This window comes from Diplotaxodon limnothrissa, linkage group LG4 (genome assembly GCF_057381915.1).
Source record: "Diplotaxodon limnothrissa isolate DT_005_m linkage group LG4, D_limnothrissa_male_GT1.1, whole genome shotgun sequence".
Classification (NCBI taxonomy): Eukaryota; Metazoa; Chordata; class Actinopteri; order Cichliformes; family Cichlidae; genus Diplotaxodon; species Diplotaxodon limnothrissa.
The window spans coordinates 18,124,262-18,264,667 of NC_140599.1; the positions used below are offsets into that span (position 1 = coordinate 18,124,262).

The window sequence follows — 140,406 nt, forward strand, 5'->3', positions numbered from 1 at the left end:
AGACCAGCTGGTGACGGCCTAGCAACCACTGGTGCCTGACTGATTGGTGAATTGTTGCTCGAGGTTTCTGGCTGTCACTGGGGTAAATTGGTCACACAGAACTATACAGTGTTGCACCAAAATCCTCCTTACAATTGCTTTGGTCAGTAAGACACTGTCTTGGCTGCCTGTAGTTTGTGTGAAAGATGCTGACATGTCGGCACTAGCCAAATATAGGCTAAGCAGAAAAACTTCAGACTTAATTTCCTTTAATGCAGTAACATTTCAGGAATGATTTACTGGTTGACATACAGACAAAAATGACGAAAAAAAAAAGCCTGGGACTGTTTGAAGGAATCCAATCTTCAGATGTCACACAGCTTTTGCCAATCATTGATTTATTTATTGTCACAACGATATTTACTTCTTTCTGGTACTGTAACCTAAGTCATAGTTACTTGAAAATATGAATTTTAAGAAAAATAGGAGCTTTTAGAAATACAGAATAAAGATGAGTCTTGGCAAATCAGTCTCAGATCTCAGATATAACTTACCAACTTTTAAACAGTTCTTGGTCCCAATTGTTCTACAACGTGTTGATATTTTGTGTTAATATTTTGGTAAACACTGAATGAAACCAATGGATGTGATCATGAGAAATGATGCAGAAAATCTTTTAATGCTTTGGAAAATTGATCGCAATAATAACAGAAAGAGAAAACATCTCCTTTCAGAGTAAAGTTGGTTATAGTTACAGTTGTTTGTGTGTGTGAGAGTGTGTGGGTTTTTTTCTTTCTTTTTTTTTTAAAGATATAGCTGTTACATCACCTGTGGCTAGTCTAAGGTGTCAGGCTCAGCGTCCATGCATGTCTCCCAGGGGTTACGTGGCATGTGAGGCATGGAGATGAGGAGCAGGGCGACTCCACTGAGGATGAGCAGCGTAAAGGAGGCACAGGCGCAGGTAAATGACCAGGAGTAGTAGTATTCAATCCAGATGGTCTCATCACTGGCGATCATGCGCTTCACAGACTGGCGCATTACTTCGACAGAGATGATGATGCAAAGGCCTGCATGCCAGAAAGAGAGAACTGGTTATAATCGGCTTCAGAAAAAGCAGATGCTTCATTTGCATTCATGCCATTTGTGTTGTCAAGACGGTTCAGTCAAACGCTGTCACAGTTTCTCGTTTATACTAGAAGATTGTCAGTTTTATTTTAAGTTTGGAACAGATCGGCGCTCACACCAATCATAGGTAATTTAACACTTAGATATTTGAAATTGTCACCTCAGAGAAACATCAACTCTATCGGCATTTGACACCTCTCTCTCTCTGTCTCTCACAAGCATGAAACAATTTTATTAACTCTGCATAAGTAACATTTATCACCAGTGAAGAGGGTGTGCAACACAATGACAATGACACAGCTCATATTGAGCTGTAAATACAAGGCAAAATCATCTGTAATAGCTGACCTGCAAAGGCAAAAAACATCCCAGCAGGCCGGAGCAGATAGTCCCGCCCTTTCCCAAAGGAGAAGATTACACACAGGGTGCCCAGGATCATGAAGAACAGACTGAAGATGGCAATGGCTGCTGCTGAGATATTGTACTCTGCAGAAAGAGAAGAAAAAAATTAGTAGAAATTAGTAAGAAGTAGATGAACGAAAAGGGGAAACGAAGAGAGGGAAAAATACAGTAAACACGGTCGTCTTTGAGAGCAGGGGAAGAAGAGAAAGTGGAGGTGATTAAAAACCGAGACAGTGGGTAGGAACAGAAGGGGAGGATTACAGTATCGTTTACATAATAATTGTTTCAGTATTGCGCTCAGCCGAGTTGTGTCACAGATAATTAGCCTTTAAATTAGCCCCACTTTTAAAACAACAGCCATTTATCCAAACTGGCAATAATGCCGCTTGCATGACAGATAAGATACTGAAGGCTTATAACAAGATGATTAGAACTTGTCGCTCTCTTCCCGCCCTCTTTTATTTTGTCTGTTTTCCAGATAAAGACAATCTATTCTTTTCTTCTCTGTAACACTCCAGCTGTGACTCAAATGATCCTTGGAGCGTCCTATTCCATTTCAGCACCCTGGCTGGGGAATAACACCGAGTGTAAAACAACCTTACACTCCGTCTTTCCAGTGCAGATTGTTTTTCAGGACTTTTGTCTGTGTGTATGAAGGTATGTGAATGCATCCCAGTGTTTGTACATTTCAGACACAGTTACCTGTTTGTGCCTCACTGCTGAACAGGTGTTTTCAGACAGTCTGAATTTGATGTTGTTTCTTGTATTTTATTCTACGTAAAGTTTTCTGTTATAATTTCTTTTTAGACTTTAAAAAATATCATATATATTGTTTATTGCATTTGGGGTTTTTTTGGTCTCAGTGTTGTAAGTGATGTTTCCAGCCATACTTGTATGAAACATATTATAAATGCCTTTACATGGAGTCATATAAGCACCATAATAAAGCATGAATCTGTAGAAGTCAAACACGACTCAATACACCATAAAAATCCACACATAAAGCAGCAACTATACCCATAAATATTTTACATATATTTTTTCATGTATTTCTGCACATATTATTATCATATGAAAGTATATTTATCTTGTATTATTCTACTACAAGATAAAACTATGAATTCTTGTTTTTCCCATTCATCTATTTTTTAAAATATTCTTGATATTAGCAAATTTCATTAGTGTTTACAGGGTACTGTAAATGTCCTGCCCTGTCTTTACACTATATGGACAAAAGTACTTGGCAAGCTACAAATTACACCTACAGGAGCTGCTCAGCCATTCAAACCCCTGCTACGAAGCTCCTGGCAGACAGTTTTGCCAGTGTTAAGGCTGCAGGAGGTTTGTGACTCTGCAGTCTTTGAGTCAGCAGAGTAACGGTGACTTATACACACCATGGCAACCCTGGTTTGCCTATTTGTGGCTAAACACTTCCATATAACACAGCACTCAGTTGGTGATGGAAAATCTAGGAAGCGAGAAATTCAATGTGCTTTTTAGAGTGACCCATTTTTTAATAGATGTTTGTAAAGGCTGACTTCATGGCTAGATGCTTGATTTCATACACCTATGGAGATGGGACCTAAAGCACCTGAATTAAAAAACTGAGAATATATAGTGCATACTGTGTAGTGCATATATACATATACTGTACCCGTGGAGCGTACCTATAACGTTTATCTAAAGCAGTGTTCTCTAAATGTATATCTTTATGTCTGTGTGCAGTGTGTCTTTCTCTCTACCTGAAGTTAAAAGCATCAGCTTGTCATCATAAGAAGAGAGTCGCTTTTTCACTGAATCACATTTACTTTGAAAATACAAAAGGGATAAAAAGATCAAATCTGAGGCTGTAGAAGATTCATTTCTCATCTGATTTCTGAGCGAAATGGTGTGCATTGTATTTATGTTAAAGCTTTATCTTATTATATGGAAAATCAAAAGGCAAACCACAGCGTTCTGCCTGTTTTTTTTCAGAGTTGGATGCTGTTGTAACACATGTAGCCTGTGTGGCTTTGAGGAAACACCCACCTTTCTGGGTCTTGACTTCAAAAACTTCAGCTTCCTCCCCCGACGTAAAGTGTTTGAAGTAGGAGCAGTTTTTTGCTGCAGAGTAAGAAAGGATGGGGAAAAGAGGTGAGAGAGAAAGAAAGAGGGGAGATGAAACAGGAGGGTGAGACAATAGTGCTGACTGAATCCTTGTAGTCTGTTAGAAAACCATATGAATTAATTACACACACACATACACACACACACACACACACACACACACACGTCTGGTTTGCTATCCTCGTGGGGACATCCCATTGACATAATGCTTTCCCTAGCCCCTAACCCTAACCATCCAAAATGAATGCCTAACCCTGACCCTTACCCTAAACCTAACCATAACCTAATTGTAACCCTGACACTAAAACCACATTTTGAGTGTGAAAATTGCTTTCAACCCCGAGGGGACCTGGATTTTGGTCCCCACGGTGCAGAAACTCCCCACCAGTATAGTAAATGTCAGATTTTGGTCCCCACACACGCACACGCGCACATACATATACAAAACTATGACAAACTAAACAGGGATTGTGGTTTGTTGCATTTCTACTAACCTAAACCTAGTTTTTGTCCATGCTGTGCTTTAAACTACCTTATTTATCAGCTATTATTCTATCAATAGACTTTATGAAACTCATGCCTTGTGTATCTAGAACTAATTTCACACGCATGAAACACCTGATAATCATACTATACTGTAACTTGTAACTTTTTTGGAAGTTAATTATTGTTAATATAAATCTGTGTTTTGTGTTCATATACAATGTTCTTGATTTATTACTTCTAACGAGCAGTATTCTGGACTTAAATCTTTATGTCCCTTTGCTGTGAAGGATGGCAATTTTCACAGTACAGTCTGTGGGATGCTCTAACGACTCCAGTCCACACCAGAGCTGCCGATTGATCACACTGACAAAGCTGAACAGCTTCCACCTACGTAGATCTGGTAGCAAGGTAACATTACTGACTGACATTTTACAGTTATGACTGATACACTACATTAAATGGTGCATAAGACTATTGTGAGCACACAGTGCTCACAATAGCAAATGTTTCTTTTTGTAATACTGTTGTGACAATGAACATCTAAACTCTGTGTGTGGCTATATGTAAAGTGGCAGCCCACAAGGGAGGTTGAGAATGAAGATCCTGTGGGACTTCTAGATGCAGATGGATCCAGATACAGATGATCAAGCTGATGATGGCTAACCAAGTGTGCATAGTAGTAGTCGACAAGCAGAGGAAGAAGGTCATAGTGACAGATGTAGCTATAACGAATCATAGCAACATCAGAAAAAAGGAAGATGTAAAGTCTGAGAAGTGCCAAGTGCCAAGGGTGAGTGGTTCCATCAGATCCCACAAACGACATCTGAGATCTCTGTCCAGTAGAGCACAGTCCTAGGAACAGCAAAGATGCTGTGCAGGACCCTTAAACTCTCATGCCTCTGGCAAAAGACCCGTGTTTGAAGGATTAAGATTGCCCACAGGGTGAGTGGAAAATCTGATATATATTGCAAATAAAATGCTGTTAGGCTTTTAGGCATGTACATATTGTCAAGAAAACATACTAAAGCTCAAACTGAATAGGAATAAAAAGGAAATCGAAGGAACAGATGGGCTGGTCTACTGGCATTTTCTCACACAACCATTTCTATGATTCGCAGAGAATGTCCAAAAAAGAGAATATATCCAGTGCCCTGGGTGAAAATGTCTCATCGATGCCAGAGGTCAAAGAAACTTGTTACAAACAAGGTATGCAGAAGAGCACTCTGACCACACAACACATTGAGCCATGACGCAAATAGACTACAGTAGACAATTTATATGGGCTCATCAAAACTGGAGAATAGAAGATTGGAAAAACTTTGTCTGGTCCGATGAGTCTCGGTTTCTCCCCCGAAATTCAAATGGTCAAGTCAGAATCTGACATAAACACCATGAAAGCATGGAGCCTTCCTGCCTTAGTTCAAAGTTTCAAACTGCTGCTGGTGGTGTAGTGAAGTGGGGGAAAGAGAAAGAAAGTAAGAGCTGATACTTTAACTTGTGTTCTTACTGTCTTGGAGCAGCTGTGACCACATAATTTCCTTCCGGATTAATAAAGAATTCAGTTTCTGATTAATTTCTTGGCGCACCTTCGGTCCCTTAGTACCAACTTAGCAGTATTTAAACACCACAGCCCACCTGAGTATTCTTGCTGACCATGCCCATATGGAAAAGTTATATATATAAATCCTATAAAGTTTGTATCTGTCTTGTGTGAAACTTGTATGAAAAGCATACAAGAGTGAAAACAGATATAAGATCCCTTGGAAAAATTATATAAATGAAACTTGTATGTTTTGGATACTTACTAAAACAATATATGAAAGTAATGAGAAAGTGGCCCCTTTCATGAATAAATCATATAAGCCTTACATGAAGTAGGCCACATCTGATGCAAGTCAAGATTTTTCTTTTTCTTTTCCATATGGGTGTCCACCCATTTATGACCACAGTGTACCCACCTTTTAATGGCTGCTTCCAGGAGGATATTGAATCACTCAGATCATCTCAAACTGATTTCCTGAACATGACAATGACTCCACAGTCACCAGATTTCAGTCCAATTGTGCATCTTTGGGATGTGGTAGAACAGGAGATTTGGATCATGGATGTGCTGCAGACAAATCTGCAACAACTGTGTGATGCAATAATGTCAATACGGACAAAATCTCTGAGGAATGTTTCCAGGACCTTATTGAATCTATGGCATGAAGAATTAAGGCAGCAATGAAGTCAAAACGAGGTCCAACCTAGTACCAGCTAGGCATACCTTATAAGGTGGCTGGTGAATTTATGTAAATTAAATAAAAAGAAAGTAGTCCCAAGTTTGCTTCTTTCTTTTACAGGTAAGCTAATTTAGACTGTAAAATGCTAGCATTCTCCAAATTAATGCTAAGTGGTCGATTAAGGACATATGAAAACAATTCAAAAACAAACAAACAAACTTAAGATGTATAAATAAGAAACAGCCCTCCATGTCGTTTGATGGTGACCACTACAAAAAGGTTGGCGTCAAATATTCTCTGCTGCACGGTTCTGTGGCGTCCTTAATACTCACAACACTTAAAAAATCAACAATGATAATGGCTGAAGTTCCTCTTTGGCTTTATGATCCCAGTGTGCTCAACACCCCCTCCAAGTCATAGCAGTGTTCTGTGGCGTGCCATCATCTTAGAATAAAGTTTATACTTAAATCCTTCACTGTCTCCCCTGTTGGCTGTATTCCTCTGAAATGAGTTCACACCGATTTCTACAAGGGAATGATGCATCTCTGCACTTTGCTTGCCCAAACTCTGCTCCTTTGACCACAATCTTCAAAATAACCTCATAGCTGTAGAAAAATGATTCCTGGGTGCAGTCATTTCCCACACATTTATCTATTTGTTGCCTCTGAAGGCAGCTTGGCTGAGAGCGAGAGGTGGAGTGGACCTTAAAGGCCAAGCGAGTGTCCCTTCGTTCCCTTCTCGCTGAGATTAAACCCATAAAGCAGACAGGTGCTTTCTCTGTCTACACAGAGATGGACAATGTTTGTGTGCCGGTGTCTGCCTATATGTCTGCGTGTGTGTGTGCATGTACTACGTGTGTGTACCAGGCAACAGTGGGGCTGTTTGTTACTCGGGATGAGAAAGAATCACTAAAGAGGTAACCTAGCAACAGGCTGCTGCAGGTCTTGGCTAGCCTGAATGCTATTTGCACATGTAAAAGCATATCAAAGGGACTGTGCTCGTATGTGTGAGCGTGTGCATGGGTGTGTGTGTGTGAGGCTGGAGGTGGGGCCGAGGTCAAAGAGCAGCACAGACATTATACAGATATTATTAAAACAATATATTATATAATACACAATAAATTCTTTTTATCGGTCATCTCTCATTAAGCGTTTTTATCTCTGAGGCTAATCTAATCTGACTTAAGATGTGTTTGTGTGGCTGTGAGATTTTCTCCTGTCTCTCTGAAGACCATTATCTGCCTTCCACACAAAGATAAGACAAATAAAAGACCCTTAGAATTACGCAAAGAAGCTCCAAAAGACAAAACCGCTCTTTAATTGTTTTATCCTGATTGAGAGTTTCAATGTTGAAAGTCATAAAAAATGGTTGTTGCTAGTCCTCTGAAGCTTCCCCGTCTGTTTGCAGTTTATGTGGATAACAGTGATTTATCCCCTGAAATTTGCTGCACTTTTAAGTAAGTCTTTGATTTCAGTCTGTTTTCTTCTATTAGCTGTCACTAGCTGCTCGTCAAAAAAACAAAGTTGAATATTGTCCAACTGCTGCCCCCTAAGCGCCAGACATTCGCAGACATTTTTATAGCCTGTGTTGTGTTTTCAGGCTGTTGCAGACTTGAATTCAGACAGATACTTCCAATAATTAAGTGTTGATTAGAGATCTAAAACATCTCATCATACAAACACAGCGAGTCAGGTTGAACCCGGTTCAAAAGCAAAGTTCAGTAGATGCTTGATCACACCTAGCTGTCTACATTCATCTAATGCATTAAACTGATATTTTGTTTATTGTGAAATGGTCATAATGACACAGCCACTCCATTTCAACATAATAAATAGACTTGAGAACGCTGGATACTTTCTCTGCTTTGGGCCAGATTCTGCAAACCCTATAGACTGTAAAGTATATAGTCATGATGCTGCTTTTACATGAGCAAGACAGCTTGGAGAAATAGCTTAACAATCTAGATGGAACACAAATGGTGACAATACAAAGTCATTAAAGAGCAATGTATTGTTTTTCCCTCCAGTGTGGGCAGGATTTAACAGTGCTCAGTCTCCATTCTAACAAGCTGATGACCTCTGTGGAAAGCATGGAAATAATAGAGCCTCATTGTTAATGTTGCAGCATGGAGCTGTAGCTACGCACAATGTTACGACACTTTCAATTAAAATTTAATCTAATTCCAGTAACCCTTGGGGAGTGAAAGTTTATGAAACACACTGTAGCACACAACTATAAGTGGGATTTATGTATTTTAAAAATAATACACAGATGTATGTGCAATAAATCTGGAAAAATACAGGTTGATGGTTAACAAACTAAGTCATCATTATGACTTGTATACCTAGTACCTAACAGATATTTCACATTATGATCTTTCAACTGCATTTTTTTATAATGTAAAAGCTTTAACAGAACTTGTTTGTAGCTTCAAAGTTAAATCAGAGCCTCAGATTTTTTGTTGTTGTTGCAAAAGTAGCATGCCAGTCTCCACATAATCATTTTTGTTACATTATGTGATTTGCTGATTCATTGAACGAAAAAAAAAGATCATACCACATAACTAGAAAAACTCAAAGTGTTAGAAGATGAAAAGTCCAGAGAATAAATCTCTCTTTTCCTCATTGCTTAAAACAGACAGAAGACAGGGCGGGCAGCTCAACACATTTTCTATCCGAGGTGTCAAAAGCCGCCGGCATCGTGGAGATATGCATACGTGATTCATCAAAACAATTTAACCGCACTGCTGCTTTGTGCGTGCCAAAAAATTGTAACTTCTGTTGCCAAGTTACGGTTACCCTGTTGTTAGTATGATTGCAATCCAGCACAAACATTAACATTTTGAATTTTAGCAAAAGCACGCTGTCCACAAATAGTTAAAAAAAAAACCCAAATCAAGCACGATGGTTAATCTAAACAGTGAGCATTCACAGAAGAAGAGAACATCTGGGTGCGTATCATCGACCTTGCAGTCAGGGTAATGTGGAGATTTAGTTCCAGGGGAGAGTGATTAGGACGAGCTATCGCCTGTCATTTTAGTTTCATCTCTTTCCATTAAACTCTGCTGCTGCCACCTTCTATCTTTGATGTTCAGCTTCCAATTTACCCATTCCTTACTCTTCATCCTCCTCGCTCTACCTGTCACTATGCCCGTTTCTTTCTTCCACCTTAGCTCTTCCTTTCAGTCTTCCCCCAGTTAAGCATTCCTGTGGTTTTTGCACTACGGTTAAACAGAATTGCTTCTATGTTTTTAAACATAATAATCTAGAAGATTGTACAGAATTTGCTGCAGGATTGTCAAAGAAAACATAATATTAGGTAATTAGGAAACTGTTCTGGTTTTCTAGCTAAACAGAGCGACCGGGTAGTTCTGGGTCAATGTGAATGGGATGTATCATGGTGGTATTTGAATGGCTATTCTACCTGAGCACCAGTATCTGGGACAAAACAGCACAGGAGAGTCCTCACTACCCTCATGTCTCCTGTGTGTGTCCTGACCTTTATTATGAAATTTAAAACAGTAAAGTTTCTTAGTCCTCTGCTCATCCTGCAAGCGACACCAGCCCTGAGCTCTGTAATTTCTTTTTATATATTTCTAATTTACATATCGTGGAATGATTCATCTGAAATTTTGAAGCTGTGAGTTGTTTTCTGAATACCAAATTCCAGCGACACACCTCCGCAGTTTTGGGCTCTGCGCTCAGAGCGTGGTTGGAAAGAAAGAGAAAAAGGGTGGCTCAAGGGGATGTTGGTTCTACTGTGTCTATGAATCGAGGGCATTTGAAAGGCACTGTGTCAGAGGCAAGCTTTTATACTTGAAGGTGTTTTTTGGAGCTCCAAAAAAACACCATGATGGTTGACCTCTTGGAAGTAGGGCTGGGCCATATTATACCGTTCACGGTAATACCGGTATAATGTTAGGCAACGATAGGAAAATGAAATATCGCGATAGAATGGGAGTAAAACGCGCATGCGCAGTGCCTTTGTTTTCATACGCACATGGCCGATTGTTGAGTGAAACAGATGAACCAGAATTGGTTTGTAAAAATGGTGCAACTTCAGTGATGTGGAACTGGTTTGGTGTTTGTCCGTCAGATACACAACAAAGCACATTTTTTTGCAGAACATGCAAGCGGCCGTTGTTATTGTCATATTTGTCGGACTAAGATGCTCTTAAATCTGGGAGTAATCTGGGTCCTAAACCCCGTAATCTTCAGGTCAAACAACACTGCAGCATCACTTAGAGTTAAAAACTGTCTAAATTCTTTCATCTTTAATAAAACGATCAGCATTGCTGCTTTACCAGGTGTAACTATAAAGTTTAACTTCCAGGCATCCATGAAAACAAAAGTTATTACATTTAACGGAGTTAGAAGTTAGCAGGAAGCTAGCGGAAGTTAGCTCGCTAGTTTCGCTAGTTACCTAAGCATGATATAGCATGTTCTGACGGAGAGATTTCTGAAAAAAATCAAACGTACAGCTCTGCTATCACTTCCAACATAAATGAAGACAGGAAACTAAACAGCAGTGACGTTTGTAGGGTTACTGAAGTTGGGCTAGCTGGTATATAATGATGTGCTACGTGATCGCTAGCGACACAGCTATGTTAGCATAACATAAACAGTGAAGCTGGAGGACGAACACTAACACTTTTCCACTTATAAAAGTTAACGTGAAGGTTCTTCATGGTTAGAGACAAATGCAATCGCATGGCAGGATACTGTAAACGGACCAAACTTCAGTCAGGAGAACAACTGAGATAATCCATCCACAATACGAGGTTAGTCATTAATATACTGCAACAACATGGGAATAGAGCAGCTGCCAGAGAATTCAACATTAATGAATCAATGGTACAGAAGTGGAGGAAGCAAGAAGAATGAGTTTAATAAAGTTTGATTTATCTGACTGCTTTGTTTCGCTTAATGTGCCTTATAATCCCGTGCACCTTATGGTCCGAAAAATACGTACTGCACACTGCAGTTTAATGTTGCAAAGCACCTCTTTTTAACTTCAGTGGATATTATACATGGTTATGCTCAGGATATGTCAGCCCATTTCTACTGGAAATGCCTTTTGGTTAAACTTTCAGCAAGGAATTTGCATTTGCACTGTTACATTTTTATAAAGCTTTAATGTACATAAAAACCAGCTTCTTGTTTAAGTGAAAATAAATGGAAGGTTGTCTTTTTGCGCTAGTAATGTTGTGGAGTTGTATTTTGTCTCGCATCAATTATATCGTCGGTTATATCGTTATCGCAAATTTTCAAATATATATCGTGATAAATATTTTTGGCCATATCGCCCTGCTCTACTTGGAAGCACTAAAACATCATTGATAATGAACTCTTCTCCCTCGCTTCTCTGAGCACATATGTGAAGGAACACATACGTGCGCACAAAAGCACCATTTGTGCTCTTGATTTCCCAGCCGAGCTGCATGATGCGATCCATAAAGGGTTTGTTTGGTTTTTACAGCACTCAAGCTGTCATGCGTCATTTGTGGGAAGCTAATTTCAAAAGTCATTTGGGTTCACTGCTTTGCTGCCGCTGTTACGCAACCCCTTTCGCAAAAGCTGTGTAATTGTGTCTATATGAAAAAAGGGGTTTGTGTACGCTCCTCATGACGACTGACTCCCCCTCTGTTTGGGGAAAATGCAAATCTGTGTTATTAAGTCCAATAACTGCTGCTTGCTTGGGTATACTCTTCATCAAGGATGTAATCTGTTATAGTGCACTCATGAGCAACCTGTTTTTTTTCTTCTTTTTATGCTTGACACATTAAATTTAGAAGCAGATAAGGTAACACAGGTGTTAGCCAGTCAGCCCCTCTGCTTGCTTTTGCTTGTCTTCAGAATCTGGCATGCTTGTACATATTCCACATATTTTGGTGTCATATTTGTCGCCTGGACTAATAAATCCTAAACTATCAAAGTAATTAATTAGAACTGCATGGCCAGCCACACTAATTGGATTTTAGCTGTTGTCTGCAATCAATTAGAACAGTCAATTTTACTTTTCAAGGCAGACCTAGTTGCACGGTTTTGTTGCCTGGCTTTTTAAATTCAAACAAAAGCCCCCTTATGTAAAAAAAAAAAAAGACACTCGAGTATTTTAGGCACATACAATGTGCGCTCTACCTAAACCCTCACCGCTCAGCCTCATAGCACTCCATCAAGAAACAAGAAGACCTCTGAAGGCAGAGGACGGCTGTTTCTTCCGCAGTCCTCTCTCGCCTCATGTCAAACTGCGCAGACCTGGCAGACTGATCTGGTGGATGGAAGTGGAGAAAAGCATCTCAGAGGATGCGTTTTGACACCTTTTCCTGGGCACTGGAGCGGGTCAGTCAGCCTGGTAAGGATGTTCAGTGACACAAAGCACAAAATAGGCTGACCAATCAGCGTCTTGCCCTGCGACGTCTTTGGATTACAGTGCATAAAAGGAAGCTAGAACTAGAGAAGCACCGCCATGCCTACAGAGAGCAACAGGGTCACAAATGAGAAGAGATGGGCTTGTGTAACCAAAACTATTCAGCCTGTTGTGGGAGTAAAATGCTAGGGCAACCACACACCAAAATCTCTTAATCTTTTCAGTTGATATAAGAGTGACTCATTTTCTCTCATTACCCAGATGTGAAAGCATCATGGTGGTTGTGGGAATGTAGCCAAGGGGTGTCTGACAAAACAGCTGGTATATTTTTTTTGTTTCTCACTGCAGACCCGGAGAAATGGAAACAAACTTAAGGCTAAGCTGAACTCTTGGTGTGGCGCCAGAGAAGCACTTGAGATTTCGCACAAATATTCCGACACTGTTTTAGTGCTTCTGTCAGGCTGTGATGGTTGTGACTGGATCATTTGTCATACTACATGCTGCCCTTCATGCATTCCACAGGTGACTGACTTGTCCACGACGAAAACAAATCCCCAGCAAAGGTCTTAAAACACAAAAATGTATCCGTGACTGTTTTTGCAAGGTGTTCAGATTTTTATGACAGGTAGCTGTCACACTTCTTTTCCACCTGCCTTTTGCCTCCACCTCAATTTGCATGAGATACATGCAGTAAAATAAGGTGCAGCATCATCTTTCCTGACAGAAAGTCCCATCTCTCTCCTCCATCTTCAGACTCTCTAAAAGAGCACCCAGTCTCGCTCTCTCCACATGGGCATTCCTGCCTTTACACGCCCAAGCAATCGTCGGTTTCTTTCCCCCCAAGTCTTCTTCATTCCTCCTGAGTCTCCCAGGTGTACTCTAACTCATGAGCTGGAGCGGGAAGCCACACTTCATTAAGGCCTGCGCTGATCCTGAGGTGCTGAAGCCGGAGGCAAAGTCAATGACAGAGTCAGAGCGAAATCTTTCAGTTAAGCTGCAAGGCACGCACACACAGCCAGAGGCCAGGGAGAGACACTCTTTACCCCCAGGGCTGGCTCTGTTCAGAGAGAGTTTCTAATTAAAGACTTTTTTTTTTGGTGGAAAAAGAGTCTTAAATAAAAGCTTGACTTGTGTTTTTGACTTATTTTCAGAGTTACAGTATGAAATGTTACGCAAGTATCCAAAAGGACTTCTAAAATGACTTTGAAAATTACCTGACTTTTTGACAGATTTTGCACCATCTTTGGCTCTCTTGTACTTTTGCTTTCTTTTTTTTTAACAGCTTGCAATTAATGGAGTTCTTTCCACAGCTGAGTGAATTTAAGCATCCTTCAAAACGCTGTTTATCAGCGGCATCAGAAAAAAATCCTTAAAAATGGCTCTCTAGACAGTTATATGTCTATTTTGATCAAAGCCAGTTGCAAATCTGTTTTGACACTATGAGTCAGACAAGACAAAAGAGGTATCAGTTAAAAAGCATCCGAGCTTTCATTTTAATATAGAAAGAGTCAGACTGTATTTTGACAAATGATGTAAGACTATGCTGTTTTCTGAGAAACAGCAGGGAAATTAGAGGAAAAGGCTGTGAGATAAACTGACTTTTATTTCTCTTTGTACTCTGAAGGTTGAAGAGCCCGAACGGAACAAAATCAACAAAGTCGTGTTAACTGTGAAGTACGGCAAAAAAATAAAATAAAAACTCCATTCGCACTTCCGTTGCGAACTTGACTTCAGCCGTTGGAATGTGCTTAATTGGCAGTCTGTTCAGTGACTTCCTCTGAGGAAGATAATAATGGTTCGCTGGGAAGCTGGTCATAGAGCTGTTAAACATTCAGTCCAAGCACATGTCCGTGTGTGTGTGTGTGTGTGAGTTTGTGTGAATGCATGCACACATGCCAGCACATGCCAACATATGTGCTGGCATGTGTGGCATTGTATGCGTGTGAAAGGAGAAAATAGAGAAAGGGACAGCTGCACAGATGGAAAAAAAAAAGCTGACCAGCACTGCTGCAGGCTCACACTGACACTTGAGCCTCACACGTTTAGAGAATGGGTTTGTTTCCAGTTCCTCCTAAAAATAGTTTTAGGAGGAATGAATTTTTTTCTTGGTATTTTATCTATTCAATTATATGGTTTTATAGAGCTCTAATTATTATTCACCAACTCCAATCCACATGTCACAAAGTTTTCATCTTCTCACTATAACTCCTGAAAACTCAAGCCAGGAAAGCTTTCCATCAGCTACCACACAACAAATCCACAAATCAGATTAAATTAAAGATAAATAAGACATGAAGATCACCTTGACCTCAACTTACCTCCAGGTAAGCTGATTGGCCCGCAGCCTTTGCCCTGAGGGTCCTCTTCCACGATGAAGATGCTCTTCTTGCAGAGCCTCCAGAGGCCAAAGTGGGCCGCCTCGCAGGTGGCGTTGAGCTTCTCCACCCGGGGGCTGAGCACAGCCCAGTGGTCAGTCACCACCGCCGCCAGCATTGCTGACATGCCGACGACGATCACCACGGATGTGATTTTGACCTTGGTCGCCTGCTCCTCGAACATGTTTGTGGTCTTTTCCGAGCCAATGACGCAGGTTTGCACGTCCCTGCGAGTGTGCGAGTCAGTCAAGGTTGTCTTTGTGCTGTTTTTCTTCAGGTCCTTGGTGTCAGATGTTGACTCTGGAGGTTCCCACGTCCAGACTAAAGCTTCACTTCACTGCTGGTGTCCTCTCCTTCTCTCCAAGGCTCTTTCTTTCTCATTCTCTGCTTTCTGCCTGGTGGTTGGTAAAAAGGGGCCAGATAACAGTGCCCTAGTTTCTACCTCGCTCCTCTCTTCCTCTCCCTCCCTTGTCGCCTTTAGTGAGCTGAGGCCATTCAAATATAAGTAGACGATGTACCTGATAGAGCTGACACCTGTACACTAAACACTACCCACCAAGTGGGTTAAGATCAGATGCTTTCAGTTTAAGTTTTGCTACAGTCTGTTGATCATCTGTACTTTTGCAGTTTGACTGCAACATCAAAGATGATACAGTAAAAATCTCTAGCAAATGTTGACAGTGCTTTTCAATATTTCACTGATATGCCAAATACAGATCAATCCATCATTTATCCAGAACATTCACTCTCCCATCTCTCTGTCATATTCTTATTCAGTCCAATCCATTTCCAGCTCAATTGTCTCAGGCTCTCTGTGCCAGGGGACTCCCGAGGCAAAGATGTCCTCTATTAGTTGTCTTCTGAATAAGCTGATCTACTTATTTAGCCAATCAGAAGTCAAGGTTTGACCCAAGGGTCCCACCTGATGCCAGCAGCTGATCCAGATACAGAAAAACACAAAAGAAGCCTCTAAAATTTGGGGTTTATTCGACTGACAGAAGAGTGTTATTTAACACACGTGTGTGTGTGTGTGTGTGTGTGTGTGTGTGTGTGTGTGTGTGTGTGTGTGTGTGTGTGTGTGTAAAGACTGAAATCCTACAGGTGTCTTTGGAAAGCTGCACACAGAAGTGTTTTCATCATACCCCAAATCTGATTTTATACAAAATGCTTTTAGAGGTGTAACCAAAAAACAAAATATGACACTGTTTGAAGATGGGGGAAAAATCTGGTAAAGCCTGATGCACTTCAAAGGCACAATCAACCATTTTCCTATGAAAGGCTTGAATAAATGGACATGCTTTTAATAAACCACTGTGACCCACATTAGACAGGACTCTGGCCCATTTTCTGTCCTGCAACACTCACACAGCTCTGCGCTATTAAACCACTGAAAGGCAAAACATTAAACCAAGAGCACACAAAAAAGAAAAAGTCAGGGGAAAGTCGCTTGAGAGGATGAAGGATATAATACTGGCACACCAGTCTGATATCTCATCTTCTTAGAAATGAACTTAATGTGTGAGGATCAGAGTGTTTTGTAGCCATCAGTAACTAACTCAACCTAGAAATTGATCATAGAAGATAAATCATCTCCTATCTGTCTTAAATAAAGAACACCCACTGTGGGGGGCCAGAGGAGATGAAAAACAGTTGTGTTCATTATCGCATCTCACCTGCAGCGAAAACTGCTTTTTCTCCCAAAGGGCCAGTCGCTCGTCAAGTCTGTGAGAGCAGCCACTTGTCTCTAACTGTGTAATAATAGTGTCTTTTGGTGCTTCCTGTCTTGCAGCGTGGCCCTCTGACCTGCTTCATTTGCTCGCGATCCCCCGGTGACTGTGGAGAGACCAAACACCTCACAGCGGCGCAGTCTCTAAGCAACAGCCGTGTCATACTGGAGGGATCACCCCATGCCAGTCGACCGGCGGGGAGAGACACTGAAAAGAGATGACAGCATCTGGCAAGAAGGCAGCTCTGACTCACTTGTGAGTGCCACTCGATGGATTGTTATCAGCATTACCGGGAGTATCACATGTGAGCCGTCAGTGCTGGAAATGTGCAATGACAGTAACGAAACGTACAAAAGCACCTCTCCTGAAATCAGGACTGCCACGTCTGAGCTCAGCAGTGATTAACTTCAATTATGGCAGCCAGCTTCCTTGTTAGAGTTTTTATTCCGGGATGAAAAACAACCTTAATTGGTGGCTAATTTTACCCATACCAGACTAGATTGCACAGCCTTCAGAGGGACCCAACTGTATTCATTTCCTAATGACAGGCAACATTACTCAAGCTAAATTAGATTACCCATGCCCCAAGGCCATTTCTATGAAGGTCATGTTAATATTCTTCTATAAAACGATGGGATTGGATACAACGCACGTTCGCCTCGGTGGCACCACCCTCACGTTTTTGTCTTGTTCCAGCAAAAGCTTTGACCATCGATTTATGGGGCAAGGTTTAGCTAAGGGGATTTGGGATGGTGAATTGTGAGTTAATTGTGAGCATGGGTTGAAGAAAAATGAAATTAGACTGAAATTACAAAGGGTTGGTTTAGCTGCTGTACAGCAACATCAGATATTAACATCTGAAGATAACTCCCCTAATTAGATTAAAATGAACCAACACCAGTGTGATTACACCTATAAATGAGTAATGCAGTTTTCATTTTGGATGCGAAGCTAAATGTGGAGTATCTCACTGTGTATCCACCAGCACACATGATGCAGATATTCCATATATGGTGTATTGTGCAGTAATAGCAGCTACAACACATTTGACAAAATACATAGCCTTTTGGAAATGAGGAAGAAAATATGGGCAGCTTTATTTAGCATCACCAATTCATCTCCTTTGCTCACAGACTGAATCAGCCGGGTGACTCTTGATATATATATTCTTAAAAATTGCTTCATATGTCCAGGTGGTATCGCTGTGAGTGAGAGTGCAGCAGCTTTTCAACATTTTGATCTATAGAGCTCTGCCATCAGTGTGATTCCTGCTGATTTATTTCTTTGTCAAATAATGTGGATCCTCCAAGTCTGAAGTGGCTCATAGTTTATTCAAGATGACAGTGATTCAGTCTCATGCAGCTGAATAGAAGAGGCATTTAGGACTCTGAGAAGGTCAGACAAACATCTGAATGAACCATTGAACTTTCATTGAAAAACAAGCTGCATGAAGAGGATTGCATGTGGCTGTAAATAGCTGATAAATTTGCTTTACTTGCCAGCATAGCAATGATGCAGTTGTCTCTTAAAAATCTGGTAATCATGCTTCAGTGGACTTCCGGTTGAGCTTTGATGGAGTAGGACGCGAGTCTGGGAGCTCCCGCCGATTTCGATTAAATTGTTATTTATTCGCGCGTTTTGGCCGTATTTTCAGTCCTGTTTTGGTTTGTGGATTGTCTTGTTGAGAAGTTTTACTCGGGCCGGCGTAAAATGGCAGCAAAAAATGTTAAAACCCGCAGTACTATTCAGACACAACTGAGGCCTAGTTTGCAAACCGCGACCACACCCTCGAGTGAGCCGTCGTCTCCTGCAAAGCCCCCCACATGTCAAGCTAATCCTGATATTGAGGCTCTCAAGGTCGAGTTGCTGGCTTCGCTGAGGAAAGATATCGCCGACATCTTTAAAAAGGAACTTCAGGATACTCTGGGTGATGCTTTGTCTACCATTAAGTTCGACCTGCAGGCGGTGAAGACGCAGCTGGCGATCGATAAAGCTGCAAATGACGCTACCATGTCTGAGCTAAAAGGTACGGTGAAGGAGATGGAGCACGCACTTACTGTCTGCTCTGATGATATAGCTGAGATGAAAAACACTATCAAGGGTCTCACAGCTCATGTAGCCAAGCTGGAAAGTAAGTGTGAAGATTTGGAGTCCAGATCGCGGCGCAACAATGTTAGGATAGTGGGAGTACCGGAGGGCCCTGACACGTGCACCACTGCCGCCGTAGCTTCCTTGCTAAAAGAAGCATTTGATCTGGGGAAGGAGCCGCTTTTGGATCGTTCGCACAGGACCCTCCAACCCGCACCTAAGCCTGGCGACCGTCCACGAGCCATTGTATGCAGGTTTCATTACCACACTGACTGTGTCGACATTTTACGACGTGCTAGAGAACGCCGACAGATTAAAGTTGGAGATCGGACCATCTCAGTCTTCCCCGACTACACCGCCAGGGTGGCACGGGCTCGTGCTGCATTCAACACGGTCAGGCAGCAACTCCGTGGCATTGACGGTGTTCGGTATGGCCTGCTTCATCCAGCGCGACTCCGCATCACATATAAGGGTGTCGAGAAGGACTTTGTTTCGGCAGAGGAGGCCAGTGATTATGTCAAAACTTTGATTTCTGGGTGAGCCTCGTTAGCTCCTCAGTTTGATACTGTAATGCTGCTAAGGGTTCACGGTCTCCTTAGGTTTAACGCCACCTGTGCATTGTTTTCTTAGGCCATTGTGCTGGTTATTGTACTGTTGGTGTGCTGGTTCCTTTTATTTTCATTGTTATTTATTGAAACTGGATCATATAATATACTCTTGAACTTCGGACCAGTCCGGCACAATCTTCTCCAAGCTTGCTGCATTGATTTGCATAGGACTGAGTTGTTTTTCGTTTCTGTTAAATTTTTATTTATTTATTTTTTTGTTTGGTTGTTTTTGTTTTAATTGTTTATCTATTTATGTATGTTGTTTTTGTTTTTTGTTTTTTTAAATTTTATGCACTTTCGGTGATTTGTTGGAAAGTTCTCCTTCTGAGGAAGTCATATTTTGTACTGTGAGATCTTTTTTTGGTTGGTTGGTTTCCTTTTTATTTTTTCCCTTTTTAAAAAAAACATGTTTACTGTTACGCGCACACTGTTATGCTGTAGAGAAGTTGGTGAGAGGTTATTTTTCCCTCTCTCGCTTTTATTTTTATTTAGACAACAATTAGTCCAGTCACTTCGGTGAATCATTTTTGCTACTTTGGGGGTACACTGCTGTCTCCTTTGTTCTGTTCTGTGGAGACTTGGGGGTGTATTTGTGTTCAGGGTTGGGTTGGGGGGGGGGCTGTCCCATTTCGGCTCTTCATGGCCACTGGCATTTTGGTTTGGTCTTTTTCCTCTTCCTTTTTGTAAATGGTTAATGGAAATATAGACCCCAGCATTGCTGGGTCAGGTATGCCTCTTAGATTCATTAGTTGGAATATCAGAGGTATGGGTAACCCTGTTAAGAGATCTAAGGTTTTTACTCACTTGAAACGTTTAAATTCTGACATAGCATTTTTACAGGAGACTCATCTTCGCATTAAGGATCATTATAGGTTATATTGCCCTTGGGTAGGTCAGGTCTTTCACTCAAATTTTAATTCGAAGGCTAGAGGAGTGGCCATTCTCATTAATAAGAAAGTTCAATTCACTTTGACCAATGTTGTCGCTGATAGGAACGGTAGATACATCATTGTTGCTGGTACCCTAATGCAGAAAAAGGTTTTGTTGGTAAATGTATATGCCCCGAATTTTGATGATGCTGAATTCGCTAATAGATTGCTGAGTAACATCCCCTTTCTGAATACACATTTGCTTATCCTTGGTGGTGATCTGAATTGTGTTTTTGATCCAATTTTGGATCGATCTAGTCCTCGTAATTTGACTCAATCATCTATGTCTAAAACATTCTCAGATTTTATGAAACAGAATGATCTTGTTGATCCATGGAGATTTCGCAACCCTTCAATCAAAAAATTTTCATTCTTCTCTCAGGTCCACCAGTCTTATTCCAGGATTGATTATTTTTTCATCGACAGAACTCTTAATTCATGTGTTAATTCTTCCGACTATTCTGGTATTGTAATATCATTCTCCTCTGCTATTGGATGTTCATCTTTCTACCCATAAACGTAGCCCTCCACTTTGGAGATTTAACTCTCTCCTTCTGGCGGATAAAGAATTTTGTGAATTTATTTCAGGCTCTATTGAGGAGTTCTTGTCCTTCAATCAGGATGATTCTGTCTCATATTCTCTGCTATGGGAGACTCTTAAATGCTACCTGAGAGGTCAAGTTATTTCTTACTCTGTCCGTGCTAATAAAAAGATTAATGCCAGGCTTAAAGAACTTATAGCTGCAATTAGTAACCTTGATCAAAGTTATACACTGAACCCTTCTCCAGAATTACTGAAGCAGCGCCTTGATTTGCAAGCAGAATTTGATCTTATGTCAACCAAAGAGGCTGAGCACTTATTACTACGCAGTCGTGGCTCATATTACGAATATGGTGACAAGGCTAGTCGCTTGTTGGCACATCAGTTACGACGTCAGGCCTCCTCACGTGTGATCCCCATTATTAAACACTCTGATGACAATATTACTACAGATCCCTTGGAAATTAATTCTACCTTTAAAACATTTTACTCTTTGTTGTACAGGTCCGAATTTCCCACGGATAAAGCTAAAATGAATGCATTTCTTCATAATCTTTCAAACCCTGTTATTGGTGCTAATGATGCGGGGCAATTGGACTCCCCATTATCTGTTGAAGAAGTATTAAAAGCTATTACAGCTATGCAGTCTAATAAAGCCCCGGGCCCGGATGGGTTTCCAATTGAATTCTATAAAACATTTATTGGTAAATTGGCACCATTGCTTTTGTCTGTGTTTAACGAATCCTTGGAAACCGGTTCATTACCACCTACTTTCACACAAGCAACCATAGCGCTCCTTCTCAAAAATGACAAGGACCCAACCTCCTGTGGTTCCTACAGGCCATTATCTCTGCTTAATGCCGATGCAAAGGTATTGGCTAAAGTAATTTCATCTCGCCTTGAGGATGTGCTTCCTCGAATTATATCTGAAGAGCAGAATGGCTTTATAAAGGGACGGCAATTGTTTTTTAATACCCGTACACTCTTTAATGTTATTTACTCAAAGCGTCTATCTGAACTTCCTGAACTTGTGATTTCTTTAGATGCTGAAAAGGCTTTCGATAGGGTGGAGTGGGAGTACTTGTTTGCAGTTTTAGAGAAATTTGGTTTTGGTGATAAATTTATTTCCTGGATTCGGCTTCTTTATTCGTCCCCTAAAGCCAGTGTTCATACTAATGATGTTTACTCTGATTATTTTGCGCTGGGTCGTGGTTGTCGTCAAGGTTGCCCTTTGTCTCCCTTACTCTTTGCCATTGCCATCGAGCCTCTGTCTATTACATTGCGATCTTCTTCTGTATTCAGGGGAATCATCCGTAATGGAATTACACATAAAGTATCATTGTATGCAGATGACTTGTTATTATATATGACTGACCCCGCATGCTCCATCCCTGCTGTTTTAAGTATTCTGGAGAACTTCAGTTCGTTTTCAGGTTATAAATTGAATTTGGGGAAAAGTGAGTGTTTTCCTGTTAATACGGCACCACGTCAACTTCAACAGTCCGATCTACCCTTTCGTCTCAGTCCGTTTGGGTTTAAGTACTTAGGGATTAACGTGACTCGCTCTCTAGCTGGCCTTAAATCAGCAAATTTGTCTCCTCTTATATCTAGGGTCACATCTGATATTCAAAGATGGGGTAATCTCCCCCTTTCTTTAATCGGTAAGATTAACGTTGTTAAAATGAACATCTTACCAAAATTTTTATTTTTATTTCAGTCAATTCCCTTATTTTTGCCGAAACATTTTTTTGTTTCACTGGACAAGATTATTGGTTCTTTCATTTGGGGAGGGAAGCCACCTAGGGTCTCTAAAACTTTGCTGCAGCGATGCAGATTTAGTGGAGGACTTGCATTACCTAATTTTTTAGTCTATTACTGGGCCGCTCACATCCATAAACTTTGCTACTGGCTAAAATCTTCTGGTTCCTCGTGGTGTAAATTGGAGCTATCATCATGTAAGGGCTCTTCTTTACCGGCTTTGCTCTATTCCTCTTTACCCGTGAGACCCTCTCTGTACACTGATAATCAGGTGGTTCTTAACACACTCAAAATCTGGTTTCAGTTTAGACGTCACTTTAATTTTGTAATGCCGTCTTCCTCGGGTCCTCTAAGCGAAAACCATTTGTTTCCCCCTTCACTTTTGGACTCGACATTTTCAGTGTGGTGTGACAAGGGTATAAAACAGTTCAAACATTTATATGTGGATGGTGTTTTCGATAGTTTTCCCAACTTGTCTTCTCGTTACAATCTCCCTGTTACCCATTTGTTTCGCTATTTTCAAATTCGAAATTTTGTTGCTAAGTGTTTCCCAAATTTCCCCTCTTTACCTCCAGAACAGCAGTGGGAAACTACGTTATCATTTGTTCCTCATCACAGAGGAACCATTTCGAAACTCTATGATGCTATTCTGTCTTTTAGTAACCACTCTAATGTTAAGCTTAAGCGTACATGGGAAGAAGAACTGGGATTTCGAATACATGAGGAGTCTTGGGAACGGGCTATAACGAGGATACGATCTTCCACCTCCTGTGCTCGTCTTGGACTTATTCAATTTAAGGTCATACACAGGGTGCATTTCTCTAAGTCTAGACCTTCTGAATTGTATCCAGAAGTGGAAAATAAATGTGATAAATGCCATGGTTCTCCTTGTCACCTTAGCCACATGTTTTTTCTGTGCCCTGAGCTACAAGGTTTCTGGACAAGGTATTTTGCTATTATGTCAACTGTTCTTGGGGTAACTCTTCATCCTTGTCCTCTGATTGCTGTGTTTGGGATTCCTGCTCGCTCACTTACACTTGATTCCACACAAAGGGATATTATAGCCTTCACATCCCTATTAGCGAGACGTCTAATATTGTTGCATTGGAAGTCTGCTAAGTATCCTACTATTTCCCGGTGGCTTAAAGATGTCATGTTTTTTTTAAAACTTGAAAAAATTAAATATACGTTGAGAGGTTGCACAGCCAAATTTTTTCACAAGTGGCAACCCTTTATCTCTTATTTTGCTAGTCTAGAGGTATTGCCTGTTTAAATCTACTTTTGTTACTGTTATATTCCTCTAATATGTTTGATGGTTGTGTTGATCTGTGTGGGACTGGGGGGGGGGGGGGGGGGGGGGGGCGTTGTGTTTTGTTTTTTTGTTTTTTTTGTTGTTTTTTTCATATATATATATATATGTTAATTTACTTAGGAAAATTAAGAAAGGTTGATTGTATTTCGGTAACTGCAAGTACTGTTTTCTTTTTTCAATAAAAATATTTTCAAAAAAAAAAAAAAAAATCTGGTAATGTTTTGATTTTGTTTGCTGCTGTTTCACCCCCCCCCCCCCTTTTTTTTTTTTTTTGCTAAACTGTGAATGTTTATTATCACAAAATCAACAGGTTCAACGTCAGAATGACTAATCAACGAGAAGGAAGAGAAAGCAGTGTAACTGCAGCAAGCAGTGCAATCACAGCTGTCTGCTAACATGTCGCAAGTCTCTGATGCAAATTCTAAAAATCAGATCATCAGCGGCCACATGACAAATAAGCAAGGATCGTGCTTGTTAAGTAAACTCATGGAGACTAAATCTCTGTGTAAACTTCTTAAATGGGAACACAGACAGGTGGCACTCAAAGAAACCTCAACAGAAATCTCTGACAGAAGATTGTCCCTATAAGACTACTTTAAAAAGGTATGAAATTAACTTGCAAATAGTAGATGACCAACTCTACCTCCTGAACTATAGTACCTAAAATGCACTTGATTAACTGATCCTCAGCTTTTATAGTGAGAACCACTATAAAAGCTGAAGTTTTGACAGTTTGCTGCTCTGAAGCATTCAGGTGTGCATTAACACAATGCTACAATCTTCCCAGGAGTGGATGTCTCAGCAAATTTGCCCCAAGGTCAGACCATGCAATGTTCAGAGAAACTGCAACAAACCCAAGAGCTTTATCTCAGACTCTTCAGGCCGGTGTTAACACCTTGAATGTTAAAGTTCATGACAATCAAGTCAGTAAAAAAAGTCAGTTTGGGAGGGTTGCAGGAGAATGCCTCTTCTTCTTTAACTTTGCAAACCACAAAACCATGAGGCCAAAAGTGGAGAAGCACAGTGCTATGTTTCGTGAAAATCAAACACAGCATATCAGCACAAACACATCATAACTGTCAGGCACACTGGTGGAGGGATGATGATTTGGGCTTGTTTTACAGCCACAGGACCGGGGCACCTTGAGTTGACTATGATCTCCTCTGTATACCAAACTATGCTAGAGTCAGCTCTGAGGACAGCTGTCCAACAGCTAAATCTTGGCTGAAACTTGGCCAGGTAACAGGACAATGACGACAAGCACCGCAGAAAAGGAAAAAAAATTGCAAGGCCCAGTCAAAGTCAGGACCTCAACTTGAGTGAAATGATGGCGGGACAGAGAGAGCTGTGCATATGCAAATGCCCCAAACCTCAATGAACTGATGCAACACAAGATAAGTGGGTCAAAACTCCTCCACAGTGATGTGAGGGGCTGATAAAAATCATGATTATGCCAGGTTACTAGGCAGCAGTTCATAATAATAACACACTGTTGAGGAATGGTTAAGCATTACTTAATACTTAATTCATTATTTTAAAGTATAAACTAATACTTTACTAATGATTAATAGTGTGTAGTTATTATAAAGTGTAACCAGTTATAGCTTCTACAAGCTATAAACTCATTGGATGTGCTTAATTTTTCATGGGACTACATAAAGACCTGTAAACTTTTTTTTTTAACTTCGCCGCCAACCTGTTAAAGATGATATGATACCAACAGTACCACTAGCATGTTAGTAATGCCACTATGAACACGATAGTGTGCACTTAAAAATCACAGCTGAACACACAGTTTAACCCCGATTTTGTTTATTTATCTGTACACGTGATGTTTGGGGTAGTACCTAAAAAGTGGCAGAGACAAAAACAGTGTAAATTCAGATTAAATAAAAATGCTTTTTGATTGGAACATTAAAAGCAGGTTTTACAATAGATTATACGTCGAACAAAGGCACTGAAAATATCCTTACAATAGTGATGATATTGTGGCCGGTTTGGTTGTTTTAACATGGAAATGTACTTTTTCTTCTCTGCCTATTTAAACAAAACAGCTCATCCGACTCTCTTCCCTCCAGAAAATCCATCCTCAAATGTTTACAGTTAATTTTCTTGATGAAGAAAAAGAATGTGCTTATATCCATAGTAAGCCATAAATCAACATAAGCACATACAGTAAGGTACAGCTGCTTCATACACATGGAATAGAAAATATAGTTTCTCTTCCTAAACAGACTTACTGCACTTCACCGTACAAAACAGAATACGTAATAGATTCACAGCAAAAACAGCGTGTTTATCTGAATATAAAAAGGTCAATTGAAACACATAACCACTGCCAGATTTATCAAGGCATTATTGTTGTTCTGTAAAATAATGCTTTGAATCTCTGTTCATGTCTCTGCACATTCAGCTTTTTTTCTCTGTGCTTATATATACACAACTTTGCAGCTTTACATTACAAACATATTTTTCCCCACACTGTAATATAAAAGTGAAAGATTTACACTCAGAACAAATCATACTGATGGCTTCATATAACATGTGCTCAGCTGGATATGTGAAGTGATATCTCTAAAGGAATATCAGGCGCACTAAATACAATCAAATACTATTCTGTGGTTGAGTGAGCCGACTCCCAAAGAAACCTGGCTCTGAGATCAAGTTCAAGCAAACGCTCACAGCTTTAAATTAATGCCGTAACAGCATTTTGTCTTTTTTTTAAAATCAGGTTTATCTTTATCAACAGTCCATTTCTTCAAGGACCTCAAAAGCGTTCAACCTGCCAACACTGCACTGTATTTCCTGAGAAACTAAAAGAAAGAGCAGTGAAGGACTTGCAAGATGAAACACACATATCTTGTTATTATAGCCAAATCTTCCAGGGACCCACTCAGCTCCCTCTGCTTCTGTCTGGGGCCTCTGTTTGACATAGAAGCCGGGCTGGGTGGGTAGGTGGGGGGCTAGCAGATGGACTGCCAGGCTTTGTGACAGACAGACAGACACACATTTGCCGCCTGGCTCCGATCCTCCTGGATGTCGAGACTCCATTCAGAGCTAAAGGAAGTCCTGACCTGTGCTGTTTTCACAGTTCTGGGCAGCCCTTTTTTGTCAGCTTCTCTTCTTTTGTGACAGGCACATACACAATGTAGCCTCCATCAGGGGGTGTGATGGAAGGATCGCAGGCAGATATGGAAGTAGGCAAAAAAAAAAGGACCATTGAAAAGAGGTGCTCCAGTGACAAAGAAAAGGACATTTTGCTCCACAGACAAATGTCAGAGAAGAATAAGGAAAGAAAAAAGGAGGAGACGGCAAGGGAGGCAAAACCCTTGCTACCTTTCTAACTTGCACAATCTACTACTCAAATATTAAACACTGTATACATTACAACTGAGCTGTTTCATAAAGACACAGTACATAAACTTTCTCATTCAAACCCACAATTAAAGTATAGAGCAGAACTAAGTATGAGGGCACAATGCAAAGTTTGAAAAAGAGCCACGCTTATATGCAGTGGCAGAAATCTTTAGGGAAAGAACTCTTTTTACTTATACCTTTTTTTCAGTTTTCACTCATTGTTTGATTAGGTTTATGCAACAAAACTACAGGATCAGACATAAAAGAAAAGATCTTTGTTTCCAAAATGTTAACCATGGCTCACAGATCCTGCCTGTCAGAAAGCAATGAAGAGAAACTTCACCCACGCGCACACACAAAGGGAACACCTTTATGGTGAAGAGCACATATCAGTTAGCACCTTGGTATTTAATTTGTGGGCAGAATACTGCTGAATGGCACATCTCTTCCCTCTCAGGTTTACCCACGAAGCACAATCACCATTACTCAAATATCATTTGCGATTGACACACTGCTCATATAAGAATTTTGGCACAGTTGAAAGATAATGCTAATGTTGGACTGGCTACAGCACATACAATATTAACTGTATTCTGCTTTAATATTCTCTAAAAGCAGATGATAAAGCATCCTCCAGTCTTTCTTGGGTCCTTTTCAAAGTGGACACTCTCTCTGTGAAATGCCAGGTTGTCACAAGTGCTCAGTCTCTTGCAGGTTAGCCCAACGCTTTGTCATTCATTCATTTCTTTTTCTGTCCTTCATCTGGTAAACTTTGAGCTACACAAAATACTGCTCACACTGGTGTGGTCCTGCGATTCACCCCATCCTTTATATCATTGGGGAAACAGTTATGGACCTGGAGGAACTCAGCAGCAGCCTCATGTTCAGGGCTGTACGTGTTCTCTGTCACGCTGTCTCTTGCCAGGGCGTACATGGACAACTCATCCAGGGCCCCACTGGAAGATGCCGCCCCCTTCAGACCAACAATGGGCGAGTTCTCCCGGGAAGCCTCCGTAGAATGAGAGCTGGCGTGCGACGTCCTCCGGCGGTAGCGAAAGCTCGGAATCCTTGAGTATGGAGAAGAGGAGGAGAGTGAACGGATAAACTCACGCCGCGCCTTCCAGCGAACTTCCTTGTTTTTCTCGATGTAGATGTTGATGGCGAGGACGGCCACAGTTTCGGCTACAATGAAGGAGAGGGCGCCAAAGTAGAAGGACCAGCCGTAGGAGTAAGTGTACTTCTTGTCATCATCACGTTTGTCACTGGGATCTCCTGCATTGCTTGAGATGTAGACGATGATGCCAATGATGTTGCTCAGACCTGATAAACAAGAAACAGATGAAAGGTGAGGCTCAGTAACACGAGAAACTTCAACAACCAGCGTTTACAGGCTCTCGTCACAACAGAGGTTCTAAATGTGTACACTCTGATTCTTACAGTACAGAGAATCTTGAGCCACCACCTTATTTATTTATATGTTGCTTCCAAACTTGCTTGTAATATCTTAAAGTGGTCTTTAACAACAGTTCTCCAGGCTTTCTGAAGGTCTTTAAATTTTTTTTTGTTTTTTTTTTGTATGGGAGCATTTGCTGTTTTTTCAGTCCAGTCTTTGTATCTGACTATTTTCACTGGATTACTTTTCTTTGTTAAGCCACTTAACACTAACCTATGACTCACTGAAGCATAAAAAAGGCACCTAGCTCAGGGGATTAACAATTATTGTATCTACACATAACAGGCAACAGCAAAGAAACAATTTTGAATTGAATCATTAGCCTCTTTGTTACTGTCACAAACAAAACCTATAATTACTTCCCTCTTTAGCAGAATCTACAAAAATAGCAGAGTTCAACAAAAGTAAATCGTAGTATTGTACCAACTAGATTATTCCTAGATAAGTGCACAGTGTGTCCTTGAAAGGGCAACTGCACAAGCAGAGGACCAAAGAAGAAGTGGAAGTCCTAAGAAGCTATCTAAATTTGCATATGTACAGACAAATACATTTAAAAAACAAGAAAATTATGTTTTATTACATTTACACTGATTTTACGTTAATTTACATTTAATTTACATTTGAAATGTAAAATCACAGTCTATTTATGTAAATTTAATGATATTCTAGAAAAACAGTACAAAACTGTAAAATACACAGTAAAATACTTTTATATTACTTTTTTTTTTTTTTTTTACAGTGCAGATAAACAGTATCTGAAAGTCATGTCCTTAAGTAATGGGGGGAAAAAAATCCAGCTAAGACTTGACACAGGACCTGAGAGATGGATTTGACTCTTCAGTTGATCCATCTCAGAAATGGTCTCAGTGGAAGGATGGCTGGGGAAACAGGCCTGCAAAGGCTGAGGTATGCCAAATTACACAAGAACTGGAGGTCTTATTGAGTGATAAATTTGAAATTTTTAGTTCAAATCCTCATCAATATGTGCGGAGGAGGTCAGGAGAGAGATCCAATATCAAGTGCCTACAGATATTTAAAAAAAAAACCCACTCTGTCAGGGTATTTTGGGTAATTTATGGAATTTGGAAAATAGAAAACTGCCTCAGATTCATGTTCAAGTTCCTGTATTGATACCCTTAGGTAGATTTGTTCCCTTTTTTTGATTTTGATCCAACATATAATAATAACATATGGAAAACGTTGGCAACCTCTTCATTTTTCAGCATGACATTGATCCCTGGAAATCTATCAGTGATGGATTGGCCTTCCCAGAGCCTGGAGCACAACATTATTGAAGCAGTGTTGGATCATGTTGAAGGAGATCAGAACAAAAAGCAGTCAACATCCAAAGAAGAGCTTTGAATGTCCTTCAAGACGCCTGGAGAACTATTCCTGAAGACTACTTAAAGAAATGCCAAGTAAGCTTTCCTAAGAGACTGCTGTGGCTCAGGCTGTGTTAAAAATGAAGGTGGTCATACCAAATATTGACTTTCAAGTTCATTTTAATTGTACAAACCCTATTTTTGCCTTATTTGCAGTATTTCCATCTATGTCTACATATGCCTCACTAATTCTCTGAACCTGGTTCCCATTTTTCTAATATAAATAAACCAGGGGCTGCGCAAGACTTTTGCTTGGTATTGTACGATATGTGAAGAATGGATATGGTGCCTTTTTTTTAGTGGCAAATAAAGCTCATCATCATGATTGCACCTCTGACAAAGTACAAGTTACTTCCCTCCATTTGTAAAACCAGCATGCAAGACTGGACTTGACTGTAAACATGGATGACAGTGCATGTTTCCTCCAGCTCACCTGCAGCTACGAAGAGAATGCCAGCGCTTAGGAGCACATTGTTTGTCTTGTTGTAGACTCGGCCCACCCCAACACACAGCCCGCCGAGCATCAACAGGATGGTACTGAGGATGGGGAACACACTGGAGGCGCGAACTACACCTGCAGTGGATGGAGTAGTCACTGTAAACGGCTTTAAAAATGCAGTTTATTTCAAGACTGTATGAATTAATGTAACAACCAAGTTTCATAAATTATCAAATATATTATAAAATATATATTTTTTATTAACCTTTCGAGTCCAGTACCACTTCTTTTCAACCTCTTCTTTGATCTGTTTTTTAAGCTCCATTATTAGTCATGCTTTGGGGCTTTGTTGTGACAAAGCTTTGCTAATCAGCTGTGGGTTGCAACACGCACTCTCGCTGACTATCACCAACCCTAAAATGAATCACTGTGCCATTTTACAGGTTTCCAAAGATGAATGAGCTTATTCAACTGTAAAGTCCTTTATTAAGCCCTCCTTTTATTTAGACTGGCTAATGGACTAAGTTTGGACTTGACAAGTCTCCTTTGTTCTTGCATATTAGGCAGATTCTGAATCAGCTTTAAGTGATGGGTCTCCAGTGACAGAATATTCATTGTGTATCAGACTAATCACAAGTCATGTTTAAGCCAGTTTTTCAAAGAAAAACAAGGAAAACTCTGGTTTAGACTCATTGTAACAGTGATTTTGCAACTGAAATGTAAAATCTAAGACATCAGTTAATGAGTAGAATAAAGATGAAGACTATCCAATAGATACAGCCAAAAAATTGCTTGTAAACATATAATAGTGTTTAATAATGCTTTAATGACTTTAAGCTTTGAAATGTGTGAAACCTCACTGTCTCGTATATCTTTCTGACTCTACATAGATAAGTGAGTTATCTGTCTGCTTTCACAATCAAATGACAAGATGCTGAATGTCAGAGGACTTCCTGTTTTTCCTTTTAGGAGTAACACAGTTTTACCGGTACCAGACGAAATGTACAAGTCGGGAACACTTACGTAGCAGATACTCCGAACTGTCTGTGTCATAGTCGTTGTCATCAGGGAAATGGTTGATTCTGTAACAGCTGCCTTGATTAATGCCTGCAGGGCGAAAAGCACAAGAATGAGCCTCACTAGCCCGCTGTACACATCAAGGCTGCATTTGATTTAAACATTTAGGGTGATTTCTTTCCTATTCTTGGAAAGATATCCCAAAGTTAATCCCCTCCACCTTCCCCCCGTAACAACGTACAACTCATAGGAGCATGGTGCTGCCTAACATGTTTAAACAGTGGCCTTTTTCAAAGCATCCCTTTCCAATTAAAATCTACAAACACAGGTGCTGCTGTTCACATTAATTAAGGACAGGATCAAACGACATTAATGTAATTAGTAACACCTGTGTTTACCTAGTACTTCATGCCAAAATGGTTGCTGGGAAAACAGTGTGTTGAAGAACGGGCGATAATCTACTCGCAACCCTAAGGAAGACATTTTGACAGAAAGCGAAACTTAAAGATGGTCCTGGACAAGAGTCGAGCTTCCCCAGTGGGAAGTTAGGCGTGTTTATTCCACCACCACTTCCCCTGCCACTTAATGCAGATTTTTGTTGCTATATATGCCAGATCAGTAGTGTTTATGTGAGTCATTTCAGACAGAAAGAACAAACAACCTATATAATCATTTCGTGGGTGGAATCGTTGCGTGATAGCGGCTGATGCTTCCTCCCTGTGGGCAACTTTTTTTTTTCCACCAGCAGTGGCAATGTGTCTTTGTCACTGTGGCATAGACACAGGTCAGTGTGGTTTGACCTTGTTGTGGGTCTGTGAGCTGTGTGTTAGTGTGTGTGTGCTGCTTATGCAAAATGTGGTCCTGGAAACACTGGTAAAAATGCTTCTAGTCTTACTGACAACTCAAAGTTTTTACACTACAAATGACATTCGCACATTACCTGCAGCACTTGATCTATCCCACACACTCTCTCACTGCCTGACCCTTTGATGAATATGTTTATGGTTATTTGTGTTCAGCTGTCTGGATATCCATAGACGGATGTTGTCAATGAAAAGATGGACATCACTGACTAAAATCTGCCCACTTAGCTCACTCCCAGTTGAAGCTTCTTAGCACATTCTTTTTAAATTTTGGGGTCTTCTCTTTATTGGCTCCTTTGAATTCAATAATAGAATTTAAAATCTTTTTTCTCACACACGGTCTTAAATAATCACACCCCAGGTTATCGTGAAGACCTCATGATTTAGTATTACCCCGATAGAGCATGTTGCTCTCAGACTGCTGGTTTACTCGTGGTTCCAAAGGTGCCTTCAGCTTTCAGGCATCTCTCTGGTATAGCCAGCTACCAGTTTGGATTTGGGAGGCAGACCCTCTCTACTTTTAAGATTAGGCTTAAAACTTTCTTTTCTGATAAAGCTTGTAGTTAGGACTGGTGGACTTCTTTACTCACCTCTTTTCTACTCTTTATGGGTTTATATTCCCCTTTGCAATTACTTAGTTATTATTAACTTCTGACTCTCTACCACAGTGTGTCCTTTGTCCTCTTTCCCTACTCTACCCCCAGTAGGTCACAGCAGATAGCTGACCCTCCATGAGCCTGCATTATTGTGGGGCCCTTAAGATATAAAAAGCCTTGAGGCTACTGTTGTTGTGATTTGGTGCAATATAAATAAAAGTGAAATGAACTGAATAAAATTAATTTGTATCTCCCTAGCTTATTAAAAATCTTCATCTGATATATAAATACAGAGTGTCTTTGCTAAGTCTGCAGAGATAAGATGCTTTAGTGGATCTAGATAAAAGAAGATGGAGTGAGAAGACACTTCTCAGATGACCTCAGACTATTTTTCATGTTTAATAGTGCTTCTTCTTCAAGGTAAAAGTGAAACACAGCATGGCTTCCACTGGGATTCATTTGGTCAACTATCAGGCAAATGTTTGTGTGTTCATGATGTTAAAAAGCCTTCCCCTCTTTCATAATAAGCTCTTTTTTCCTTTACCTTTTCTCTTCTTTCAGCGTTAGGCTGGAAACATTTACTTGAATCTGTACATGCAGCATGCAAAGGCTACACATTTTCCCAGATTCCATTGTTAAGACTTTGACCTTTGACCAAAACTATTGTTAAGAGCTCGCTGAGTAGACCGTGAATTCTGCAAAGTTGAAATCACAGTTCAGTGCACACGCATTTGAAGAAGAAAAAGCGGCAGGACTATATAGCTGTGTGATTAAGATTGCAATGCCCGTAGGGATTTGATGGCTTGTGGTGCGTGTCCAAATCCAGGTGAATGGTTGAATGCCAGAACAAGAAGTCTATTTAAACAACACAACAATAGACTGTGCGGGAAGCTTTTAACACCAAGGTGAGCGAATGAAAGAAAGAGGAAAGAGGGAGGGAGAGGTTAAAGCTCAGAGAGGCCCTGAGCTGTAATTGAGCGCGAGTATAAACAACACCTTGTGAAGAGGAAAAGGGGTTAGGGGTGGGGTTAATGGATGTGCTCTGTGCAGTAGTGGTAATGCAGTGAGCTCTTTGACTATTCATTAACCATATGAACACACTTATTCTAGGAGGAACATCTAAAGTATTAGAGATGGGCTGCACTGGGCTCTAATTTGCATATATTTACATAAACATATCTACGGCCTATGTGTTGCATGTTCATGTGTGCTTGTTTGAGGTTGTGTGCAGAGGTATTGGCCATAATCCCTGCCACGTAGCATGTTGCTAAACGATAGGGAAAATGTAAAAATCGGACACCTCTTATTGTCTATGTGACTCATGTTAAAGTATTGTGTTTTGTTAATAATATGCTAATAGTCCTCATACTCTATTAAACCTATGTTCTAACACATGAGGACATCATTAAATATTTTCCTTTCTCTTTTGGGTTTGTGCTTTTAGAGGCTAAAGAGGCTCTTTAAACTTATTAAAGTCATTTATCTCTCATATTGAAGGACCTGCCCCCTACTTTGGCTTGTGAGGACGATGAAAGCCTGACATAGCTTTGCTAGTTGCCTCACCATCATTGGACAATTGGTGTTTAGGGAAAAAGGGGTCTGTGAATGGTTCATTAGCTGAGGCTCAGTTAAGCTTTGCCTGCCTCTGTAAGCATAAAGACTTCTACCCATGTCGAAAATATATTCCCCCTTCATCTCCGCCCGGTCTAACAGACAAAAGAGATGGGGCCTGACCCGCTGCATGAACACCAACCTTCCCATTAACAGCACACAGACAGAGACCTGTCAACTCCATTTCCCAGGTGCCTGAGGGTGAGCCACCGAACCACCTTTCTCTGTCGCTCAGCTTTTAAGGGCACGCTCCCTTCCATTAACTAGGTCTGCTGCTTTATAAGGGACATCAAATTAATTAGTGTCAAATCAGTCTGTGGAAATGGAGCACAAGTTTCTGTGTATAGTCACTGATGGAAAAAAAAGGGTTTTGGACTATTTTAAGCAGCAACGTGAGACTTTGTGCCTTGTGAAAAAAAGAAACACACGCACACACATCTGGCTCATGTGGTTAAACAGCAAAAAAACAGGCACCTGAGCTGTGCTGTTAATTGCTGTGTAAATACCGGATCGTGCTGGAGCGGCAAGGCTTGTTGCAGATTTTACACGCGCATTTCTGTTTGCATGATTGGCTGTGTCTTTTTCTGCTTCTGCATCCAAGTGATTTTACACTTTTTATACGCTGCTTGCAAAAACAAACCTTTCACTGTGAACCTAAAATGTTACTAATAGCCAGTCCAGTCTCAGCTACTCAGCCAGTCTGACGCCTCTGTTTTCCTCTGTGTGTGTGTGCGTTTAGATGTTTAGACATCTTTGTGAGGACAGAAAATTGGCGAGCTGCTATATTCGTGGGGACCAACAGTCACTTGGGGACAAAATGCCCATCAACACGAGTTTGAAGGCATTTTTGAAGCTCAAAATGTGTTTTTAGTGTCATTGTTACAATAAGGTTATGGTTAGGTTTAGTTTGAGGGTAAGGATCAGGCATTTATTTTTGATGGTTAGGGTTAGCGCCTAGGGAAAGCATCATGTCAATTAGATGTCCTCATTAAGATACCAAAACAAGTGTGTGTGTGTGTGTGTGTGTGTGTTGGAGAGAGAGTGAGAAAGAGAGAGAGAGAGAGATATGTAGATTGGAAGAGATAGAGGACAATGTTGGTACTGATTGGAAATCTTTTTATAAGTGGATGCCTCAAGGTTAATGATTTATGAGTGACAGTTATCAACACAATATCAGGGTTTAGTGTGTGTGTGTGTGTGTGTGTGTGTGTGTGTGTGTGTGTGTGTGTGTGTGTGTGTGTGTGTGTGCAGGCTGTGAGATGGACCCTTCATGAAATGAAATAAAGTCTGAATACTGAGCAGGTGGGAGGAGGAGGGGTGAAGCGGAGATTAAACAATGGAAGAAGGTACAAGGAAATGAAACAACAAAGGCGAGCAGAGGAACGATGAGGATGGCGTAAAGATAGGAACCAACCTTAAAAAGGAGAAAGAAATTAGAACGGGGAGAGAGCGTTTAAGGGCAGAGATCTGAGATCAGCTGCAGGAGTGCTGGTGATTAAAAAACAAAAAAAACAAACTAAAAAAAAAAGTGCTTATTAGGTTGATGCTTCCAGTATGACTGGGTCGAAACAAACTGGGAATTATTCCTACACAGTCAACATATTAGTGGGGAAATGATGGGTTCCCAGGGCCTTATTCGAGTTGTGAAACCCCATGCTGAGCATCCCGTTTCCCTCTTCTCCATGGCAACCCCTGTAAGTTTTTAATAAGCTCATTTACATAAACAATCTCAGAGGATGCATTTGACATTTTCATTATATCATGATACCCGTTAAATAAGAGACTTCCCCCTTCAAAGATCTGTCAGTGCTTAAGCGGGCATGGCTGTGAACACAAATGGGCATGTGCCTATACAAAAAACAACAAAAAAACAAAACAAAAACACGTGTTCATACACACTTACACACATTCATTGGAAGCAGCTGCCACAGCTGTGGTGCCACTGGCAACAGCATGATGCACGTTGTCGTTGTTTTGAATTAGAGCAGCTCAGCCTATAGCAAATGACAGGGCGGCCTCGGTGGAATACACCAAATAACGTTGTCTCATCAAGTCACTGCTCGCTCACCCCGGTGTCTGCAGGAGAACTGCAGGTGATGGCAGTAAGCTTCATGCGACACGTTCCCTCACTTCCTCGTTTTCACACCTGGCTGGCTCTGGATAGATTGATGTGTGAACCAATCAAAAGGGACATCAATGCTGCATTTCACTGGAGCTGCGTAGCCTCCTCTAAGCGATGCACCTTACACTCTTTACAACAAACGGGCTCAGCAGCAACCTGTTCTGCTTTATTGTCCTTACTTCTTTCAGCTCTGCGACGGAGAGCAGCTGATGAGGGAGAGCGCTCTGAGCTTTACAGAAAAAGGAGGGATGAATCCATTTTATGAAGCCGTTACAGACAAAACACTGTAAGCGACGATACCACAAACGACTCGCACTGATTCCGCGTACGATTATTGCACTGCGAGCTGGGGATGGCAGGACAGGGGTGAAAAAAAAAAAGAAAAAGAAGAAAAAAGCTCTGTGTAATAAAACAAACCCCTCCTTTCTTTTCAGTCCAAGTGAGGATGAGAGAAAAGCAATTTGGCGAAGACATCAGTGATTCAGTGTTGATATGACTGACAGTTGGTTAATTAAATTGTCACCAGGCTGCAATTTCTTCAAACACAGCTCCGCTTGGGTTCCAAGTTGTTGGAAGAAAACTGTGATCTATCACGTAGTCTGCTGTGAAGCCTGTTATGCTCTGCCACTCATTTAAAAATGTACATGTATAATGGATTCTCAACATGGTGCTTGAGAGGTCATTGTAAGAGTGTGGATTCAAATGAGAAAGCTTTAACATATCTGCACAGGTGCTCTTTTGGAATTTTATGTCATACGGTTGATATTTTTCCAAATGAATTCTGTTACTTTCCACTGTTGCTTGTCTGTATAATATCATTACATGGACTAGAACCAGAGACATATTGGCTTCTGTTCATTGGATCCCTTTAGAATCTTGAAGTGTTGGTCTTGAATATTCAGGTCCCGGCTTGTCTGAAAGACCTTATAGTACAATATCACTCCAATATAGCACTTTGTCTTAGGCTTCAGGGCAGGCCTGGCGCATTTTAATTTTGTTCTTGGCTTTTCTTGGCTCTTCCTGGCCGGCTGTTGCACACCTTCAACTCACTGTCATCATCTGGATTGTCTTAATTGTCTTAAGGACCGTGTGCAGCAATGCTTCTCTGCCTGATCGTTCCATCCACTACGGTGATGAATTTGCTGGAGCGCAAGAGCTGCCTGTGGATCCCAATACCTCCCCACGACCCACCTGCTTGCCCATTCTTCACCATTCAGCCCACACCTCTCTCAGAAACCAGCCCACCTAAGGAGCCTCTCTTAGCCACCTGTTCTCCTAAACCAAGTAAACACGTCTAGCCATTTATAAATCTTGACAATCTGCTCTCAGACTGCTGGCTTACTTGTGGTTAAAGCGCCTTGTTGTAAATTGTCACTATATAAATAGAATTGAATTGAACTGAGTTAAACTGAATCATTACCATGGCGTGTATCTGGTTTGCGATTCAGATCGAAATCTTTTCCTTTCATTACCTTTCAGGTGACAAACAACCCACTCTTAAAAAAAACAACTATATTACAGCAGCAGCTTCAGTATATAAACATCACATAGGTGAAAAACATGTGCCTTTCCTTGCTGCGGGGACACACTGGTTTCTCCAAAATGACCAAACGCTTTTCATGAATGTTGAATTTTCCCTCTACAGTTTTACATCTATATACACCGAAGATTTGATGTTACAAAGTCTTTACTTTGTTGCAGACTGACTGTTAAGAAACAGAGTAACTCACTGCTGACTCTACCTGCAGCACAGCGACAGCACCACAACCCATTTGCTCACCAAAATGAGAGAGTTGCTGGCTTTTACGCTTGGAGCACAGCAGTGGTTACTTCATTAATTACTTATGATAAATTATCCCCAGAGATAGACTTGATCAGGATCTGAAAGCAAATAATATTGTGGCTGTAACTTCAGGCAGGTGACTCACACAGAGTCATAGTTTATGAGCTACATTTTAATAAGTGTCTGATCAATTTATCAAAGTTTACTAATGTGTATGCACAGATACATTGTGTGATGTGGCTTCACTCATTAGAGGTGCTGTTGGTACTGTGTGTGTGAATAAGGCTGTGAGGAGCAATAACTTAAAGAGCCCTGTGCAAATGACAGAAAGACGCCACTTTATGAGACTGATTATGTCAGCAACATGATATGTTCCGTCACTTGCAGAGCCAGTGTAATCCCAAACCACAGGATAAATCTTTGCACAAGGGTAAGCCAGTAAGTTTTGTCATCTATATTTTAAGGTTTTTTAGGTGTTTGACCACAACAGTAAATCTAGATCTTGTCAGAAGGAGTTAAAAAACACCTCTTCATCCTTTTCAAGAATTACAAGGTTAAAATTGCTTCTTTTGTTACATCTAGATTGGACTGCTGCCAAGCACTGTATGCTGTAGTTGGTCGATCATCTCTTGCACATTAACAATTATTCCAAAATGTCACAGGAACAGAATCCAACAAAAAGCATCACTGTTTTTATTAAAAGCCTTAAACAATCTTGCACCTGTATATGTGGTAGTTAGACTGGGTCCACACACTCCTTCAAGATCATTAAGGTCTGCTTCCCAATCACTCCTGACCATCCTGCCATTGTTTCAAGAGGGTCTTTGCTGCTCCGATTGCCTCTGAAGTGGAAATTCCAATGCAAATTTTATTTATACCAATTTTTTATTATAAGTAAACTTAGTGTGCTTAACACAGATGATTAAAAACACTGGAAAAACGTGCAGGCAGTAAAAACAGCAAAATAAAACTTGACATCAGATAAACATGTAACTGTCTTTGAATCTAAGCTAAAGATATGCCTTTCTTTGAAAAGCCTTCAGAAACCTGAAGGCTTTATTGTTGTGTTATGTTACATGAATGATGTGGATGTAAGTAGAGGAGTAGACGAGTTTTAGAAGCTCTTTTGTTTTTATTGTAAAACGCTTGGATTTTAAATGTGCTACAGAAACAAAATGTGCAGACTAAACGCAAAGGCACACCGTGCAGACAGTCTCGGGTTAGTACACAGGCAGGAGGAAAAGGTGCAGACACTTTTCTGGCTTAATCTGGGCTACTTTGGACACTCAGTTTTGAGGATGGCCTTCCTTGGGTTACAGAAACTGTTTTGTGGGCCAGATGCCCACCTGACATCCGGCCCATATAATGGAGACCTGTGGCTGTGACTCATCCTGAGTCAGCACTGTCAGTCAACACAAGCTGTGAGAGAAGCATAAGAGAACTGCAAATGTGGGCCAAACATAAATTGCCATCCCACATGTGATTGCCAACACAGAAAAATGACACTTCTGACAATCCTCTCCAGTCTTGGAAACAGGTGATGGTACTGTAGCTCTAGAGGCCTGGGTTCAAATCTGCCCTGAGATCATTTTTGCCCTGCTCTTTCTTGCACCTTTCCTGTCTTTTATTTAAGTTCCTATCGCAACAAAGGCTAAAAAGCACCAAAATTTTTTTTAAGTCCGCTAATTTGCAGTGGCGGTTGTGTACAGCACAAAGACGAGGGTGTGGGATTTAAAGGTTTGAAGAGATCAACTTAGATTAATCATCAACTGTTTTTCATCAGCTGTTTTTGCAGAGGTTTCAAAATCACCACTTTATGAGCTTCATCTAGAAGACACCAGCCCCTAGACCCTAAATATGAGATGAGCAAAGGCGCACTATTCCATAAAACTACAATTCATTTCATTATCAGTGGATCTGATGCTAACTATCTTCAATAACAGAAGTAAGTTTAGAAAAGGTATCTGTCAGTAATTTTCTAAAGTCAAAAAACTGCTTTTTTAAACTGATGAACAAGCAAATATTCACATTTCACAGGCTGATGGCAAAGATTTTTCTTGGTCCCAATGACATAAACCGTGGTCAAAGGAGCTTGCAAAGAAAAACGTCTGGACTTCTTTAGTTGCTTTGCAAGCTCCTTTGACTACAATGACCTGGATAACTGAGAACCTTCACAGTGACATAAACCGTGGATCTGTGGAAACTATCGAAGTAACAAAGAGCTAAGTGCAATAACACAGAACAGAATGAGGAGAACTGAGGACTTAAACCTATAAAACAGAGGAAAACATCGCATCAACCTGAGGAACAGAGCATGGCATGACTGGTGTTAGAAGTTGGGCCCTGCTGGCTAATTAGTGCCCCTTCACGACTTCTCAGTTGTTACATTTTAATTACAGACTCTTAGAAAATGGCAAGAATAGCAAAGTGACCCCCACACAACCTAAACTAGCGCTCCCACTGACCCTCAAGAAAAACAGCTGCCTCCCGACTCACACCAATCCGCCACCAGCTGGGACGTTTACTGCAAATATGTACCTGGTAATTGGATTGTTCATTAGGTTATTTCTCGTTTTAAAAAGCTGGTTGTATTTACTAGAGTCACAAGCAATAGTCTCTGATGCTTGCCGATTCTGTTGCAAATGAGGTGCACTCCGTGGCCTTACAATATTCATGTGGGAAAACAAACATTAAAGGGGAAAAGAAGTCAAAACACCGGCTGTGAAATGCAAAAGACTCCACAGAGGAGGGAAATAATGACCTTCCGATAAAGTAGACTCATTTTATATATTCCTGCCTACTCCTTAATTGTCATTCAGGTCTGCTGAGACAGAGAGAGAGAGGAGAGAGGAGGTAAAAAAAAAAAAGAAAGAAGAGTGTCCAGAAATGTTAAACACATTCATCACTGGATTCTGGGAAGGAAAAAAAATGGGGCTTAACAGCTGCTGTGTTCCAGAGATTTGATGTGACTGAGAGAAAGACATGCTGTTGCTGTAATCTGTTCAGCAAAATGTGATGATGTTTTCTCCAGAAGCTGTGATACACACAGAGGCGTCCCCGTCAATAACCCAGTCTGTTTGTCTTTATGGCCAGAGGGGTGTGTGTACATTTGTGGTTGGAGTAATGGTGAAGGTGGTAGAAGTGGTGGTGGTGGTGGTGGGGGGGACTTCCTCGCTTGTGTTCTCCTCTACACTTATGAGTCTCCATGACAACAGAGCCTCCAGCTTATAGTTTTAGGCAGAAGCACAGAAGTGAAACTATCTACTCGTAACAAACGAGGATGTTCTCCTCTCCGAGCCGTCCACCTTCACCCAGCGTGAGCCCAGAACAGTCAAATCAATGACGACAACTCAATCCTTCCCGATATGTGGCCTCTGATGACATTAGCTCCAGGAAATGTGATTCAAAACAGGCTCATAATCAACAGAACTGCAGAAATGGAAAAGCACTGATTCTGACACCAGCTGATTTTACATAGGCTGCACAGGCATTGTATACAGAACTGTGTTTTCTTTTTTTCTGATACAAGTGTCCTCAAAAAAAAAAGTCAAGAAAAGAAAAACATACACCAGGAGATGTATCCTGTACTTCTATATAGAATGAAATCCAATATATATAAACAGTTGTTAAAGTGGGATTCGGAAGGTGGGGGAACGCTAAGATCAGGTGTAGCCCCCTTTGTCATTTATTCTTCTGTGTTTTATTTATTTTTCTGCTCGTTTTGCTTCAAACTGTCTTCTATCAATCACTGCGTCATAACAGACGTCTGTGCCATAAGCAAATCGATCAGTTGAAGCCACTCTCTGAGGCAAGAAGTCAAGAGGTGGTCGGAAGGAAGATTGGTCAATGAATGAGTGCCTGTCTGCCTCCGAAATAAGACGTCACTGCCAGCGCACCTCCTTATCGAACATGTAATCAGAAAAAGGGGGAGCAGGGGAGGAGAAAAAAAAAGAAACCCCTCAAAACACATTCGGGAAGGTTGAGCTTGTGAAAAACATATTGTTTACCTGATGCTCTATAACAACAAATAAGTTTTTTTTTCTTTTTTTGCTCGGACATGACGTGAACTCAGAGTCATCTATTTTTAAATCACCGGGCATGTTTCCATAGCAATTTCAGGGATGTTGCCAAGCAACAGCAACGGATACAATGAAGACATGAATGAAAGTAGACTGATAGCGCGCACATTTCCTGCCAGCTTAAAAGTGAATGGGCTCAGACGCGCCGTCTTGGCATCATATTCGTTTGCAGACTATTCAGCCGAGTTGACTGTGTGGGCCTGCGCTTGAACAATGAGATGTAACAGTTGGCAGACAGCTCGAGAAGAGCGTGTACAGCGGGGCAACGCCGGTTTCTTTCCCGTTTTTATGCCCCTCAAATCTGTAAATGTGTGCATATTTGTTTTTTCTGTCTCATTCTTTATCACCTGAAAGTTGTTCCGCGTGTGTGATCTCTTTCTCATTGCGTGCCCATCTCCAGAAAGAGACACTTGGCATGCGTAAAGGGAAGGCGTCCTTTGTGCGCTCAGACTGAGACTGATTGTACACACTGGGAAGCAAAAGGTTCATACGAAAAAAAAAACCCCAAAAAATAGTTTCTAGGAGAATAAAATGTGCTATATTTTTAACAACATTTCACTAGAAACCCGGCGTGTTTTTCTCAAACATGAGCACAGTTAAATCCACAAAGTGAGCAGAGCTTACCCTCGATACAGCAGATTCTCCACAGCCCAGAGTGGGTGAGATCGCCCTTCTTACTTTTGGGTTGTGGTTGTGTCTCGTCTGTGGTGGCATTAGTGCCGTTGCAGATGTATGCCCGAGAATAGAGCCAGTAGTCCGTGCCGATGGCGATGGTCATCAGGCTAAAGGCAGCGAAAGCCCCCACAGTGGCCAACAGCGTTTGAACCCCGCGGTCACACCAAGCCATGGCGCTTCATACTAGTCCACACACTCACCGGTCCAGCATGCACGCATCGGAGCGCGTCAGGGCGCGGATTCTTTGGTCATAGTTGTTTTTCTGCGTCCCATCTGCCCTGTGGTTAAAGTGGAGTGTATAGAAGCCCGGGGTAAAAGAAGAAGAAGCAGGCTACAGCTACTATATGAAATGTTCACCTGATGCTCAGAATCTACTGGTTGCTGCTGTGAACAGAAGAGAACACCGGTTCTGCTCACTCCTTATGCCCCACGCTGATCGGAAGCGCTCCGGAGAGCACATCGCACCAACTCAAAACATTTCAAACCTTCTGATTCTTGTTTTTTCCCCCCTCGGAACACTTTTTCTCTGTTCCTACACAGACCGCATCCTTGTTAAAGCCCATTGCCAGTGAGGGCTATGTCAACTGCTCTTAAGTGAGACCACACCCTCATCAAATCTAACCAATGGAGGAGATGTGCATTTGAATAAGTAAAGGGAGAAATTGTGTGACATTTAAATCTATCTCAAAATTGGAACACTTTCGCATGAAACAAATTGATTTGACTTTTTCTTTTTTTTTTAAGCAATCTGCACCTTGTTTGCGACACTTGGACACTCTCCTCTGATTTCAAAAATCTATGAACATTACCAAACCAAACTCAGAGTCAGCTGTCATAGGGGAAGGGTGGATGCGCGAGCCTGTGGGAAAGAAATAATGACAGGCTTTGACACAATGGTCCTTCTCTGTGGTGCGCAACTGCCAAACAACCAATTCCCCGCAGAGCAGACCATTAAAAAGCAATTAGATGCTTGGCGTGTGCGCACACAGCATTCTAAATCACACGGAGTCATATCGGATTTTCCCAAGACGGTCACAGGAAAGCAGGAAGCTGGAACTGAAAAGAAAGTACGTATTGACTGACCAAATCTATGACACCTCCTTAAATAAACCTTTCCCTCCGCTGCTTCTGACTTTGATCATGCACCTGACAAATTGGTTAATTGGACTTGCCCCCAAAAAGCCACTGAGCCCACAGAGTCAACACCGAATGAAAGACATGCTCAATGCATCTCCAGATGGAAGATTTTTTATATCAGCAGGAAAACATTTTAGGAGCATGCTGCTTGGATGGCTTGAACTGGCAAGATGCATAGGGCTTATGGGAATGAATGAATGAATGAATGAATGAATGAATGAATGAATGAATGAATGAATGAAACAACTCTTGATGGTGCTGAAATCAAGGCAGGTAAGGCAAGCGCTCACATTTGTTTTAATGAACAATTGTGTTCAGAATAGTTTATTCTCCATATTACACAAACTCGGTACAAGTGTGTCTTTACGTTCCCATATGCTGCTTAATGAATGAATGAAATCAACTTGGGAAAAGCACTGAATAAACTCTGTGGTCATTTCAAAAGACTTATGGCGACAATGGACTGCGCTGCATTATACAGAGAGGAGTTTGTGTTGTTATGCTCAGATAAACGAAAGAATAACAGAAACGCCAGTAAAGAGAGCCGTAACAAACAGCATATTGTCTGATTGTTTGGCCAGGTTGTATATAATTTCCATGTGTGCCAGCAGTGTGTATTATAAAGCAAATGAAGAGTATTTATTTGTGTCATGAGTTGTTTTATTTTATTATGTCACGAAAGTGCTCAATTTCTCTCTCTCTCTCTCTCTTTTTGTATAATGGCAACGTTTTCATTATGTATTGTGACCATGATTTGTGAAAAAATAAATAAATTTAAATTAGAAATTTAAAAATAAATAAATAAATAAAATGCCAACAAATGTTTTAAAAAAAGAAAAGAAAAGAAAAGAAAGTGCTCCATAACCTCGTTAAAACACAGAAAGAAAGTTGATGCATTCCTTAATTTAAAATGTAATGTTTCCTGCTTCTCAGTAAATTTAATACATTTTTTCTATGTTCTCTCAGGGATTAAAGATTTTATATTACATTAACATTACATAGCTGCACACCACAGCCAACTGTAAAGCTAACAATTCAAGTTCATTTATATAGAGTCAATTAGTAACAATAGTCCCCTGAATGTGGTTTATACTATTAGGTAAGACCCCGCGGTATTAGAGCCCCCCACCCCCCCAAGAATCGTGCAACCCTTCTTGGCAAGAGTTTTTTTTAACAGGAAGAAACCTCGAGCAGGACCAAGCTCAGGGAGGACGGCCACCTTTCCAGCTGCTGAAGGAATATGATAAAAACACTAATACAATAGAAAGAGAATGACACTAAAGTATAAACCTGTACAACAAAAATGTACAAATAAAAAAAAAAACAGAAAAGAAAAACTGACCGCTGTTTAGAAATATGCACCTAAAAACTGAAAGTGCGGTGTGGAAACGAATGGGACTCAGTTAAAAGTCAGAACAAAGCGGGCTCAATACCACTTCATACCTTTGCGTTAAATGATGCACGAACATCTGTCTGTCCGCTGAATCTGAACAACTTTAAAGGCTGTCCAGACTAAAACAATCCAACAGTTGTGCTTGTGTTACTGTCGTTTTAGCCTTTCAGATCCCCTGTGTGAAACTTGTGATAGGCTGTAAAAGGAAACTGTTCTAAGCTTCTCTTTTTCCCCCATTAATTTTCTTCGCATGGTTATTTTCTGTAACTGCTTGCTCATTTAATATATTCGGTCTTTGAAACAATGTCTCCATTGATTGCGTCGTTTGTCGTTTCTTACGTCTGCTGCCTGGTGGTGGCGCCAACTCGCAGAAACACAGAGGGGAAAAGGAACTGCTGGTGAAAGCGCCACAGTCAACGCAATCAAACGTACAAGGAGCGGACAGTGACGACACTCTGATGGGACTCGTTTGGGTATGGCGCATGCGTACTTCCGCCAGTGTTCCCATTCTTTGCCGTTGCTGCTCTCAGAGCGCATGTGGGGAAGCTAGCTGACGGTGTCGTCTCCTTCTTCGTTTTCTGGGAAGCATCTGAACAAAGGCCTGCCCCTTTTTCATGAGGATTGCTCTACCGCCATCGTTACTTTACGTGTAATCACGATTACTAAATCGGATTACGATACTTTTATTATATTTCAAGGTACCAGTAACAACAGAGACAGAATTCGAAATGGATGCGGATCACCAAGAAACCAGCGGCGAGACCAAATCGGCCATTAATACTTGGCGTTATCGACACCATTTCACGTACAAGGCAGATCAAGGGAAAAATATCATCGTCCAGTGTAATCTGTGCTTGCCGAGGGTTAATCTGCTGTCCACGTCAAAAACCTCCACTTCAAATCTAAAGAAACATTTAGACGTAAGTCAGTCAGCCTAACAGCCCCGGTACAACTTCCCGTTCCAGTGTTTGTTAATGTTTAAAAGACTCAATGAATGAATAGCCACCCTCGTGATTAATAACGTTACATTGCAGCTGCATGCTACAGGCGCTGGAGGCTCGTAGTGCTCAACTTCTCTGGAAAGAAAAAAAACACAAACAGTCGCTTTACTCTGCAGAAGTGTTCTTAGGAGTGTTTTTCAGTGCAATTAAAGTTTATAAAATGTTGGGAAAGTCTGTTTAAAGAAAAAAAAAAACAACTGCCATGAAATCTTTCTTTGTTTTCTAGAGAACACATTTAGGCTGTGAAGCCAGGCCTGATGCCAAGAGAGGACGGAAAAAAGAGGAATACAACGGTGAGGAAAGCAGACACTGCCAGCTCAAAAAGCTCAAAGCGGAAATCATCTCCAAATGCCTGACCCAGGCAAAGATCGATGATCTGATCTTCAACTTCATTGTGGAGGACTGCCAGTCATTTTATGTGCTGGAGCAGCCTGGCTTCAGGAAGCTGATTGCCGGTTTAACTGAAGGGCTCAAATCCATGGACAGGGTGACCCTGTTTACTAAGGTGGACCATGGATTCTCCAAGATGCGGGAAGAGTTGATGTCTAAGCTCAGCAGCGTCCAGTATGTGTGCACCACAGCGGACATCTGGACAGCCCACAACAGGAGCTTCTTTGGGATGACCTGTCACTGGATCGATATGGATTCTTTGGAGAGGAAATCCGCCGCCCTGGCTTTTGCACGGCTGCAGGGCAGGATCACGTATGACACCATCGCCGGCCGCATACACGACGTCCACGTGGCCTACAATATTGAGAGTAAAGTTCAGACAACAGTCACAGATAACGGCAGCCCCTTCATCAGTGTCTTCAGGGAGTTTGCGCTGGACAGCCAAGAAAGTGACGACGACATCGGTTTCTACGAGAACGTGAGCACCGTGCTCGAGGGTGAGCCGGAGCAGGACATGCTGCTGTTTCTGCCCACCGTGCAGCGCTGCGCGTCACACACCCTGGAGCAGATCGTCACTGATGACTTCTGGCAGGCTGTGTCACAGGGGCCCATGTGCCAGCTACATTACAGTGCCATGGCTAAAGTGTTTGCCATATGGAGCAAATGCCACCATCTCCAGGTCGGGATGGACGCGGCAGAGGAGATAGGGAAGATGGCACTCGTCGTCCCCACCATTATACGCTGGAACGTAGAGTACTGTGCCGTGCAGAAGATTGTCTCTCTCAGCGAGCGGGAGCTGACGGAGCTCTGCGCTCGCCTCGAGGTCCCACGCTTTCAGCCGGAGGAGATGGCCTTCTTGAAGGAATATGTGACTGTGTTTCACCCGCTCGCATTTGCACTCGAACTTTTCCAGGCGGAGCAGAAATGCTACCTGGGCCTGGTCATCCCAACCGTACTCAGTCTGAAGAACAAGCTAAATGAGCAGAAGGATGCCGCAAAATACTTCGGCGATGCCATCAACGCCATTGTAATGGCTATCGACGTGCGGTTCCAGGAGCTGTTTGGCAGCACCGAAGCGAAGATTGCGACCGCGACCACTCCTCAGTTTCGCTTGTGGTGGATGGCGGCCTCCGAGAGGGAGGAGATGTGCGCCCTGCTGGCCTCGGAGGCGTCCCAGATGGATCCCTGCACCGTAACCGAGGCGAACACCAGCCGCAACCTGTCCACCATTGAATCTGAGGATGACTTCTTTAGCTACGGCTCAGTGAAACCGGCCGTCCAGATCCAGCAGCGGGGGGTGTTGGAGGAGATTCGCAAGTATGTAGAAGGAACGGGGAAGAGCCTCGAGTGCCTGCAGGACTTCCCAAGAGTGAAGCAGCTCTTCCTAAAATACAACACCACCCTGCCGTCCACGGCCCCCGTCCAGCGTCTCTTCAGCCAGAAGGGCAACCTGGTGACGTCACAGAGAAACTTTCTGACTGACGACTATTTCGAGCGCATTCAGCTTTTGAGATACAACAGCAACCTGTGCTCTCTGGTCAGCGAGTGAAGGGGTTACCGATGGCTGTCTCAGACTTTTAACCGACACAAAATCAAACCATATTGTTTTGAAGTCATCACAGGAGAACACTGAACAATATCTCATTTCAGGCACTTTAGCCCAAATGTTCTTTCTAATATTTATCTCCCCTGCCTGTTTTGGTTGGCAAAGCATATGTCTCCCACTCCAGAATGGCTTAATAAAACATCTGATTGACAATCATAGACACTGACACTCGGACTGACAAAAAGCATCTTTATCTGTGCTGTTGTTGTGATTTGATGTAGCCACGGGGTTAAACTGAAGTGATTTTTGTCTTTCAGTTTCAGTTTTTTTTCTACAGCTGTTCAGTAAGAATGCATCTCCTGTCTGTATTTTATATCATATATAAAGCGACAAGAAGAGACCCCCCCCCCTCTCCTTTTGTTTGTTTGTGTCTCGCCTTTTTTCCCCCCCCCCTCTCATAAAAACCAATTGCAAGGCACAAGTAATTAGATTAGTTACAGAATGACATCAGCTGCCTTATTTACATGCAGCACCAAACGCGTTCGGCAAACACTCATTGCACTTTCAAATGCGTCCGGGTGTGTTTGTGTGCGAGGAAGATGCAAAGCAGTGGTGCACATTTCCCCAGTGTATTCTTTGCCATGTGCCCGGATGTCAGCTAAGAGCTTTCGTCTTGTCAGACAGCTGCCTGGAGACCAACAGGAGGCTGTCAGAGAATGCAAACACAGGCTCTGTCTGGACCCGAGCTGTCGAAGACCTGACATTTTTGAAAATGCAAAAACCAGCCCGCAGAGAGCCTGAAAAACCTTGGGATTTGCTTTCCCTTCGATATATTATTCCTAAATATATTCTCTGAGTGATTTTCCGTGAGTTTGCCTACAGCAGTCACAGAGGATTAAACGGACTTGAAAACTGAAAACCTATTTCTCTTCTGAATTGGGATTCTGTTCCATAGTGCAGCTTCTGATAGGGAGAAAAAACAGCTTACACAACTGATTGCAGAGAAAGAAGCTGGAGGAGTGTAGATTAAAGAGTAAAGCAACAATTCTTTGCTGCTGCAAAGTAAAATGAAACAGAAGTATCTGGAGTTGCACTGAGTTCAGGGGTCTTTGTTTATGGACTGTAGGAGGAAGCTGGGAGTACCTGTAGAGAACCCAGGAAGAGTGTGTAAATGTACTAAAGGCTCAATCACAGCTTCTGTATCGTTAATATGTGGTTGGATGACGCAAAATATGCACTGATCAATACAGGGTTTAGGGGCCCTAAAATGCAGTCCAGACACATGCATTTTAGGTTAGTTGCTGACTTTAAATTGGTAGTAAGTGTGAATCTATTCCTGTAGCAAAGAAGTGAGTTCTTGTGTGTGTTTTTTTCTACCCTTTTGGTTCAGTGCACCTCTGTTTGACTGGATATGATAAACATCTGAATAAGCTTGATGAATGACATGCTAGAAAATTATCTTCTGTCACTTAATGTCACTCCTGCCACCTGTTAGACACAGATGTGCACTTCAGTAAATGCCAGCCGTTTGTCTACTTGGAGTGAAATGGTTTTTGAAGTGATCAAACAGTGCAACAAATCAAACCTGGGCACAAAGTTTGAAGTAGAAAGTAGAAGTTTTAATGATTTCAGAAAAACAAAACACACGAATGGTACAAAGTATTACTTCTGAAAACAACAAGCAATACCCATCACCACACACATTTTTAACAGGGTCGTGTTAGGCACAAAGTGGGTGGAAGGTGTAGAGTGTGTGTGTGTGTGTGTTTGTCTAATAACCTCCGTTAGTATCACTGATTGAACCCATCACCAAACCCTTGTCCATACCATCTCCTTATTCTTCCTCCCTTGCAAAATGCAGCTTTAGGATCTCTCTATAGCATCATGGCAAAAATAAATACCGTTGAGTCACTTTACCCATCTGCCATAGTGCTTCTACTTCATCTGTGTCAGTTCAGTGTTACGCTAGAGCAAGGAAGGAAGCATCAGGAGGTGTTTCAGACATGGCGGGGATATATTTTATTATTCTAATGCCCTTCTCTCACTTTGCATCTGGTGTCTGGTCCTGGAACAGCCCAAGTCATTTCAGAAGGAGCTTGGCATGGCTGAAGTGGCCCAGGTTCTCGCAAGACTTGATCCAGCGCTGGACGTTAGCCGGAGATGAGGAGGCCGAGCCGCTCTGCAGCACGCAGCAGTAGCAGGCGACATCAGCCAGGGAGAACTCTGGTCCGGCTAGCCAGGGGTTGGAACCCAGAGTTGAGTTTAGGGCCCGCAGAACAGTGGATCGCTCTTTGACACTGCCCTCTGCCAGCTGGAAGAAAGCCGTATCCACCCAGCTGTCCACCAGGGTAGCAACAGCGGGGTCACTGGGATAGGGGGCAAGCAGCTTAAAGAGGAAGCGTGCTATGTTGCCCTCACCCTCAATGGGACACATGTTCTTGATGCTAAACTTCATCTGTGGTTTAGGAACTGTGGATGCAGAAGAGAAATGAGGTCATAACTTTTAGACAAATGGTGTCAATATAAAGATTAAAACATCTGCTTTTGTAGGGCATGGGTCTAAAAAGTGAAACCAACACTTAAGTGCCATAAACCCACATTCTTTCTAATGACCAGGAGGGGGCGGCTGTATAAAAAGATTCTATGAAAAGAGTCTGTGGGAACAAAACTCAACTACTCACTGGATCTTTGACCTCAGTAAACACTTTCCTGATAGATTTATGGGTACAATTTTTGTTTTAATAGGACATGCTTCTAATTTTTCTAGTTCAAGTAAAGAGTCAAATATACAAAACAGCAAAGTATGTTGATGGTAAGTCACAATATGGGCGTGCAGCATTCCCAGACTTCACTGCATTAGAAAACTGAGGTGTTTTTGATAATGAATTCATTATCTGCATCTCATAAATGACGCATTGCTTCCTAATTATACACTAAAGAATAAAGTAGCTGAACGCCTACTCAGAAGACTATGTCTGATTGCAGTTGTTTTTGTTTGTTTTAAAAATACCCTGACGTGGTTATGATATGATAATTGGTTTCATAGTATTAGAAAAACTAGAATTCTATGAAACAAGCCACCCACATACTTTCACAAGACATTACATCCAAATTAAACTGTATCAGCACTGCCTTGCACCAGCACATTAAAGTGAGCAAGGACACAGGGCCATGTACAATGAACATATGACCACTACTGTTTTAGGTTCTTGACTTTCTAGAACTTCTAAGTAGGATTTCTAAACTGATTCTTTGGAAGAAACCAGAAAAACATCCTCAAGCATGTGTGACTGTTCAAATCTGACACTCAGAACAATCCATTATTATTATTATTATAATGTGCAAAAGTGCCCAGGTGACCTCACCATCTTTCCATATGAGGGTGAAGCCCAGCTGAAACATGTGGCGGGCGTAGCTGTCTGTGTGCCGTGGTCCGAGGCAGGACAGAAGCTGTGGTGGCACACTGGCAACAGAGGAGTGGACGTGGACAGTAGAGAGCACTCGATAGTGCTGACAGAGCAGGCTGTGGAGCACCAGCAAGGTCAGGGGTGGCTGCACCGGGTTGGCGTTTATGACGATATCACGGAGAGCACCGAGATCCTGGTCACATAAAGATAGGCTCTGCTATTATGACACCACTACAGCCTGCACATACAGCTAATATTCAGTCTATACCCTAAGGTAGGCTTAAAAGGTAAACTCAATTATAGCCAGGTTGAGCAGGTTAACAGTATAAAAACCTGGAATGACAGAGGAGATGTGATCAGGAAGATGGATAAGAGATTACTACTACTGGCAAGAAAAGGCAGTAACAGTAAAGCATTCAGTTAAAATTACTGCCAGTGAGTAGTTTGAAAGAAATGTTACCAGTAGCGACAAACAAAAGACAAAAAAAGATTTTTTTTTTATACCTTGCCCAGTACTGTGTCCAGGTCTGTGGTGTTTTTGAAGGTTGTGGAGCACTGGGAGGAGAGGCTGCTGCTGACTGTCAGGTCCAGATCGGCATCAGGGGTCATCACCGTCTTGGCCAAGCCCTCCACAGCTGCTTTCAGCTCATAGAGTTTTCTCATGATCTCATCCTGCCGGGCCTCCAGAGCTTTGACGGCTGGGTCCACCTCGCCATTCTGAAGCAACACAGAAAAAACAAAAAACAACACTGAATCTGGCTTAAACCACCCAGTCACATGAATGACTAATGTAAAGCAAACAAATACTGGCGACTACCCCTTATCCTCCTATGAGGCACACCTATGGTACCAATTTGAAGCTCCTATGTCATTCCATGTAGTAATTACTAACAGCTGCTTTGACAAAAAAAAAAAGTAGGAAAAAAATGGCCCATAATTTGCTATACTTTTAGTATGCTTAATTTGTTGTTTTTAAACTAAATTTTGATCAGTTTTACAATCAAAATGTTGTGGTGACTCAACTCTGCAGAGGTAAACAGAGCTGAGTGGTTACTCAGTCAGCTATTTTCAAGATACACAAAGACTACACATCTATCTGAAGTCTGACTACAAGTTTATATGTCTGGTTAATGCATAACACCAGAAATCTCTAAGGACAGATGAAGTTCAAATTCTCTTCATGGCCTCAATCTCATCACATAAACATCATTGAAATGTGCAAAGAAAACATGCTATACATTCATGAAAGCCATGCTGTGAGTCATGAATCAACAGAATCGTTTATGCTCCACTGCAGATGCTGAAAGTGAAAGCAAAAATATTACACTATCAAACCATGGGGGGTTTACAGCTGGTTCTATTGGCCATTTTGGATCTAAACTGGTCCAGCCACTGAAATAGCATGCCTCCATGATGATCAAACAAGAAAAATCTATAATTAACCAACAGTAAAATTAATTAAAATGAAAAATCTCTAATTAAGATGACTATTCAGTAACACGTAAATATGGGTTCAATATTACTTGCTGGTATATAGCTGCCTAGTTAAGTCTATAACGATGAGATAATTACATCTATGATAACATTAAGTTTGTAACCAAACGTGACTGCTGCAATTTCCCCAATACAGTGTCATGAACTTGCAGATGAAACAGTACGGTCGGTGCACCCCCACAAATGAAGAATGGTCTCAAATAAAGACACAATCCTGATCGATTACATTAAAAACAATGTCACAGACTGGAGACAACCTAACCGAACCGTTTCACTACTGCATGCCGTTTAATAATCTTGATGTAAAACAGCGGAGACACGCTGTAGTTGTTGCATCAGCCTAAAACTGAGATTACTCCCTGACAAGCTAAGTTAGCTAGCTCGGCTACAGACAGCTCCAGCTAATATCGCGTCCGAGAAGCGCAACTATGAATGGAAACAACGAACAGGGAGAGGAGCATAGCTCAAGCGAAAGAGTTAATAATCATAATCATAATAATAATGATAATAAAAAGAATAAAATTATAACTTCGAAATGTGATTAGTTACCTGAAGCGCGTGTTCGGGGGTGCAGCTTTTTCCTTGCTGCGCGTGGATATTTGGTACCTTGTACATGCAGGTGGGCAAATCAATCTTTATGTCACCCCCACAGATGGGCTTTACCTGGTACATGGGCATGGTGGTGGAAGACAGAGTGTCACAAAAGGCTAAAAACAAAAACCCGGACACACAAGTCTTGTTGACAGGCAGCAGCAGCGGCAGGGACTACCACAGCTCACGGTGACACGGGAAAGAGGCCGGGGTGACGTCATATCCGGTGAAATCAAAAAGACGTTTTATTTCCGTTTTCTAATTTTATTATTATTATTATTATTATTATTATTATTATTATTATTATTATTATTATTATTATTATTAGCCATTCATAAGCCAAATTTCCAGTTGTTATAATAAACTTCTGACAATGACTCTACAACTCAAAATTTCAAGCTATTTTCTCAGTTTCACGTTAATTTGTATTTACAATACAGGGAAAAAAGCTTACATATGTTTCAGCTTCTAACAATAGATAAATAAATAAGTCGAATTCAAAATTTCGACTTACTAAGTCAAACATATGAGAAAATAACATCAAAATTGTGAGATAACAACCCACCACTGAATTTTATTTATGAGGGGTTTTTTTTCAGGTTATTTTTCTTATGCTGGATTCCATGAAATAGAAACCAAAGAGCCACTTTCATTATTCATAAAACAAAATTTATATGACAATATTAGATCATGAAGAAAAAAGTTAATGAATTAATGTAGAAAATAATTTTAAGAAAAATCAAATATATATTTTTAAAAAGCTTATGTCAAATTAATTATAATCACTCCATAAAGAAAATATTTTAAAGGATTTTTCAACTACAGGCTTCAGCTGGTTTACTGCAAGGCCAGCCATAAATCTATACAAAACTTGCATTTATGTTAAAAAAAACAAACAAACAAAAAAAAGCAAAACACTTCCCTAGTAAAACGAAGAGAGTCCAAATTACAATTTTCATCACACATTCAAAATCTGATTGCTTTTGCTGACAAATGTGGTAATTCAATCTTCTTACCAGCTGCACATATTATTCCAGAGAGGCTGCACTGATTCACAATGGAAAACCGTTATTCTAATTTTCAATATCATTTTCACAGAACACATAATTATTCACATCCAAATTAAATCTCAGATATGAGAATTCATTAGATGGGTAAATCTTATTTGGGATATTGAAGCTCGTCTCTTTCACCTAAGGAGGGAGAGAGAGATATATACTTTCTTCTCAGCACTTTAACCTCTTCAACATTAAATTCCTCCATAATACTGTTCTTTCTAAGGAACTAGGATAGATTATAAGTCTGTTGGTATAATTACTATCACATAAGTCAGTTCCTGCTATGCAGAGCTTTCTCAGACCAGGGGAAAACTATTATTGTTGAACTCAAAGAGGGTTGTATGGCTTTAATTAGAGCAGAAATTTCTCACAGGACACCTCATGTTGCAACAGACTGAGCTACATGCAAAAATCCTTTTAGCTCTTTATTCATCTTTGTGCAAAGGTTTATTTGATTGTTTTGCCAAGTAGTGGATGCCTTTAATTTTGTGTTCTGTTAAGATGATCTCACACTGCTTCAATAATGCTCCAGAAAGGACAGTCAGGGACTGATAATGTTCCATTGTGTGGTTTAATTTTAATTGCTGAAAAATGAAACAGTTCCCAATCAGATGCTTTCCAGACGTATTACCTGGCCATGTTTTTATCGCCACTGTTTAATTTTACAGAAGTACAGTTTACTCCTCTTTGAAAATCTTGTTAAATACATCAATGTTTGTCATGTGTACAGAAAATGGTTCATAAACAGGCATTTACTCTGTTTATCACTGGGATAAGTAGAAGTCACAAATGACAAGATGTTTGACTGTTTGACATGATTGTATTAATCCTTTGAGAAACAGTTCTTTTGGCCAGTCTGCATTTATTTAAAACACTGTACCCATCCATATCAGAGAGCACAATACATCAGATATGTTCAAATGTCAGCCAAAAGATGGCTGAATGATAATCAGTTTTGTCACCATTGATTTAAAATTCTATGGTGCACATTTTTCTGCGTGAATAATTCAGTCAGTGTTAAGTTGGCTTAACAAACAAACAAACAAACAAACAAACAAACAAACAAACAAACAAACAAACAAACAAACAAACAAACAAACAAACAAACAAAACGGGTCAGGTACAAGGATTGGACCTAAAATGAGTGAAATGTCCAAAGAAAATACTTTGAAGGAGCTTCAGAAAGTATACTTGTAAAAAAAAATTACAAGAAATTCTGGCTCTTTGGAGACGAAATATGAAGAAATAATTAGTGGCTCAAGACTTTTGCATAGTTCTGAATACAAACAAAGGTGGTGATTAGAGGCAACAGTACCTGAAGAGTAGCTCTTCTTCTTCTACATCTAAGAGTTTTACATCAGTTGGGATTTCTTAATGTTTTTGAGTTGCATCATAGGCCCTTTCTGCATAGCCACCCACCATTCTTATTCTTTGCGTAATGCTTTCTGTACAGTTTTAACAAAAGTCCAAATGCTTTTAAATTTTCATGCTTTCTAAAGATCAGCTTCATTCTCTCTACTGATTCCCCACATTGATGCATATTTTGAAACATCCCCTCTTTTTCCCATCTCCCTTCGCCCCTCAAATCATATCTCTTCTTACATCTTTGTATTTTCTGCACAAGATACTGATTAGATTTAATGTTTGTGTTTCCCAAAAATGATAACAGTGTCTCGTGAAAACTGAACTCTTTAAGTGCATCGAGTTCTTAATCTGCTAATAAACATCTGTTCTTTCTTTTTGGATCCCCTGCTTCTTACCTCTTCTACTTTATTTTGTATCCCAGTAACTACTTCCATCTGTAGCCACTGAAAACTTCCTCAGTGTGCTGTGAAGACCATGTTTTCCTCAAATGTTGATGTTGAAGCAACGATGAATTATCAGACAGTATTTCAACAAGCTAAAAATGCTCCCGTTTTAGGTTTTGATAGACCTAGTGAGTTACTATAGGCCTGTATGAGTATTTTCCTTTCTCTTACTTCCACTATGAATTCGAATGTGACCAAATTCACTACAGATTGAAAACATCTGACGTTCTTTGAATCAATGCAGATGACTGGCAATCAATCCACTGTTGAACCTATTAGCTCTGTTTATATATTGTTTGACTCTGTGTATCATTTCTGTCTCCATCATTCCTTTACTTAGGTCTCATTTTATTGCTTAAATTGATGTTACAAAGTTCCAAGTATTTTCAAGCATCTCTACTGATGTTACATTGGTCAGATATTGCTTATTTAAGGTATTTGGTAATAAACATGACTATTATTCTAACCAAAATTGTTATTTAATCTTCTCAATAATCAGTAAATAATCTAGACTGTGCCACATCAGATTAAGTATATTAAATCCACTCGTTTTGATATGCAGTAGAGGGCGCCATGGTATAATTTCTCATAGAAGTTTACTGCAGGTGGTCAGTAGCCAACAGACTAGCTGCTCATAACGTTTTGACTCATTAGGCTACAGAAATATATGCTGCAGAAATATTGTTATATAGGATATTTCTCTTGTGTTTCTGTTGTCTGATCCTCTAATTTTCTAGGTTTATTGTGCTTTTTTCAGTATTCATAAGTCCTTATTCAAGATAGTTTACACACTTTTTTTTTGCAAGAGCAATGTGAAAAAGTATCTAAATGAGAGGATGGTTATACTAAGTAAAAAAAATGGGAGCAATGATTTATGCCAAACATTTCTTAACTTTTTAGCTTAAAAATGCATATTTAAAGCTAAAGCATCTATCTATCTATCTATCTATCTATCTATCTATCTATCTATCTATCTATCTATCTATCTATCTATCTATCTATCTATCTATCTATGGTGTAAATTTAATTCATCATTACAGTGATTTTACAGAAAGTTGAATGTATTTCAAAAATATGGTAACATTCTGTTAACAGCAAAGCATTCTGCGATTTGCAGAAGAACGAGAGGATGAGGCTGGGTAGAAAAATTTCTGGGCATCTCTGCCCATTATGTAGGACTTACTGTAATTCATTCATCTGCCTGTCCTTTCGCTATACCTCTTTGTTCTTTTAAACTCATTGTTGTTGATACTGCTACAGATCAGGACCTGGAGCTGGTGTGCTTTTCGTGTTAAGAAATGTATTGAAGAGATGCACTTTGAGACAAGTTTTTGATGTTTGCCATGTTTGTTTGTTTTTAAAATGTTGGTCACTCTCTCTATTTTGCTTCTTGAATTATTTTAGGGATCTAATGTTTCCTCACCAGTAGGATTGCAGCTGGCTTTGTTAGGGTTTTCCACTAATACACTGCATTTCCGTGGGAAATGCAATCATTGTTTTTAGGAAAACAATATTAAGACTGTTAATATGTCTGTAAATGTAAACATTATCTTTTAAATAAATGTCAACATTTAAAAAAATGCTACAACACATATGGGACACTTATAGACATGATGAGTATTAAGTATTTGTTATGTCAGCTACTACATTTTCACAAAATAATTTACTGGGGAAATTACACTATTACTGTAAAAATCTGTTGTAAACGTTACAGTAAAACTAGATATATACTGTAAAAGCACAGAATTACGGTAAAAATTGCCTAAAACAAACTCACTAAATGGATAGTGCAGAATTTAAACTATTATTTCTTTAAATGCTGTAACTAGAACATTGTACTGACAAAAATAAAAAATCCTCCTGTAAAATAAAATAGTATAAAACTGTCAAATAAATTATAGTATGGTGACTACATTTTGCAATATAGTCCTGGCAAAATGATAGGATTTTTACCGTTTTTCTTACAGACTATGTCTCTAGAAATCTTTAACTATTTGTTCAACATTTTTCATTTGTGAATATGTGAGTGCTATGTGTTGTTTCCTTTTTTGTATGTGTCTCATTCGACACCAGGACCTTTGTAATCTCGGGCTAAAAAAACAAAAAACACCCCAGCTTTATTTCTACAGCATCAAACGTGTGACACCAATCAAAATCAATTTGCCAAGTCTAGCCAGTGTCATTCGATCTCAGGTGATCTTTTGCGTCAGTCAAACCTAGCAATACAATCCATTACCAGGAAGCAGTCGAGGAGCCCACGACATTGACGCACACCAAGCTTCTCCTTTGACTTGTCCCCTTGCAGTCACCTTCTTCACTGTCACCTCTCTGTTTCACACGTGAGCAGCATCCTTTCCTCTCCAGCCACTGCCCCCAGAGATGGTTAATGAAAAACAGCACGATTGAGTTTAATGTTGCAACTACTTGTTAATCCTGAATAATTCACTATTCACTGAAGTCTGACAACAGAGAGGGAAGAAGGGGTTGAGTGTTGAGGTGAAGGAGTGGGGTGGTGTTGATGCAAACCTGGCACTAATCCTGATGTAATAGTCAGATCTGATGGCCTATAAGACCTGAGCTCGAAATTGAGACTATAGTCTCTTCTTTTCAGAGGAGGAACTGAAACCTGACAGTTCACAGTGGTTTTTTAAGTCATGTTGAACAAGGGAGTCTGTCAGGCTGTAGATAGTATGAGATTAAGGTAGGTGCTATCATATACTTAGGCCCAGTCCTGCTGAGCAGCTGACAGTGTTAAACAACGAGGGAATGAAGAGTTGGCAATGATTGCTTTGAGATGCTTATAATAACAATTTATAAATGTAGTGCATGCTTCAGAATAGGGGTGCATTTAGGTCAAAGAACAAATTGATCATGTCATAGCATCAGTTCTCACATTAGGATACAGGATACATTTCAGTAAACTAAAGTTTAAAAACTCATGCTTGGTGGTCTTCCCCTCAAAAATCACATGAATTTAATTTAGTTTCACTCAGTGCTTTTCCCCATGGTTGTCCAGGTCCAAGCTGTGGTGAGTATGGCTGTGCGGAGAGGAGGATTTAACCAAGAATCACAGACTTTTAAAAGGACAAAATAATACAAAAGGATCAGCATATAAGCAATAATTTATGGGTGTATACAGTAAGCTGTAAAAAAGTATCCAAATTTCAGTTTCAGATGGAGACATAAGCACTGTCTGAGTTTCTGGATGTCTTTTTTTTTTTTTTTTTTTTGAAGCTGATTGGTATCTACTGACACTTACGGATGTTGCAATGTGTTTACTAACCAAACTCCTACGCACGAGCGTTCTTTATTGGGCCTCTAGGTTTGTCCTGGATCACAGTCGTCACCTTATCTCATTGTGCCTTCTTACTTGAAAAGGTCTACAAAGTACCTGTCTACTTCTTCATGACAGCCATTAATCAGTCTGAGGATGCGTCAGCACATGCAACAGCTGCTCGGTGGTTTAAACAGGGTGTAGCTTTTAGTTCAAATTGCACACTTGCCTTATTCTAGCTAACAGACACACACCTTAAACTATATTTTAAATATGATTAACATAACTGCCAACCAGTTATGTGAACTGTGTATGGAAATAAATTCGAAGAAACCACCTTCCTCTAAAGAAGCCTCACAGAGACATCATGAGTAGAGGCTTAGAAATAATGCTTGTTGGGGAACAGAGGCAATGCTGTCATCCCCTGCATTATGGATAGAGTTCCTCCACAGAGCTCACAAAGCCCGTTCAGTCATCCTAACACGGCGGTTAAATCTTTTACGATGCACCTCTTTGCACAAACTATCAGGTAGCAACATCTCTGATACCTTCAAGTTCTAAAAGACTGGGGATGAGTCAAAAATGCGGACAATATTTTTCACAGCAGAAGCTGGACATCCTGAAGATATTTGCAGGGTTTAGTGTCTCTGGTTTGCCCAAGTACATCAGGTTGTTTTCAGTTGAAGATGGGGTGCACATTAAAGTTTCACACAGACTTAATAAGTAAGGTGAGCCTGACACTCCTTTCTTGATATGAGTTTTTGGTGACAATGAAGCGAGGGCATCAATTATTGAGGTGCCATACAGACAAGCAGGCTAAGCCTATGTGTCCATCCCAAAGGGCTAATCCAGGCATAATGCCAGGTACAGTAGTAGCAGACACGCAACGGTTTAAACAGCTAAAGTAACTTTGCTTGCTTACTTTATTTCATCTGGCAGTTATGTCATCTGATTTTGTTTGGTATCTTAATCTTAACGTGTCAGTGGCATGATCATTTCCAGGATTTTTTAAAATTATATCACATTAAAACTGTTTTATATCAAACAACATTTTTTACTATTTTTACTTTTACATAAGTAAAAGCCACAAGTTTAGCATAAAGAACATAAAGTACTCATTATACAAAATGTATATCACTTTAATGTTGCAGCTGGAGAAGGTTTTACTTACTTATATGCTTATATGGTTATATGCTACTTAGGTGCTTGTGGTCAGCTGCTTGTTAAAGCAAATATCTAATCACCCAATCACATGGGTTCAACTAAGTCCATTTAAGCATGTAGTCATGGACAAGACGACCTGCTGAAGTTCAAAGTGAGCATCAGAATGAGGAAGAAGGGTGATTTTAATTATTTGTATAGTGCCAGATGGGCTGGTGTGAGTATTTCAGAGACCACTAATCTGGGATTTTCCCAAATAGCTGTTTCAGAGTTTAAAGAGAATGGTCCAAAAAAAAAAAAAGAAAGTATCCAGGTAGAAGCAGTTCTCTGGGTGAAAATGCCCTGTTGATGTCAGAGGAGACCAGACTGGTTCAAGGTGGAAGGGAGCAGTAACAAGTAACTACATCTTTAAGCCAAAGTATGCAACAAAGCATTTCTGAATGCTCAAGACTTGAAGCAGATGGGCTACATCAGCATAAGACCATACCAGGTGCCCCTCCCATCAGCTAAGAACAGGAAACTGAGGCAAGAATTTGGACAGGTTCACCAAAACTGGACAATAGTAGATCAGAAATATGTTGTCTGATCTTATGCACCCAATTTCTGCTGTGACATTCAGATGAAATAGTCATTTGGCATAGACAACATCAGTTTCATGTTGCTTTAAATTATGTTTATTAGTTTGGTGTTTTGTGCTGTTTGCCCATCAACAGATCATGCAGCAAAAGGAGATTTAAATGTGTGTGCGATACATCTGAACATTAGTTTCAATGATAGTGCTGCCAAAAGAACATCAATCTGCTGCCGTTTGACATTTTTTCCTATTCTCCCCTCTCTCTCAGCAAAACACATCTCCATATTTTGCTTTTCATCCCTCTGCCCTTGAGTCCTCGTAATCTGCGTGTCACATTATCTTATAGTGCTGTCCCACACTAGCACATCCAGCAGTCAGCGTCTACCTGTTGGCTCACATTTCCTTCCTGTTTACCACTCGCAGCTCTTGACCTGCAGGGGTCACAGCTTTATTGTGTGTCCCTTGGCTTGTGTTACCTACTGGCTTCCCCAACCTTGTCCTGCAATCAGCCATCATAGTCTGCCCTCCATGCCACCCCCCGTCTGCAGAGATGAGAATTCAAATCTCATAACAGCAGCTAAGGGTAGCCTACATGATAATCTAATCAAGTGCTGTTGTGCTTGTACAGTGCTCGTGTCACAATACAGTATATCTGCTGATGTGTTTGCTTAACACACACAATTGTTCATTTATCCAGTTAAATTCCATATTGGAGTGATGTCAAGGTTATAGTTTTTTAAACTTTGCACAGTTTATAATACTTTTAAATGTTATGTTCAAAAATAAATTTAAAATGACCTTCTCCGATACAAAATTGTGAATAATCAGGCCCCGTCATGTCTTAAAGACCTCATAGGACAATATTATCCTATCAGAGCACTTCACTGTCAGGCTGCAGGAAAAGTTGTGGTTCCTATAGTTTTCAAAAGCCCATGTACTGTAGAGACATCCCCCAGTTTGGATTCAGGAGACAAACACCCTCTCTACTTTTGAAACTCATTTTTGATAAAGCTTATAGTTACGGGTAGATCAGATGACCTTGAACCCTCCCTTAGTTATGCCACAATAGACTTATGCTGCTGGGGGGCTTCTTAGAATGGGTTGGACATTTCTTCTTTACTCATCTGTTTTCACTCCCTGTGTGTTTATGCACCATTACTGCTTTCATTAGTTTATTATTAACATCTGGCTCGTTCTCACTTTTATCCTGTCTCTCTCTGCTCTCTTCTCTTTTCCCTCATCCCCAACCAGTCATAGCATTCTTCCTGTTAAAAGGGGGTTTTTCCTTACCACTGTTGCCAAGGGCTTCTTAATGTGGTTGTTGGTGTTTCTTTCTAATATTGTAGTGTTTTTACCGTACATCATTCATGAGGCTACAGTCGCGAGTTGACAGTATACAAACAAAGCTGTATAAAACTGAATTGAATCCAGTGGTTGATTTCTTATTTCCTTCATGTGTATCAGTCTAACCTTCAAATGTTTCCCTTTAGCACACCTTTACCTTTTTGTACTACACATATGCCAAAAAGTACTGCAGATTATCACATTTAATTCTGGACTTAACTATTTTGTTTATCTCGTTATGTTTTTTTCTTCTCTGCTCTGTACTGATTGGTCTTGCAAGTGTAGTTTTAAATTGCATGGCCTTTATTGGTTTATTCTGATACTGTGTTTATTCCTATTAAACTGTAAGTGTCCCTGACTTTAGAAGAACAGGTCTGTATGAGTCCAGTAGAGAAAGAAGGAATAAAAAGCATTTCGTCCCAAAAAAACCTGTGAATCAAGCATCTAAATGTGTGACTGCACGACTACATTTGTGACTGTGACATCAAGCTAATGCCAGAGTAGGCCCCATACTGTGGTTCGGAGTGGCAGGTGTCTGCTCTAATAGTCAGGTTCCTCCTGTAATATACACATAATTAAAATGATACTAATGCGGAAGCCCTGAAAAAAAATTGCTACTCTGTATTTTGGCGCCGCTAGCGGGCCGGAGAATAGTGAGGTGGCTGTTAGTTTTAATCCCCCAAATCCTATAAGTGCAGAGAATGAAAAATCAGTGTGCTATTTAAAGTCTTCAGGGTATAGGGGTTGTGATGATGGTTGTAAGGTGGCCAGAGTTCTGTCTGAGAGCTTGGCAGGTTGTCCCACATCTAAAGTGACTATTCTCATTACCCATTGGCTTCAAATGAACGTGCACCAATTAATTTGTTTAGCAAATTTCTGTGCTTATTTAAAACTGGTTGTTTTCTTGCTATCTGTGTCTAATCTCTTGATTTTAGCTGATGTATCGCATATTATGTGCAGCATGTGCAGTGTTTTGTTTGCCTAGCCTGAGCAGCACCAAGGTGTAGCTGGGTTTATTTGCAAAGCTGAGGTCAGGTGTCACCCAATCCAACCACGGTGACACTCAGGTGGTCATCAAGGACACCTCTTCTGGTTTCTCCCTGTGTTAGCTCTATGGTTCTAAAACTCTCTCTCTCTGTGACACACACACACACACACACACACACACACACACACACACACACACACACACAAAACTACAGTGGTACTGTACATACAGTGTTTGTGTCAGTTCTCATATACCTGACACTGACACTGTCTGTCTCATTTACTGCTGTGATCAGGGTAAGTAAAGATTTAAAGGGCACCTCCAAACTGTAAATGAAATATTGTAAGTGGGTGTTTACGTGTGTTGTGTCCATACAGGTATGTGTATATGCAGTATAAATCCCCATACAATAAGAGTTAATTAGAGCTCTTCTTGTGCATGTAAAATATTTCAGTGCTTGAACTGCTGTTCTTGCAAATCTGCACTGTGACATCCCAAAGCAGAGGACATACTGAAACACACTGAGATCTGCACTTGTTTATAAATAATGAAAAGAAATGCATGACCTGGATTTATTCTTTTATTTTTCTCTGTAATTTGTTAATTTGCACATTTATTTGAACAATACAGCTTTAGACTCTATCTAGAAGAAAGCTACTTAAAAATAAGAGAAGAACATAGATATCTTTGGACCATTCAGGCTTCATCTAACTAGCGGGACAAAGGTTGACTACAGTAAAAGCCCCTGAAGCAGTTGGATAAGGATGGCAGGAGGAAAAATCTAGATGGAGTCATGGAATCCAGCTGCTTAGGACAAGACCATGGCTTGGAACTCTGTTGAGGAAAAACATGGATCAGTAAGATGTAGCTCAGTGTAACAAAAATATTATTTATATATATATTAAAATATTATTTTCCGTGCAGCAACTATGGCAATCTTATACCAGAAGAGAGAAACAGTTTGATGGCACAGTTGTAATATCAAAGTTAACAGCTTGCAACTGACTCGAGTGTATAGCCAGTTATAAACCTAAAATCACAAATGTTCTAGAAAAACTGTGTGCAAGCATGCAAATTCAGGAATTATATGTCAGTATGAATTGCCTCACCATCTGCTCCAATCATACCGTCGCTATCATCATCAGCAGCACTCAGGAAAGCCTTGGTCTCCTTATCTGTCAGAACACGAGCCCCGGGACAAAACCTCTGGAGGAAAAACCTGGTAGGCACAAACAGGGACAAACACGATCCAAAGGTAGAGTCACTCCTCAATGACAAGTGGATAAAAGGCAAAGTAAGTGAAAATGTTGCTAATTTTAATGCAAGCGTAGGCCTATCACACCGGCTTCAGTCGTCAGCCTTAGATGCTGCTCTGTGTGGTATCCTGCAGCCACAGCACCCACACTTTAAGACCTACCTTATATTAACATTGTCTCGTTGTGCTTTAGGTTTGCTTTTTGCGTCTGTCTTTTACTGAGGGTTGGTAAAAATATGTGACTGCTGTGCTGCATTGTTCAACTTGAATATATTTCCCAGAATATTATAAATTGCTCTTCCAGCTTTCACGTCAGCCTTCCAAAGTCTGATAGATTAATGCTGAGGCGCATCCTCTTCTCTAAATCTCTCATATCTCTAAAAGAATAAGTGCACATGAATTTGATTTTGCTTTAAGGAAGCCAGTTGAACTGCTTCTTCTGTTAAATCCTGTCTGCACTAAAGGGGGGGAAAAAGTTTATGAACTCTCTTCTCACTCACTTGAGCTCTTCTTCCTCGATGAAGCCACTGGCATCGTTGTCCAGAATCCCAAAAACCTTCTTTATATCCTGAGGGCTCTTCTTGGTGAGGCCACATATCTGGAAAAACTTCTTAGCACAGAAGGAGTCTGGAGCTGGAGAAATAAATCACAGTGAGTTTGGTGGATGACTCCAAAGTCTGCCTTCCATTCATTAAACTGACTTAAACAGGTAAATACTAATATATGAATGAGTAATGTCAGGTATTTTTCAATAAACTGGTATTAAAGCAAAGTTGTTATAATACCTGCAAAGCCTCAGACTATTTATGTGACTTTAAATTACAGACACATGATAACATACAACCAACAAGGTATTATTAAGTATGATATAAAACATGTAATCTTCTTATTTAGGGTACACATCATGAAGAAAATCACCGTTTCAAATGTTGTATCTTTATTTTATTTTTTGGACGCTGGGAGGCCAGTTACTGGGATCTTTACCTTTTATATTTTATATATTTTCTGTGCATTTATGTCAAGACTTTTTATGTCTTCCATTTATGGGCTTTACACATAGTTACTTGCACATATAAATATATATGTGTGTCCTTGTATTCTGTTTATGTTTTTATGTGTGTGTGCTTTTAAATGTAAATATATCAGGGGGAGAAAATCTCCATACTGTAAACATATTGGTGGAAAACGATACCTTGGCAGTCCTTGATAGCACTGTCGATGGCATCAGCAGAAAGGATAGATGAGAGCGACATTTTATTCCTGCAGGAGGAACAGCCATGGTGAATTATTAAGATTAAGCCAGGTGCAGTACAAACCTTCTAAGCTGACACTGACTGACAGACAGACTGGCAAAAGATGCCCAAGTGGAAACACTGTTACGGAGAAGTTACTGAAAAGTACGGCATGGAGTTAACGGAACAGCATCCTTACACAATGAAAGACTTCGATCTTAAAGAGTTGTAAAAAAAAAAAAAGCCCGTAAAACTGCGATAGGTTTTCTCTTTGCGACCTTTTTAAGCCACTCAAGCAGCCTACCACAAATTAAAAATGATCAAATGAACGTTTCGCTTCTCGCTTTGCCCTTGTTTCCCCGCCACCTACGGCGAGAGTCAGTCACAACTTTTACGGACGCAATTATTTGCCCTGTCACTCAACTAGGCGACCACACAAAAATTAAAAAAAATTATCTCACACAAAACTTTTCAGTTTTTCTAAAAGCAGTTAACTTCCTGCCCGACTTGGCGCAGCAACTCACCGTGTTAAGGGGGTTCTCTCCCAGGTAGACGATCCAGCAGAGAGATGAGGTTATGTGGTGGCTGGTGTCCGTTAAGACGGATTTATATAGGTCTGATTGCCGTGACAATGGGGATTGCTTGGGTTACCCGTCTATGGATCAAATTCTAACTGCCCGCCCCTGATCCAGTTTCTCGGCTAACTAATTAACCTTTACTACTTATAACGCCCAGGCGCAGAGAGACCGGAACGTGAACGTCTGTAACGCCCTCGTAAATAGCATATTAATTTAAGAGCGCTTTCTTCCTCCCATCCTCCACTCCCTCCTTTTATCCCAGCGTCCCTCCTCTAACCTCCGGGATTATACAGTAAATGCTGCTTTTCTCCTTATCCTGCTGTTTCTGAGAGGGTCCCCATCCCACCCTCTCATGCACGTATCCTTTTACTTGCAGCACTCCCCAACCACCGTACTCCTCTGAAAATATGCTCTTTTTATGACATCTGAGTAAGTATGGGAATCCCAACGTTAAAAGTCTGTTTTGCTGTAGTCTTGCGCATGTCTTTTCGTATGTCATCTTAGCTTGTTTAAAGCAAAATAAGATTTCACGGAAAAGATGATTTCAGAGATCAACACCTGAACTTGCTCTGCAGATGATGCTCTGCAGTCTGTCCACATGTATGCCTCATGGGGTCATGCTAAATGGGGCTCACATCATCTCCAGTAATATCTAAAGCGACCTGAAACACATGCTCAGAAGTGAATGTCAGGGACGCCGGTACAGTGTCTCTGAACTGCTTTGTCAACTGTGCTCATTAAGGGACGGGCAGTCATCCCCCTTCTGCCACTATCCCGCGACAATGTAGGCACAGGGGCGTAATAATCAGGGGCCCAATGACAGGAGTGACCCATGCAAGCCATAAAAAGAGTTGTATTTGTCTTAAAAAATATTATTTCTAAAAAAAAGAAAGAAAGAAATGAAGTAAAACAAACTGTGGGAAGTCGGCTGTTAACACATATCTTTAAAAGAAATGTGAGCAGGGCACAACTATCAGATTAAGAATGATTTAGCTGTCAGCAGCTACTAAAGACAGTGAGCCAATGTCAGGTGTGACCCTATATCAGAATGACCCAGCACAACTTAACACCAAATGCATGAGTCTTTCAGAAACAGCCATAGAAGCAGCAGCAGCACATCCCTTTCCAAATGACATAACACAACATGAGCTCACATGGTGGCAACTAAAAGTTATTCCAAGCATTCATTTGTATTGACATCCATACCAAGGTACTGCAATTTTAGTATTGCTGTTTTGTAAACATAAACATGTTTAGACACTTGTTTAACCATTCATGATTACCAAGATAGTATGGTATGCCCTGATGATCTGGCTCAACCTCTCATGTACTTTAGTACCAAACAGGCTGAAAACAGTATGACAGCACGAGGCTGTAAGCAGGTTAATGGGTAAATATCAGTCCTATATACTTTATTCTTCTGGAGGTCTGCCTTTGTAGCAGATAGTGAGCGATAAGATGAGATAATGGCTCAGGGAAGTGAAGAGAGGGAGGAAAATGAAGGTTGCTCTGAGGGTAATGGGGAGGATGGGCACAGAGGAACATGGTTGAAAAACTGAGGGCAAGCAGAAAATGTTTTGCCCAAACACCTCACTAATCAGTAGAGAGGAACAATTTTTTGGAGACTGGCCAACAAGGGTGTAGAAAAAGCAGGTATAACCAAAAAGCAACCAAGATATGGAGGAGAAAACATTACCAAGTTATCTTCAGCATGCCGAGTCAGCCAAAAGGCTATTTAAATTGAGAGTGCACAAGCACTGCACATAAATGCTTCAGTAGTATCAATAAATAAGTACTTAAATAAAAATGAAAAACATAAACTTAAAAATGGTAAATGGTAAATGGCCTGTATTTGTATAGCGCTTTACTAGTCCCTAAGGACCCCAAAGCGCTTTACACATCCAGTCATCCACCCATTCACACACACATTCACACACTGGTGATGGCAAGCTACATTGTAGCCACAGCCACCCTGGGGCGCACTGACAGAGGCCTAAAAATAATCTAGTAATAAAATTATGCAAATGAAATTGTGACATAAAATAATAATGATAACAAATATTAATAATAAAAAAGACACGTAGGGGAAAATTAGTTAAAATTAGTCTGAACTTGAAAAAGTTGATGAGGAGAGCCATGTTTTCTGCTGGGATTTAAATAATGTAAGTGAGGTAGATGACCTAATCTGATGAGGGAGACAATTCCAGAGCTTTGGAATTGCCCCTGAGAAAGCCGAGGTAGGCGCTAAGAGCCAATCGGGATTCTGGAATTACTAAAAAATGCTGATCGCTGGAAGTGAGCGGCTTGAGACAAGGAATTTTAAAAAATCTGTGTGACACGATAAAAGACCCACACACAGCGTTGTAGGTTCAGTGTTTTTATTGTCAGACTGTCTTCTGCTTCACAGGAAGAAGGGTTAGGGTTATAGAAGCAGCTTATTACCGGCAACATTAATGGTCAGTACAGATTGCTATATACAGTATACACAATAATTTGCTTAAAAAAAAAGATCTGTAATGAGGAAAGGAAGGGGGTCCACAGAGACAGTTAATACACCTTGCCCAGAGTTATTTGCTGCGCCCCTGGTGATGCATAATGTGCAGTGCTTCATTTATAAGAAAAAACAAACAAAAAACACAACAGCGGTAAGCACTAGTTTCATATCAATTACAGTTTAAGAGTTTATTTTTTGTGATTTGCTCAAAGTCAGAGCAGCACATTGGATTTTGTTTCCTGTACGATTTGTCCAGTTGCAAAACGACCAGGTCGGCTTGCCTTTCCGAGGACGTTTGTGTCCTGGTCTGACACACAGACTAATGCAAGGGTCATTAAGCACATCCCTGGGAGATTGGTCACTGCAGCAGGACACGGAAAAGAAGGTTATATCTCTCCATGAGATAAGGGGGAGGTGAAGTTGTACAGATGTAGCAACCAGCACCTGGGTGGTTTGGAGATGAACACTTACAATTTCAAAGCTATCAACGTGGACAGAAAAGCATCAGTTAAAACTCCAAACGACAAATTAATCGAAGATCCCACGGAGAGTTGAAGTCAAATCCCTGGATCCACAACCCTGAGTGCTAACTATTACATCATACAAAACAGTATCCGGCTTTTCCCGATTATTCCCAAGACCTTTGCAACCCGACACCGAGCCTCATTCTTAATTCTAGCCAAACGGTCACAATACCTCGAGGTCACTTTTCACGTTGAAGTCGGATTCTTAACGTACGCGTGCTTGAAGCACGGGGCGAATCTTGGCAGGGATGCGCTCCCTCGCGCATCAGCTGGCGAACGCGAACAGCAGGTAAAGTTGCACTGGAGAGGTATCGCGACATGTGCGTAAAGATCGCATTTAAACATTATTTAAAAGCACGAGGGTGTGAAACTGCTGTCAAATTTGTGGCCCGTGTACTGTGTTTGGTATGACAAAGTACTCCCTCCCCCACCACCTTCTTCCAAACCCAAAGAAAAACATTTTCAGTGGAGAGCGTCGCATTCCCAACATGTGCACAAAAATGATCAGACTTTTATTTGTTCAGACCTTCTTTTTTTTTTTTTATCAAATAAATGAATAAAAACTGAGATGGAAAGGTTGATTTGGTAGATTTTTCATGTGTGGCAAATGAAAGATGTTGATTACATCAGGATGGGCAGGTAGTGATTCTCTGTGTAACATATTGTGTTCCCGTGTGTCGTATAATGCACGGGAAGTCTTAGTGTTTTTATTATATTATTTTAAATGCGTGGTGAACAAAGTTTATACACAGCATGCGCTCAGTGGCTCTTATTCACTTCTTTAGCAGCATCCTAAAAGCTTACCTCCGACGGTTTGTCACCGTCAGCCACCTAATCCAGTTGCCAACTTATTAATGGGGCCTTCTCCTCTCAACAAGTGATGTCCGACTGTCTGCAGTTAGGTTCTAGTGAAGCACAGAAAAGGTAAAGAGAAACTTAATCATCCACTGTGTGTGAAAACGAGACTCGGGACACCGGATTAAAAGCAGTGGTGCGATTTTATCAGCACCCGGTACATGATGTCATACGTCGTACTGATACCTGGCAGACTCTACAGTTACTGGGCAATTATTTATTTATTTACATTTTCTAATATTCTTTCGCGGAGCTAACACAGAGTCACAAACAAACATTTATAGGCTACTCACATTCACGCACTCATTAAATATAGCCAAAAAAAAAACGTTAATTTGCAGAAAGGCTCCAGCAGAAGGGTGGATTCGAACCAAGGACATTAGTCCTGTGAGCTAACAGTAATTTCTTTAACATCCTACTGCCCCTTGGGCGGGTCTTACGCAATGAAAGTTTACGAAACTACAAGAAAAAGAGGAAAAAATGCAATGCAAAAGGTCGGCTAAACAATGAAAACAACGTCAGTCGGTATTCGTTTTAAACGATGCTATTCTCCAATTAAGAACAAATCAAAAGTTCAATGTACGTTTCATTGCATTAAGCCAATATTTCCTTTAATTGATATATAACTGAAATATATTTATGTAGTACAATTTCACTTTCTAAAATGTGTAAATAAAAGTAGCCAGTAAATACTACAGCACTGCAACTGTAGTTGTTGCTATGTTGCCGCCCCAACCCCACTTTTTTAAATGCTTTGGCTTAGGTTGCTGAAAAAGAACGTATCCCATCTAGCGGCAGTAGGGTGGAACTACATGAACTGTGAACACTACATAGGCTGCACTTGTGTGCTCGCTGTGTGTGCAGTACGTGTTTTACTCACGGACATATACAGTAGCGGTTTTAGATACGGGCGACACGGCGGTTGCCCGGGGCGGCATCACGGGCATCGGCAAAAAAAAAAAAAAATTGCTCGTACTCATGCTGCCCCGACATCAGCCAGCGCATATTGGGAATGGCATAGGCACCGATCGGTTTTCTATCGTCCATTTGCTGGGAGTAAGGGCGCCTGCTGCTTGCGGCAGAGGGTGGAGGAGCGGGGCGGCGGGGGATTCTCTGGCTGGCTGGAGCAGCATCTAATAACCAGCTTGCAAAATAAAACAAAATAAAAACAAACCAACAAACACGAAAACACCAGCCATTATAATACAAATTTATAATTTGCAACGATGTTTTTTCGAAATTCTATACACGAAAAGTGAGCGCGAGAGCCCTCGATGCGCCTGCTCGCTGCTGAAGTCAAAGTAAACTTTATTGTCATCTCCGCTACATACAGTCCAGTATATAGAGAAACGAGGCTCCAGTTACAGCAGTGCAAGTAAACAAACAATAAATATAAGAAGAGTAAGAAAATAAATATACACTTTAGGACCAGGGGTAAAGGGATCAATAACAATTTAAAATTTATAATTTACAGTTTGATGATTTAAAGTCTCACACACAACCTGCCGAAAGGGGTGGGGGGCCGGCTGCTTCCAAATAGAGCACATTTCATTCATAATGATGTAAATCCAAGCCCATCATGTATTCATGACTTGAATTCTGGGTTGTGCGAAATCCCAGAAATACACCTTAGACAAAGTGAATCTGTGAACTAAGGTGTAGGTCTATTAGATTATGTTGTGGTGATCCTCGGGTTGGGGGATGGGTGTTCATACTGGAGTGCAAAATTAAAACCGATGGAAGATGGACAAGAAAAGTTCAAAGCCATCAGGTGCTCAGTTTAGAAAAAGAGAAAAGAGGAGGAGGAGAAACGAGCAAAAGATATAGGTAAGCAGATGTGTCATTGGATAATGGCAGGTCATCCGTTACTTAGAGGAAGAACCTTATATATATATATAGTATATACATTGGGTGAATGTGCAGTAGTAGCAGCAAGCAGGTGAATTCTGTACATTAATATGAATAGACATCTGACTATTTTACAGAATAGACAATATAAACATATTTAAAATTAAAGGAATTTGAAATGTACATTGTGCCTGGATTTAAGAGTGTCTGGAAGAGAGTCCTGTCTCAGTCAATTATAGATGATGTGAGAGGGTGGGTGTGTGTGTGTTTAGGGCCCGGATGGCTTGGGGATAGAAGGTGGTTGTCCTGGCACCATGATGCCAGATTCTTCACTTCGTCCATGTAGGCCGCCTTTATTAATCCCTAAGGAAATTATGTGGGTTACAGTTGCTCCAAGAAGAAATGTTAAAAAATTAGTAACAGTAACAGACTAAACTCCAAACAATACATTATGTTACAGATTTTAATATTAATTAGTCATTGTCAGTTGTTGATTTGTCCTGTTCTCATTGTATGACAAATTATGATGGCTGTTTGGTAGCCGTTTGCATACTATGCATACTCTCTCTCTCTCTTCATATGTGTGTGTGTTGGGTGGGTGGGTGGGTGGGGGGGGGGGGGGGGGGCAGAGGGAGTGTTCGCCAGGGCGCCAAACAGGCTAGGACCGCCACTGGATATATAATAATAATAATGGGAAGAGGAAACAATAACACCGTAGCAAAAGAATATTTATTCTTTTTGATCGATCGTTCCTGGAAAGAGCATCATCAAAGATTTTACAATAAGCAAAATTCGTATTTAAGACATGAACACAACCGAGCGGCATTTTCATCATTTTGGACAGGTGTTGCATAGAAGAAAACGTCTTTTAAGCAAATGTATAAAAATTAGGGTGACGAGATGGAGTTCGCTGTGGTCATTGTTGTTCCATCCATCACTTGGCACCATTATTTTGTCTTAACCATGACAACGAACTCTGCAAAAAGACAGAAGGAAAAACACCTGTGACATATCCGTTAGCAGGAAAAACAAAACATCCAAAGAGGAATTTCACTGTGGTGCACGTGAATTTTTTTAATTTATTTTTTATACCATCAGCGCCAATCTTGCCGTCACCGTCGGTGTCACCGGCACCGAGGAAAGCCTTGGTCTCGGCGTCGTTCAGGACGCGTGCACCTGCCTTGAAGTTCTGGAGGAACAGCCTGCAGACAGAGGTGAGCAGTGAGTTCACAGACCCAAGTTCTCATTGGCTAAGACATGCAATCTGACTGCAGAGAGTACAGTTTGGATACAAGTCAACTAAGGCATAAAAAAGCTGTTTTCTTTAGCTAAATAAATAAAATCAAAGCAAAATATTCATTCAAAAAAAACGACCCATACCTAACCGAAATATATCATTCTGGTTATATAAAACCAGTGCATGGGTTAAATATGGCTACACATAGCTTACTGTAGTCTACTGTTAGTGGCTGAATGGTTTTGTGCTTACAGCCTCCTGCCACTCATTATGATGCATCCAAGGTCAAATCAACAACAACAGCAAAACCCTAACAACGCCTTTTGTATGAACTTTCTTACTTAAGCTCGTCCTCCTCAATGAAACCGCTCTTGTCCTGGTCAATGATGGCGAAGGCCTTCTTGATGTCATCTGCGGACTTGTCATGAAGGCCGCAGGACTTGAAGAACTTCTTGTGGTCGAATGTGCCGCCGTCTGAAAGTAGCGCAGGTTGTTACTGAAATTCGCACAAAGCAAGCGCAGCTGAACAAAAAAGAAGGTGAGTTGTGATCGCAGATGAGGGAATCACCTTTGCACGCATTCAGGGCTGCAGTGACGTTAGCCTCAACTAGTACACCTCCGAATGCCATTGTGAACTGGGAAAATAAAAATAAAATCCATTATTAAGCTTTTAAAGTTGGGCTTAATGTCCATAGGTGACCATCCCAGGTTATTATTATTATTTTATTATTATTAATAATATTATTATCTTTTAGAACATTGGCAGCATCTGAAGAATCACACATCTGTAAGTTTGCTTCTTGCCAAAAATAATCTGAGCCACTCCAAATATGAAAGGGCAAATTATTCATTGCGCCTCTTTCTGAAGCTGCAACTCTAAAGATGCGAGTACGTCTGATCAGTAATCCATGTGGCCAACGATGATGACGCTCCGGCAAGAAAGCGCAAAACTCATCTCCTTCTTCTGATGCTGCCTCGCAGTAAGGAGTCCCGATTTAAAGCGTAATTAACAATAAATTTAAAAAGTAAAAAAATAAATAAATGTAGTGTTTTCTCAAAGATGCCAGGTGATGATGTGGCTCCCGGGTTTCCCTTCTCCTTTCCATTCAAACTCACCTCTTGTGTCTTTGCTTTGTAGGCTACGAATGACACAGACAAGACCCGAGTCGACTGCAGTGACCATCACGGCGCTCCAGGTGAGCTTTTATATGATCACGCCATCGAAATCTGAAGCATAAGATAACTGACACCGAGAAGGGGGATGCGAAAATGCGTCCCCTTAGCCAGAGAGCCGTCTATTTTAAGTTTCACAAATGAAGACGCTTAAAAGGTGCGTTTGAAGAAGTCTTTCATGTCCACTCAAAGCTAAGAATAGGCCCCAGCACTGCTGAGGAGGACGAATTGGAAGTGCTGCGGGCGGGGGCGGGGGACTGAGCATGCATGCATTAGAGCTGGCGTAAGTTGTACTAACTGGTTGTTTCTCCTCTTTTTGACGATTTAGAAGGCGTGGACTATTCACTGCAACAGTATGTGAAATATATTTGGCGACTTTGAGGGAAATTGTGGTTTTGATTTCTTAGCTGGAACAATGAAGGGTACTTCGTAAGATATATATGTATTTCACTCCTTTCAGATTCGCACAGATAGTCTGCCTGCCTAGCACATTGCTAAATACTTTTTAAAAACCCGTCTTACTTGTGCCGCATACGAATTCCAAATATCAGCCACGCCCGGTTTTACTGTCAAGTCCTTTTTGTTCCAAATATTTGTAAAAAGATTTATTAAATAACCAAATGAATTCAAGGGGACTCTCTGACTTTAGAAATATTCTTAAGTTTTCCTTAAAAATTCCATCTGCCATGTGTGATTACGATAGATATTCTAAACCCCTAAAGGCACAAGGGCATGCTCATGCTTTTAGACAAAGCATTAAAAATCAAAATGGGCAAAAAAAAAAAGATAATCACAGTCAGCTACTCTTGCTGAAAGAATGTGTTTGACCTGTAGGAGGCAGCAAAGTTCTGTGGCGCAAGCCTGGCAATTGTGAGGAAACGGCAGACTGCTATCACTCAGACTATTTCTGATTCCCCTGCTGTTAGACAATAATAACCTTATGGCGTCATCTGATAGGCTTGAGGTTTACATAATGCTGAATTCTTAGCTTACATTGGGATCGTAATTTGACTTTAATATGGAAACTGAGCTGTTCAAAATTCCATTCCAGGCTTATGCATATAGAATATTTTCTTCCTCAAAATGAGGTACACACCAGGTGCTGATAGAAGTTAAATAATGTATTAAAGACCTTCGGCTGATGTAGATGTGCAACTGTACAGTGGGTTCAGTGTGTTAAAAGTTCCTGCTGATGCAACAGTGACTGTTAATAGAACTCCTGTTGCCACAGCACATCATTTAATTGACTATGCAGCAGTTGGTGGAGGAGGAGACCTTGGAAGAGACAGCGTGGCAGCTATCCATTGCAAACCTCCCTAAGATCCCAGAAGCATGTGAGCAAAGCCCCATGGGCCCATTCCCACAGCATTTCCCAGTCCATGGCCAGAGTCCAGCCACACTCCACTATCTCATTAACCAATTATCCAAACAAGTGCTGGGCATGTTGTTTAGACCGTCACTCAACACCTCTGGAGTATTCAAACACCCTGGCAAATCAACAACTAATTTGAAACGGCCACTTCCTCAAACCATTGTGTTGGCATAGCTACGTCTGTGTGAATAGAGAGGGTTTTGGTTGACCATGCAAAAAACGACTGACCTGAACGAGATGACTTTACACCAAAAGAGTATTTATTCCTGGTTTTTCACTCTTCCTCAAAAAGTGCAGATGATGTTGTACAGTTTGCACAAGTCATTTTTTCAGAACATTTAACACATCTGAATAACAGTATCAGTAAAATATGTGCTCCATGTTGAGAAACAGTCCACAGGCAACTCATAAATAAGGTATAAAAAATATTCTTTCAGCTGATGATTAGTGAATCTTGCAAGGAGTTCACAGTTCCATGAAAAGAAATGGATCTTGGTCAATGGAAATTTATGCCTTTACAAGGGCAGCAAACTCTGTGAAAGTAGAATAGAACTGCCATTAGTATTGGGAACAAAGTGGATTCAGGTTAGTGGTATAGTTTAAACTGACAGGAGCCATTCTCTGACTAAGGGTATGTCAATGGATGTTAAAAAAAATTAAGCTTGTTTCTAACATCTGATTCATGTAGGCTCTGCGGGTAACACTTCATATATATGATGTGTTCTGCTAAACTGAAAGATCTGTAGGAAAGTGCACCATGCTCCACAAAGAACCCTCACCATCAATTCCGATCTTGCCATCACCATCACTGTCACCAGCGGAGAGGAAAGCCTTGGTCTCCTTGTCAGTGAGTGCTCTGGCACTAGCAGAGAAGTTCTGCAGGAACAGCCTGGCGTGTGGACAATAAAAAGCAGCAGTTATTATTTATTATTTTCTTGTGAACCCTTTGGTTTTCTATGTTTTCATGTGTGAGATTTTAAGACTTAAATTGATGTGTCAACCAAATGATCCATAAGAAAGTCATCAACAGCTTCTTTTTGGGGGCTTCCTTAGCAATAGTTACTATATTATTTGGCTTGTAGACTAAAGCCCAAGTCTATAAATAAATGACACAAATCACACTGATAAGATCGTGAATACTCTGGACCACTTAGGCTTGCAAGTATGAGATGCCAGCATTAAGTGTGAACTGCTGGAATTACTTACTTCAGCTCATCCTCCTCAATGAAGCCGCTGTTGTCCTGGTCAATGATTTTGAAGGCGTTCTTCACATCATCGGCAGTTTTTGCAGCCAGGCCGCTGGCCTTGAAGAACTTCTTGTAGTCGAAGGAGTCAGCAGCTAGAACACACATTTTAACTCAATTAGCGCCCAGCAAGTCTGCGCAAGCACAAGTCAGGACTTCATTGTTGATGCAATACGATAACTGTGACTGTTTATACGACACAATGTGAAACTGAGACTTTACTGCTTTCTGACTGAAGCCAAGTTGCATCACTTGTTGGTGTTTTGAATCAAATAGCAGTAAAATGTTCAACAAAGTTACATGAATAATGAAAAACTAGAACAGCTTGTTCACTGTCTGATGAAATAATGATAATGAATGCTCACCTGCGCAGCCATCCAGAGCTGCTTTCACTTCAGCATCCTTGAGGACACCAGCAAAGGCCATTTTTTAATCTTAGAGAGGGAAAAAAGACAAGATAACTGGATTAGTATGGTCATTATAAGTCCTATGCAGTGGTCATACTATTGGATTATAGATCATTTTTCAATTCTCCAACTTAACTGGACAATTTGACCTATTTTGTTTTGACTACATTACAGTGAACCTAACTATATGATGTGAGTAATCATAAATAAAACACAGGAAGGGTCAAATCAGACATTAGTGGTCAAAAGCTTAAACAAGGATTAATCCACAATAAAGCAAAGCCCCCTTTTACTTTATGTTGGTCACGAATCAACTCTTTTCCTTAATCCAAAGTCTACCATGCAGCTCTACCCGTCCCGATTAATATAAACAACTACTCTTAAGAGCTGCTCTTCGCCTCCGGATGTTTAATCACAACACGGCACTGACTGTGTATCCCAAAGCGTTTTGCTGCTATGGCACGAAATAGATGATGCTTCCACCGAGAGACCAAATCACGGCAACATGAATCACTGACACAAAAAAACAAAGCACCAGTGACGTCAAGCGCGCCAATAACCCTAGGTGTGTTATCATAGCATTTCTTTTATCCCGTTAAAAGAGATAATGTAAATAACAATATTCATCCACAAACGGCGCTCTTCTGAAATCTTTTGGCCTCCTTTGCGCGCTAATTGAATTATCCTGTGGTCCATGAAGTTGTTGGCTATGTTTGTTCCAATTCTCTCTATAGTTTATAGTCCACGTGGATCTCCTTGTCTGAATCCCCTTTTCCCCCTTCCAGTGTAGAAGTCGGTGTGGCGTTCGTCCGCATCCCCGCACTCACCTTTGCGCTGAGTTGAGGCGAGTGAAAACCTAGGCGGACTCGAGTGAATGCCACGAATCCCCTTTCCCTCTCTCTTATATATCCTTGAGCAACACCATTTACAGACCTTTGAGTCCCAGTATCAGGTACCAAGATCCATGGGTTTCGAAAAAATGTGTCTAGTAGTCCAGACCTATTTTTAGGTGAACAAATGAGGATGCTACCATGTGTGAGTGAGGCCTATAGCTAGACATGTGTAACTCGAGCATGCCCGCTGCTACCCGACTTCACTGGTCATGTTGCACCTATATGATTTATTGCCAGCATGCTGATTTTGATTCAGAACGTTTCCTCTACGAGCTTAAATTAAAGGAACTGATACATGTGAGGGTGCAGGTCATCCTTATTTTGATTTGTGAGAACCATGTAAAGGAACACCAGCCAATTCAACTTCCTACTTTAAACAGGATAACCTTTATTAACGTCACTATAAGCCTTCACTATGAAGAGAAGACCACTGGAAAGGACTGCCTTTTAAAACACCTTTATTTTTGATTTCCATGTCAATATGATCACAGAGCCATTTTCTCCTATGCCTTTTAGACTTCTGATAGTGTTTATTTCTACCGTGTTTTCTCTGGCATCATATACTCCAATCACATGCTATATAAACCCACAGTGAGTCCATACAGTCCATTAACAGAGCTGTTTTATGATAAATCTTTCCAGCAATATTTAATACTCGTGGTTGTAGAGTGGCTGTGGCTCTTGGGCGACTTATAACTAGATTTACACAAATTCCAGGTTATTTTACATAAATGCAATCTTTTTTCCTTATATTATTAAGAGTTTCTTATTTATTGGTGTCAGGCTTTCTATTCTTGCCTCTGAAGTTGCAACACCAGGCAAGATGGTCTCAGATGATAGACATGTGCAGCTTCTGCCTATATGCTGTCCTGTAACATTAACTAGCTATACCTAGTGTATAAGCTACAGCACAGTATACACAAGGTTCATCTGAACTCTTCACGAAGTGTTGAGTTTCAAACTAAACCACCACCTTATCAGGGTTGAGACTTTGAGGCCTATTTTTTTACATGCTGTATGATTGCAAGCATGACAGTTTTCCATGCTATCCTCAGTAGTCACACCAGCATGTGTCTGTGAATAACATCCTTATAAAGCTTAAACCAAAGACTGCTGATCTCAGTCTGGTAGTTCTGTGTAGTCAGTCTTTCTTTTCTTTTCTTTCTGTCTGGTCAAACTGAACTCGTGCTAGTGAGTCTACAGCAGTGACTCAAAATGAGGATATTCTTAACTGTCAGAACCATGGTAGTGGTCTTTGGTTAGATCCCAGTTTTAGGCAAGCAGTTTTAAGTAAAAGCATTGGAAGAAGCAACTTTATCATAAATATTTCATGTTTAATGGAAATACTGGATATCAGTTTAATAAAGTAAAACAGTGGCTCTCTCAGAACCTGCATTATACACACTATTAGGCACACCTTGCTAATACTGGGTTGGACTGCAGAGATATTGGTCCATATTGATATGATAGCATTGCACAGCTGCTGCACATTTGTCTGTTTCACATCCATGATGCAATTCTCTTCATTCACCTTTTTGGATTTTCTCTAAATCTCAATGGGGATGCGGTGACCATTTGAGTAGAGTGAAATCATTGTCATGTTAAAGGAGCCAGTTTCAGATGACAGCAACAGTACTGGCAAGCAGGCTGTGGTGTTTCAACTGATCCTCAGAAAATATCCCCCACAGATTTACACCACCACAACCACTGCTACAAGGAAGGATGGATTCATGTTTTCGTGGCTAATGCCAAATTCTGACAGTATACCATCTAAATGTTACGACACAACTCATCAGACTAGGCAACCTTTTTCCAAACTTCTGTTGTCCAGTTTTGGTAAGCCTGTGTGAATCGTAGCCTCAGTTTCCTGTTTTAGGTGACAGGAGCGGCTCCTCTGTGGTCTTCTGCTTCATCTGCTTCAAGGTTTATGTTCAGAGATGCTCTTCTGCATACTCTGCTGTAGGTTTTTCTGTTGCCTTGCTATCAACTTAAAGCAGTTTGGTCATTTTCCTCTGAAGTCTGACATCAATAAAGCATTTTTACCCAGAGAAGCGCTGCTCACTGGATATTTTTTAGGTCCATGCTCTGTAAAGTCTAGAGATTGTTGCATGGTAAAGTAGATCAGCAGTAGAATTGTTATTTTTAAATATTTTTTTCATTTTCATTTTGGTTTGACTTTTTATTTTTAATTCTGTTTAGTCTAACTTACTGCCCAGATTTGTTTCCCCTTTGAGTTGTTTTTTATTTGAAGATTTTTTTGTTTTTGTTTAGTTTTTTTTATTAGTTTCAATGTTAGTTCTAGATAGTTTCATATTTTTAGTTGATCTTAGTTAGTTTTCCAAATTCACAAAATAACTTAGAATGATTAATTTTCAACCTATGGCAGTTTCAAAAGTTTTGCCTTTTATTTTTCTCAACTAGTTCCCCTCTTGCAAAACACTTAGCCCTATACTGTTTGGATCAAATAATATAATGGTGACAAATTCACCCTCTCAAGCAGCAGGTAGCTGGTTTGATTCCGACCAGAGACACATAAACCTCTTTGGGATTGTGACAGGGTGTCCGGCATCAAACTGCAAACTCAAACATGCAGAGCGACCCTTTGTGATGAGGGAGACAGCAGAATAAGAACCCTAAATTTCATATATTTCATTTCAATTTTAACCTGAAATTTGGTTACTTTTCTCAAAGTGATCCAAAATATATAAAAATAAAAATGTTTAAAATTGTATGTTGTTCATGGAACATGGGGAAGCTCTAAACAGTATAAATGTGTATAAGGTGCACAAAAGGATGAGAGATGGTGCTCGGTCACAGGATGTGAACTAGAGGAGTGGGGTTTCTGAGCGTTAGTACTATCAGCTTACAGCACGAAGGTTCCTGGTTGAAATCCTGTCTGCAAAGTTTGCATGTTTGACCAACTCCATTGCAATTGGGAGGGGCTGTCTCCTACAGTTCAAATTACTTTGAGCAGTCAGTAAGGCCAGAAAAGTGCTATTTGAATCCAAATACATTGTGTAACTGCCCCTTGTTGGTTGTGCTTCAAGTATCCAGAATGTAAGAAAATAATGAAAATAATTATTCATTATTTTCATTATTCTCATAATCACATTAGAATGCAGCAAACTGAGATTAAAACACAGATCAGAAGAGGGTTGGAGAGTCATAAGATTATAAAGTCATAAAGAGCAAATCCTCCACACACAACATTTCCTTCCACTGCTTTAAATGCACAGGCTAGTTTGCAATACGCAAGTTTTGTGCTCTAAGTGATAATTAATATTGAACTAATGTTGATTAGTAATTGTAAGATATATATATATATATATATATCATATTATAAATCCCAAGAGTTCAGATATTTTGCCATTTTCACTTTTAATAAAGCATAAAACATAATAAAGCAGTGCTACATCTTCTTGACTGAGGTAAAACGCAACATGATATTTTGTGAAAATAGATGTTTTTTTTCTTCTTCTTCTCCCTGACCTCTGAAATATTACCAATTTAGTATTATTTATTAAAGCATTAACATAACAGCAGAATGCAATTCATACATTCTAAATAGATTGTTGTAGATAATTATTATGAAGCAATTTTTGACTCAGTTCTAAACCTGACCTGAGCTATGTGAAGTCATTGAATATGAATGAATAGTATGTAATGCTTAATGCATCTATTTGCATCTATTTAAGTTTACATGTATATATATATATATATATATATATATATATAAAAAAGACAAGCAAAGAGTAAGTTTACTTCTTTAATTGTTCACATTTATTGATTCAAGGTACCTGATTGATTAAACACAAACATGTTTAACATCCAACTTTGGTCATCTGTCTACTAAACATCTTATACACGTTGCATCACATGAACAGGGAGAGCAGCAGGCAGGTACAGATTTTGTGAGGTTTTTGGTCTTTGCATGAAACAATCCAGAAAGTCAAGATCTCCATTGCAAATCCATTATTCAGAACAAGGGTAGACAGCCTCGGTCGTATGTGTATGTAGTTTCTCTTTACTTCAGGAGATCACAGAACTCTGTGTGGGGGAAAAACAGAGACAGCCAAAAGTTGAATTGTGGTTGTCATGCAGCATTACAGTTAAGCAAGATGACTCAACAAACAAGAAATCTTTTGTTTTCTTTTTTTTTTAACTTGTTGGAGAGCAGAAGTTTATTTGCATCAGTTTTTTTTAAAGACTAGAATTTCAGCACTAAGTGGTGGACAGCTCCTCAGCACAAATTGCTCTGATTTCACATCTGCTAACAGCTCTTCTAGATGTTTTACAAACACTCACCTTCTATTCCAATCTTGCCATCACCGTCTTTATCCCCAGATGCCATCAGAGCTTTGGTTTCAGCCACAGTCAGCTCTCTGGCCCCCGGAGAGAAATTCTGAAGAAATAGTCTGAAGGGTAGACATAAAAAAAAAAAAAACATAGAAGCAGTAAGTTCAGACTGTATCTCTGCTGATGCCTTTTCTTCACCTCTAAGCCTTTTTCAGTTGTCCCTGTCCTCCTCACTCACTCAATTCATGTATCAGTCAATTCATGCAAAGCGGAAAGGCTGCTCCATTCATACAGTGACCTCTGCCTGAGGCCCATCATGAGGGACAGTTACGACAAACTGCAGATGTAACACACATGCACAAACAAACACACACACTCCATCTGTACCACCATGTGCTCCTGCTCAAGTCTTTCAGCCACACACACACGTACACACACATGCACTCCATCCTTACTTGAGCTCCTCCTCTTCGATGTATCCACTCTTGTCTTGGTCCAGGACTGTAAACACTTTTCTCCTGTCTGCTTCAGATAAGCCAGTCAGTCCAACTTGTTCAAAGAATGACTTGAAGTTGAATGTGCCTGGAGCTACGTTGGACCACGTACACACACACAGACACACACACCAAACACACATAGTTGAGAGAGGAAGAGAAACAGACACATGGGAATAAGAGGTCAATCACACAATGACAAGAAAGAAAGAAAGAACGACGGGAGACTGAATAGACATGTCGCATTAACTCATTCGCTCAGATGACTTTCATTCTTCAACCAATGACATTTACCAATATACACCCTGTGGCACATCACCGTCTTATACCATTACAGGCTATGTCATTATGCCATTAAAGCAGGCAAAGCACAATGAATATGGCCCATAGGTCTAATGCAAATGTTAAAAGCCTTTTATTTACAGTCATAGTGGAATTCTTCTGGTACAAGCTACCTTCAAATAATTTCAAAGGACTTTTCTGAAAAAGACTTGCACACACTGCAGTGGAGTTTAAAACTTCTGATTAATAAAACAAAAATCTTCTTAATGCTATTTTGCCTAAAACATTACTAACAGGCGGGTTTGGTTGAATTAAGGGTATGAAAGCACTGACATTTGATTTTCATCAGATCAGTCGAGCTTTGTCTGCCTCGTCATGAGGACATAATTTCTAGAGATAAATATTTAAGTAATTTTGGATGTGAGGACTTTACAGCTTGTGTGATTTGGTGTTCTATGTGTTAATGCTCAACACAACCACTTTGGAAACTACTCTCCTGCCACATGGCTGCCTGGTTACCTGCAGGTACCCTGTCCCCACTGTGAAAATCACATGATACAGATATGCCCTGTGGGAGTGGGTTTAATAAGCACCTCTGTGTGTGCTGTGTATATGTGAATGGACCTATATTCCCTTGCTGTAAAGTACGTGTTCTTATGTTCACAGTTAGATGCTTGCAAAGTGTGTATTTTTCTTGGATGTAAGTTTTAGTGTGCGCTGTCTGACTCACCTTGACAAGCCTGGACTGCAGCCTGTATGTCCTCGTTGCTCAACATCCCTGCAAATGCCATGGTCCTCTGTGGCTGCCTGAGGGATACACATACACATGCATGGAAGAAATGCAAAGTGACACTAAATTGAACTGCTGAGGGCGTTTTCTGCTGCCAGATAGCTGCAACTGTCAAAGAAAAGCAGGACTTGTGGATAGGTTAAGCATTATCATCACCTACGTGGGCATTTTTCTGATCAGCACAGTCAAAAAGAGAGCTGAGTGGGACCTTTTATCAGCAGGGCAGGGCTGTACCATTTTAACAATAAAGTAAAATTATTATAGCTATAAACAGCATAGGCTCCACAGTAGGAAAAATGTTCATTGTGTGGTATCATTTTAGCATCGTATGTGAATTGGATTATGGTTTTCTAATGTTAAACACATTCATTTTTCCACAAAGGAAGTTGCAGGTAACTGAAAAGGTAATCACAAATAGGTCCGAACATTTTATTTTTTTTGTCTTCCTACATTTAAACATTTATATCCCCCCTCTCTTAAAGCTAGAGGACTAAAGATTCACAAAACAGTGACACACAGCTATCAGCGCACAAAGAATTTGCAGAAAAACTGCACTTGAATTTGCAGAAAAAGTGGTACTCACCGTGCTTCGGGTGAGGTTTGGAGATCTCCGTTGCTCTTGCTTTGTGCTTGTAAGCCACCAACACTCTCTTACAGCTTCGTGATCCTGAGTGCAAGAAGCAACCTGACGTATCTGTCCTCAAACCAAGGGAGATTTCCTTCACGCCACCGACTGCCTCCTCCCCCTTCATCAGTTAATCAGAGCAGATAATTTTCCCATTCATACTGTTTTGTGAACTTGCATCCATGACCAAAGCACAGTAAGAACATATTCACATCCCAACACATCTGATCCTCATAAACATGCATTTTTCTGCAATTTATCTATTTTACTACCACAGTTGCTATGTTGGTGCTGTAGTATTGTAGTACATTTGTAGGGAAATTAATAAGGATTATACAATCAGGTACACTCAAGTGAAAATGGTAGTTGTCCTTGATTTTATTACACCTATGTGGCAAGTTTTAAAACATGCAATGAAGTCAGTCTTAACAGAGCATGTGATTTTTATGCGTTCTTGAGCACAACATGCTGAATTAAAAAAAATGAATTAAAATACAGGCGAGATTGTATTACAAATAATTTCATACCAGTATTCCAAGTAATACGCAAAATAACATATATAACCCATCCTATGGATTACATAGGAATTACAGGTTTACAGCAATATCTACATGCATTTAGTCTTGATGCCGTTTTGGGGACAGATTTTTTTTAGGCTATTTCTATGTTTGGTTTTCCATGTAAATCTAACAACGAGCCATATTTATATGAAATTCATACTCACAATAAAACAAAAACAACGAATAAAACCACACATACCCATAATAAAGGTCCTAAAGGTAGCATCACTCGTCAAATACATTCATAAATTTTTGTAGTTTATAACTTGCCGTAAACACAGATATAAACATTTTATATAGAGAGGTCTTCTTTCATAACCACTTTTACGTGCCTCACATGGTTGGCGACTGACTGAATGCAGAAAGCTTTCTTCAGCTTTGATACAAATCACTGGATTTAACTGACTGAGAATAAAGCTCGAACCCGATTGGCTGTGGGAGTTCAACGCGACGGAATTGTCCCTTGTAATTGGTTTAGGCTGCTGTCAATTCCTTGAAGTTTCACGGCCCACTTTCAGTGACGTCACGGTGTACAGGAACATGGCGCTTTGGAGGAGAGGTTCTTCATGATAGTCAGGGGCTATAACGATTGAAATTCCCATTGTTGTGTTCATTTAGACAACACTAAAGTACAGACACTAAATATGAGAGGCCGCGAAAGGTGACCGCCCCCTCTGTCTCCATGGATACCCGACCACTGCGTGTGGTAGCGGCGTTTGCTGTCGTCAGCTGAAACTCTTAGCATCGATAGCTAAAGCTAGTTAGCTGGCGAATAGCCAGACGCAAAAACAGACAAAATGTGCTCGTTTATGTAGCCTAGACTAACGCGAAGCTGCTATTCAATGTTTAAAACACTTAAGCCTTTTTTTAAAATCAGCCATTTATTTGATTTCACGTAGCTAACATTTTGTTAGCTAAGCTATAAGGATGGAGAACCGCCGTGTATATGTTTTGTTGCTGAGCTTTGGGATTTTTCTATCGGCTTTGGGACTGTCTGAAGGCGCCCCTCTTCAGTATGGTCAGAAATCAGGTAAGGCAACCGATTCACAGGTAAAGTGTGTTGTGTTTGTCCACATGAGAGGATGTTTTGCTGAAATTGGTAGCTGGTGCTAATACGAAGCTAAAAGCTAACAACACACTAGCTTGAACTGTATTTCCGGTTATCCAGACAGGAGTGTTTTCAATGGACGGGTTGTCATACTTGTTTGTTTGGTTGATCACAGAGTTATCAGAATATCGGTTCTGGTCTTTCCGTAGTTTGTTTAATAATGATGAATAACTGCAGGTCATTGTCACGACTCGGCCAAATGGCACAGTGATCAACACAGACGTTTCCTTTAACTATTCTCGGAAAAACACTAATTTATTGCTGCAGGTTTATTTCTGATTAATATTTAACAGCAGAAACCAGTGATGTGTGTGTTGTTGCTTCCTGGTACATAGATGTTAACCTTTTACTGGGATTGGTCTAGGTGTTGATGTAAACAAGTTTAAGGCACAACAAGGTGGATGGTGGCCTACCCGCATGGAAATAATGTTTCTGGTTCTAAAGTGAACCTTGATTAACTTGCTTCGATGACTACAGTGTAATATTTCACCCAAATAAAGAGTCCTGTTATGGTTGGGGCCTCATGAATTGTATGTGTTCTTTGAAGAAAAGTTGCTATCTTATTAAAAAATTAAAAACACTTAATGTAGTAATTAAGAGAGTCTCCTGTTCAGGACACAGCTGTAAAAACGGAAGAAAACTGTGTTATTAGGTTACTAATGTGACTATTTCATATTTGCACAGTCACAAATCACCAAAGAAATACAAATGTGAAACAATCATCTTCTTAAATAATCAGTTGAGATGGAATATTCAAGATTCCATAATACTTTGAGCAGTCATTAAACGTTACAGTGCTATGAAAAAAATATTTGCCCCCTTCCTGATTTGTTTTTTCTTTTTGCATATTTTTCACACTTAAATGTTTCAGGTCACCAAATAAAATAACTGAAATAAATAGAAAATATTTTGCAATTGTTAAATTTGGTTTTTCATTTATTAAGGGAAAAGTTTACCTAACCTACAAGGAGCTATGTGAAAAACTAATTGTCCCCCAAACCTTATAACTGGCTGTGTCACTTTTGGCAGCAGAAAATTAAATAACTGGCAATGAGTTTTTAGCATTGTTGTGGAAATTTGGCCCACTCTTTGCTAAATTGTTTTAATTCAGCTACATTAGAAGGTCTTTGAGCATGAACAGCCTGTTTAAGGTCATGCAAATGGCTCTCAATCAGTTTTAAATCTGGACTTTAAATAGGTTACTCCAAAACCATCACCACCTCCTTTTTTTTTCTTGAACTATTCAGAGGTGGACTTGCTGATGTGTTTGAGGTCTTTGTCCCGTCTAAAGTGTGCTTGAGCTTCAGGGCACATATTGTAGGCCAAATTCATGCTTGCATCAATCACAGCAAACTGCCCTGAAACAGCAAACCAGCCCTAGACCATCACACTACAACCACCATGTTTGAGTCTTAGTATAATGTTTTTTTTATGAAATGCTGTGTTTGATTTACACCAGATGTTACAGGATGCAAAATTTTCAAAAACATCACCTTCTTTTTGGCAAATGTGAAATAATCTTTTGTTTTATTTTTGGTCAGCAATGGTTTTTGCCTCAGAACTCTTTCATGCATGCCATTTGTGCCCATTCTCTTTCTTATTGTTGAATCATGAACTCGAACCTTAGCTGAGCCAAGTGAAGCCTGCACTTTTTTAGATGTTGTTCTAGGTTTTTTTGTAACCTACTGGATGAGTTGTTGATGCGCTCTTGCACTAATTTTGGTAGGCTGGACACTCATCAAAAGGTTCACCACCATTCCAAGTTTTCCATTTGTGGATAATGGCTCTCACCATAGTTCACTGGAGTCCAAAACATTAGAAATGGCTTTCTAACCCTTCCTGATAAATGTCAGTGTTTTGTGTCTCATCTGTTGTTGAGCTTCTTTAGATCTTTGCTTGATGTGTTACATTTTGAGATCTTTTAACCTACTTCATGTTGTCAGACAGGTTTTGTTTAAGTGATTTCATTCAACAGGTCTGGCAGTAATCAGGCCTGGGTGTGGCTAATGAAATTGAACATGGCTATCTGAAGAAAAAAATGTGGTTAGTCACAGATATGGTTTTTTTTTTCTTTCACATAGGGCCAAGTAAACCTGGATAGTTTTATTGCCTTAATAACAAAAAAAATCATAATTTAAAAACTGTATTTTGAATTATCTAAGGTCATCTTTGTCTAAAATTAAAATTTGATCTGACACATGTTAATGTGAGAAATGCACCCCCCCCCCCCCCCCCCCCCCCCCAAAAAAAAAAAAAGAAAAAAGAGAAAATAGAAATCAGCAGTAGCTGTAATACTTTTGCCACAAAGCTACGAGAAGCTTCTTCAACTGAAGAAGCTTCTCGGATGAGAGGTGAAACGTCTTCAAGCAACTTAAAGAAGTCCAGACGCTTTTCTTTGCAAGCTCCTTTGACAACATGTTTCCTAGCACATTACCAACACTTGCTGGTAATGTGTAACTATAACAGATTCCAGTCTTATCACTACAAGTTAATGATTAGCAACAGCGTTGTTTGCTTAATCATAACGAATAGCACAGGAAAGTACAGTGTAAGATGAAATATAGTCCATATTTTTATTATTTTATTACACAGCAACCTGTCCTTTGGTCCATTTTCCTAGTCTACTTATATCTGTGTGTACACATGATATAATAATTCTTGATTATTTGATTGTTCAAAGTTTTGACTTTAAGTTTCTGATTGTTAATGAGATTGTTCTTATGAATATGACTTGGGCTTGCCAATCTGCAAGGGATATTCTGTTTACACATGACAAACAGGGGTAAAAATAGGTTGTTAAGCTTTAACCAAAATGTCAATGTTTAAATTGTAGGGCATAGCCAGGTGATATTTGTTTGATTAGTCTACAAGTCATTAACCTTTCACTACTCTGCTCAGTGACTACCACTACAGACTGTTGGACTGTTGGAGATGCTTGTAATAAGCAAGTTTATCCTTTAGCAGTTGTTTATTTTCTAAATGGTGGAAATCAAATTTAGTTTTGTCCCTAACCAGACAGAGATAAGTATTAGCCTATTTTAGGTGCCTCTGTTTTTTCGTTTGATTCATGATATTCTCAGACTGAAGAACCTTAAACTAACCCAAAGCTTTTAGCCACAGTGCCATTTGCCATTTTGTGTGTAACTAAAAGTAGACATCCACTGTTGTGCACACCGGTCGGTGGGTGAAATCTGTAAAAAATGGGTCAACTCCTCCTCTCCCTGAATGCCTGCTGAAATATGCAGTTTAACTGAAATAGGAGGTGGCAGCTCCCTGCTGTATTGGTCCCAAAAACCAGTTGAGTCATTTGGTGGGGCCTGCCAAGTCATAATATGAACCTATGACTCAAATAAAGCCTAATGGAGGAGAACTGATCCCATGTAGCGCTGCCGTGACCCAGCTCCTGTTTTTTTGTATCTGGCTGCTGCTGTAGCCTCTCTGGGAGCCCTGCACTGCCTGGAACCCTGTTGTTTTGCTGAACCAGGTAGTGGGTATGTGTCAAAAAGCTGCCCGCAATTACAGCTGAATGTTTTTCACAGGATTGGTGTGAGCTTTGGAGTTATTAAAGCCATTTGTTCCAATGATTTATCCCACTACTCATTTTAATTGCTGTAATTTAAATAGAAAGGGGCATTGGCTGAAAAATAGCCAGATGTGACATAATTTAGTGCCGACTGAAACAGGGCTGTTAAGTCCAAGCTTATCATTAGCTTGGTTTTGCTTTAAAGTTGTTAGAGGTCATTGCTGGTCTAGAGAATATTATAAAACCCTTAAGAACTGGATTGCCTCATTTTTAGATCCAGATTAGTATAGTAATGGCTTGCTGTGTGGTTTGAGAAAAGTAAATATAGGGCAAAGCTACTTTGATTTCCCTCTGAAACATATTTGCTTTGGCATTGTGGAAAACCCCAGTAAGAAAACACTCTGTCTCAGTACAAGATTCTCATCTGGGGGGCAGTACGGATGACTGGTTTGAAGGCTGACACAGTAACAGCACAAAAATGCATTTGGTGGATTCATATAATTTTTAGGGATGTTGGCCTAAACCATGCAGTGATGTGCATCTGTTCACCTTTTTAAAACCATGCCTTTTTAGCACGGAGTCCTCAGCCAGAATTGTCTGGGTCAGGTTTTTGCCTTTACTTGCCTTGTTAATGAGTCATTTGCTTTTCACATAAGAATATCAATCTTGACATTGCTATTGCATAAATGGACTTAAAGGCTTATAGTTTTATATAATATGAATCATTTATCTCTGGCATTACCTATAGAGTTTGCTTACAGGTTTGAGTTGCATGTGTTTATAAGGAAATATTATGTTTAATTCTTGTTTTATTCACTTAACATTTTTGATTGTTAAAAAGTTTCAGTCTGGTTGGACGTTCAAGACTTAACAATCCCTCTTCATTGTTCTGTTGATGGTGATGATAATTGCAAGGTAAAGAACCCTTACATTTAACAGCTGTGAGTACACATGCCATTTATAGCTACATTCACTGGTCCAATACACTACAGAGCTATTTAATCTTTAATTTCTCCTCTCATCAATATTTTACTGGATACAGTTTCTCTGTTGCAGTCTTAAGCACAGAGGTTTGTGGAAGTAATCCTTTAGAAAGAGCACTTCATAATGGTGGTCTTGCTGTTGTTGCTAATTTATTTGCATCATAATATATCATCAACTATCATTGACTTACAAAGATCTTCGTGATATCTATCACTGGCGATTCAAATTGTAACTGTGCACAGTTCTCAGTGAAAGAGGCCACAGAATTCAGTTTACCTGCACCAGTTTTGGGGTTGTAGTTCAGTATTTTCTGCCCAGCAGGGAAAACATTAGGCATTCAGACATTAGTGAAAAGAAGCAGAGTGCATGAAGGACTTTCATTATGATCATAAGTAAAGAGAACAGATTAAGCCATCTTTTCTATTTCTGTCAGTGACTGCTTGGTGTTCTGTGGCCGACACTAAATGAATCTCAATCATGGCTGACACTCTGTATCATATCTAATATTCCTCAGGGAGTTGGAGGGATTGCTGCTCCATCTTCTCTACTCTCTGACAACCTATGCTGTGTGGATATACCCCCCCTCCCCCGTCTCAGATTAGAACTTACTAAATAGTTAGACCACTGTACAGCCTCATGTGCCAAGCTCTTGCCTTAAGTTTATTTCAACAAAATAATTTGTTACCTGCCACTGTTTTGCCTGAAATTGCAAACCTGTCAACCTAGAAATGATATGGCACCCACATTTGTTTTTCTGATTTTTTTTTTCAAGAGAGTTATGTGCAAACTAAATACTCATACAGTCAGAGAAACAGGAACAAACCTTTCTCTTGGTAAATAAATATAATCTCAAATGATGAGTGTGATAGGTGTTAGTGGTTCAAATCATCATTCTGTTGATTACCCTTGGTGTTTCATTGAGGAAGAACACCAGAATTTAATTCAGTTATATTTATTTTCAATTTCTTGTGTCATACTGCCTAAGCATAAAATTGATGTGTCAAAAACGGCTAACAATTACAACAGTTTCCATGCTGACGGAGCAAGGGCAGATCACAATTTCATGTTTGTGAAATCCTCTGACATTCTAAACATGCACATGAACTGTGACACCTGTTCAACTTAATTTCCTCCCAAAATTGGGCCCATGTTTACAGTTCAAATTTTAAAACGGAATGCAGTGTTAAATGTTGAACCTGAAAATGTGCTGGATTGGATGTTGGATTTCTCATTTGACTTACATTTGTTTTTACTGTGGTAACTGACCTATAGTGAAGTCAGATAGCACCCAAAGTCTTTCACTATGGTGCTATGCTGTTTAAATGTCTGTAGGGGTGGGTGATATAGCCAGATGAACCTTTTGTAACTAGAGATGGCACGATACCACTTTTTTATGTCCGATACCGATATCATAAATTTGGATATCTGCCGATACCGATATGAATCCGATATAGTGTTTTTTAGTCAACAAAACTGTTTTTTAAATATCTTGCTGCATTTTGTATAAGTTCATACTCAAGTTTAAAACAACAACTACACTAAAGCTATTCTGTTATACCTGTATGCAAAAAAAATATTTCATAGTTCAGCAATACTGATCAATCTAATAAACTTGAACCTACACCATCCTCCCTATTCTGGTATTTTAAAGAGTACTTAGCATAAATATTAAGCAACCTAACTAATAGGGTTCCAACTCCCAGCAACAACAAAAATAAATAAATAAAAAATAGGGAACCACCCCTCACGCTCCACCTCATGATGCTTAATCGACGTAATCAACCTTAATTTGATGCAGTGTGAAAAAAAAGGCACAGAAATCAATTATTTTTCAAGAAATATTAAATAGATTCAACATCTTTCTTCAACAAAATTGCAGACTGCACAGATGGTACCTTCCCAAAGGAAAAAGTACTATAGCTTACTAGGGTATTTATATTAGACTTAATAGTCACTATATACAGTAATTGACTTCTATTCATTTTACATCAAATTAAAACTTTGGGTGTCAGATAATTATTTATTAAAAGCTAGACATTTTAAATGAGAATAAGAAAGAAAAGTATGTCTTTGTGCCCCCTTTTCCCTGTTAATGCCCTATCGGCCCCCCTGGCTAAACTTTGCTAGATCCGCCCCTGCACAGTTACCAGCCGTCAGCTACGTAGAAAAAGATCCTCGAGTAGAAAGTAATATTAAATACATTCTAACAACAGCTGATCAAGCTTAAACGTGCTGCTGTTGTTCAGCCGCTGGTTTCCTCTTTCTGGTGCAAAGTGGGCCAAAAACAAACAAGAGACACTGACTCGCACAGAAAAGCCGATCAGCTGATCATTAAGCAGTTTCATGATTGAAGTAGCAGCAAGAAGAGGCAGTCGCTTGTTAAGCTTAACGCAGGAATGCTTTACAAACATTCAGAGATGGACTTACACACTTGCTTTACTTCTCTCGGGATAACTTTGTCGGAGATGAAATGCCGGGTTGCTAGCGAAGCTCCAAATGCTATCCAGACCACCGACAGGTCCCGCATGCCACAGCTGCTCTATCACGTGATGCATACTGCTAACGTTCTGAGGTGAGTTATGGCGTGTTGCAAGTTTTGTGAGGTGCTTTCGTGATATTTAATGGATCTGATTACATTTTTTATTTTTCTCCGATATCCGATCCAGTAATTTAGGTCAGTATCGGACCGATACCGATACGTAATATCGGATCGGTCCATCTCTATTTGTAACCTGTGATGTAGCGTATACTTAGGGTTAGGGCTGGGCGATATGACCCAAAATTCATATCTCGATATTTTTTAGCTGGATGGAGATATAAGATATATGTCTCGATATATTTTTTTTTAAGCCATAAAGTAAGAACAAAAAGAGAGTTCTTAGTCAAAGCTGTGTCCCAGATGTCACACAGGCACTTTTATTAACATACAGCACAGATGTACATGAAAAATTACTCAAAATTAAATTATGAGCATTCATTAAATAATCATGCTCCATAAATAAAAGAAAACAAGGTTGTTTTTGTGCTAAACAAAGAGCTCACAATTGTGCAGTCAAAATGTAAACTAAAAGACGCTGAGCGTAATAACAAAGACAGACAGATTTCACAGCAGCTCTATTTCCAAGTTTTACTGTGTGACTGACAGCCTGGAGTTTGAAATCCGCTTCATAACCACGTCTCTTACAGGTGCCATTTATGGTCCTTATACACACACAGTACGGTAATATTACGTTGATGGACAGTACGTATCACTCCGCGAAGCTCTTCGGTAGCCGTAATGCGCCGACAATCTATCAAGCGGTGCAGCTCCGTAGTTTACCAAAGTCGTACTCAAACATTTGTGACAGATTGCTGAGCGCCGTGTACCACATAAAATCGGTTCGCGGCCATCAAGCACAACCAGAATTCATACATAAGGCGCGCTATCAACTTTTGAGAGAATGAAAGGATTTTAGGGTTAGCGCGGTTAGCTCGTTAGCGCGGTTAGCTCGTTAGCATGTTTAGCTCGTTAGCACGTTGACGCCGTCCAGCCCCACGCATGGGGCGATGCGCAGTAACTCGTTAACGGAGATTTGCCGTGTCCGTCTTGTCGCTGCCTGCACGTGAAGCGATGGGGGAGGAGGGGGAGTTGTCTTCAGTGAAGGCGAGGCGGAGTAACGTTGCGTAGAGACAAAAGTGGACGAAAGAGAGGCAAACTTGCGGCTCCACAACTATAATTATAACGTAACATAGACTATATCGATATAAAGGATATTGTCACATCTTATATCTCGTATAAAAAAATATCGATATGTTTTAAAAACTCGATATATCGCCCAGCTCTACTTAGGGTACAGATTGTTAATGTCACAACATTCCATATATGCAGAATCTGCAAATATCCATTATGCATGTTTCCAGCACCTTTTTGAATCTCTGTTATAGAAAATTGAGAGAGTTCTGAAAGCAGTGTACCTACTAATTATTTTTTACTATGTAGATAAGCTAGCTAAAGTCTGATTTTTCATTTATTCCAAATCGGTTCAGGTGTGTGTTGCAATCATACTCACATGTTGGTGTGAAAGCCTGAGACACCTAGATGTGAGTTTGTCATCTGGATGTATTAGTCACCCAATTTCATCTGTCAGAAATTTTGTAGCCAGAAGGAGACTCAGTAGGTGTATACTGTCCTTCTAGCAGACACAATGTACCTGACAAGCCGCAACCAGTGGGACGCTGAATAAACATTGACGGGAGGCTAGGAAGAAGTGTCTCGCACAAATTCCCACTGCTCTCAACTCTCACGGGCCACATTGAGGTAGATTGTAGGTGGCTGTGATTACGTTCAAGTTATAAAAATAAATGCATTAGACTTTGGTGAATTTGTTACCTCATAATGAAATAAATTGATTCAGCAAGTCCTTTCTGTGTGAACTGAAAGTTGTCATCCATAAAAGATGATTCAAGCTGCAAGTGAGAGAGATTGACTTTAACGTCTTCTGACTGTTCACTGGCATTGGCAGTAAGACAAGAAATGCAATGACCAGTAGTCATACCATTCAAAGGAACAGTTAGAAATGAGCAGTGACATGTCGGAAATAAGGTGGGTATGAGTCACGCACACCCTAACAAAAGAATGCGCTTTTGGCAGAAATGCAGTGAACATACAGGTGTTCTTGAAATACAAAGAGTATAGGTGGTGTTATGTTGTCTAGCAGCATGTCCAACCTTACAAACAGCAATGAGAATTGGTTGGTTGGACAAATATAGGTGATAGGTGGTTGGCGAGAAACACCTAATACATAATTATGAATGGTAAATAGCAATACATGGTGTGTCTTTTTTGTAGTGCTGAGGTACGGTTGTACACAGGCACCGATTGAGTTCCCATCAGTTTCTCTAGCCTGTTGTTAAGGCTAAACCAGGGCAAATATCAAAGTTATTTTGGTCAGCTTTGTCTTTTTTTTTTAAACATGTATATGCACAGACATTGGAAATCCAACTTACAGACCGGTGAAACCAGTGTACTTTTATTGTCAGGCCCAACCCTGGATTTGTACAAGGAAGGGCATCTGGCTTGAAAAGGACATCAACTTTGTGAAATCAGACATGCAGGTCATCAGATTTCCAGATCAGTCAGGGCCCGGGTTAACTACAGCTTATTAGATTTTAAATTAAAGGAACATAGCTTTTCATTCAAGTAGTTTTCCATATTCTTTATTCATAATTCACTTGAATATACTTAAACAAATTTAGACTTGCTGAAAGGTGGAATAATCTCATTACAACAAAACAGAATCAGTCTCAATAATCTGTTTATCTTGATGTTTCTTTTTTATTAATCTGTGGAAGCTAAAATTGTAATTGCAGTTAAAATTTGATAATGCACAGCCCTGCACATACATGCCGTATATAGTGCCCTCCGTCATCCTTTTGTCTCCTGTAGTATCAGCTTGTACAATTTGGTTAACTAAATCTGAGGCTCATGTGGTTTGGCATTAGTATAGCGAGTGAGCTGCAGCTGAGCAGCACAGTGGGTGGGTTGTGAGGATGCTGTCAGCCCTGACACTTGAACTGCTGGGCCAGCAGCATCCTCACTTGAGCAGATCTACACCCGCTGTCACGACTGCTGCACTATCAGCTGGTGATTGGCCAGCAGACACCCCCACAACTGCTTCTCTGAATACCTGATAAGGGATAGAGGTCATCTGAGAAGTCACACTTATTGCCACAACATTTTGGGAGAAGTGGTGAATCACTCATTAATGTATGCCATGCACAATGGTACAGATTGTTTTTTCTTCTCACTGCAGTGGAGTTGCAAGAGAAAGACAGTAATGATATGAAGAGGTTGTAGTGTAGTGCACTGTGCAGTTTATTTTTGTTGTCAAGCTCTAATGTACCTTTGTGGGTGGCTTTAGAAGTACTGGTACACTTCTCATGTGTTGTACTGCTGTCAAACACACTTATGCTAACCTAACACAGCTGTCATGTTTCTTCTTTATTCCCTTCTAATTTATTTTTGAATTCCAGAGATAGATGTGAATGATTCAGCACATTTTCTTTCTGTTTTTGTCATTTCAGGTGAAGGCACGGGGGACACTTTGTCTGTCTCTATCTACCTGTCCCTGGTGGTGTCTTTGATGGTGATTGTGTCCTTGGTGGTGGTGCTAGTGAACTGTGTGACCTGCTGCAAGGAAAGGGAGATCAACTTCAAGGTGAGAGTTTTGGCAGGCAGGTAGCCAGACACAAGTGAGTTTCATTTCCTTCATGCAGACTTGACTTGATGAAAACACAGTGGGTGAATGTATAATGTAATGGGCTGTGTGTAAATTTAGTCTAAAAGAGAGTCAGCGTTTTTTGTTTGGGTTTTTTTTTTGTTGTCATGCCGTCAACAAATTTATACATGGCATATGTTTGTGTGGACGTAGGAGTTTGAAGATCACTTTGATGATGAGATCGACTTCACTCCGCCAGCAGAGGACACCCCTTCTATGCAGTCCCCAGCTGAGGTCTATACCCTTGCTGTGTCTCCTGTGCCCCTGCCTGGCCCGCCACACCTCCAACCTCCTGCCCGCATCACAGGTCTGATACATACACATTCACAGAATCATGTTGTATAAATAAACTTGGCACAAACACTAAGGAAATGTGTGTATCTTCCATGATTTCTTTGTTGTAACAGTGCTTTTAGGCAATAAGTCTTATAGTGTTGGAAAGCCTGGTTATTTCCCTTAAATAGTGCCACAAGGAAAATGCATTTGTGGGTTGAGCAGCAGAGTTGAGTTTATGGGTTGCGCCCATGAGAAGCTTACAAAATCTTTTCTCCCAGTGCCAGACTGTTTGTTCTGCTATTGATGGTTTGGTTTGGTTTGGTTTAGTTTAATTTACTGGACTGGATGATTGAAGTCTGAAGAAACAAGACAGTTTGCAATTTAACTCATTCACTGCCATTGACGTCTATAGCCGTCAATGGCAGTGAATGAGTCAATGGGTTTAACTCATTCACTGCCAATGGCTGGCAGTGAATGAGTTAATAATTTATTTGTCTAATAAACGGGGGCCTCAGTAGCTTGTGGGTGAATGATGCACAGCCACAACAGCAGTACTCAACTCTGCTGCTCAACCCACAAATGCATTTTATTTACAAATTTTACACCATTTAAGCAGAAATAAACAGGCCTTCCAACGGTAGTTAAAACAAAGAAATGATCAAACACAAATTTCCTTACTTTTGTGTGCTTAGCTTATGTCATGAAATACGGTTGTCCATTAAAATATGTTTGTTTGCACTTTGTAGTAAAAAATGTTCTATTAACACCAGAGGTGGTGGAAATCCACCTGTAGACTGTTTGGTCCCCACCATTAAATAAATATTGAGGGTAGAAATATTAGTACCCCAAAACGTTCTCTGTGGAAAAAACTAAACAAAAATGGGATTTCTTTGGCAAATGTGATCACTGTGTCACAACAGTTCACATAAATTTGAGAACAGTACAGGGATGGAAGGGTGTATCTTAAAAAAGTTGTCACATTTTTTATTGAAAATGTCATACCTAGTACCCATAAACAGTGACTATGAAATACTTGTTCAGGGCTCTAGACTAACTTTTTTGCCATGGGCGTACCGGTACGCCTAACTTTTTAAAGTTAGGCGTACCGGCACAAAAGTTAGGAGCACACACATTTTATAATAATTTATATAATATAATGTGTTTTTCTGGGTACACTGTGCTTTTTCAGCATTCAAAGATTGATGACACCGTGTCAGAGCACTGGCTATGAATTTCAGAAGGATCAGGCCTTAACTTAACGAAAAGTTAGCAATAGTTCTTTTCCTAGTACAGCTACATCCACTTCTGTTGTGCCTAGGCTGCTCACTAGGGCTGGGTATCATCACTGATTTCTATAATCCATTTGATTCCGGTTTTCAAAGTCCCGATTCGATTCAACTTAGCCTCAGACAGTCAGAAATATTATAATTCTGATCATTTATCAGTACTGACTTCATCAGAATTGTGAACATCACAGCAGATGCCTTTGTGTGAAAGTAACTGAGAATAAAACACAGAAAAACATGAAGGAGATTTTCCTGGTCTGGCTTTTTATAGCAGATAACCTTAAAAATATTCTACAATGTTCTGCATATAAAGTTAAAATTTCTTCAGTATTGAATAACAGAAAAATAGGCTTTCTTGTCCGAGGTCATTTAAGTGAAAAAAGAAAAAGAAAAGAAGACAGCAGCCACAGCGCTGTAAACAACGGTAGACTGGTGGGTAATAAGCGAATGAATAGTACAGAAAACAGAGATTTGAGACGGGAAACTGTTCTTGAAGTACAGAGAGAGAGATAGAGAGAGAGCTAGCTGTGCATGAAGTGTGATTTTAATAGTCGTGGAAGCAAAACAGCAAAATTCATGACGACATTGATCAAATGTGAAGCGCAGTTTGCTGCTTCTTTTGCTGCTGGCTCGGTGAATTTTGGTTGGAGAGAGACAAAACCTGCAGCTCAGAATCAGCGCAAAAAGACGTAAACACAGCGTGGACCCGACTCATCAGAATCGCTAAGCTCCGACAGCGTGTCCGTCTACGGGCCGTCGGGCGAGAAAGCCGAGAAAGACAAAGCTGATTCTGATGCGTCGAGTCCGTTCTGTGTTTACGTCTTTGTGTGGAGTCCGTGTACCTGCTCTCATCTGCTTTTTGGTTGTTGTTGAAATGGTTTTGTGAGCTTTAATCTGAGAATCTGGCATTTCTGGCAAAACACAGTTATATTTAAAAGTCAATTCAGGATTTAATGAATTGATATCGCTTTATTCAAGCTACTCACCTCCCACTTCCACCTGCACTTTCAACTGGACCACGGCCAATCAGAGAGGTCCCGCCCCTTAATATCTCTGATTGGTTTAGTCCACGATAGGGGCATAATGTCTGTCTGTTGTTGACCACAGGGAAGGTTGCAGATTTTTTTTTTTTATTGTTACACGAACAGTTGGTTGCACAGGTGCAACCAAATTTTTATTTATTTTTTTAGTCGCACCACTGAAAAATTTGGTCGCACTCTAGAGCCCTGTTGTTCATATCCACACACGGTATGTTAAACTAGTTAGTAACTTAATGTAAAGAAGTTGATGTACTTTCTGTTTAGGTGTAGTTAGCTACACATGCTGCATACAGTGCTTAGTGCTAGTCATTAGACAGTTTTTTTTTTTTTTTTAATTTTTGTTATTTTAATGCAGTTTTATTGTTGTTGTAATTTCAATGTGTTTGTCTGAAACAGGTTTCTCTTGTAAATGAGACATTGAGCCTTAATGGGACTACCTGTATAAATAAAGGTTAAGTTAAAAAATTAAATATTTCAGATAGTTTGTTAAGAAGACCATCTCTGACTCAACTATGTGACAACACAATTTCTCAATTTAATTTCACTGTAGTGTTTTCTATTTTGAAGTTGTTGTTTTATTAAGTGGTTCAGATGTAACTTGTGATGCGTCGGTTGGGGCAGTCTTAATAACAGTGATGGGTATTTGGTGTCACAGAGGGATCAACAGGCTTCCAGGTCGTGCGCCACAGTCTGAGCTACATCCAAGAGATCGGCAACGGCTGGTTTGGCCAGGTAAGATAGTTTTTCTTTAATTATCTTCTTCACAAAATTGCATCCACACAAAAGACAAAGAGCTAAATACTCATCTGAAAAATTCATTTAACAAGATGGCAAGCTGTCACTTGTGATTTAATCATTGAATCACAAGTGACAATCATTAATCAATATCGCTACAACCAGTGACTACAGTGGCTTGCAAAAGTATTCGGCCCCCTTGAACTTTTCCACATTTTGTCACATTACAGCCACAAACATGCATCAATTTTATTGGAATTCCACGTGAAAGACCAACACAAAGTGCTGTACACGTGAGAAGTGGAATGAAAATCATACATGATTCCAAACATTTTTTACAAATAAATAACTGCAAAGTCGGGTGTGCGTAATTATTCAGCCCCCTGAGTCAATACTTTGTAGAACCACCTTTTGCTGCAATTACAGCTGCCAGTCTTTTAGGGTTTGTCTCTACCAGCTTTGCACATCTAGAGACTGAAATTCTTGCCCATTCTTCTTTGCAAAACAGCTCCAGCTCAGTCAGATTAGATTGCGAATACTTTTGCAAGCCACTGTAGTATATTGTGTCAAGTAATCCTTACCTCTCAAGGAAAAAAATGACACCTTTTCCTCTGTTAATCAAATCTTTTTCTTTTTCTCTGCAGTTAGTGGTGCTCCTTGAAATCTTAGAAAAAAACATCTAGACTTGGGTGGTGGTGATGAATCTTTGTTTTCTTTTTGTTTAGCGTGACGTGTTCTTTCTGTTGTATTAACAGGTCCTGTTGAGTGATATCTACACAGACCCAGGGACAAGAGTGGTGGTCAAGGAGTTGAAAGCTAATGCAAGTGCCAAGGAGCAGAATGACTTCCTGCAGCAAGGGGATCCATACAGGTAAAAACTGATGTTTCTCTCTTTGAGAGCACCCCATTTGCAGAGAGCTGTTATTGTTTTTCAGAAGGCTATGGTTAGGGTCATCAACTTATCAAAGACTGTTTTGTTTACTGCACCCGGAGCATCTTTCCTCTTACTTATTGCATTAGTAATTGCAATGTATAGTTTGCTTATTTTAAACTTTTTTGGTAACCTGATGGTCATCAAATCAATGACCTGTTATGTCAATTTGGTTTTCAGAGTTTTGCAGCACCCAAACATACTCCACTGCCTTGGACAGTGTGTTGAGGCAATTCCCTTCCTACTGGTTTTTGAATACTGTGAAATGGTAAGTAACTATATGCTTTTTAAAATACACCAGTACAGGTATTATGTCAATAATACCATATGTACATGGGAATTAAATTAGGCTGTTGTCAATCTACCATCTACAGTCCTTGTCCAAGAATTTTCAGTGATTGTGAAGTGGCTGTGCTTATGGTGTTTTAGCCACCACTCACCTAGAAATTTGTATTCATTGAGGAAATTGAGGAGTTTGAGAATTAGCTCATACACAGGTATTTAAAAGATAGTACTCAAAAACTGTTTATCAACTTGTGATATGTGAGAGATGCTCAAATTTCGCAAGAAACTGGTTCTTAGCAACTACTAAATATAGTAGTGAGACTACCCGGTCTAGGTGTGTCTTTAGTCACCAGACCTACTCTGGAGTGATAAGACCAGATAGAGACACTATTATGAACTTGGCAAACTGAGCTTTTTTTCTGCGATATGACACATTGCACTTGTGATTTGGATAACTATATCAGGGATATTCCTGGCAACTAATTTCTTAGTTGCCTAACAGATTGTTCTAAAACTAAGAAACTCAGATATTAATGTAAATTTAATTTAATGGGCATTGTCAAAATCCATATTCTGCTTAAATGCATGGTACTTTGCGTTATGCACTATGAACCTGTGTTATACTCCAAACAGATAAGAAAGACGAAAAACACTTAAACTAACCGGCTCAAACTGGCTTCTTTCGATGTGTAGGAGCTCTACTCTGAGCCCCTCCTGAATGACTGAACTCCTTACAATATCACTAAGGGAGAGCCCATCCACGTTTTGGAGAAAGCTGAGTTCCGCCGCTTGTATCTATGATCTCATTCTAGTAGTTTTAACATAAAGATCAGGCCTAGATTAACACATTTATAGTATTTCTCAACAACGATGGCAGATGACTGTATAACATTTAGGACACAATAATTTATTGGCATTGGAGATCAATTACAATTTGAACAAATGGCTTAAATGACTACTACGTCTGGTACCAACTAGTGACAACAGTGACTATTAGACGTGTAAGCGACTAGTCGCACACATCCCTAAACTACACATTTTATGGCTCATTAAAGTACCTTAATTACCTCGTCAGCATGCACTTTTTATGACGGTTGTAACTGCTGAAGGCCAGTGTATGGTGCTTTGTAAGGGTTTGTTTGCAGAGCTCTCTGCCTATACCAAAGAATTATGGGAATTCACCTGACACAGAGGGTATGGAGACACTATTTTGTGCACTCCTCCATCAAGTCAGTGGAGCATTACCTCTGGCTGATTGAATGCTGACTGGTTGGAAACATGTTAAACAGCAAAGAAGCACAGACAGTGGCTGCTGTGGATAGTTGTAATTAATTTATGTTACTACAATATAAAGACATTTGTTGTACACTTTGATCTCGGTTTCTTCTGCAGCCAGTAGTTTTGATTATGGTGCACTATTTTTTTTCATGCTGCCCCCTAAAGTGGCAGCAGACATGAGGCAGACATTTGTCTACCTGCTCAGCATCAGCACTATACCAAGCTGGAGAGTTCATGCACTCATTACTTTACCAAATGATTATTGAAGATAATTTTTTTCTATGTTTTAAACTTAAGATAATATGTATATGTTGTTGAATAAGTTAAGTTGTTGCCAGTTTTCTTTTATAAATATGGTAAAGATAATGGTTTAAACCCAAAAAATAAAAATAATTACTTAAAAAGCCCAAACCATCCACTCAAAGCCAAGAAAATGAATGATCTAATCATAATGAAGTCACTCAGACTACATTATGGCAGCTGATTTATTCACTCTTCTCCTTTATTTATTCTGGATGGGTTGAGTTCTGACTGAGGGAAAGCTCTCTTCTCCTGCCTCCTCCTTCTCCGGCCCGAGTTACATAGTTACTCTAAGCTAGGGACCTCTCACATTCCCACCTCGCCCAGCAAAGCAACAGGCTCCATTTACGCTCCTCTGGTGTCAGATCCCCCAGTTGCTGTGTTTGTGCATTTTTATTGCTGGCACCTTGTGTGTGTGTTAGCGGCTGTTGAGTGCAGTAAACTAAGCTCTTTCTAAAGAAACCTATGGGTGCACGCTGATGAATGCAAAAAGCCAAGAGTGCTGTCTAAAAATATAAACCACCCTGTCATTTCTGTTTGATTTATTTAGCAGGACAAATCTTGACTTTGACTTTGAAGTTGTGTTGGAGAAAACTTCAAAGTTGATATATTTTATATATTATATATTTTAATGTTTATATAATTTTTTTTATTTTAATGTTAGTAATGTTAGGCCTGTCTGTAAATGTAGAGTTTGTACCCAGGTAAGGCGTAAGGTAACACTGCTTGGAGCAACTTTCTCCTTGCTTCCCAGTTCTCTGACATGTCCCTCAGTGTCCAGTTCAACTTATCTTGCCAGGGATTGCGTAACCTCACTAGACTGGGGTATTGTCAGCTGCCCAGACCTGGCAGATGACCTGGCATTGTGGTTTTTCCCAGCCAACTCTCGTAATGGCTCTGACAGGACATGGAAGTGAGTCAAGGTGAATGACTTATTATGAATGCGTGCAAGCTATTAGGGAGGATGGCATGATGAAGAGCAAGTCCTGTTTGTTGAAGGCGATAATGTGTGAGGGTAGCACGACTGAGTGATGTGTATGCTCACTATCCCTTGCTAGATAAAAGTTTTGAGGCCTTTATCCAAGTACGGTTCGGGTCTCGTCTTATCAGTGTGATAAGCAAGATGAGCAAAATAAGCTGCTGACACTTGCTTCATAAAGAAACAAGTGTCGAAGTGCTTGTGTTGCATGTAAAGTAAGGGATGACTTGCTGATGGCGTCTTCCTACTTGAGGCCGTGTCAATCATCTGCTACATGTCGAAACATGAAATGTGACACTGCAGCTGCCCAGCGGACAAGGTAAATCCCAAAAAGCCAATGTACTGTGACGTTCCCTCTGGCAGGCTTTTGATTGATGGCGGTTTTTATGTTTTGTATCACCCATGCCAGTAATCCTGACTGAAAGCATTTTAGACATCAAAATATATCCAGCAACTGGTACATGGGCTGCAGAATGTCACATTCTGTAGTGTTAGTGAAAGCTTCAACTGCGTAGATTTTCTGCCTAGTGATTGGCCAAGATGTTTGTTGAGACTTTTCTAGTTCAAGGTCTCAGACAAGTGGCAGTTCTTCTTTTTAGATTTCAGAATTCACCTTTGTCCTTTTTTAACTGTTACAGCAGCAATCGCTGTGATTGCTTTTTCTCTTTGTAATACTGTAAAGAAGTTACACCATCACCCTGTGAGCAAGGTTATGTTGTTGTTGCCCATTCTCACAACTGCTTTTATTGAAAATCAATTATTTTTTAAACTTGAACCGATTTAACAAAGGTGCCTATCCTTGGCCTGCTGTGGTTCTAATATCCAGTCGCAGAATTCAGCAGTAGAAAGCACTTAAAATAGCTTTTTTCTTTTCCCCACCACTGTTAACTTGATCGTGTGATTACTGAGTTAGGCACGAATCTGTGTTGGAACCTTTACATATCCTTGTTATAAACAGGCCAGACACCAGACTTAATTGTTTTGGCCTTTCACGGTGAATGTCATTTCATTAACAGCGCTGGATCCCCATGAACCCAAACCTAATCACCTGCTTCACATAAAGATAGGCACGCAGTATCACTTACCATATATTGAATATAGCTCTTCAGTGAACACCCCTTCTCAGAGCTATGTGTCTGTCTGTGTCTGTCTCTGTCTGTGTGTGTGTGTGTGTGTGTGTGTGTGTATGTGTGGAATAAGCAAACAAATAGTGCTTACGTAAGACGACTGATCTAAGCTGCTTGCACTGAAATGGCTCAAGGAAAAGTAAACCCTTTGTAAACACACACCCAGACTTGCATGCTCAGTAAATGCATGGGATTTGACATTTTTATTAAAGCATTATTAGCATTATCAGTGGATTCTAAATACACTAGCATTATTTTTAAAAGAAACATTTGTTTAATCTACATCAATTCCCCTGACAGTTTGATTTGTCAGAATCACTACTTCATGACTTTTTGCTGTGAAACTTAATGAGAACTGAGTAAACTAACAATCCTTGGTCTTTACTAAAATTCTATAACAATACAGTTCAAAAATAAGAAAATTGCAGATTGCCCCTTGTGAATGGTTGAAGGTTAATTGTTTTTTTTTTTTTGCCTGACTTGTCTTCGCTTTTAAAACTTTCAGTTATCGGCAGTTATAAATACCAATAGATTGGGAAGTGGCTAAAATTAGCCACTAAGATTGTCCTGGCAATAAATTAGTCAGGCTCTAATCATGCTGTTACTCTTTGATGGCCACCTTTGCTAAAAGATGTTTGTAACAGGGTTCATTCAGAAAAACCTTTGCTCACATAGTTCATCATCTAGTTAATGGTTAGCAAAGCTCTAGTATACAGTGCAGTATTTAGTTGCTGAACAGTCTGAAAAGTTTTGGTTAAAGTGTTCACAGCAACTCCCTGTTGACTGTGTTTTGAAACTGCACTCATCTGAGATCCAGCTCCATCACAGAGACCCCTGCAGGACTGTCACTCTGATAACTTACAGCATTTTGTGTCCTCTATCAAGTTCATGTCTGTGTTTATTGTTTAGAGGGGACTTCAGTCTGAACTAGAGCAGGGCGATATGGCCAAAAATATTTATCACGATATATATTTGAAAATTTGCGATAACGATATAACCGACGATATAATTGATGCGAGACAAAATACAACTCCACAACATTACTAGCGCAAAAAGACAACCTTCCATTTATTTTCACTTAAACAAGAAACTGGTTTTTATGTACATTAAAGCTTTATAAAAATATAACAGTGCAAATGCAAATTCCTTGCTGAAAGTTTAACCAAAAGGCATTTCCAGTAGAAATGGGCTGACATATCCTGAGCATAACCATGTATAATATCCACTGAAGTTAAAAAGAGGTGCTTTGCAACATTAAACTGCAGTGTGCAGTACGCATTTTTCGGACCATAAGGTGCACGGGATTATAAGGCACATTAAGCGAAACAAAGCAGTCAGATAAATCAAACTTTATTAAACTCATTCTTCTTGCTTCCTCCACTTCTGTACCATTGATTCATTAATGTTGAATTCTCTGGCAGCTGCTCTATTCCCATGTTGCTGCAGTATATTAATGACTAACCTCGTATTGTGGATGGATTATCTCAGTTGTTCTCCTGACTGAAGTTTGGTCCGTTTACAGCATCCTGCCATGCGATTGCATTTGTTTCTAACCATGAAGAACCTTCACGTTAACTTTTATAAGTGGAAAAGTGTTAGTGTTCGTCCTTCAGCTTCACTGTTTATGTTATGCTAACATAGCTGTGTCGCTAGCGATCACGTAGCACATCATTATATACCAGCTAGCCCAACTTCAGTAACCCTACAAACGTCACTGCTGTTTAGTTTCCTGTCTTCATTTATGTTGGAAGTGATAGCAGAGCTGTACGTTTGATTTTTTTCAGAAATCTCTCAGTCAGAACATGCAATATCATGCTTAGGTAACTAGCGAGCTAACTTCCGCTAGCTTCCTGCTAACTTCTAACTCCGTTAAATGTAATAACTTTTGTTTTCATGGATGCCTGGAAGTTAAACTTCATAGTTACACCTGGTAAAGCAGCAATGCTGATCGTTTTATTAAAGATGAAAGAATTTAGACAGTTTTTAACTCTAAGTGATGCTGCAGTGTTGTTTGACCTGAAGCATACGGAGTTTAGGACCCAGATTACTCCCAGATTTAAGAGCATCTTAGTCCGACAAATATGACAATAACAACGGCCGCTTGCATGTTCTGCAAAAAAATGTGCTTTGTTGTGTATCTGATGGACAAACACCAAACCAGTTCCACATCACGGAAGTTGCACCATTTTTACAAACCAATTCTGGTTCATCTGTTTCACTCAACAATCGGCCATGTGCGTATGAAAACAAAGGCACTGCGCACGCGCGTTTTACTCCCATTCTATCGCGATATTTCATTTTCCTATCGTTGCCTAACATTATACCGGTATTACCGTGAACGGTATAATATGGCCCAGCCCTAGTCTGAACCCCATCAGGCAAATTTATTTCGCTGGTCTGAACTGGATTCTTTTGTACCCATATACCTGTGACACAGCAATACTCATTAAACCGCCTTACCCTTATTTATTTTTCTCACATGTCAGCAGTGAGAAGTGCTGAGAAGTCAGGAAGAAGAAGGGGACTTTGCTGCCCCTGTGTGGCGATGTCTCCACATTGCATTTAATTATTGCCACTTGATAAATTCTTCCCATTGCTAGAATAAATACGAGGTTCTGCTGCATTTGTTGAATGTTTATTCCTGATACTAATGAGCGAATGTGTTTATCTGTGTGTGCCTCTGCAGGGGGATTTGCGGGGCTATCTTTCTCAGCAGGACTGGATGTTCAGAAATGCTGAGTTGCTGCAGCTGCAGAGGATGGCCTGTGAAATTGCTGCTGGTGTCACTCACCTTCACAAACACAACTTCCTGCACAGGTAGCACTTCAGAGCTGCAACACTTTTAGCTACCTCTCAGTTTTGACCCACTAAGCTAAACGTTGTGCTTTTCCTTCCACTCAATACAGCCGGTGTTTCGGGAAATGCTTTTCTGTCTAGTGGTCACTGACAACTAGACAGAAAAGATTGTATTGACTGTATAATCAAATTGTGTGCTCCAGTTGTATTTTAATGTTAAAAAAGATAAGTAGAAATGTTGGTGATTTTTATTTAATGAATGTACTTGACTAACATGTTTATTCTGAAATCCCAATATACTAAAATCACACCAAGTATGTGCTCTTATTCGTTTTAATGTTTGTCCTATAGATACATTTTACTAGGTGCGTACCACCAAGTATCTCTTGGCGAGTACTTAGTCATTAGCATTCCATAATATTATTATAAAGACAAGGGTAAACTAATAGTTTTACTTTTGTGCTGACTGCCCAGCCACTCTAAGGAGTACCAGTGGTGTCCAAAAATGGTGTGCACAGCAGAGAAGGCTGCGTTTCATTTTCACCCCAGTCTGTACTGGACATCTGGCTGCCAGCCAGCAGGGGGGTACAAGGGGTGTTGGGAACTTGGGGAACATACGATGCTCAGCTCATCAGCTCTATTTTGCCTGCTCAGAATAAGCTCAGGGGGTTCCAATTACACAGCTCCCATGCATTGCCACAGTGTCAGCTGTCCGCTGCCAAAGGGATATGATGATTCTGCTTTTTGCGTGTAAGTGGATAGCCTCATATTGGGCGTTGTGTTTTAATCCTTGTTACTACTCAACTAGAGTTCTACAAGCCTGTTCTCATGTGAACTAATTTATTCTGCAATCGTAAAAATGTTTCTGTGGCACTTTTAACCACAGAATATAAATTAAAAAAAAAAAAAAGTACCACCAACTGAACAACACTGCACACAGACACATGCTGGCAGAAATGACAGAGAGGATGGTTATGTAGCAATACCATGTGCTGTACACGCCGTATCCAAAGCTGAAACCTCAGCTTCGTAATGCAAGGGTGAAATTGGACCCGTTGCAGTACAGTATGTAATTTATTCTGTGTGCCATGAATAGATTCCCAATAGGAAGACATGGACAGGGGTGTTTAAGCCATTATAAGACATTTTTGTGCTTTTTCATTAGGGTTTACCAGGATTTTGATTGTATTATTCTACTACAAAAGTGTTAATGTGTTAATGATTGTGTTAATGTTTAATAAGATCACCTTTTCATAATATAAAAGAGGAAAAATGTAATCTAATCCAGTGCCAAATCACAGGAGTGATCATCTTAAAATGCTTTATATTGTATAGTAAGGTAGGTAGGGTTTCTATCTAACAGCTTGCACTGTTTATTTTCCTGTAATCCGCGGCGTGTTATGCTATGTTTTCCTCCTGTGTTAGTCGAAGCATCCTAAAGGATCAAATACCCTTTGCCTGAACAGTTACAGTGCTATCTTTGACTGCAGGTTTTATTTGCTGCTGCATTTACATTGTATCTGATATTTTGGGGTTTTTTTTGAGAGTGGGGAGCAAAGTTATTTTCATGCATTTTCTATAAAAGATCTTTGTCAGTTGTTCTTGGACTCTGCATTTATTGACTAGATTAGGTTACTAGATTATATTATTCTTTCTGTGTTAACAATGACAGTTCAATACAAAGACATATTAGTTATGTTGCTTTTTCTGCTGGCAACCATGATACCAAATTGCGCAAGTGTCTGTATGGATGGTAAGGTATGGAAGCGATCACTGCTGTGGCCTGCATTAACCTTGTAGGGTTAAGATATTGGACTTGCTTCCTCACTGCTGTGTTACTGTATGTTGGGCTGTCAGCCAGCAGCAGAGGACAGGGGACAGGAGAGTTTAAAATACAGCTCCATTTATCTTACAGGGGTTTCAGTGGGTCTGACAGTAGCTGGGCCATGTGCATGCAAGAATACTTGTGTCAGCAGGGTTTGTCATTGGGTGGGTAAAAAGGCCTTGGAGCTTGTGGACAGGGAATGCTGCAGGGCTAGAGGGAAACCAAAGCCTGCCTCTTCAGTCAGTGTGAATGAACTACCATATGGCTGTTTAATGAGCAGACTGAGTCTCAAGAGCTTGTGACGCCCTCCCCTGGCAGACTAACAAAAAGTCTGCACAGCCTGTGGTTCCCTCCAGAAATCATATCCTGCTGTTGGATGCACAGTCAGGAATAGTCCCCACAGCTTGTTGCAGTGTGAAAGACAGAAAAAATAAGAAAGACCCTGTTCTAATTTCCTCTAAATGTTTTAAGTGTTTTGTGATCCTTGTCAAACTTTCCTCACTTGATTCTTGTTGATTGTTTTGCACACTCCTTTTTTATACTTCTAAATGGTAATGCCAGCATAGGCTAAACAAAACCGAATAAGCTAAATAATTTCATTAGTGATGGCCTCGGTCTTTCTTCCAAATCTGTGAATGCTGTAGCAGTTGTGAATTTGTCTTGAATGTCTTCACCACTCAAAATGTAATGCTCATGTCTGTGTTTATGCTCCTGTAGTGATCTAGCACTGAGGAACTGCTACCTGACTGCAGACCTCACAGTCAAAGTGGGAGACTATGGCATTGGACCCTGCAGATATAAAGTAAGGAGAAACCTTAAGTGAGATGCATAAAAGTGTTAAAAGTGCAAAGAATAAAGCATTATATGAATGGATGAATACGCATGAAGTGATTTGAGTAGTTAGTAAGTAGGCAAGCACTGTTTAAATGCAAGTCAGTTTTATTTATGTTTAAGTCTGGCCATGTTTTTTGGCTGAAGTCAGTGCTTGTGCAACCAGTTGCAAATGAACAGACTGAAAATAAACAGACTTTATCAGAGGCTGTACATGTTTCCTTTGATCAACGATATATTTCACTGAAGAATTAATACTGTCCTCTCATATAACATGACATGCTGCATATGTGAGGAAGCTCTGTCTGCTGCATTCCTTTAATACTGCTGATCTGTCAGTTTGGCTGTCTGAATTTAATACTCATGATATAAGGTCACCCACTAGATCTATTTCTGTAAAGAAAGAGGGAGGCAGTGCAAGAGTGAACCACCTCAATGAGAGCTAATAAACGTTTTATTTAGGTCATATTTCTGCAGTATTTCTTGGAAAAATTTTTAAAAATTGTGTAACAGATTGTTTTTAAATTGTGCTACCATAGGAAGATTACATCATCACAGAGGATGATGTGTATGCACCCCTTCGTTGGTTGGCCCCTGAGCTGGTAGGCGAGCGCCATGGTGGCGTAATTACTATGGAACAGACCAAGCCAAGCAATGTGTGGTATGTACCAGATTTCAGCCCTGCACTGACACTAGAGGGCATTTCAAAAACTGACTCACACATCCAGGCTCACTTGCTGTCATTAGAGAAGAGAAACTGTATTAATGTGTTATAACAGGTATTCTAAGTAGAGCCAAATCCACAATAGCTCAAATATACATACATGTAATTGGAACATGATTTATTTTTGGAATACAACAAAGTAAAGTATCATAGTAAATGATTACTTACAGTTTTGCTAATGTTCAGCAGATTAAAACAACAATCCTGACAGTTCACCAACTGTACATCTCTCCTCACAGTATTCTTTTTGAGCCCCTCCATGACTTCACAGTTACTACTGCCTGTTTTAGTCAGGACAATCTTACAAATGACTTGTAATTATATTTTAGTTATATTTAGTAGTTATATAAGTTATATTTTCTTTATTGAATAAAGGTTACATTAAAAACTAAGTCTATTATGGGTGGCTGTAGCTCAGGTGGCAGAGCAGGTCAGCCACTAATCAGAAGGTCGGTGGTTCGATCCCAGGCTGCCTCCTGACTGCATGCCAAATATCCTTGGGCAAGATACTAACCCCGTGTTTGCCTACTGGTGGTGGTCAGAGGGCCCGGTGGCGCCAGTGTCCGGCAGCCTCACCTCTGTCAGTGCGCCCCAGGGCAGCTTTGGCTACAATGTAGCTTGCCATCGCCGGTGTGTGAATGTGTGTGTGAATGGGTGAATGACTGAATGTAGTGTGAAGCGCTTTGGGGTCCTTAGGGACTAGAAAAGCGCTATACAAATGCAGGCCATTTACCATTTACCATATTATCCAAGTACCTAATTTGCCACTGAATACAACTATGTTGACATTCTAAACGTTTCCTGAGGTAAAGAGAAAGTTAGTATTTATTATGTAATCCCACAGCTACACTGAATCTACAGCAAATACAATTTCCAACCACTTTATTAGGTACTATTTAAGGCAGTTATCTAATCAGCCAATCACATGGCAACAGCACAATGCATTTAGTCATGTAGACATGGTCAAGACAACTTGTTGTTTCATCAAGTTCAAACCGAGCATCAGAATCGGGAAGAAAGTGACCTTGAACATGTTCGTTGGTCCCAGATGTCCTGCTCTGAGTATTTTGGAAACTGCTGATTTTCCCACACAGTCTTCTCAAGTGTTTACAGAGAATGTTCTAAAAAAAAAAGAGAAAATATTGGAAGGCAACAATAATTTAAATAACCACTCATGACAACAGAGGTATTCAGTTGAGCCTTTCGGAATACACAACACATTGAACTTTGAAGCAGGACTACAGCGGCACAAGACCACACTGCATGAATCTGGTGTAAATGTCTCTGCATCCATCCTGGCTTGTATCAAAGATCAAGGTGGTGTAATGGTGTCAACGATATTTTTGGAATACTTTGTGTGCCAACCAAGTATTGTTTAAAGGCTGCAGCCTACCTCAGTATTGTTGTTGATCATCTCCATCCGTTTTGCATCATGGATGTGCAGCCGACAAATCTGCATGGTAGCATCACACAGTTCTGAGGGCAAAAGGGGGTCAAACCAGGTACTAGCAAGTGTCTGGTGAATGTATGGATCGTGTGTAGCAGAACATATCTTTTACTCTGGACACATAAGCAGTGCACGTTTTGTGTAGGGATTTGTGAAGCACAGTCCAAACATGATAAGCTTTCACTGTGAGATTAAGTTGTCTTTAGCTACTTTAGCAACTCAACACAGCGCTACAAAATCTATTTACCAATTTTGTGTGAAACTGGTAAATAACTACCTATAGACAACAGTTGACTGTGTAAAGTTACTGAAGTTACATTGTCTGGTACCTTACTGACAAAAATAATGCTGATGCTGGTATATGTAATAAAATACAAGCACTTTATGATCCATTTCTGTGTAAACTTGGCTGTGTTGTGGAGTCATATAGAAAATTCATCTAGTTTCAAAGCAGATACCTGTGGCACATATGCATTGCTTATCCTTCTTGTACAACTTTTTTTTTTTTTTTAATCCTCAATTGTCCGTAGGGCATTGGGGGTCACATTATGGGAGCTCTTTGAGAATGCTGCTCAGCCGTACCCACATCTGTCTGACCGAGAAGTTCTCAACCATGTGATCAAGGAGCAGCAAGTCAAGCTGTTCAAGCCACAACTGGAACTTCCCTACTCTGATAGATGGTGAGTCCCCGGAAGATGGCTATTTAAGCAGCTTGCATTAAAATTGTTAAATTTAAAACTAATGACATTGCTAAAATTATTAGGCTGTTAGCAATATAAAGTGTCTAATTTTTTTTATTTTTTTCTGTAACTGTAGGTATGAAATTTTGCAGTTCTGTTGGCTGTCTCCAGACAAGCGGGCCACAGCAGAGGAAGTACACCGTCTCCTCATCTATCTGCGTATGCAAGGCCAGAAGGACATAGAAGAAGATTTCGAGCAACGCTGGGATGCACTGAAGCCTAACCCCACTATGCGGCAGACCACTGTTAGCCATTCCTCCTTCCCAATCTTGGAACAGTTTGCTGATGATGCCCTGAGACAAGAAATAGATGAAATTCTGACTGTGACTGAAACAAGCAAAGGTCTCAGCTTTGAGTATGTTTGGGAAGCGGCTAAGCATGACCACTATGATGGTAACCATGGACGTTCAGGCGTAGACACAACACTAAACTACCACAGCATGTTCTTTCCTGTTTCCAGTGAAGATATTCAGGCTCATTTCCCTGATCCTTCAACTAGCGCAGCAGGAGGAGAAAGTGGGAACACTCCAGGATTTCCTGGGATCTTACCGGTGTTTGATGCTCAAAAGCCATCTAATGGGAATGAATATTATATCCAACTAGAAGAGCAAGGGGAGAGCACTGTTGGGGAGGACGGGAATAGAGAACCAGATATGGGCTTTGGTTCAAGCGGGCAAGATTTTGTTGTGCTCCAAGATGTGCGGCTAGATGAGTCAAGCACAGATGCTGACTTTTTCCACCAAAGTATTGACTCAAAGGATTCATATTTACCAGACAGCCACATCTGGTCGTCTCTTGAAAATGACAGTCCGTACCACACCAACATTTTTACAGAAGACGGGTCAAAACAAGAAGACTCGCCTTCCTGGAGGCAGAATTTTATGGAGCTTCCAGACCGCAGCGGAAACCCTTTCCTTGAAGGGGGAACTTTAGAGGGTGAAGCAGTGAATAGAGATGGAAGCTATGGGGATGCTTTTTTAGGGGAACCCACTAAGGTGGTGAATTCTGTGGAAGCAAAGGATGAAAACATGAATGGAAAAAGTCTTTTGAGTACTGAAAAACTAGCAGATAATTTTATGTTTCTTAAAGATCAAACCCTAATGAAGGAGGGTGCTAGTTTCTTAAGCCCACAACCAAATTTTCTTTTACCTGGTTTAGCCCACGAACCAGAGGAAGCATTCAAAATGAATTCTTGGGATAAGCTTGACTCGTTAGGCAGCTTAAACACAGCAGACACTTATTTTAAATCGGCAGCAAGTAGCACATCCTCAAGACACGAACTTCTAGACTCTCCAAGTAACAGTTTGGGGGAGTTTTGTCAGTCTCTAGAAAATGAGACACTGGTGCCTTCCATTACAGTGGTCACAGAAGATGACACAAGCAACCAGCTGCCAGCTAGAAATAGTTCTTCCACAGAAGACCTTGGTCTGTTGCAATCCTCAAACAGAGGTGTAGACTCTGGTTTTGATTCTACCTCAGAGAGGTTTGAGGTTCTCATCAGTCACACTGATGACCACACCACTGCAATATCTGACAGTGCCAATACAGATTCTTTGTGCACAGATGCCAAAATTCCCAGCCTTGAAGATGACCTTGGAACCTCAAAGGATGACACTCAGCCCATAGAAAGTAAAATGCCTGAACCCCTGCCAGCTCAAGTATTACCTTCAGATAATGGACACAGTGAAGACCTAACAAGTAATGATTTGTTGAGCGAGCTAATTGAGGATGCAGATATACAAATGGAAACCACTCTGTCTGATCATGAAGAATCATTTATGGATACCAATGGGCATCCTCATGATAGAGCTTCTCTTCTGGTGTCGGGTCCATCTTTGGACCAGATCAGCCAGGACAGTTTATTGGAAGACAGTATGTCCACCACTGTTCCAACTGTAGAGAACTTTGCTGAAACACCAGACTCATTAGACTCATTTGACATACACAGGCTTGGAGAGCAAGGAGATGAACTGAATGCTCAAATTGCTCAACACAAACTCCAACCTCCATACAGGATATCAGATAGTGGTTATGAGACTGAGAACCTGGAGTCTCCTGAGTGGAACTCTCAGCCAAATGTCCAAGATTCCTCTCCTGTAAAAAATGGCTTGAGTGTTACCAAAGAAGAAGAGGAGACAGAAGAGCTCACAACTGCGGCAAATCTGGTTCCGCCGAAAATCATAATCTCCGAAGTAGAGGGTGTGCTAGATACTCGCAGTGAAGATCCCAGTGAGGAAGATCAGCCAGATAATGAAGGTCCTGCTGAGGAACCAATTATGGGAAGTAATTACAGAGACTCTGCATACTTTTCTGACAATGAATCAGAACCTGAAAAGAAGTCTGAAGAAATAACTGCAGGTGGTTCTGTTGAAGACACGTGGCTGAGGAACTCCACTGATGAGGTTCCCGAGGCTTCTGGAGCTCCTGCACTGGAGGCTTACAAGGAAAAAGATATTGACTCTTTATTTTCTCTACCTGCTGAATCACAAGCCAAGGATGTTAAGGAGATGGGTTCAGTAGCAGATTCAGGTATCACAGAAAATGGTGAAAACCAGGTGGTCGAGTCTACCAGCAGCTCCAATGAAGATGGAATTAAACCAGAGGTTTTCAAGGACACTGCATTTACTGATCACCTGGACCCCTCTGAAGGCCCAGAAACCTCAATACTTCCTTCTATTGCCCCAGCTAAGCCAGCAACAGAGAGTGTAGTTCACGCTAAACTCACCAGAACCGACACCAGTGATGGCCATAAAATAAAGGAGCCGGATGTGGAGGGGCGTTACCTGGGGAGGCGGGATGGGTCGGGCTTAGATGGGCAAGAAGATGGCGTAGATGCAGACGAGGAGGACGAGAACAGCGACGACTCGGATGACGACATGCGCGCGTACCAGCTGCACAGCTCTAGCTCAGAAAGCGAGGATGAAACCGTGCACCCGGTGCCAGTTGTTATCTCGGACGACAGCAGGGCGAAGAACCTGAAGAGCTTGTTAAAACCCACATCTCTGAACATCGGAGCATCATCTTTCACGTTTCCTGCAAGGTTTGGTGCGGATAACTCCAAAAGAGCCGTGTCTTTCTTTGATGATGTCACTGTCTACCTGTTTGACCAGGTAAAATTTTAGTCTGTGATCTTCATTTTCTTAGTTTGCGGGGGCAACTGGTAATATGTGTTAACTGAATTAAATCTTATTTAGGAGACGCCCACCAAGGAACTAGGTGACCACTCCTTGGATTCAAACAGTCGGGTACCACAGTTCAGCAGTTCCACGCCTGCTGCCAGCTACCTGAACCGCTTTGCCAACTCTGAGAGCTCAACAGATGAAGAAGGTAATGCCACAAGTCAGCAATAAAAGCCTCTATTTGCACAAAGCATATGTCTTGATTCACTCACTAAATCTTTACAGGTGGTGGTTTTGAGTGGGATGATGACTTCTCCTCACCCGCACCCGCCTTCCTGTCCAAGACGGGTAAAGACATGGTATCCAAGGCAAGGTCCTCATCTGCAGCGTCGTTTTCCTCTCCGGCCCCTGCAGTGGGGTCCATGCTAGATACCAGCTGGACCGGCTCTTCAAGCTACTCCCGTTTTTCCATCTCACCGGCCAGCATTGCCAGCTTTTCCCTTACCCATCTTACCGACTCTGATATTGAACAAGGAGGCAAGTAGAGCAGGCCAAACTGGTATACAGTCTTGAATGGATAGCTCAGTATTTTAGGAAGAAAATGTCCATGTCTGTGCAGTAAATACAAAACTTTAATGAAACCTTCCTCACTCAAACCTGAGTCTTCTCCTGATCTTTCACATATTAGACCCATTTGTAAACCACTACACTGTACAGCTACAGTGTGCCATGTGTATGCATCAAATTCACAAACTTAGGAGGTGTGCATTCTTACTGAGCCCAGCTATTCTTGAATTGCAGTCTTGGTTCTAAGTTAAGCTAACCAATCTGATTCCATTGCGTTCCTAATTTTATTATATGTATGCAAGTGTCTGAATATATTAAGATTATGTTTAATTTGATGTCCACCACTGTCATCAGAGTTTACATGAACAATAAAATGGTTGTGTTTTCAGGGGTTTTACCAGATGACTAAACTTGTCTTTGTTCACACCAGGAAGCAGCGAGGACGGGGAGAAAGACTAGGGTGCTAAATGAAGGGACCGTTTATCTTCACACTACTGTGGAATGAAGCTACTCTCGCTCTTTTTTTTATTTTTTATTTTTTTTGGGAGAACAGCCGAATAAGGACAACAGACGACGCAGTTTGTGGGGACAAACTGCAGATGCTTCTCTCAGGCAGAACTATTCTCAGCGGCGTGGCCATGAGAACAAAAGGCTGTAAACGGACATTAGGCAAATAAGACGGACGAGGCCCAGTCCCAGTCTGAGCCACATCACCTCTCCAGCTCCATCTGTGTGTGTGCGTGCGTGTTTGTATGATTTTTAGTTCAGTGCAATTAAAATGTTTTGGGGAGGGAAAACAAACTAACTGACGTAGCTTCTAAATGTTTGCTTTAATGCCTCATCATGCGCATTCCAGGTGTTTGGCTGCTTCTTTTTGTTGTGTGTAAGTGCACTCCTTTTCTAGGACTTTTGCTTCACCAAAAAAAAAAAAAAAAAATTATTTAATTAAAGAAAATCAACCCACTGGGCTGGTAAACGTATCACTACAGCCAAACAAGAATAAGCTCTTTGATTTCACACACACCTAAAACTGACAGCTTAATTTGTTCACTTTGCTCCTTCATGTCATGTGATTATTTCCGTGATTGCCTTTTATTTTAAAAACTTCCTGTTAAGTATAATCACAGTCTCCTTTTTGGAGAGGAAGCCATGTGTGTTGTCTTTCTGTAGCAGCATTTGAATTAACGGGTTGTAACTGCTGTAGGTGCAATCCATGCATAGGATGACTGGAACACTACACTACAGAGGCGACACACTGTATTGTCCTTTATGTTTTAAAGGAACATGTATAGTAAGCGTAGTCGAAGTTTGGAGAAATGTCGGTAAGAATTGTGGGATTGTCATATCAGTCGTTAAAGAGGCGACCCAGCTGTAAGACAGTTGTGATGAATAACTTAAAACAAGTTGTTGTTGCTTTTCTTTTGTAAAGCTTTATTTTATCCTTGCGAATGTGCAGGAAGTCGCTTTGATGGTTGTCTCGATTACTTTGTCACTGGGTCTCATTCCAGTGCCTGATGACGCTGAAAGACAAAGAGGCTGCACCCCTCGATTGATGATCGCTACAAAAAGTTTAGTGGTATGATGTTTAAAAAAAAAAGAAAAAAGAAGAAGCTATTTTTAAATGTAAGGATGAAGAAAATGTCATGAGCTGTTTGTAATCAAATGTGCAATGAATTTCATAAATTGGTTTGAATCAGAGTTTGTAGGACAAGCTGACGAGCGTGTGCAGGGACTTTAAGCTTTCACAGCAACTTACTACTAGAACAACGACAACAACGACAAGAAACTCAATGCTGCTGCTTTTATAAACCCGAGCGTTGTGGGCGGAGTTGTTTGCCTTTTTCTTTTTTCAGCTTTGTGTCAAACTTCACTATTTCAGATTGCATTTCCATCTTAAATGACCCTTTCTGTTCAGCTTCTGCCTCTGAGTCTTATCATTTGCGGGGCCGTACGTACAGGGATGTGCATTCGTCGCGATCACTTTCTGTATAGAAGCGCAATGCAAATGGTTATAGATGAAGACAGACCTTTCCTCACATTTTTATGTACAGCTTTAAAATCTCTTATTTGAAACTGTAGGGTATACAGTTAAGGCTTTCCTTTCCTTTCCTTGAATATTTTGTCGCTGATGATGAGATGAGAAGCTGTACTTCACCCGTAATAGCTACATGTCCGTCTCACCTGCCCCATACAGACGACACTGTATCCCAGACAATGTTATCCTCTGTTTAAAAACCAGCAGCCTGTGCTTCAGTTAAACTTGAACATCTATTTAAGGAAATCTTCTTTTATTTCACTACAGTATACATTTGCTTAATCTTGCACATTTGAGAAATGTAACTTAATGTTGAACTGTACTGATGTGTATATAAATGTTAATTTTTCTTTTTGTCTGTAAATGATGGGAAATTATGTAATTGAGTTCTAGGTATGAGGTTTCATTTTGTAACTTAAACTGAGTTGAATCAGAGGAACATATCACAGTCATCAGCTACAAGCAGTTAAATTAAGACAAACAAGCAGACGTGAAGTCATTCTGTCCTTTAAACTTGTAGAATTAAAAAAAAATATTTTTACTTCATATTGATCATGCTTAGTGTGATTAAAATGTTTATAATTACACTGTTTAATATGAAAATAAATGCAAATGACTTCTAATAAAGGTTTGTGGCTCGTTCTGTTTTCAGTTGATAATCATGCAGGAGATTAACACGTTTAATTGGACTGAACACGAGTTGGTGTATGAGGCTCAGGGCAGGCTGCACGGGTAATCTTAAGGCCTCGAGTAGGTTAAGATGTCAAAATGCACAGTGCCACATTTGGCAAAAACTAAACAAAGCAAATCAGCAAAAATACCTCATCCCTGCTGTTGGTGTACAGGACCTGTCACCAACTCCACCATGAACTCCCCTGTATGCCAAAGTGCTCTAGAGACGAATGCAAGCAGTCTGTTTGTTGGCTAAAGCTCGGTCCATGTAACAGATCAATGATCTCAGGGGTGGCAGAATGACCTAGTCAGCTTTTCAACATGAGCAACGAATGATCGCAAACATCACTTAAACTGAAGCAACGCTGTAAAGAAGAGTGGGGTGAAAATTCCTCCACAGCAATGTGAGAGAGACTGATAGTCACTTATTGTTGCTAAAGCTGGTTCTAGAAGCTACTAAATCCTTCAGTGTACTTAAAGGTTTTTTTTTTTACAGGACTGAATACAGAACTGTGAAACAAGTTTCAGGGAACTTAGAAATGTGTTGTGAGAGTGGCTGTGTAGTATAATATAATGTTAATGTTAATGTTCATTGTGTAAGCACAGGTGTAAACTGTAAAGCTGAAAATATCAACTATCCGATTATGACCTTCCGTGTTATTCAGTGCAGAAAAAAGCAGGATTTCCCACTGCAGCGAGTGCCACTCCCTTCAAGAACCAGAACAGTTCTGCTTTCCATGACCGTTTAATCAAGCTGTCAGTTGAGGATTTATTTTTCTCAAACTACAGACGGATCAGTGTTCTTGCTGCACAGGGTTTAGAGCCAGCCCCAGTTTAAGCTGGGGGATGAAGAAGTAATACACACTGCTGTATTACATTTTCAACATCCCACGTTGAGTAGCCTTTTGAAGTTTAGAGCAAAAATACTTTTGTGTGTGTGTGCGCATCTATTTTGGGATTATAGACTAAAAAATTCTTTCAAATATACTCAGTTCAGAGCAGATTAAAATGGCCTATATGTGACAAAGGTCTTTTTTTAAAATGCAGGAACATCCTGTGATCAGTGCTGGAAGGTCAGGGATTTGTGCTGCTGCTGAAACATCCACCAATCAAAACTGCAGATTGTGTCTCGGATGTTTGAGATTCACTGCAGTGTGATACGTCTGCAGGACTTCACAGCAGACAGCTTTTGCCTTTAATCACTCATTTTAACATTTGTGATTGTCTAATGAAATTTTTTTTTTCACAGCTCGTTTCAGCACTTGTGTAACTTTACAAATATATGGCGGGTTAACCTATATGCACATACAGAGGGAGGAATTCAGGAAACATCCTGTGCACACCTCTGTAACAATATATGAAATTCTTTGGCGGATGAGAAACACTCAGTACATAAAAAAGAGAATAAAATAGCAAAGACGTGGAAAGGGTCAAACTTCCAAAGCCAGCTTCTGTGAAATTATGTCAAACCACAAAACGGTATTTCCAGACGTTTATTTCACATTTCAATGCCCCGGTAAGATCAATGCACAGCCGTGGTGACATTCAGACCTGCTGCAGTGTTACGGTCATAGCAGTTATCTAGATGTGTGTATATATCTATATCTATCTATAGAGATATAGATAGATATATATAGATCTCTATCAACAGGAAGAGCTTCTCATTTTATTGCAGAAGGATAGAAAGGTATTGCCTGGCTGTAAAAAGCAATATATTTTTCCCCACACAAAGTGAACGTATCAAATTTTTTTGCCAGTCATAAATACACTCCATTGCAAACATGTAATGGTCCAAAGTAAACGGAGAAACACAACTCAACAAACGCATCATAAATAAATGATAACACATTCAAATGTACATGACAGGCAACTCAAAACACAAAAACAAATAGAACAAGAGTCTACAAACCGATAACAGCTTAGGCTACTCTGGGATTGTTTGAAGTTCATTTGGTAACCAAGCCTTAGCCCTTCATCATATCCCACCTTCTTAGGTTTTATCAGGCTGCTGTGGAGAAGAATTAAAAGCTATTGCTAGATCCTGTGACATCCAGTAGCCAAAGCTTAGTAAGAGCAACAACATGCGCTCACTTTTTTCTCTGTTTTGTCATCAGTGAATACTGACATGATTTCTGCCCGGGAAACAAGCCAGCGAGTAACATTCATCCATCGATCAAGTTTCAAATCCAGCCAGTCCAAACCCATGGGTGTGATTGTGCATGTCCCTTTACACGAAGGGATAGGAGTTCGTTGAAATGGTCTGAGGAGAGATGCTGTGTATAGATCCAGGCACAAACAGGGCTGAGGAAAAAGAACGAGAAGGAAACGGGAGACAGAGAGAGAGCTACACGCTTGTGGCGCTGCCGTTCGCTTGAGTCGGACGCTGCGGGTGGACCGGGCTGCGCGATGGGCCGGCGAGAGGAGGGTGAGGGCCTCGAGGAGCCTCTGCTGAGTTCCCCCTCACACTGATGTGCTCCCACCCTCCCTGGAAGTCAAACATACGCAAATGATAAGAAATACTAGAAAAAGCTTAAACAGCTTTAACTGTTTTTGAATACTTGCATGTGATTAGCAGCACCTGCCTGCTACTTCCGCACTTGATTCCTATAAAAGAGGTAAAGTTGGACTTTTCCAGAGTTCTTCTGCATTTTGGTTTAGATTTTGTTAAATAAATGAAAACACTGTAATTTGTTGTTGTATTTACCTTATTTTAAGACCTTGTATCTACCAGATAGATTTATTATATTGTGAATATGTACATCTTTAGAACTGAAAGCGGGTGTTACTTCATATTACGCTGACTGTATATATTTTGCTGGTTTTTAAAGTGCAGTTAATTTTAACCTAATTATTAGACAATTAAAAAATAGCTTTACTTCAAATCTTAATGCTAAGTTTGAAAGGTGCCTTTTGCCAATAGCCTGAATTCTTCAATTCAAGTAAGGAGAACATGATGGCCCTGCCTAAAGCTTCTGCTTATGTTGATTTAAGGCTTGATTCATAGTCCTGTGTTGGATCCCTGCAGAGCTTCTCTCTCGGTGTCACTGTTTGCATACAGAATATACTTCTCCATCAGTGTGTCTGCCAGCACGAGTGAACCTGAGCTGATCATCTTGCACTCTGCGCTAATAAATAGGGAATAAGATTTAGTTTACACTGGCAAAATACTGGCTGTTGCGCGAGCTCTGTTAAGCATTTGTTTGACAGAGCTATTACCCCTCTGCTAATCATTACACTGTGTTTACTCTGCATTTGATTTTTATTGGCAATCATACCTACAGCGTAGATTTATCACAGTACTATTAATCAAGCTTGAGTGGTTTATGCTCTCTTATGAGAGCCACTTTCCCTGTATGATTTCACAGAGCTACATTGAGGTTAAAAAATATGTGAAAGTCATCCTTTTGGTTGTTTCTTCACTACAGCACCGCATGAGTATCGATCTGCAAATGAAAATTGTTAAAAAATTCATTCTTCTACTGAGATCACTCCTGATCAGGCTTCAGTGAGCAGTAGACTAATCAGCTGAAGGGGCTGGATGCATCTCACATGTCCTGTGTCAGAGTTTTGCTGGATTTTTTTTTTTTTTTTTTTTACTGTTTCTTACCACAGGAGTCCCAGTTTCCTCAAAGTTTTTAGGGACACACTGCACACTATGCTGTGATAATAGCTTTTTGGGAATCGTTTTTTTGGTGCTGGGATACAATATAATAATATCTTTGGCATCTTTCAGTTTCAACTGAAGAAATGGGAACAGTTTTTGCAACAGGTATCAACTAGGAGCTCACCCCTATCCCATAGTCCCAGGACAGGCCCTTGGGCTGCATGGGTCCCACGCTCGTCCTGTGGCAGACGGCTCCGGGAGTCTCAGCAGGGAAACCTGGAACTCCGTCTGCTATGATCCACACCTGGAGAAAACAGCATCGCTGACACAAACTCCAGCCTTACAACATGCAAATGTAGTTATTGATGGATAGACTTCTTGTTTTAAGCCTTCGCTTGAGTTTATTTAGTGTTTATTACACTCAGCTAAGTCTCTGGGGTGACGGGGCTTTTCAGACTTTGGTAACTGAATGCTAAAAACATATCTGTTTAGATGGGCAACTGGGCGATATGAATGCAACAGGTCTGCTATTATGTAAAGTTAATTTGAATTCTCTTAATGCTTTGAACTCCAGTTTTACTATAAATGCAGTTTCTTTTTTTATTCCTTTTAATGTCTTTTAGATTCTGTTTTACTTTTAATTCCATTACAGCTTGTTTGCTTCTGGAAACTGTGGTAACACTGACCTGGTCCAGCGGCCCCACAGAAACCTTGGAGGCATTGTTGGAGATGAGCTCCCAGGCGGAGCCCTGTGGGTAGCTGGGGGTGAGGCCCTGTCTGTACCACAGGTTACCTAAATGACATTGACAGAAGGTATTGCCATTTAACTCATGTTCTCGCATTTTAATAGACATTGGTCCAATAAAATATAATATTGCTCACTGTTTTCATCCACAGCAAAGACAGAGGTCCGCCCAACAGAAAGCTGTCTGAGGGTCTGTCTCAGGGGGGAGGGGATGTGGTACCAGCACTCTCCTGCAGAGAGACAAAAGCTCTTGAAAAATAGACAAAGTCTGGCTCTCTTTGGTTTCTCACTGTTATATTAGTCGATGCATGCACTCACATCATAAATCATTTAACTTTATTCTCTTTTCCTCCAGAACACATTACAACTTTATGACTTATGTATATGATTCATTATGAGCTTTATAAATTTAACTGACCTGCAGGGTTTTGTGGGGATACTGATCCTCTGTAGAAGACAGCTCCATCCTTGGCAATGGCCCATACCTGATTGGCTCCACCGATAGAGATGGACTTAAAGGGCTGGTCAGTGCCCACGTGGAGCCACGAGCTGCCCTATGTGGTCAGACCCAGTGAGGTTAGAGATGGTTAGAAGTGTGAAGTAACTACCTATAAAACAGATCCTCAGCACGTTTCTCACCGCAGGGTTTTGGAGGCTGACTCCCAACCGACACAAGACATCTCCCTTGTCGCTGAGGGCCCAGACAGGGACCTGCTCCATTTTGCTCTGGGCCAGGCATGGCATCAGTGAGATGTCACTCAGGCGGATGGGTGGGACCTGATTCCATGGAGCTTGCAATGTGATCTTACACTTCCTGGGTGTGGATATGTTATTGTTAAGATGCTGCAAAAACTGAGCGCTACAAAATCCCAGCAATGCGAATTGTGCGCTCACCTAGTCCATCGTCTGCGTCTAACAAAGTCTTTCATGGTTTTGTGGCCATGAAATGTCCTGTAGAAAACAGATGAGTCAATAAAAGGGAAGGACTTCTTTCGAGACACCCTAATAAAAACAAATAAAAAAGCTTACGTACGTGGGAAAGTCTGCAGCATACTGCCAGCCTTCTTTGTCCGTTCCTCCGGGGACGCTGTAGTCCACGGCCCACTCTGACACCTGAAACAAATGTTCATGGCAGAGAATGCCAGTGAGTCAAAAAAAAAATGAATATTTTGGAGGAACCAATCCCTCGGATTCTACCTACCCAGGACCACTGAGGGGAGGGCGGGTATGTGCTGCCTTTGATGCACTCCTTCAGGCCGCTTTCATCGCTCCACATAGGGCGGTCTGTAGGAAGCCCTCTGGAGGAGTAAATCACAAAGGAATGGTGTAAGGTGGCGAGAACAGCTGCAAAGCTTAAAATAAAGTGCAAAGACTTAAAAACTGTAAAAGATGGGGTGGGGTGTGTGCGGGGGGCAACCCTACTTGTCTGTATATCCAGTCATAGGGTTCCATCTTTGATTCTCATACACATGCACGCTCCTGACGTCGGTCTGCTGGTGCATCTGAACGGCACCTTCTGCAGAAACGAAGAAACATTAAACTTTCATGCAAACAAGGGAATGAATATTTATGCATGTGTATCTGTGTGTGCTTCTACAGTGGCAACAGATGGAAGAGACTTTAAACTATGCTCAAGCAGTTGCACATCGAACTAGAACATGCGAGCAAGAAAAGAGCAGACTGTTGTTTTTTTTTTTAGATATTTACATGTTAGTATTTTATTTATTTGGTAACAATCAGTTAGCTGGAAAAAGTTTGGCTTTGCTAAATAAGAACATGTTTTTATTTTGAAGTACTCCTTGTATAGGTGTGGGGACATGGGTAATCGTCTACAGGACATGTTTACCCGGGTTGGGCTGTTGCTCACAGCGCCCACTGTAGACCCAGGCGGTGCCGTCCCACCCGATGCCCCACACCAGCCCCAGACTGTTAGACTCTACACAGCGCAGGTGGCCGTGGATCTGGCACCAAAACCTGTAGCACCATACAGCGGATGCACCCAGCGTTAGCTCCAGTATAGTTAGCACAGACTGAAAGTGATTAGATGCTCAAATGCTACCCACTTTAACCAGACAGAGATGTATGTTAGCATGTTAGTGAGGCAGTGATTTAAAATAAAAACAGAGTAATGAGAAACCAGGTCAAGACAGTGAGAAAGAATGAAAAGACATGAAAAAGCAGACAGAATCCACTGCTCGGTATCATTCTCACATGAGGTCACAGGCCATGGCATGCGCAGGGGCCTCCAGCGAGAGGGACGGCTCGTGGACCATGATGTCTCCCTTTGATGTGGTGGACCACAGGGCCTGTTTGGACGGGAGACCTGTGATCCCTCGACACTCACAGCAACAGTCAGACAACAAGCACAACTGAAGACACAAAGCAGATCCAGAAACAATGGAGAATCTGATCAGCCTCACTGAAAAATAACAGATGGGAACAACTGTCAAACTGCTTAATGATGCATAAAGCTGTTACCCAATCACTCATATCCTTTTCGCTTTGTGCTGCCAGGACCAGAGGCCACCTCTGTTTGGTCCTTTCGGCAGTGTACACAGCAAAGGCATAGTGGCAGTCCCTGAGCACCGGAACCAGCGCCGTCACTTCATTTATAAACACATGAAGGTACTGAGACACAGAGAATGAACAGAGAGTGACCGAGAGACATCTATCTGTGCTTTCTGACACTTCTTATGAGACTTTAACCGGTCGCAGCTTAACACAACCGACCTTTTTCTCATCATACTGTGTGTAGTAAACAAAGAAAATGCTGTCCTTTTTGCCATCTGACTTGGTGGACTGCTCGAGAGCAACGCCCACATCGATCCAGCGCTGAGGTTTCCAGTCTCTCCACCAGCGCAGTGTGCCCTTACGCACCCACACCGACTGATGAGAGAAAAGGAGGCACAGATGTAGACACGGACACAGCCGAGGGTGTGCCATGAATATAATGAATCCAACACTTAGAGGAGCATGTTAAGAGACATGCCAAATATAAGCTGTCTTACGTTGCTTCTTTCCAGCGGTTTCTTGCTGATCTCCTCTCTGTGTTCCTGCTGCTGTGGCTGTTTGCTCCAGGCGGCTGACTGGACTGGAGTCAGTGACAGAGAGGTGGTGAGAGGACCTGATGGACAGAGATACAGCTCACACAATCATTCAGAGACATAAAATGGAGCAAAAACACAATATCACAATATAAGTATTGTGACTGGTTGTCCATATACCTGCAGGACTAAGCCAGCTAATCTGTGAACTCGCATCCATGTCGCAACCTCCACCGGAAATCCAAGCCCACACTGGTCCTTCCTCTTCCCCCACTCCCCGAGAGCTCTCCAGAGTCCCCAGGGCATAAGTGGCAGCCGCACTGCCATCGCCCGCTGAGGGCCCTGCCGTTTGTGCACCTCGAGCCGCCTCTGCCCCCTCCAGGTCCACGTTCATCCAGGGGACATCGTGCCCTCCGGCATCAGGGGTTTGGAGTACTGGGGCCGGAGGTGGCTCCTCACGCTCTTCCTGCGGCATCTCTGTGATGGACGGTTGCAGCGCGGAGGTTCTGTCACGATCGGACACCAGGCTGTTGATGAAGCTGTCACTGGCAGGAATAAAAGGCTTGGGGGCATTCGTTTGGGGGGCTAAAGGAGCATCTTCTTTTTCCTGTGGAGGCGTAGGTGAGTCAGAGCCCCCTAAGGGGACTACAGAGGGTGCTTCTGCTTCTAAGAGGGGGGTGTTAGAAGTGCTGTTTTGAGGGTCGGCAGGACCCAACTCTGAGTCTGAATCAGTGCAGCTCAGAACGGAGCCCTGTGATGCCTCAGTCAACTGCCCGTTGAACTCACAGTCATCCCTGTTAAACAACACACATGCAAACACACACGCAATACTAAGCTTGAATGTGCACTGTACTTGCCAATTAAAATATGCAGTTAATTTATTTATGCACACCTGGGCGGAATAACCTCTTTACTATTGCCCCATTGGGCAGAAACAGGGATCCAGCCATTTCCACTTGGCTCAGATGGGGTGACACCTATTCTAAAATACAGGCCGCGGTCCTCACCGACCGCCCACACCTAACAGGAGAACAGAGAAAAAAAGCAAAACAAATGCTGTAACATAAAAAATAAAAGACGGCCATTGATGTACATGCAATATTTACTTATTGAGTTATTAAATAGTTTTCACTCTCAGTAATCGCAGGAAAGTATTCACTCCTCAATAACACATCAGAAGCTCTAGCAGGACACAGGCAAGTACTACTTTATAAGGCCATATACTGTAACACTGGCTCCTGCCACCTCACACAAGCCATTCCCATAATTGCAACCCTGAAATATGAAATATGGGATACGATGACAATGGCTTGGCCAGCTTCTAATTAGGGAGTCTTCCCCTATGTGAGGCGAGTAGGAATATAGTCTGGGGATATATAAGGCTGGGCCTGCTGGGACATTGGCTGGAACGTCTGGCTGTGCTCTTGTTACAGGACTACAGGCAAGAGAAGGAGGGGAACATGGGTGAGACCGAAAGGGAGGAGGTGCGAGATATGGGTTTGCAGAGCTAGCGAAGTCTTCAGCAGTAAGGCACAGGATCGAAAGCTTTCTGCCTCACCCTAAGACCTGATCTGGTTTGTCCTGAAACCAGATCCAGAGTGACAGTAACGCGAAGCAGACAGAGGTGGTAGCAGTCAGAAGTACAGAAGCTGTGCAGAGCAGGCACCATCTGCAGTGGAGTTTAAAACACCCAAGCAGCAAGAAAGATCGAAGAAAATCTTATCCTTAATAGTTAAATTTCACCCACAGGCCCACTTCAGTGGCAACAGCTAACCTATTAAATCCACATTCTAAGCATTTGAGGAATATCTTTTCATATAAGCAGTATTATATTATAAAGTCGACTCGTTCAGCTGTTTATTCAAACTGATGATCCGCTGATGAAATGTTTCAGCTCTAAGCTGTCCTAACCTGGTCATTCAGTCCTACGTCCACCATCATCATCTCCCCTCCGATGCTGATCCAGCCAGAGCCACAGGGGTTGTGGGAGTTCACGCCACGCCTGAACCACACCTGGATTCACGCACCGACGTTGGGGTCATTACTCAAAAATGTATTTTAGTGCAGTAGCAGTAATTCAGTTTACTTCTTTTTAAATCAAAGCATTTGTTTCATTTCAGTCTCAAGAAAATTGCAGTGACGCTGTCAGTGGGCTACAATGCCCTAACATAACTGCAACTGACTAATAACCCACCTTGTAGTCCTTAGTGACCACCCAGACCACACTGACTCCTACAGCCACGTGAAGCGCTTCAATTTCCTTTCCCGGTGATTCCACCTCGAGCCACGACGTGCCTGACAGAAGAAGAAGAAAATGCTTTACAAACGCAGCACAAAGGCAAGCCTTCCTCATAATGAGGACGCCGTTATTACTGAGAAGCTTCCTGTTGAGTTCTCAAATCATCTAAACATGAACAAACCAGATGTGATGTTGATTTTTATCTTTAAAAGGGAGTGAGTCTTCCTAATTCGATACACACTCATATTTTTAAGTTTTTAAAAAAAAAAATGTTTACAATTTTTTGCCACTTTCATGCCTTTAAACCTTTACTTTTGATACCGACCAGTACTACATGTTGTATGTTTACTAAGACTGACAGTTGGAAATGCAATGAATTTCACTTACTACTTTCTAGATATGTCATATATCAGTGGGACTGTGTTATAATACTTTTACAAAAATGATCATAGCATTTAAACTGCATTATTAATGACTTTCAGAGCAGCTACATAATGATTCCTAACTGAAAGAGTCCCAAAATCACTGAGTGATTCTGTATGAGAGATTGTTGAAGTAAAGAAAAGGGGACCAGAGTGAGACATAATGGAAAATTGTTGAGTAAATGTGAGCTACAATGACAGCTCACCAGTGGGACTGTCCAGGCTCAGGCCAGTTCGCACCAGCAGGTTCCCATCCCAGAGCAAAGCCCACAGCAGGTCTCCAGGACCAGCTGATATCTGAGCCACCTCCTTGGGCACTTCAGCTTCTTCCCAGCTGGTCCCTTCTGGCACACGAGGGTGGATACCCTCTCTGAACCACACCTGCAGGGTAAAGGTAACATCAGCAGATCATCATCTGACACACCCCTTCATTTAAAAGGACAGATCCATACCATGTTAGGTGGCTGAGCTCATTCTGGGATAGATAATAGAGCATCAATTTTAACTTGATTAATCATCAAGTTAGTCACGATTTAACTGGTTCATGAGAAGCCTCGTGGTCAAGGACCATATGAAACTATATGAAGTCATGCTGCCCTCTTGCGGCTAAACCTTAGAAGTGGCCTATGCTCAGCATGAGAGGATCCTGTTGCAACAGAATACATCATTAATCTTGAACTGTTTGATCTCATGAGATTTAAATGTGTTTGCGAATGTGCTTGATTAAAGCTTCCACAGCATTGTATTGAGGTTGTTGGTGGAGAAGCTTTACACTTCCCTGAACAACAGCAGAATGTTTTTAGAGCTCTTTAAACTTTTCAGGAATTTTCTGCACTGCCATAACCTCTTTTTTTAATCTTATGGTACGGTTATTCATTTTAATACACATTTATTATGATTACAGTAAATGGGTCCTACACACACATTGCTCACCTGTCCCTGTTGAGACACACTCCAGAGGTAGGGATACCTTCCGGACTGGTCGCTCATCTCCCAGCCACCACAGCTGATGTCACAGAGCGGCAGTGGAGGTTTCCTGGGATTGTCCAAGGGGATCTGCAGAGGAAGACAAGGCTACTGCGGTAATTCTTTTGCTTTGTCTCATAGTGAAAGTAACATGATCATATAGAGATACAGAATAAATGGAGACTTTTGAAACCTTTGCCCAAGTGCCCTGTGCTATGTATCTTCTGTAGCGGATCCACCGTCTACGACGGACACAAGAATTCCACTTTTTGTCAGGGGAGAAGTTGGCTGGGAAGTCAACAGCATACTCCCAGCCCTACAGAGTCCAAGGTAGTGAGCATGTGATTAAAACTGGAAGTATTTGTTTTAAATATGAATTAAATATTATGAGAAACAGAAGAACAGAGGAAAGACAGGAGGATGTAAACAATGGGTTTGTATGTGTTCACGAGGAGCTGAGTTATTTCTCACCCCAGTCTGGCTGGGTTCTCCTCCACAGGTGTGATCCACATACCAGTCTCCCTCCCACTCCCAGCTGCGGGAGGGCAGCTGGAAGCTGTGGAGTGGCTGGGGATTCATTCCGGTCACATCGCTCCATGGCCAACGGTCGGTGGGCAGCAGTGTGTCAGTAAAGCCATCCACTGGGTTCCACCTCTGAAGAAACAAACATTAAAAAAAAACACAAATTTAGCATTAATCATAAACAGCATCTCCATTTACAGCATTAAAATATACAACCTTGTCCCACCTGGTTTTCATAGGTCTCCTCCCGGTAGCGGATCGGGGTCTCACTGGGCATCATATTGAGGTAAACATGGTGGTCACAGCCGATGCCCCAGCAGCGCCCCTTCCCTGCAGAGACACGTTTGAGCTCTAGCAGCGAGTCATCAGCACGTTCCCAGCGCTGGCCGGCTGTAGAAAGGCTGTACACTCTGCCGTACACGTCCACAGCCCACAGAAGTGTTATTGGCATGATGGTTCCTGAACAGGAACAAGAGGACAACACTCATCATTCCAAGCTGTGCCTTATATATTGTAAAACTCTCTGCTCATAGCATCGAAAAGCATCCCTCACAAATCACAAATGACTGCATTATTAAAAGTGTTTTATTAAAAAAAAAAAAACATCAATAAATAAATAAGTGTCTAACATATTTTCAGGAGTTTTAGGTTTATATCTGTTACTCAAAAATAATAACATGCAGTTAGGTCTGTAAGTTTTTGGGCAATTACATATTTGTTGTAGTTTTGCCCCTGTATACCAACACTGTGGATTTAAATCAAGTAATCAAGATGTGATTGAAGTGCAGACTTTTTATTTGAATTCAAGGCATTTAACAAAATTAGGAATTAGAGTAATTTTTATAGATAGTCCCTCATTTTCAAGGGCTCAGTAGTAAGGAGACAATGCTCAATGCCAGATGAAAAACATGAGCAGATAAAAGATCTGGAGTTGATTTGAACCTGCTGTTTGAAATCTCAATATGAGGTCCAAAGAGATGCAAGTTTAGGCCATTGTTAGATTAAACAATGGATTAAAAGAAGAAAAAAGAAAAAAGATAAACCAATCAGAGTGATAGCAAACATTTTAGAATTGCCAAAATCAACAATCTGCTCCGTTCTTAAAAACTGGCCAGTCCTGAAAGGCCACAGATGATGGATGAAGTGGATGATGACAGAATTATTTCCATGGTAAAGAAAAACGACTTCACAACATCTAACCAAGTCTAACCAGTTTAAAACAGGGTGCACAACACTGGTTCCACTCCTGAACAAGGAAGCCAGATTAGACTTTGCCAGAAAAGAGGGCAGTGCTTCAAAGTGCAAATTAATACTAGTGGAAAATAAATATATTTACTTATATTCTTAAATGGTCACTTGACCTCAACCCAACAGAGCAGCTTGTCGGTCACTGAAGACAAAACTAAATGCAGAAAGACAAACAAACCAGCAGCGACTGAAGGAATCTGCAGTAAAGGCCTGCCAGAGCATCTCACAGGAGGAAACAAGGTATTTGGAGGTCAAGCAGTCATTGGCTGTAAAGGTTTTTCACCCAAGTGTTAAAAAACAGTCCTTATTAGTTTGTCCAGTTACGTCTGAGCCTCTGAAAATTGTGTACTATGTAGGGTATAAAAAAGCTGTATGTCCTAAACAGTTAATGCATTAATTTTACAGTGTAGAGTTTCAGCTGATTTAAAGCTGCACAGTCGTAATTGCTAGAGTTACCTGATGGTAAACAAAAACGTAATGGAGCCAACTAAACAGACTCAACTTTATCTTCTGTAAAAACAAACAAACAAACAAAAACGAGGAAGTCGACTTTTATATTGAAAAGTTTGACCGGAAGTCTTCCTTTTATGTTGGCTGGCTGGCTTGACCCTTGTGTTATCAACTGATACTAATCCGCTACAGTATACTATGTCAAGGCTATCCATTGAGCCGGGCCCTTTTGTTTGCCTCTCGCATAAACAGAAGTAAACAGAAGGAGCTCATCACATCAGCGTTTTTATTAACCTGCAGTTGTCCAGGCTGAACTTGTTATAGATGACAGACAGCAGTAAAGCTTTACGCAATCACACACAGGAGCTCCAGTAAATCCAGGATCAGAAACACTGCACGGGCTACCGCAGCAGCCTACCTGAATATTGGTATCCGATCCGCGGTCGTCAAGGGAATATCCACAGGCGCGTCATGACATCAGGTGCAGCAGCCGATGCCTGTCATCTCTGAGGCCCATGCTGGGACACATTCAAACCCCCATGTTATTAACAACAGACGGGATGTAACGCCTGCTATGCAGCATGATAACACAGTTGATATCTACTAAGATGTGCCGCAAAGTCGGGTATAAGCTGTTTACATCCTCAGGGAACAGGCAGCAGTCAGCTGGCGTCCCCCCCACAAAAAAAACCGTTCCAACTGTTACTTACGCATGACGCTCCGTGACGCAGCAGCACCTCTGGGGAGAACAAATAAAGTCATCCATGCACACAGTAGTATTAAATTCACATTCTGGACCACAGGAATCCTCCGTGCAGCTTCCACTCCGCAACAGGAAATGGAGGAAGTGCTGCTATGATTGGTTGAAGCTCGGCGGGAGCGTGGGATCTCTTTCTCCCATTGGTCGAACACCAGAGCCCATGATATATTTTTTTCCGACCGCTGCAGCTGATCAGCAGGCATTTTTTAATAATTTATTCAGCGCCAGATGAATTATTGAAGCGCGAGCTTGATTACAGTTTGGAATATTTCGCCACAAACTCGAGTAACAAAAAATAACTTAACTTTTGAACCCGATGGGATATGTTAAAACCGGCTCAGCACCTTGGACAGGCGCACTTTGATCCACCTGATCTTCAGGAAACAGTAGAAGCTTTAGACAAAGTGGATGGCCAACCCTGGGACAGGCTCAACTCTGCACGATTTCAAAGACGTCCTCCTTTCTGGTTGTAAGAATGCTGAACAACACAGGGGCGTCTTTGGATGGAAAGGAAACCTGCAGAGCGTCAGTATTCCTGCCTGTGCCACCAACTTTGGACTGATCTACCGTCAGTGTTACAGACAGTCTTTACATCCGCCAACACCAGAGTAAAAATAGTCCCCTAAGTTCTACATTCAAAACATTACCGAATTGAGGTTGTAATATATCACAATTATCAAGCAACTGAAAACCTTTTTTCTTTCTTTGAATTACCTCAGTGGTTCCCAACCTGTGGATTGGGCCCACTGTGAGGAGACACAGGACAAAACTAAGGGATGTTAAGATGAGTAGGAAAAACTGAGAAAGAATATATTCATTTTGTGTGTGTGCATGTGTTGTTGTTGTTGTTGTTGTTTATGTGAAAGTACTGATTTATTATTCAAACATACCTGAAAATAACTCATAGACTGAATCTGATAAATTAACAATTAATTAAAAGTAGCAACATTCTTTGCATGTACAGTTGTGGCCAAAAGTTTTGAGAATTACATAAATATTGGAAATTGGAAACGTTGCTGCTTAAGTTTTTATAATAGCAATTTACATATACTACAGAATGTTATGAAGAGTGATCAGATGAATTGCATACTCCTTCTTTGCCATGAAAATTAACTTAATCCCAATAAAACCTTTCCACTGCATTTCATTGCTGTCATCAAAGGACCCGCTGAGATCATTTCAGTAATCGTCTTGTTAACTCAGGTGAGAATGTTGACGAGCACAAGGAGGCTGGAGATCATTATGTCAGGCTGATTGGGTTAGAATGGCAGACCTGACATGTTAAAAGAAGGGTGATGCTTGAAATCATTGTTCTTCCATTGTTAACCATGGTGACCTGCAAAGAACCGCGTGCAGCCATCATTGCGTTGCATAAAAATGGCTTCACAGGCAAGGATATTGTGGCTACTAAGATTGCACCTAAATCAACAATTTATAGGATCATCAAGAACTTCAAGGAAAGAGGTTCAATTCTTGTTAAGAAGACTTCAGGGTGTCCAACAAAATCCAGCAAGCGCCAGGATCGTCTCCTACAGAGGATTCAGCTGCGGGATCGGAATGCCACCAGTGCAGAGCTTGCTCAGGAATGGCAGCAAGCAGGTGTGAGCGCACCTGCACGCACAGTGAGGCGAAGACTGTTGGAAGATGGCCTGGTGTCAATAAGGGCAGCAAAGAAGCCACTTCTCTCCAAAAAAAAAGGGACAGATTGATCTTCTGCAGAAAGTATGGTGAATAGACTGCTGAGGACTGGGGCAAAGTCATATTCTCCAATGAAGCCTCTTTCCGATTGTTTGGGGCATCTGGAAAAAGGCTTGTCCGGATAAGAAAAGATGAACACTACCATCAGTCCTGTGTCATGCCAAAAGTAAAGCATCCTGAGACCATTCATGTGTGGGGTTGCTTCTCATCCAAGGGAGTGGGCTCACTCACACTTTTGCCCCAAAACACAGCCATGAATAAAGAATGGTACCAAAACACCCTCCAACAGCAACTTCTTCCAACAATCCAACAACAGTTTGGTGAAGAACAATGCATTTACCAGCACGGTGGAGCACTGTGCCATAAGGCAAAAGTGATAACTACGTGGCTCGGGGAACAAAACGTTGAAATTTTGGGTCCATGGCCTGGAAACTCCCCAGATCTTAATCCCATTGAGAACTTGTGGTCAATCCTCAAGAGGTGGGTGGACAAACAAAAACCCACTAATTCTGACAAACTCCAGGAAGTGATCATGACAGAATGGGTTGCTATCAGTCAGGATTTGGCCCAGAAGTTGATTGAGAGCATGCCCAGTCGAATTGCAGAGGTCCCGAAAAAGAAGGGCCAACACTGCAAATACTGACTCTTTGCATAAATGTCATGTAATTGTCGATAAAAGCCTTTGAAATGTATGAAGTGCTTGTAATTATATTTCAGTACATCACAGAAACAACTGAAACAAAGATCTAAAAGCAGTTTAGCAGAAAACATTGTGAAAACTAATATTTGTGTCATTCTCAACTTTTGGCCGCGAATGTATTTTGGAACTAGTAAATGTGCCCATCTCTAAAGCACTTTGGGTATTTTGTTTTTAAAAATGTGCAACAAACTATAAATAAAATAGACATGACAGTGAACACAGAAAGGTTCAGACATTTTTCATAGTGCATGTTTGAGGTTTAGAGGATAGAAACAAGCATATCGATCCTATCGTGTTAGTATCAATCTGATACCAGTGCTGGTATTGGTATTAGTGATATTTAGGTTGATATGCCCACCTTTAATTAGCCTGGTACAAACAACAGCAACACACAGACAAATCACAAACACTGTAAGATTAACTGTACTAACAGCTCTTCCAAGCAGTGTCTGCCAATTTTTGATGGACGATTAACCTTTTGTGGTGTTTGGGTCTGTTTGGCTTTGTCTCCTTAGTTTTTCCTCTTCCTGCATGCTGTTTCCTGCATGAGGTTCAAACACTGTTACATTATAAACACCAAAACATGTCTGTGTCCACATTCCAACACATTTTCTCTCTGTTTTTGGTGAAACACTATATTTCCTCACACTCTACTGCAGCTGAAAATCAGGGGTAGGGAACCACAAACAAATAGCTTGCTAGGGTGACTCCTTACTGATTAGTTAGCAAGTTAGCAAAGAGATCCTCTGCTCAGAGAACTGCAGTAATTTTTGAGGAGAGACAAGATTTGGAAGATGATGAAGAGTTTTCACAAGTCCTTTTGTCTTTTTTGGATAAGACAGTGCAGACAGATGTGTCTGGCCTACTCACAATGGCCTTAAAATATGAATGAAAAATGAAGTTTGAGTTTTGATAAATTAGCAGGTTAAATGTGTTACATTCAGATATATTCATAGATGCTAATCTGGAAGTGCTTCTAAGCCTTCATCTGGTCAACTTGACTGTTTTATTAGACCGGACATGGTCAGAGTTGCTTTCCCCTCACCATCATTGTCAACAGCTTTCTTTGCTAATTTGTTGCATGAGTTTATAACTGATAAATCACTGAAACTGGTTTACTTGCTAATGCTAGCTGTGTTTCCACACAGAGTGCAGATTCCAACTGATATTAGAGCACTGAAAGCAGAGCCATCGGCAGCTTGCCTTGAACATTGCTCTCCCACAGGTTTACCATGAAAGAACAGAGGTTTATCCAATGCGCATGCGGAAACCACCAGACAAAAGCTTCTGGCCTCTCAGCTTTCCCAGCTCCAGTCATTGTTACCAGAAGATGGACACCACTGAAAATCAGAGAGGGCTACAGTTCCCTATGAGTAGAAAACAAGCCAGATTTCAACGACAATGGCCACAAGATGGCAGTAGAGTATAGACATAAACAGGCAAAGAGCTTCATGGAGGTGAGGTGCTGAGGAGCTGAGATGAAAGGAGGGAGTTTGCTTTATTAATGCATTTCTTTTAAAGATTTGCCCTGACATAGAGGACTCAAGTGCAAGAAGTATACATGTAACACACACACACACACAAACACACACACACACACACACACACACACACACACACACACACACACACACACACACACACACACACACACACACACAGTTTAATGGGGTCAATTTCTAGTCAATTTCTAATTCACTTCAAAGAAGTAAAGGCCTGTAGTGACCCCACACCTGCTTAATTTATATTTGGTCCATCCATATCCTGATTATGATTGACTCTTCCTTTGTTTTTGCTTTTCTCCATACTTGGTCACAAAACACAAGTAGCCCTCTTGTTCATAAATGTACTCGGGCAGAGTTAAATTCCAAATTATAAACCAATTAAAAATAAACAGCTGTTATGTATCTTTACATAAATGTCAAGGATGTACTGTGCAGCAGGCAGAGGTAGGACCCAAACATAGGACTCAGAGACAAGGGAATTAACTTAAGAAGGCATTTGCTGTGACACTGAACTCTATAAGAGGTACAAAGAAACACTAAAAGAAACAAACAAAGGAGAACTTCCGCTGAGATGAGAGAAAAAACTAATGTTAAGACAAGACCGATTAACCACAAGAGGAGACTAGACACTGATGGAGAGAAACTCAGAAATCACAAAGAGCTGAAGACTAACTAAAACATACTTAATACAAGGCGTAAAAATAACCATGAATATGAGAAGCACTGAAAATTCAAAAATAAACAGCATTCTGCCCACAAACTAGAAAACACTGGGTCATAGACCCCGTACCATAACAATAAATTATTATATGTGTGCTGATTCAGTAACACAGGAATGTGCACCATGGGCAACATATCAAAAGTATAAATACCACCCAAGAGTTGATGTTCCCATATAATATATTGATG

General features: G+C 40.7%; 10 protein-coding genes across 11 annotated transcripts; 2 read left to right on the forward strand and 8 right to left on the reverse strand.

Moving 5' to 3' along the window:
* Nucleotides 1–813: 813 nt before the first annotated feature.
* cacng1b (calcium channel, voltage-dependent, gamma subunit 1b) lies at nt 814–15,248 on the reverse strand. Its single transcript, XM_085352369.1, has 4 exons — nt 15,008–15,248; nt 3,535–3,609; nt 1,453–1,590; nt 814–1,046 (listed from the first exon to the last, which is right to left on the reverse strand). The coding sequence occupies exons 1-4, from the start codon at nt 15,246–15,248 to the stop codon at nt 814–816; spliced, it is 687 nt and encodes a 228-aa protein (XP_085208495.1).
* Nucleotides 15,249–28,177: 12,929 nt separating this feature from the next.
* Nucleotides 28,178–43,576, reverse strand: LOC146633599 (voltage-dependent calcium channel gamma-4 subunit-like). The gene is made up of 4 exons (XM_085352370.1): nt 43,354–43,576; nt 31,682–31,765; nt 30,653–30,793; nt 28,178–28,704 (listed from the first exon to the last, which is right to left on the reverse strand). The coding sequence occupies exons 1-4, from the start codon at nt 43,574–43,576 to the stop codon at nt 28,178–28,180; spliced, it is 975 nt and encodes a 324-aa protein (XP_085208496.1).
* A 3,003-nt stretch (nt 43,577–46,579) lies between these two features.
* zbedx (zinc finger BED-type containing X) lies at nt 46,580–48,874 on the forward strand. Its single transcript, XM_085351870.1, has 2 exons — nt 46,580–46,854; nt 47,162–48,874. Exons 1-2 carry the CDS (start codon nt 46,663–46,665, stop codon nt 48,872–48,874), a joined length of 1,905 nt encoding a protein of 634 aa, XP_085207996.1. The 5' UTR covers nt 46,580–46,662.
* A 1,606-nt stretch (nt 48,875–50,480) lies between these two features.
* On the reverse strand, nt 50,481–54,554 carry aimp2 (aminoacyl tRNA synthetase complex interacting multifunctional protein 2). Of its 2 annotated transcripts, none has more exons than XM_085352372.1 (4): nt 54,436–54,554; nt 52,783–52,995; nt 52,237–52,471; nt 50,481–51,340 (listed from the first exon to the last, which is right to left on the reverse strand). In XM_085352372.1, exons 1-4 carry the CDS (start codon nt 54,448–54,450, stop codon nt 50,952–50,954), a joined length of 852 nt encoding a protein of 283 aa, XP_085208498.1. In that variant the 5' UTR covers nt 54,451–54,554; the 3' UTR covers nt 50,481–50,951. The 2 variants fall into 2 exon arrangements, with proteins under 2 accessions (XP_085208498.1, XP_085208497.1); XM_085352371.1 differs by having other exon boundaries at nt 54,322–54,554.
* Nucleotides 54,555–65,378: 10,824 nt separating this feature from the next.
* Nucleotides 65,379–67,078, reverse strand: pvalb8 (parvalbumin 8). Its single transcript, XM_085352373.1, has 4 exons — nt 67,018–67,078; nt 66,326–66,458; nt 65,680–65,789; nt 65,379–65,404 (listed from the first exon to the last, which is right to left on the reverse strand). The coding sequence occupies exons 1-4, from the start codon at nt 67,076–67,078 to the stop codon at nt 65,379–65,381; spliced, it is 330 nt and encodes a 109-aa protein (XP_085208499.1).
* Nucleotides 67,079–74,066: 6,988 nt separating this feature from the next.
* On the reverse strand, nt 74,067–75,793 carry LOC146633603 (parvalbumin beta-like). Its single transcript, XM_085351561.1, has 5 exons — nt 75,710–75,793; nt 75,162–75,228; nt 74,935–75,067; nt 74,449–74,558; nt 74,067–74,332 (listed from the first exon to the last, which is right to left on the reverse strand). Exons 2-5 carry the CDS (start codon nt 75,220–75,222, stop codon nt 74,304–74,306), a joined length of 333 nt encoding a protein of 110 aa, XP_085207687.1. The 5' UTR covers nt 75,223–75,228; nt 75,710–75,793; the 3' UTR covers nt 74,067–74,303.
* A 1,587-nt stretch (nt 75,794–77,380) lies between these two features.
* On the reverse strand, nt 77,381–79,698 carry LOC146633604 (parvalbumin beta-like). Its single transcript, XM_085351562.1, has 5 exons — nt 79,617–79,698; nt 78,748–78,816; nt 78,345–78,477; nt 77,918–78,027; nt 77,381–77,671 (listed from the first exon to the last, which is right to left on the reverse strand). The coding sequence occupies exons 2-5, from the start codon at nt 78,806–78,808 to the stop codon at nt 77,646–77,648; spliced, it is 330 nt and encodes a 109-aa protein (XP_085207688.1). The 5' UTR covers nt 78,809–78,816; nt 79,617–79,698; the 3' UTR covers nt 77,381–77,645.
* A 4,008-nt stretch (nt 79,699–83,706) lies between these two features.
* On the reverse strand, nt 83,707–86,296 carry pvalb5 (parvalbumin 5). Its single transcript, XM_085352374.1, has 5 exons — nt 86,095–86,296; nt 85,485–85,557; nt 84,434–84,566; nt 83,988–84,097; nt 83,707–83,729 (listed from the first exon to the last, which is right to left on the reverse strand). The coding sequence occupies exons 2-5, from the start codon at nt 85,543–85,545 to the stop codon at nt 83,707–83,709; spliced, it is 327 nt and encodes a 108-aa protein (XP_085208500.1). The 5' UTR covers nt 85,546–85,557; nt 86,095–86,296.
* A 964-nt stretch (nt 86,297–87,260) lies between these two features.
* Nucleotides 87,261–121,401, forward strand: lmtk2 (lemur tyrosine kinase 2). Its single transcript, XM_085351563.1, has 14 exons — nt 87,261–87,759; nt 98,408–98,541; nt 98,755–98,908; nt 101,859–101,935; nt 102,694–102,809; nt 103,050–103,137; nt 109,525–109,655; nt 112,177–112,261; nt 112,830–112,951; nt 114,992–115,141; nt 115,278–118,311; nt 118,396–118,528; nt 118,606–118,861; nt 119,322–121,401. Exons 1-14 carry the CDS (start codon nt 87,657–87,659, stop codon nt 119,344–119,346), a joined length of 4,608 nt encoding a protein of 1,535 aa, XP_085207689.1. The 5' UTR covers nt 87,261–87,656; the 3' UTR covers nt 119,347–121,401.
* A 2,537-nt stretch (nt 121,402–123,938) lies between these two features.
* tecpr1b (tectonin beta-propeller repeat containing 1b) lies at nt 123,939–135,347 on the reverse strand. The gene is made up of 25 exons (XM_085352375.1): nt 135,253–135,347; nt 133,363–133,595; nt 133,086–133,268; nt 132,808–132,930; nt 132,582–132,704; nt 131,855–132,029; nt 131,182–131,282; nt 130,899–131,000; nt 129,880–130,007; nt 129,168–129,781; nt 128,952–129,067; nt 128,674–128,829; nt 128,422–128,571; nt 128,155–128,312; nt 127,790–127,917; nt 127,366–127,459; nt 127,145–127,241; nt 126,977–127,056; nt 126,838–126,894; nt 126,583–126,757; nt 126,362–126,497; nt 126,081–126,173; nt 125,885–125,991; nt 125,383–125,502; nt 123,939–124,079 (listed from the first exon to the last, which is right to left on the reverse strand). Exons 2-25 carry the CDS (start codon nt 133,585–133,587, stop codon nt 123,939–123,941), a joined length of 3,582 nt encoding a protein of 1,193 aa, XP_085208501.1. The 5' UTR covers nt 133,588–133,595; nt 135,253–135,347.
* Nucleotides 135,348–140,406: the final 5,059 nt, after the last annotated feature.

Excerpts from the sequence above, each read along its gene's own strand:
- tecpr1b (XM_085352375.1), bottom strand. The coding sequence starts at position 133,587 with ATGCCAATAACACTTCTGTGGGCTGTGGACGTGTACGGCAGAGTGTAC. Across the intron at positions 132,705-132,807 it reads CACAGGGCACTTGGGCAAAG|ATCCCCTTGGACAATCCCAG; the intron begins GTTTCAAAAGTC and ends CTTCCTCTGCAG. Across the intron at positions 127,460-127,789 it reads TGAGCAACAGCCCAACCCGG|AAGGTGCCGTTCAGATGCAC; the intron begins GTAAACATGTCC and ends TCGTTTCTGCAG.
- zbedx (XM_085351870.1), top strand. The coding sequence starts at position 46,663 with ATGGATGCGGATCACCAAGAAACCAGCGGCGAGACCAAATCGGCCATT. Across the intron at positions 46,855-47,161 it reads ATCTAAAGAAACATTTAGAC|AGAACACATTTAGGCTGTGA; the intron begins GTAAGTCAGTCA and ends TTTGTTTTCTAG.
- cacng1b (XM_085352369.1), bottom strand. The coding sequence starts at position 15,248 with ATGTTCGAGGAGCAGGCGACCAAGGTCAAAATCACATCCGTGGTGATC. Across the intron at positions 3,610-15,007 it reads GCCAATCAGCTTACCTGGAG|CAAAAAACTGCTCCTACTTC; the intron begins GTAAGTTGAGGT and ends CTTACTCTGCAG. Across the intron at positions 1,591-3,534 it reads TGAAGTCAAGACCCAGAAAG|AGTACAATATCTCAGCAGCA; the intron begins GTGGGTGTTTCC and ends CTCTTTCTGCAG.
- LOC146633604 (XM_085351562.1), bottom strand. The coding sequence starts at position 78,808 with ATGGCCTTTGCTGGTGTCCTCAAGGATGCTGAAGTGAAAGCAGCTCTG. Across the intron at positions 78,028-78,344 it reads ATTGAGGAGGATGAGCTGAA|GCTGTTCCTGCAGAACTTCT; the intron begins GTAAGTAATTCC and ends TCCACACGCCAG. Across the intron at positions 77,672-77,917 it reads TGGCAAGATCGGAATTGATG|AGTTTGCTGCCCTTGTAAAG; the intron begins GTGAGGGTTCTT and ends CTACTTTCACAG.
- aimp2 (XM_085352371.1), bottom strand. The coding sequence starts at position 54,450 with ATGCCCATGTACCAGGTAAAGCCCATCTGTGGGGGTGACATAAAGATT. Across the intron at positions 52,472-52,782 it reads TGGACACAGTACTGGGCAAG|GATCTCGGTGCTCTCCGTGA; the intron begins GTATAAAAAAAA and ends TTATGTGACCAG. Across the intron at positions 51,341-52,236 it reads CACCCTCATATGGAAAGATG|TTCCTAAACCACAGATGAAG; the intron begins GTGAGGTCACCT and ends CTGCATCCACAG.
- pvalb5 (XM_085352374.1), bottom strand. The coding sequence starts at position 85,545 with ATGGCATTTGCAGGGATGTTGAGCAACGAGGACATACAGGCTGCAGTC. Across the intron at positions 84,567-85,484 it reads TGCAGTCCAGGCTTGTCAAG|CTCCAGGCACATTCAACTTC; the intron begins GTGAGTCAGACA and ends GGTCCAACGTAG. Across the intron at positions 83,730-83,987 it reads TGGCAAGATTGGAATAGAAG|AGTTCTGTGATCTCCTGAAG; the intron begins GTGAGTGTTTGT and ends TCCCCCACACAG.
- LOC146633599 (XM_085352370.1), bottom strand. The coding sequence starts at position 43,576 with ATGGCTTGGTGTGACCGCGGGGTTCAAACGCTGTTGGCCACTGTGGGG. Across the intron at positions 30,794-31,681 it reads CAGTTCGGAGTATCTGCTAC|GTGTAGTTCGCGCCTCCAGT; the intron begins GTAAGTGTTCCC and ends CATCCACTGCAG. Across the intron at positions 28,705-30,652 it reads CATTCTCTTCGTAGCTGCAG|GTCTGAGCAACATCATTGGC; the intron begins GTGAGCTGGAGG and ends CTTGTTTATCAG.
- lmtk2 (XM_085351563.1), top strand. The coding sequence starts at position 87,657 with ATGGAGAACCGCCGTGTATATGTTTTGTTGCTGAGCTTTGGGATTTTT. Across the intron at positions 102,810-103,049 it reads CAGCAAGGGGATCCATACAG|AGTTTTGCAGCACCCAAACA; the intron begins GTAAAAACTGAT and ends TTTGGTTTTCAG. Across the intron at positions 118,312-118,395 it reads CTGTCTACCTGTTTGACCAG|GAGACGCCCACCAAGGAACT; the intron begins GTAAAATTTTAG and ends AATCTTATTTAG.
- LOC146633603 (XM_085351561.1), bottom strand. The coding sequence starts at position 75,222 with ATGGCATTCGGAGGTGTACTAGTTGAGGCTAACGTCACTGCAGCCCTG. Across the intron at positions 75,068-75,161 it reads AGCCCTGAATGCGTGCAAAG|ACGGCGGCACATTCGACCAC; the intron begins GTGATTCCCTCA and ends CGCTACTTTCAG. Across the intron at positions 74,559-74,934 it reads ATTGAGGAGGACGAGCTTAA|GCTGTTCCTCCAGAACTTCA; the intron begins GTAAGAAAGTTC and ends CTCTGTCTGCAG.
- pvalb8 (XM_085352373.1), bottom strand. The coding sequence starts at position 67,078 with ATGTCGCTCTCATCTATCCTTTCTGCTGATGCCATCGACAGTGCTATC. Across the intron at positions 66,459-67,017 it reads TGCTATCAAGGACTGCCAAG|CTCCAGACTCCTTCTGTGCT; the intron begins GTATCGTTTTCC and ends TTATTTCTCCAG. Across the intron at positions 65,790-66,325 it reads ATCGAGGAAGAAGAGCTCAA|GTTTTTCCTCCAGAGGTTTT; the intron begins GTGAGTGAGAAG and ends TGTGCCTACCAG.